At 48.5% G+C, this 141,832-nt stretch overlaps 3 protein-coding genes across 8 annotated transcripts in view; 2 read left to right on the top strand and 1 right to left on the bottom strand.

Annotated features, from left to right (window-relative positions):
• Positions 1 to 55,105, bottom strand: part of SLC2A4 (solute carrier family 2 member 4) — a 61,176-nt gene extending 6,071 nt beyond the window's left edge. The window contains exons 1-10 of one of the 3 annotated variants that reach the window (XM_035135432.3): positions 52,188 to 55,105; positions 21,376 to 21,495; positions 19,036 to 19,196; positions 14,004 to 14,128; positions 10,022 to 10,137; positions 6,770 to 6,932; positions 5,640 to 5,827; positions 3,601 to 3,705; positions 2,182 to 2,283; positions 900 to 1,103 (exon numbers count right to left, since the gene is read on the bottom strand). In XM_035135432.3, coding sequence (XP_034991323.2) covers positions 900 to 1,103; positions 2,182 to 2,283; positions 3,601 to 3,705; positions 5,640 to 5,827; positions 6,770 to 6,932; positions 10,022 to 10,137; positions 14,004 to 14,128; positions 19,036 to 19,196; positions 21,376 to 21,495; positions 52,188 to 52,232 — 1,329 coding nt within the window. In that variant the 5' untranslated portion in view covers positions 52,233 to 55,105. Of the gene's footprint in view, positions 1 to 899; positions 1,104 to 2,181; positions 2,284 to 3,600; positions 3,706 to 5,639; positions 5,828 to 6,769; positions 6,933 to 10,021; positions 10,138 to 14,003; positions 14,129 to 19,035; positions 19,197 to 21,375; positions 21,496 to 26,257; positions 26,395 to 29,162; positions 29,272 to 52,187 lie in introns of those variants that run through there. The other 2 variants (XM_088655595.1, XM_060281919.2) reach the window with 2 other exon arrangements.
• Positions 55,106 to 67,838: 12,733 nt separating this feature from the next.
• On the top strand, positions 67,839 to 94,379 carry CLDN7 (claudin 7). The gene is made up of 4 exons (XM_035136372.3): positions 67,839 to 68,126; positions 83,558 to 83,722; positions 89,703 to 89,787; positions 92,828 to 94,379. Exons 1-4 carry the CDS (start codon positions 67,904 to 67,906, stop codon positions 92,994 to 92,996), a joined length of 642 nt encoding a protein of 213 aa, XP_034992263.1. The 5' UTR covers positions 67,839 to 67,903; the 3' UTR covers positions 92,997 to 94,379.
• Positions 94,380 to 99,101: 4,722 nt separating this feature from the next.
• ACAP1 (ArfGAP with coiled-coil, ankyrin repeat and PH domains 1) lies at positions 99,102 to 141,595 on the top strand. 4 transcript variants are annotated; one of them, XM_088655591.1, is made up of 23 exons: positions 99,102 to 99,532; positions 107,409 to 107,466; positions 108,934 to 109,053; positions 110,828 to 110,881; positions 111,265 to 111,323; positions 112,086 to 112,269; positions 113,112 to 113,156; positions 114,148 to 114,243; positions 115,713 to 115,787; positions 116,511 to 116,620; positions 118,753 to 118,804; positions 120,723 to 120,823; positions 122,378 to 122,489; positions 127,615 to 127,823; positions 129,581 to 129,650; positions 129,850 to 129,944; positions 131,434 to 131,600; positions 134,143 to 134,175; positions 135,661 to 135,863; positions 135,962 to 136,071; positions 137,667 to 137,777; positions 138,401 to 138,450; positions 140,740 to 141,595. In XM_088655591.1, the coding sequence occupies exons 1-23, from the start codon at positions 99,255 to 99,257 to the stop codon at positions 140,844 to 140,846; spliced, it is 2,499 nt and encodes an 832-aa protein (XP_088511717.1). In that variant the 5' UTR covers positions 99,102 to 99,254; the 3' UTR covers positions 140,847 to 141,595. The 4 variants fall into 4 exon arrangements, with proteins under 4 accessions (XP_088511717.1, XP_088511718.1, XP_088511719.1 ...); XM_088655593.1 differs by lacking the exon at positions 99,102 to 99,532 and adding an exon at positions 104,058 to 104,290; XM_088655594.1 differs by lacking the exon at positions 99,102 to 99,532 and adding an exon at positions 107,203 to 107,298.
• The last annotated feature ends 237 nt before the right edge of the window (positions 141,596 to 141,832 follow it).

Raw genomic sequence — 141,832 nt, 5'->3', positions numbered from 1 at the left:
TCTCCCGTTTTCCCTGGGAAACCCCCGTTTTTCCAGCTGTCCCTAGGCAAAAAAACGGATTTTTTTGTTTTTTCCCGGTTTATTCTGGCGCGGCGGCCATTTTGGAACTGGGGCGGAGCATGCTCAGAAGCGACTTTTGATGCTGCTCTGCCCAGTTCCAAAATGGCTGCAGCGCGACTTCTGGTGCGGCAGCCATTTTGGAACTGGGCACAGCAGCATCAAAAGTCACTTCTGAGCATGCTCCACCCAGTTCCAAAATGGCCACCGCGCTACTTCCGGTATGCTACTTTCGGTCCGGTCCCTTATTTTTCAGAGAGGAACTTGGCAGGTATGATGTGATCTGAATCGAACTTTGTATTTTTATGCCGTGAATCTTCAAGCGAAGGGCAGTGTACAAATTTAAAGGTGTTTTGGACCCACGGAAGTCTCCTAGTCGCCTTCAAGGACGAGCCCCCACATGCAGCGCATTGCAACAGTCCAGTCAAGAATTCCCCCTAGACCGTCAACAAAGAAAGAAAGCGCTTTCCCATTGAGCTATATGTCATGTACCCCCAAACTCGGCCCTCCAGATGTTTTGGGACTACAACTCCCATCATCCCTAGCTAACAGGACCAGTGGTCAGGGATGATGGGAATTGTAGTCCCAAAACAGCTGGAGGGGCCGATGCCTGAGCTATGTGGTCCTCAATGGAGAATCCTTGGTGGGGGAAATGAAGACCCCCCCTGAATTCTGGGTGTCACATTCCTTTCCATTTGATGCCCAGCTCTGCTTTCAGGCACCGGGCAACGTGCAATCCCGCTCACAAACACGGGGGGTTGGACTAGATGACCCCTGGGGCACCCCCCACAAAAAACTCTACGGTTCTGTGATTCTGAGCCAGGCTAGCAGCTGAAACTCACCTCGATCGAGGGGAAGCTCATCCCAATGATGAAGTTGCAAGTCCAGTTGGCAAAGCCGGCCACGGCCATTGCAGCCGGGCGGGGACCCTGGCTGAAGAGCTCCGCCACGATGAACCAGGGAATGGGACCCGGGCCGATCTCAAAGAAAGCCACGAAGCCGAAAGTGGCCACCATGCTGAGGTAGCTCATTGCCGGCACGCGGTCCTGCGGTGCGTGAAGAGAAACGGGAGGCGCTGCGTCAACCCTCTCGCAACCAAATGTGTCGTATGCATATGTAACATATTCTACTTTAAAACTAGGAAACACACAAGGAAGATGAAATCAATGGCAAAAGCTAGGGATATCCTCTCCGCCCAAGTATCTTGCTTTTATGTCCAAGGCATAGGCGATCAGTGCCAGATTTATGAACACAATTGGTTCCGGAAGTGCGTTCAAAAACTGAAGCGTTCATAAACTGAAGCGAACTTTCCCATTGAAAGTAATGGAAAGTGGATTAATCCGTTCCAGATGGGTCCGTGGCGTTCGTAAACCGAAAATTCGTAAACTGAGGTGTTCATAAACCGAGGTTCCACTGTATAAGCTAAGCTAAACAAGCTCTAGCTTAGGGCCCCACTCTCTTGGGGCCCCCCAAAAAAAACCAAAAGAAAAAAAAACCTGGATGTACATTTCCAAAATATAAGATAAAAAACAAATAAAATAAAACCTACCTGCAGCAACAGGGTTTTGCGTTGTGTAGGCTCCCAGGATGTAAGTCATCGGCCCCACCTGCTAGCCTGCTCCCTAAAATTTCACGGGTTTGCTCATTTCTATATATATAGGGTGCCTACATTCTCCATGGACTGGTTGTAACAATTACTTTGATAAAATGCATATTTTGTTGTGCGCAAATGGGTTTCGATACCTATGAGGTCCATAAATGACCATATAGCGTCTATTCAACCCAAAAAAACAGTGACCATTTGTTGTTGACAAAGGACAGCTGGACATAGAAAGGGGCCCGTTACCTTCAGTAGCTTAGGGCCTCACCCAACCTGAATCCAGCCCTGTATGTGAGAGCTGAAATGATGACCCACAGATGAAATAGCCCCAACAGAAGATTAGTCAAATCAGCATTGGACAGGCCTAGGGCACCCTGGTGCTCTCCAGCTGTCTTGGACTACAAATCCCATCGTCCAGAGCCAGCACGATGCTGGCTATGGCTGATGGGAGTTGTAGTCCAAAGTAGCCAGGTGAAGGCTGTCCTAGGCCAAGGAAGGGCTACATCCTCCGCCCAGTTACTCACCGTCAAGCCCTGGGCCACTGTCATAAGGATGGCACACACAGCCATCCCCGCCAATCCCAGCATATGCAAGGTCCGCCTGCCGGCTCGCTCTACCAGGAACACCTGGGGCAGAGAAGAAAAGATGAAGAAGGTTGCCTGTGGCCTACTGGGCAATGGTGAGGCCTACTCATTTTTCCCTGCTGGGCAATGCTGCGGCCTACTCAGTTTTCCCTGTCCCAACCCACTCCCCACTGCTTTGGCTGACTCAGGGTTCTTCCTCCCCCCCCCTGGCTATGTGTGTCCCCCCTTTGTTGTGCCTCATCCCTGTGACCCCCCCCCCCCCGTTGTGAAAGCCCCATACAGTATTCTGTTTGTTTTTCCCTGCTTGGCAATGCTGCAGCCTATTGAAAAAGCTGGGCCTTGTTGCTGCAAAAGGACTGTTTTCAGTTGGTTGCTGCGGAATTTTGCGATGTCATCTGGCGGCGCAGCTTTGGAAGCTGCAGCGTGCGATCTGCCTTTCTATTGGATGCTGCTGGAGTCTTCAGAGCTTCTGGTGGTGGCGTCTAATTTTGGCGCCACTTTTTTGTGTTTAATCATTATTTTAGGTGTGAAAGGTGTGGTTTTTTGGGGGGGTAATTATGCCAGATCCCTCACTGGTGGGCATGGAATGTTGTGGCCAAATTTGTTACATTACTGTTCAGCAGTTACGGAGAAAGGCTGTGACCTCCGCGTGCGCAATGCCTACATTTTTATATATAGAGATGCATCTCTGGGTTATTTGTGGGGCCTGCCTGGTGTTTCTACACTAGTAGAATGTGTGCTTTGATTTAAAATGCATCTCTGGGGGGTATTTGTGGAGCATAGGAATTCGTTCATTATTATTATTTCCCCAAAATATAGTCCGGCCCCCCAGAAGGTCTGAGGGACAGTGGACCGGCCCCCTGCTGAAAAAGTTTGCTGACCCCTGATTTAACCTCCTGTAACTGTCCTCACTGGGGTGGGGGAAGGGAACAGAACTGAGGACCCTAACCCTTCTTAACAAGGAGGGCAGATATTATGCAGAACCTAGTTAAACTGTGGAACTCCCTCCCACAAGAGGCAGTCACAGCCACCAACTTGGATGGCTTTGAAAGAGGAACGGATGAATTCATCCAGGAGGGAGCTATCAAAGACTGTGAGCCACACTGGCTATGGCACAATGCTTCTGAATACCAGTTGCTGGGAACCACACGAGTGCTCTCGAGTTCAAATCCTGCTTGCGGGTTTCCCACAGGCATTTGGCTGGCCCCTGTGAGAACAGGATGCTGGGCTAAGGTGGGCGACTGGCCTGATGCAGGGGAATTCTTAAGTTCTCAATGCACTGTTACTGCTATTATTACTTTTTTATTAAATGCTTATAAAGATTTGCTGGGCATGGATACAGCGACGGGAGGTTCTTACCGAAACGACGGTGAACACTGTGTTCACGGCGCCAGCTCCGATGGTGGCGAAGATGGGTTTGTCCAAGCCGGCCTTTTTGAAGATGTCAGTTGAGTAATAGAATATCTAAGAGGACAGAAAGAGCGATCAAAGAACGGTGTCCCCTAGCAGGGCTGGCCCAAGACATCTTGCCTCATGAGTGGACCAGCTCTGCCCCCTTCAGAGCTTACCTTCCAAGTTCCGGACTGCAGAATCCGGGACCGGCAGCCATTTGACACCGGAAGTTGCATCAATGTAACTTCTGGTGTCGCTTTGCCCTTCTATGGGCACCCAAAATGGCCGCCGGCGGCTTCAAAAGTAGCTTCTACGCATGACCGGAAGTGCGTCGACACAACTTCCGGTGTCGCCCCGCCCATCTATGGGCACCAAAAATGGCTGCCGCCAACACCGGAAGTTACGTCTATGCACTTCCGGACATGCGTAGATGCGACTTTTGAAGCTGGCGGCGGCCATTTTTGGTGCCCATAGAAGGGCAAATCGGAAAGAAAAAAAATGGCCGCCGGCAGGAGAAAATAACGGAGAAAAACGGGAGACGAAGTGATACGGGGGACCACCGGGAAAAGGTAAGTAAAAAAGGGGTTTTCCCGGGGGAAACGGGAGACTTGGCAGCTATGCCTTCAGAGCCATCTAACACCCCCCACCAAAAAAATCCCACTTCCTCTCCTGCTCCTGTTCAACACCTTCTTAACTGCTCAACACCTACGTTGCCTCTTTTTTCACCCCAAAATGAAAGCAGTCTGGAATAGAGGGAGGGAGCAGGGAGGGAGCTACGGCCCAAGACAGGGAAAGAGATGCTAAAGGAATAGCGGCATTAAATCTCCAGGGCCTGATGCGCTGCACCCAAGGGTGGCAAAGGAGCTTGCGGGTGTCATCTCAGAGCCTCTGTCTATAATCCCTGAGAATTCTAGGAGAACAGGGGAGGTCCCTGCAGACCGGAGGCGAGCAAACATCTCCCTCCCCGAGAAAGGGGAGCAAAGCCAACTTGTTTTCTCCTGCTCCTGAAGGTAGGATCTGAACCGGCGGCTTCAAATCGCGAGAAAGGAGATCCTGACTAAACCTCAGGAAGAACTTTCTCACGGTAAAAAAGGTAAAGGACCCCTGGATGGTTAAGTCCAGTCAAAGGCGACTCTGGGGTTGCGGCGCTCGTCTCGCTTTCAGGCCGAGGGAGCCGGCGTTTGTCCACAGGCAGCTTTCTGGGTCATGTGGCCAGCAGGACTAAACCGCTTCTGGCGCAACAAAAATACAGTGATGGAAACCAGAGTGCATGGTAGGCTGTTTACCTTCCCGCCACAGTGGTACCTATATATCTACTTGCGCTGGTGTGCTTTCGAACTGCTAGGTTGGCAGGAGCTGGGACCGAGCAACGGGAGCTCACCCTGTCACGGGGATTAGAACTGCCGACCTTCTGATCGGCAAGCCCAAGAGGCTCCAGCGCCACCCACGTCCCTCTCACGGTAAGAGCCATTCAGTGGTGGAACGGACTCCCCTTGGAAGGTGGCGGGCTCTCCTTGGTTGGAGGATTTTGAGCAGGGATTCTTCGGCTGAGATTCCAGAATTGCAAGGGGTTGGATGAGATGACACCTCGGGGTCCTTCCGAACTCTACAGTTCTATTATTCTTCCTCCCTCCTTCCCACAGCTGCCAAGTCTCCTGTTTTCCCCGGGAAATCCCCGTTTTCCCAGCTGTTCCTAGCTGAAAAAAACGGATTTTTTTGTCCCCCCCCGGTTTATTCTGGCGCGACGGCCATTTTGGAACTGGGCGGAGCATGCTCAGAAGCGACTTTGATGCTGCTCTGCCCAGTTCCAAAATGGCTGCAGTGCGACTTCTGGGGCGGCGGCCATTTTGGAACTGGGCAAAGCAGCATCAAAAGTCACTTCTGAGCATGCTCCGCCCAGTTCCAAAACGGCGGCAGCGCTACTTCCGGTCTGCTATTTCCGGCCCGGTCCCTTATTTCTCTGACAGCAACTTGGCAGGTATGCCATCCCCCTGCAGCAAACTCACCGCGTTGACACCGGAGAGCTGCTGCGAGAGCTGCAAGACCACTGCAATCAACAGGGGCTGGCGGTAGATGCGGCAGCGGAAGAGCTGCGCGATGGAGACTTTGCGTTCCAAATCCATGCGCCGCTTCTCCTCCTTCATCTCCGTCAGAGCCGCGGTCACGTCCGCCTGGCCCGTCAGCCGCTTGAGACCTGGAGGGGGAAAGAAGCGGCAGCGTTACTGTGCGTCTCGGGGGGAGGTTGAGCAGGAAGTGGGAGAGTTAGAAGGCTCAGGGGGCGGCAGGACGCGAAGAAAGGCAGATTCCGTTCGAGGGATTGAACGTAAAACTGCCAATATTGAGTAATGGCGTGATGCGAATCAATGGCGCGACTGTATTTCGAGCACTGTGTGTTGCCTCTCCTTGTAAAGGATATTGCAGAGTTTGTCGGCAGAAACCGGAAAAGGGACTTACGGCTAGACAATTAGGAAAAACAACAACTATGTAACTTTATTTCGATATATGATTACAAGCCGCGAGGCTTTTATATACACAAAGATGGAAAGATTCATCGTTACCTACCACGGAGGAATGGCTGGTTTAAAATTATTGGACCTAGCCGAGATGGCGAAGTTGACGGGTTTAACCAGAGAAATACCATTGCCAACATTTACTAATGATTGGAAACTTCTTATAGGCTTTTTACGTGAAAAAGAAAATGGGCATGATATCTGCGATTGAAGATCAGGTTTATAGAAAGTGGGTTTGTTGGGTGCCGGAGTGGATGTGTGGGATAATTTTCTGCATATCGCCGATAAACGAAGAATCAGAAGTTTTCTTTTTTTTCTTTTTCTTGCTTTTCTTTTCCCTTCATCTTTCCTCCCCCCTTTTCTCTTTCTGGTCTGTGTTTTAATTTAGGTCAACTATTTGTTTTGATAAAAATGTATCTGACATCAACTGTGGTGTATTTCCCCCCAGTTTTTAAATCTATTTAAAAACAAAATAAAATGATGTTGTAGTCACGTGAATTCGCTGTAACTCCTGCATTGCCGGGGGTTGGGCTAGAGAGCTTTGCGGGGATTCAACTACACAATTCTACGATTCTATGAATGGGGGAAAGGCAGAGGGATAGGAGAGGGGGAGGGGGAGATCTCACTTTCTTTGGCCTTGGACTCCTTGTTGCGGATGATGTAGAGGTATCGAGGGCTCTCGGGACAGAAGGGGAACATCAGGAGCTGGAGGATGGAAGGGACCACCGAGATACCCAGCAAGAGGGGCCACAGCTCACTCGTGCCCAGAAGACTGTCCAGACCAAACACCTGTTGCACGAAAAAGCCAGGTAAGGCACTTGACACATTTCTCGTTTCATTCATTTTTTCAAAACAGATTTTGCAGATTCCACTGAACATGCCCTCCCGCACCCCGTTCTGGGCAGAGCAGAAAATACGGGAAGGACGTTTTCGGCCATAGTTGTAAACTATGCAGAAGATGCCAAACAATTTGAATTTTCAACAGAGAACATCAGAGAACCACATTTCCACAAAGCCATCAGCTAGAGCAGGGGTTCCCAACAAAATTTTCTCGAGGACCCCTCATCGAGCCGCTATTGTGACAAGGACCCCCATTAATTTCTAATCCTAAATCTAATTCCTAATCTAATTTTTCCAGTAAATTTAACACTGATCTTGGAAGGGTTAGGTTCAAGGGACGCCGACAATTTAGGTTCAATGGACACTGACAAGATCGGTTCGAGAGTCACTGACTTACTTGCTTGAACATCAAATGCATTATCTTCCTCTTCATCTGTAGGCCTTTGTCGTTTTAACGAGCCACTTTTTAACCAACGGTCCATTTTTAACTACGTGAACTGTAGCTTCTGCGAAAAACAACGCTTTGTTTACAAACACTACTGTTTTGCAAAGAGGCAGCGCGCGCCAGGGAGGAGGGAGGGGAATGGAGAAGACAGGGTACTTGCGCAGTAGCGCACAAATGAAGCTGACGCGCGCAAAGCATCTTGGGGAGGTGAGCGTTAGTAGAATGCGCGTGCTGCCTCTTTGCAAAACAGTAGTGTTTGTAAAGCGCCACCTAACGGCATACAGCAGAACTACTGCCTCTATCTAATTCTAGTTTTGCGCTACTCTGCTCATGCAGGAAGCGGCCAAAACAAAAAAAATCTGTTATCATACGAAATATATTTAATATATTTTTTATTCTAATAGCATCTTGCAGACCCCTCTGGCATAGCTCGCGGACACCTGGGGGTCCCCGGACCACCTGTTGGGAACCACTGAGCTAGAGCATGCAAACTAAGGCCCTGGGGCCGGATCCGGCCCAACCGCCTTCTCAATCTGGCCTGCGGACGGTCCGGGAATCAGCGTGTTTTTACATGAGTGGAATGTGTGCTTTTATTTAAAATGCATCTCTGGGTTATTTGTGGGGCATAGGAATTCGTTCGTTTTCCCCTCTCCCTAAAATATAGTCCGGCGTCCCACAAGATCTGAGGGACAGTGGACCGGCCCCCTGCTGAAAAAGTTTGCTGGCCCCCGAGCTAGAGCCTTCATTTCCTTAGCCAATTTCCCCCGATAATCCTATACCCCATACTTTTTGCGGCCACACAGAAATACAGCCGTACCTCGGAATTCAAATGGAATCCATTCCGGGAGTTCCTGCAAGCCAATCGGAAGCCGTGCCGGACATTCGGCTTCCGGAAATCGTTTGGAAATGGGAACACTCACTTCTGGGTTTCGATCGTTCAGGAGCCACTTTGTTCAGGAGCCAAAGCGTTTAAGATCCAAGGTACGACTGTATAGTTAAACTGCGGAACTCCCTGCCACAGGAAGCAGTGATGTCCAACACTTTGGACGGCTTTAAGAGAGGACTGGGCAACTTCACAGAGGAGGAGAAGGCTATTGGTGGCTACCAGCAAGGATAGCTATGCTTCTGCCTCTGTGGAATTATTATTATTATTATTATTATTATTATTATTATTATTATTATTATTATACTTTGCTATGAGATACACTTTGAATTGTGCTTGGAAACGTACTGGGAGCCAATGTAGGTCTTTCAAGAGCGGTGTTATGTGGTCTCAGCGGCCGCTCCCAGTCACCAGTCTAGCTGCCGCATTCTGGATTAATTGTAGTTTCTGGGTCACCTTCAAAGGTAGCCCCACATAGCATGGAGGAGAGCCCTGGTCTCTTCCTTTTGCCCAAACGAGACAGGCAGTGCCTTCTGCCAAGTTCCCCAAACACAGGGCAGAAATAGGTTCTGTCTGGTAGCCACTGCGGGGAAGTCCCAGTGAGGACCAGCGGGGAGGTGGCCACTTCCCCAAAATCCCTCTCTGGAGCTGTCCAGACATCTCCCCGCAACTTCCTTAAACTTCCTTCCTTGTGCTCCGATTGCCTGGGGGAACAGCCTGTCACATAACGTGGGTTGGAAAAAACGGACAGCGGTTATGCAGTCCCTTGACCCTCATATTGGGGTCTGCCCCATCACCGGACCTCAGAAAACCCTGTATGGTCTGTCGCTGCATCAGAAAACTCAACAAAGAAATTACAGTGGTCCCTTGGTTCTCAAATGCCTTACTACTCAAACAACTTGGAACCCAAACACTGCAAACCCGGAAGTAGGTCTTACGGTTTGCGAACTTTTTTTCGGAAGCCGAACATGCTCCATTTTGAGTGCCACGCTTCTGTTTTGAATGTTACGCTGAGGTCTGTCTGTTTTTGCTACCGGTATTTATTTTGCATTTTTGTTTTTGCGGCTCTTTTTGTTTTGTTTTTGTGACTGTGTGGTATCTGGTTCAGCTACTGATGGATTGATTGTGTGACTGCAGTACATTGTTTATTGCTTTCATTTTATGGATCCATGGTCTCGTTAGACAGTAAAATTCATGTTAAAGTTCTCTTTTAGGGGTTGTTTTGGAATGGATTAATCCGTTTTGCGTTACTTTCTACATAGCTGCCAAGTACCCCGTATTTCCCGGGAACCCCCGTTTTTCCTTACTGTTTCCCGGAAGTTGCATCTATGCATGCCCGGCCAGTGGCCCATCTAGTCCAGCATCCTGTTCTCACAGTGGCCAGTCAGATGCCCATTACAAGAAACCCACATTCAGGATTCGAACTCAAGACCCCCTCCCCCTTGCAGTTTCCAGCAACTGGTATTCAGAAGCTTGGAGGAAGAGCTCAGCTATTGTGGCTAGCCACCCTCGATAAACCTCTTCTCCCTCAATTTACTGAGGAAGTTGACATACCGCAATCAGGACTCATTTTCCGAGAAGCTGGCCAATGGTGGTTCCATTGTAGTGGGTTGGGCTAGATGACCCCCGGGGTTCCCCTTCCCGCTCGACAGTCCTGGGATTCTATGCTATGTGTGTGTATGAGGGAGAGGGGAGGGAATTGTTCATTACCTGGGCAATGAGGATTCCGGTGACAATGGCCAGCTGATTCAGTGTGCCCAGCGCCCCACGCAGGTTGGTAGGGGAGATTTCGCCCACGTACATGGGCACAATTCCCGAAGCAAATCCTGGCACGGAAGGAAACACAGGGTCAGTCTGGGAAACAGCCAGATTAATGTGACAAAATAGGAGCTGCCTTCGAAAGGATCGCAGAACTGGAATACTGTGTCCAGTTCTGGGTGCCACATTTAAAGGAGGATGTTGACAAGCCGCAACAAGGGACAGAAGCCGAGCCTGATGAGGAACGGTTGAAGGAACGGGGCATGTTTAGCCCGGCAAAGAGGAGACTGAGAGGAGATAAGAGAGCCATCTTCAAATATTTGAAGGGTTGTCCCATGGAAGAGAGAGCAAGCTTGTCCCCCCCCCCCGCTCTGGAGGGTAGGACTCGAACCCGTGGCTTCAAGTTACAAGGAAGAAGATTCCGACTAAACATCACTCAGAGATTCTGAATGTCTGGAGGCGGTTGGAGGATGGGTGGCGGCTAACAGATTGAGGTTGAATCCTGACAAGACAGAAGTACTGTTTTGGGGGGACAGGGGGTGGGCGGGTGTGAAGGACTCCCTGGTCCTGAATGGGGTAACTGTGCCCTTGAAGGACCAGGTGCGCAGCCTGGGAGTCATTTTGGACTCTCCTCTGTCCATGGAGGCGCAGGTAAGTTCTGTGTCCAGGGCAGCTGCCTACCAGCTCCATCTGGTACGCAGGATGATACCCTCCCTGCCCACAGACTGTCTGGCCAGAGTGGTGCATGCTCTGGTTATCTCCTGCTTGGACTACTGCAATGCGCTTTATGTGGGGCTACCTTTGAAGGTGACCCGGAAACTGCAACTAATCCAGAATGCGGCAGCTAGAATGGTGACTGGGAGCAGCTGCCGAGACCACATAACACCGGTCCTGAAAGACCTACATTGGCTCCCAGGACATTTCTGAGCAAAATTCCAAGTGTTGGTGCTGACCTTGAAAGCCCTAAACGGCCTCAAAGGCCCAGTATACTTGAAGGAGCGTCTCCTTCTCGGTGGTGGCACCTGCCCTGTGGAACACCCTCTCACCAGATGTCAAGGAAATAAACAACTATCTGACTTTTAGAAGACACCTGAAGGCATCCCTGTTTAGGGAAGCTTTTAACATTTGACGAATTATTGTATTTTAATATTTTGCTGGAAGCCGACTAGAGTGGCTGGGGAAACCCAGCCAGATAGGTGGGGTATAAATTTATTATTATTATTATTATTATTATTATTATTATTATTATTATTATTAGGAAGAACTTTCTGATGGTAAGAGCTGTTCGGCAGCGGAACAGACACCTTCGGGAGATGGAGGACTCTTCTTCCTTTAAGCAGAGACTGGGTCATCATTCATGGATGCTTTATCTGAGATTTCTGTGTTGCAGGGGGTTGGGCTAGATGACCCATGGGGTCCCTGTCCAGCTCTACTGGAGCCACAACAACTAATAATAATAATAATAATAATAATAATAATAATAATAATAATAAATAATAATAATAATAATAATAATAATAATATACTTTTTTATTTACTAGTGTAATTCAGCCCGTTGTGTAAACGGGCACTAGAACACCAGCGGGATAACCCAGAGCAGCGCTTCTCCGAACCCCGGGATGTCTCCTTCCTGTCGGCAGCAGGGGGACAGGAACGAAGGAGGAGAAAGCAGCCCTTTCTCCTCCTTCCTTCCTCGCCCCCAGCCGTCGACAGGAAGGAGACATCCCGGGGTTCGGAAAAGCGCTTGTGCAGCGCTTCTCCGAACCCTGGGACCTGTCCTTGCTGGACGCACACACGCGCTCTCTCCCCCCCCCCCGCCGCCAACGCTCAGTCCGGCTGGAAGCAGCAGTTGGCGACCACAGGGAAACGGTAGGTGGGGGGGTGGGGAGAGTGTGCGCGTGTGTGCAGTCTCTGCATCCAATCCTTGTGTCCGTGGAGCACATGAGCAGTAGCGCGGACACAGGGACACAGGGAATCTGGACGCAGAGACACTTGCACTTTATTATATAGGATACCCCGCCCATCTGGCTGGGTTTCCCCAGCCACTCTGGGCGGCTTCCAACAGAAAAATGAAATAAAATAATCTATTAAACATTAAAAGCCTCCCTAAACAGGGCTGCCTTCAGATGTCTTCTAAAAATCTGGTAGCTGTTTTTCTCTTTGACATCTGATGGGAGGGCGTTCCACAGGGCGGGCGCCACCACCGAGAAGGCCCTCTAACTAAAGCTCTTCGATGGTGGCATCGCATACAGAAAGGGCATGAAAAAGGCAAACAGAATGCCTTTTCCCCGCCTTGCTAAATGAGGCCGGCTTCCTTCTACAGATGACTCCAGGAAGCCCCAAAACAGGGTGGGACAGGAAGCGCCCCCTTTTATTCTTCACAAGACGTACTTCTGCCTTGGCACCGTGCCCCTGGCCACGCACCCAGTCTTGCTGACGGCTAGCGATGACTCTTCAGTCCAAAGGTTCATCCGAGATTCTTGTCTGCTGCAGCCGTTACTCAAATGTTCCCTCTCTGCGCCTGGCAGTTTGTCACGTTACAGTCCAGCCGCAGAGGATGATCTCCAGCTGAGTCACACATGGAACCAACTAGCAGTCGCTTTGGCGAAGCTTTATCTCACCCCAGGGAGCCACATGGCCATGGTGGGCGGAGCCACAGTCAAAAGGGGAGGAGCAACTAACTTAATTTTAGACTTTGTAGGCTAATCTCTCCCGGAGGTGGGTGTGCCATGAAACGAATAATGCTCTAGTCCAGGGTGGATAAAAATCAATGATTTTTTTTTAAAAAAATCGGATTTTTAAAATAAAATGCTTTTGGAGGAAAAATCTTTCTAATGATAGTTTTCTATTTAAGTTACCGTACATTATTGTCCAAAGGCTATTCATCAGGAAATAAGGATTTGTTTAAAGTTCTTCATGTGTGCTAAAACTCAGTCTAAGTTGTTGTTTTTAATTGTTTAACCACATCAGTTAACAAACATGGATACATATGCTATAATGCTATTGTTTTAGTTAAACAAATTGTTTAAATTGTTATTAAGGAAATTGTTCTTTTTTCTTTTCCTTCCTTCCTTTCTTTCTTTCTTTCTTTCTTTCTTTCTTTCTTTCTTTCTTAAGGGTTTTAGGAAATTGTTCTTTTTCTCCTTCCAATAAAGTACAGCAGAAAAGTTGTCCAAATATTAACAGTTCACTTATTCAACCTCGCAATAATTTCATAATTATCTGCCTATGTATTTCTAATAGTATAACCAAATAATAATAAGTAATTTTTGATATAACTGTAAAAACTACTCTGAAAATTTATTATTCAAAAAATGAAACCTTCCATCTGGTTGTAAATACTGAGATTATACCAGCAAGAATGAGTATTTCTGTTAAAAAATAATTTAAATCAAGACTTACTGACTAGTGATTTAAATCTATTTGATTTAAATCAAATCCACCCTGCTCCAGTCTCAGCCCCCCCCTAATCCCAGAGGAACCCCAGAAGCGACTTAATTCATGAACGCATATAGCATTTCCCTAATTTTCATTCCCACACCCCCTCACTTGAAAAGTATAAGGCATAGTAAATATTTATTTACGCCAGCGGGATAACCCAGAGCAGCAATTTGAATCGAGACTTGAAATGTAGAAGATCTGAAGGTCACAGGGTGGTTTGCCGCATAAAAACACAAGGTGGGAACGCAAAAAACGTAATGAAACAAAAAACAAACCAATAACAAACACATTTAAAAGAATAATCAGCCAAAGGACAGGTTACAGAGAAACATTTTCGCCTGGCACTTAACTGAGGCCCCACCGACAAAAATATATCCAGGTTTTCTTCTCTATTCCCACTGGCATCACTGGTTCAAAACCAGTGTGTCCTTTCGTAGAACTGTAGGGTTAGACGGGACCCCCAAGGGTCATCTAGCCCAACCCGCTTCCTTACCTGAGAAAGCCCCAATCAGGAACCGTCCGATAATCATCATCTCGTAGGACTTGCCGAGTTTGGCCAGGCCCATGAAACCGCCACCGAGGAAGGCCAAGCCATTGTTCACAATCATCGCCCTCTTCCTAAAACCACAGAGGAAATGAAAGAGTCTGTTGTTGTTTTTCGGCTAGTTTCAAAGAATTTAATACGACGTTTCATTTATTTATTGATTACAATCATATAGTCCATGCCTTCCCTCCGAGGAGTCTGAGGGTTGACGTAGAGCAGGGGTCAGCAACCTTTTTCAGCCATGGGCACCGCGGTCCACCGTCCCTCAGACCATGTGGTGTGCCGGACTATTTTTTTGGGGGGGGGGGGAATGAACGAATTCCTATGCCCCGCAAATAACCCAGAGATGCATTTTAAATAAAAGCACACATTCTACTCATGCAAAAATACCAGGCAGGCCCCACAAATAACCCAGAGATGCAATTTAAATAGAAGGACACATTCTACTCATGTAAAAACATGCTGATTCCTGGACTGTCTGCGGGCCGGATTGAGAAGGCGATTGGGCCGCATCCGGCCCTAGGTTGCGTAGCCTTGACGTAGAGGGTTCTACCCCACCCTCTCGATCCCATCTCACGACAACCTTGCAAGGTAGATTAGGCTCAGAGGCAGCGACTGAATCTCAAGGTCACCCAATGAGCTTTCGGGGCTGAGTGAGGATTCGAACCCTGGTCCTGCAGCCTGAGTGACACACTAACCACTAGACTGACTTACGACTCAAATCCCCTTAGAGATTGGTCAGGGGGTTGGAGCGACTCTGCTATGAATGAAGGTTGCAGCGTTGAAGTTTTTGTTTTAGTTTAGAGGAAAGGCGAGGAAGAGGCGACAAGATTAGACGTTTAGAAAATGACGCGTGGTGTAGAGAGAGCGGATAGAGAAACGTTTTCCTCCTCCTCTCAAAGCACCAGAACTTGTGGACATTCAACGAAGCTGCACGTTGGAAGATTCAGATAAAAGAAAGCCTTTCTTCACAGAGCGTGGCGTTAACCTGCGGAACTCCTTGCCACAGGAGGCAGCAATGGCTACCAACCTGGGTGGCTTTAAAAGAGAACTGGGCAAATTCACAGAGGCCACAACAGCTATGTCAGTGGCATCTTGTGGAGGCAGAGCTTCTTCTTCTTTGGCGATCCCTCGTAGCCGAGTAAGATTGTCTTCCATAAACACGGTTTTAACAATGAGTCTGTAAGTGGCTATGGAGGCCAATTCTGGATCCACACATCCTTCCACAGTGGGGACATTGGTTTCTGGGCAGGAGTTGATCATGGTGTGGATTGGCCAAGCGTGCTTTCCTCTTAGCATGTTTCTCCCTTGCGTCCTGAGTTCGAGTGTCTTCAAAGCCCATGACACCTTTGTTAAAGGCTGTTCTCCAACTGGAGCGCTCGCAGGCCAGTGTTTCCCAATTGTCAGTGTTTATACTACATTTTTTGGCTTGAGACAGTCTTTAAACCTCTTTTGTTGACCACCAGCATTACGCTTTCCATTTTTAAGTTCGGAATAGAGTAGTTGCTTTGGAAGACGATCATCAGGCATCCGCACAACATGACCAGGCCAACGAAGTTGATGTTGAAGAATCATTGCTTCAACACTGGTGATCTTTGCTTCTTCCAGTACACTGCTATTAGTTTGCCTGTATTTCCAAGTGATGCGTAAAAAATTTCGGAGACACCGTTGATGGAATTTTTCGAGGAGTTGGAGATGGCGTTTATAAGTGGTCCATATTTCACAAGCGTATTAGTAAGGTTGGTAGTACAATAGCTTTGTAAACAAGCATTTTGGTTTCCCTGCGAATGTCCGGGTCCTCAAACACTCTGCGCTTCATTCGGGAGAAAGCCGCACTCGCAGAGCTCAGGCGATGCTGCATTTCGGCATCAATGTTGGCCCTTGTGGAAAGATAACTGCCCAGGTAGGAGAAGTGATCGACATTTTCCACTGTTACACCATTGAATTGGAGCATAGCCATATTGCCTAGTAGACATCGAAAGCCCTCTCCTCCTCCATGAATTTGCCCAATCCTCTTTTAAAGCCTTCCAAGTCGGTGGCCGTTGCTGTGTACTGTGGCTGGGAGTTCCACTGGTTAATTCTGCGCTGTGGGAAGAAGGGCTTTCTTTTATCTGCCCCACCCCCTCCGATCCTCAGGCCGCTGTCTAGAGAGGATCGCTAAAGAGCCACCGGAGCAATATTTTATCTCCTGATATCAGTGCCGAGAGATAATCTCGCCCTTTAGACGCCCCTCCCTAACGTTCAGATCGTGAGATAAAGCGTGAAGGCTGGCAAGTCTTTTTGCCACAGGATGCCGGGCTGGATCCGGCCCACGCTCAGCAGGCAAGGCTCCTCTGCTGTAGAAGAAACGATTATGTGTTCGCTGCAAGAAACGAGGGATTAAAATCCCAGATCCAAGTTGCGGCTTGCAAATAGTCTCTGAGGGCAGAACGTGCAAAAGCGTAAAATCAAAGTTAAGTTTATACAAGCCTCAACCGCTTGCTGAAAGCATTTTTTATTCAGGCAAGCCAATCTGGACACGTCAACGTCGATCTGTTTTAATCTCTCGTCAGCCTGCTGTTGGTTTTAATTTATCGTTTAAACAGTTTTCACCGTTTTTATTTATATCTTTCATATTTATAGAGGCCAATCGGAATACAAATGCCATTTTCTGATAATAATTCCTCTTTATGTATTAACTGACAAGATTTACGTACTGCCTGGTTGTCGTGAAACCTCTACGCAGGTTACAAGAAGCATTAAGGCTATCGATAAAATAAATACGTAGAATTTTCGTATTTATTGTCAACCACTGAGAGGTTTTAGGACAATCCAGCAACATATAAACCCCATTTTCTGAGAAGACTTCTTAGCTATTGGCTGCTTATTTTCTGGCAAAATTTATATACCGCTGGGTTGTCCTGAAACATCAAAGCAGGTTTACAAGACATATTAAAATGATCAATTGGGGGGAGGAAACAGTTTAAAACACTTACAAGATTGAAACAGTAGACAAAAAAGTGATCAAAACACCTCAATGGACATGTTTCTGGAAAGGTTTTAAGCAGGTGACGGGAAGGGTACAGCAAAGGTGTTTGCCTGACATCAAGAGGCAGGGAGTTCCAAAGTCTAGGCCAGTGATGGGCAACCTTTTGAGCTTGGTGTGTCAAAATTCGCCAAAAAAATGAGCATAACTCGGGTGGTGTGTCACTTCCAGAAAAAACCATAATTTCACGATATTTATAGTTTAAATAACAAAAATGTATAGTTGTAATATATAACTGTATTTAATAAACCAAAAACTAATGATTTAACCAAACCAAACCAAAAACCCCTTATTTATCACAAAGTGCCCAGAGTTGTTGAGCTTTTTGGGGGGAGTTGCTGACCAAAGTTTTGGAGGATTTTTGGGGGGTGCAAAAGTTGCTTTGCTTTTTTGGAGGGGGATGCCCCAAAGCTGCTGCACTTTTTTTGGGGGGGGGGAAGAGAACAGAAATAAATGACGAATAATACCTTCGCTGGAACTAACATGCAGCACCGACATAGTCTGCCAAAGCGACAAAAAAACCAGCACAGAACGGGTTAAAAAATGAACGCTGTTACACCCAATCATAGTCTGCCAAAGCGCCAGAAAAAACAGCACAGAAAGGGTTAAAAACCAATCTCTGGCTACCAGCAACAACAACAAAGGATCCGGGTTTTAACAGCGGAGACAAGCTGTAGCAAGACAAGCTGTAGGAGGAGTGGGAGAACAAATGGGGGGGGGGGACCAACAGCAGCGTGAATGGGCCGATGGGGCGTGTGCCAGCAGTGAGGGCTCTGCGTGTCACGTCTGACACGCGTGTCATAGGTTCGCCATCACTGGTCTAGGGGCTACTACACTAAAATACAGTACCTGATTTCTTGCAAGAACAGAACAAATATGTGGCACCTGTAAGAGTGCCATTTCTGCAGATCAAAGCACACAAGCATACATTTATGGGTAAGGTGACCTTGCAAATAACTATTAGAACTACTTCGTTCTCATTTCTGGGCTGGCTCCTGGGCTGGCTCCTATAGCAGGCAGAAACTCAACAGGTGCCGCCTCTTCCAACATAGCCAAGTAGTGACAACCGGAGCTTCACCTGTTGAATTACTGCCAGTCGTACGGTTATTACATGCTCACAAACACTACGGGGGTGAAATATTGGCAATCTGCCCAATCATCGATAAATTTGGAGTGATTGGTTGTAGTCAGGGTGGGCAAAAATGAATGTTTTTTTAGAAAAAAATCAAAAAAATTGGATTTTTTAAAATTTAAATTGGATTTTTTAAATAAAAAGATTTTGGAGGAAAAAACTTTCTAAATATAGTTTTCTATTTAAGTTACATTATAGTCCAAAGGCTATTCATCAGGAAATGAGGGTTTGTTTTAAGTTTTTCATGTGTGCTAAAACTAAGTTGTTTTTTTTTTTAAAAAAATCATTTAACCACATCAGTTAACAAACATGGATACATATGCTATAATGTTATTGTTTTAGTTAAATGAATTGTTTAAATTGTTAATAAGAAAATTGTTATTTTTCTCCTTCCAATAAAGTACAGCAGAAAAGTTGTCCAAAAATAAACAGTTAAAGGATTAAACTTCACAATAATTTCATAATTATCTGTCTATGTACAGTATTTCTAATAGGATAACCACATCAGTAATTTTTGATATAACTGTAAAAACTACTCTGAAAATTTATTATTCCGAAAATGAAACCTTCATCTGGTTGGTAAATATTAAGATTATACCAGCAAGAATGAGTCTTTCTGTAAAAAAATAAAATAAAAAGATTTAAACCAGGTCTTACCGATTAGTGAATTAAGTCTTACTGACTAGTGATTTAAACTGTGATTTAAATCCATTTGATCGAAATCAAATCCACCCTGCGGTTGTAGTTGCCCAGGGATGGGCGCTCTCTGCACATGTTCAGAGGAACCCTCTGCTTCCTTACGGCTTCGCACGGAGAGGGCTTACCTGCCGAGCCATTCCGAGACAACGCCCACCATGAAGGAAGAGATCATTCCGCCGATGGAAAAGATGGCGACCGACAGGGACCAGAGCGTTTTGAGGGTGTTGGGATCGATATACTCCCCGTTGCGGTGTAGCCAAGTAGCATTGTAGTTCTGCTCGATGATCTGAGCGAAGCGGGAAGGAAGCAGGGTCAGTTGGGAAAAGCCTCTCTTCTATCGCAAACCGATCTGTGCCGTCTTCGGATGGAGGGCAGAAGAGAAGCTTGCTTCTTTTTAATTATCACGAATATTATCAACAACTTTTTTATTTGTCATTCATAGATATACTGTACAAAAATATCGACCCATTACAAAAGTATCTTTCTATACTATACTAAGATAGCTACTTAAGTCTAAAGGAAGAACAAAGTCAGGAAGATGGGGGGAAACCAAGAAAAGGAGATTCCGGGAGAGAGAAGGGAAAAGAAGGAAAAACTATAGAAAGATAGGTAAAGGGACCCCTGACCATTAGGACCAGTCGTGACCGACTCTGGGGTTGCGCGCTCATCTCGCATTATTGGCCGAGGGAGCCGGTGTACAGCTTCCAGGGCATGTGGCCAGCATGACAAAGCCGCTTCTGGCGAACCAGAGCAGCGCACGGAAACGCCGTTTACCTTCCCGCCAGAGCGGTCCCTATTTATCTACTTGCATTTTGATGTGCTTTCGAACTGCTAGGTTGGCAGGAGCTGGGACCGAGCAACGGGAGCTCACCCCATCGCGGGGATTCGAACCGCCAACCTTCTGATCGGCAAGCCCCGGGCTCTGTGGTTTAACCCACAGCGCCACCCGATAGAAAAGAGTAAAAGGACTTTCAGCTCTCTGTCCTGCAACTTCATTCCTTCAACCATTCTATCTTCTATAAACCATTATTTTTTGATCTTCAAACCCCAATATTACAAGTTCATTTTTCTCTTTCTTGCAAAAAGAGAGAAATTTCCAATCCTTAACAAATGTCGGTGATGATTTTGCTCTAATTAAACATGTTAACTTTGCCAGTATATAAATTTTAATAATAATAATAAGTTTCACAATTTCTTTTTCAAAAAGGAAAATGTGTTTAAAATACCCTGATTTGCATTGCAGGACCCACAAGCACACAAACACACATAGACTAACCAACATTGCTGATTCTCCTCTCTCAACTACCCCAACCTTTAACTCTTTTCTATTGTGTATCTTAAATTGCAAGTACGAAGGCAGGGCCTGGCTTCTTATTTATTAAGTTTATCAGAGCAAAGCAAACTATATCAATAATCTGCAGTGAATTCTTTAGATTACTATAATAGTTTGTGGACAGAGGAGCTGCTTGGCATGCAGAACATCTCGGGTTTAGATCCTTGGGATTTAGGGCTGGGAACGCCCCCTTTTCTGAAACCCTGGAGAGACGCTGCCAGTCAGTGTGGAGCTGCCTTTCTCAGCTGCGGGTCCCTAGGTGTTCCTGGACTACAACTCCCATCATCTTTAGCTAGCAGGGCCAGTGGATGATGGGAGTTGTAGTCCAACAATACCTGGGGACCCCAAGGTTGAGAGGGGCTGGTGTGGACAATACTGAGTTTGGTGGACGACTGGTCTGACTCTGCAGGAGGGCATCGCCTTCTGTTCCAAATTGTTTTTTCATTTCATTTAAGGAAATTCATTTCATTTTTCATTTAAGAAAATCCATATACCACTTGATTGTACAAAAAAGAAAACCAACCTGAGTTGCTTACAAAATTTACAAATTAAAATTGTCGATAAAAAGCAGTCCAAAACAGGTATTTGAAAAACATTCGGAAGAACGTTTAATGCATATTCTTATACAGTGGAACCTCGGTTTTTGAACGTAATCCGTTCCGGAAGACTGTTCAACTTCCGAAACGTCCGAAAAACGAAAGCGGAAGCCTCAATACGATAGGGAAACTAAAAACGGAAGCCTTGTAGCACGTTCGGCTTCCGAAAACCATTCGAAAACCGGAGCATTTACTTCCGGATTTTCAGCGATCGGCCTCCGAATCGTTCGAAAACCGAGGTTCCACTGCAAGACAAAATGTTGCTGCTTTGATTTTTTAAAAATATATTTGTACAGTCCCTATAAATTCATAATAACAATGTAGTATTAATTCACTCTGTAATTTTCCTGTCCTTTCATACCCAATAATATACTTAAAAAAACAGAATTATCTTCCATCCATTCTTTCATCCTCTCCAACCTGCTACCCCCCCCCCCCGATGTTTGGGACGACCCCTCTCTTTTCTGCCCAGCCAGCCTTGGGGTCTGACCCTCTTTCCTCCCAGGGGAACACACACACACAAACACCCCACAAACCTCTTGCGGTGCGTTGATGACTCCAATGTTGTATCCAAACTGCAGGGACCCCAACACGGCTGTGAAGACGGACAAGATTAAGGTGAAGGTTATCCCACTCCCCGCATCTTCCTCTCCTTCCTGGGAAAAAACACAGGGGGATAAAAGAGCATGGGCGATGGATCCCTTTTCTCGGCTCACAGCTGGATTCCGGTCGCCGCCCAGAGCCGCTTCGCCCCGCTCTCTGTGGCACCCCAAATCTGCACCCAAAACCACCCAGCAAACTCACGTTGGAAACTTCGTGTCCAGAAGACGGTTCACAGAGATGGCGTTAAGGAACTCCAGAGTCCCAGGTTATCCCTATACAGTGGTACCTTGGTTCTCAAACGCCTTGGTTCCCAAACGCCGAAAACCCGGACGTAAGTGTTCCGGTTTTCAAACATTTTTCGGAAGCCGAACGTCTGATGCGGCTGCCGGCTATTGTTTCCGGGGCGCCTGCGCCTTGGTTTTCGAATATTTCGGAAGTCAATCCAACTTCCGGAACGGATTAAGTTCAGTGCTTTTGCTTTTGCTAATTATTTTGCGTTTTTGGTTTTGAGGCTCCCCCCCCCCTGTTAATTCATTTTTTGTTACTGTGTGGAACCCAGTCCAGCTACTGATTGATCGATTGCATGACTGCGGAAATGGATAAAAGTCCCCCATCCACACAATGACTATCGTCAGTGCAGGTAAGGGAAAAAATGTACTTTTTATTTTTATCATCTACGATACTGTCTTATTTATTTTATAGTACAGCACATTGATTATTGCTTTTGTTTTACGGATCCATGGTCTCGTTACATAGTAAAATTCATGTTAGATGGCTGTTTTAGGGGTTGTTTTCCAAAGTCTGGAACGGATTATTGATCCGTTTTGCCTTACTTTCTACGGGAAAGCCCGCCTTGGTTTTGGAATGCTTTGGTTTTGGAACGGACTTCCGGAACCGATTAAGTCTGAGAACCAAGGTACTGTACATTTATGATGAATTCTCCCTCCCTCCATCGCTTTGTTGTTTAGAGACAGATTCTTCTCAGGTTGCAGGGTTTTTTACAACTTCCTTCTCACCTTTCTCTCTCTCTCTGTGTGTGTACCTGAAGGTGAGAGGTCACCTTCAAGCCGAGAGAGAAATGGAGCAAGCATAGCTGCCTTTTTCTTCTTCTCGGGACTAGTTAGACCAGAACGAGAAACCTCTGTGTGGTTGCCTCAGCCTTGGAAACGAACATGCCAAGTTGGAAAAGTTCGGGGAAAGGAGTACCTAAATAATTGAGGGGATGGAGCAGTACCCCTCGGGGGGAAAGGGTTTCAAGGGCCAGGGACTTTTTAGCTTAAGAGAAAAGTTGAGTGAGAGGTGACAGGATAAAAAAATTATTAAATTATTGAATTTCCCTAGAGAAAATTATAGAATTATGCAATGGGGTGGGGGTGGAAATGGATAGAGAAAGGTTTTCCTCTCCTAACACTAGAACTCCAGTGAAGCTGCATGTTGGGAGATTGAGGACAGAGAAAAGAAAGCACTTTTCTATGCAACACATCGTTAACCTATGGAACTCCACGCCTATGGAGGAAGCCCTTTCTTTTATGTTCTTAAATTCTCACTATATGTGAGGGACAAGCTTTCCCAGCTTAGCCTAATCCACACGCCTCGAAACTTATCTGATGTTATTTTCAGTGTTGCTTTCGAACTGTTCTCATTCCATTTTGCAGATTGCCTTGAGAAACAGGTGTATTGGAGGCAATAATAATAATAATAATAATAATAATAATAATAATAATAATAATATTGTACCCTGCCCATCTGGCTGGGTTACCCCCAGCCACTCTGGGCAGCTTCCAACAAAACGTAAAGGACATAACAAAGCCTCTTGAAATCAGTGGACGTAGGTATTATGATTGAGGCACGCGGGTGGCGCTGTGGTCCAAACCACTGAGCCTAGGGCTTGCCGATCAGAAGGTCGGCGGTTCGAATCCAGAGGAGGGCAACCAAAATGGTCAAAGGCCTGGAAACAATGCCTTATGAGGAACGGCTTAGGGAGCTGGGTATGTTTAGCCTGGAGAAGAGAAGGTTAAGGGGTGATATGATAGCCATGTTCAAATATATAAAAGGATGTCATATAGAGGAGGGAGAAAGGTTGTTTTCTGCTGCTCCAGAGAAGCGGACACGGAGCAATGGATTCAAACTACAAGAAAGAAGATTCCACCTCAACATTAGGAAGAACTTCCTGACAGTAAGAGCTGTTCGGCAGTGGAATTTGCTGCCAAGAAGTGTGGTGGAGTCTCCTTCTTTGGAGGTCTTTAAGCAGAGGCTTGACAGGCATATGTCAAGAATGCTTTGATGGTGTTTCCTGCTTGGCAGGGGGTTGGACTGGATGGCCCTTGTGGTCTCTTCCAACTCTATGATTCTATGATTCTAATCCCTGCGACAGGGTGAGCTCCCGTTGTTCGGTCCCTGCTCCTGCCCACATAGCAGTTCGAAAGCACGTCCAAGTGCAAGTAGATAAATAGATAGGTACTGCTCCAGCGGGAAGGTACACGGCATTTCTGTGAGCTGCTCTGGTTTCGCCAGAAGCGGCTTAGTCATGCTGGCCACATGACCCGGGAAAACTGTCTGCGGACAAACGCCGGCTCCCTCGGCCTGTAAAGCGAGATGAGTGTGCAACCCCAGAGTCGTCCGTGACTGGACCTAATGGTCAGGGGTCCCTTTACCTTACATATAATGATTATGTAAGGAATAATAGCAATCACGATGATATTCAAATGTGCGTTGGGGGTAGATGTGTCCCATTTGGACACCAAAACGGTTCATTTTTCCGTTCCCAAACAGAGGCATCCTTGAGTTTTATGGGAAGCCCCCAGAAGAGAGATGTTGTTGGGAACTTGGGAGAGAGGGGAGAATCAGTGCTACTCCATAAACTGCCCTGTTTGTCTGCCTCTGGTTTTAACCTTGGTGAAGAGAGAACAAATTATTCCCTATTTCCTGTAACGCCAACGTCGTCGTCCCCCTCCAGCGTGTGGCACCAGAAGGAGAGAGGAAATGAGCTTTGGAAACCAAAGATGTTGCAAATTGCCATCTCTTCCCAGTTCCCAGGAACTAGGGTGAGGCCAGCCTTGCCCAGAGAGGATTGTGCTAGGGTTGGCAGGAGAAATGTCAATATTTGACATCAGTGATTATATTATCCACTATCATCGTCTCTCCCCTCACCACCAACAGCGAGAAGTTCAGCCAAGTGGGAGAACAGCCCTAAAAGATCACATTTGTGGAGGGGGGGGGGTCACCGGAAAGAGGGAGAATGGACACAAACACACACACACACCCTCGACTGTTTTTGGCCTTGTGGAAAAACGTTTGCAGGAGCTACCCGGGAAAAGCCGTAGGACCTCACAGCAAAGGAAATCGCCCTTCAGCCACCGCTCAGTTCAACCACAGAATTTGCTCTCGTGAAAGACAGCGATGGCCACCAGTTTCAATGGCCTTGGAGAAGAAGAGGATCAGGGCAATCTATTCATTTACATTCTTTTCCGAAAGGAAAACGCAGCAAATTTATCAGGATTAACAGCCGTTGACGACGATCCGAAAGTTAAACCAACAACAAAAGGAAAAGCAGGTGGAACCTCTGTTATTTTTTTATTTTGGCAGGCACCAGAAAAAAAGTAAAGTTGTCATCAAGAGGCGGGGAGTTCCAAAGTTCAGGTGCAGCCACGCTAATACAGTATGGTCTTACAAATGTGGAAGCCACCCGATCTCATAGGTAAACTGGTCCCAAGGTGGAGGATCAATGGCAAACAGCCACAATGGCTCTGTTCCTCCCTTGCTGGGATTCAGAAGCGAGGAGAGGGTCGCCGTTGCGCTCAGTAGCCCCCAGGGCATCTGGTTGGCCACCGGGAAAACAGGACCCCGGACCTGGGGGGCATTTTGTCTCCCACATATTGCACCATCGAAAGCCCATCTGCCAACAGATAGGAAGGCGTGTTGTAACACAGAGCTCTTCAGTGACGCGCCGGCAGACGAAGCCTTCCTGTAACCCCACGTCCCGCACGTAACCCCAGGATGGCACGCCAGGGGGCACAGCCTCAAGGCCGAAAGTTATTTTGCCGCCGGGCAGAGGCGCAGAAACGTGCCCTGCTTCCACCTTTGCATAACACTCATGCCAAGGCTATTTAGGCATGCGAGGTGTGAGAAATGCCTGTCCAAAGCTATAGGGCTCCCCTCTGCTCCGGTGCCCCTTGTGGGTTTCTCATTTGTGCCAATTTCCTCGCGTTCAAGAGTTTTGCCGCCAGCTCCCTGGCAAAGGATATCTTGCGCTCTCCTTCTGCCACATTGAAAATGTGGTTTGCCTTCCTTTAACGGCCCAAATCCTCCTAAAACATCCGAGTTTTCGGCTTCCGGTGGAACGCCTTCCACATGCCCAGACTGGCCGCCACCATGCCCCGTACCTGCCCTGCCCCTCGTAAGCCAGGGATCCCTGCCAACACCACCACGGCCCCATACGACCTCTAGGCATCATCAATGCAGTCCTCCACCCCAGAGCTGGCTGCATTTTCGGTTAGAGATGACAAGGGAGCTCATTCTGCACGAAACAGCTGCCTTAAGACCATCAGAAAAGCCAGCAGGATCAGGCCGGTGGTTTCACTAGCCCAGCATCCTGTCCCTCTCAGGGGCCAACCAGATAGATGCTTTTTCTGGGGAACCCGCAAGCTGGTACCGAGTTCAAGAGCTACTCTCCCCTCTGGCGGCTTCTTCTGGCGACTGGTTTGGGCGGCACGAACCGTGGAGGGCATCGCGGGGCTAGTAGCAGCCTCCTCTCTGGGGGGCTGCAAGGAGTATTTGGGGCTAGGAGGGGGGCTGCCAAGGGGATGCCACACATACCTTCCTCCGAGGGACCATCCTGAGCCGGCTTTCTGAGGCTGTCCTCCAAGTGACTCATGCCTCCTCTTCGCTGCTGCTGTTGCTGGAGGCCTGTCCCCTCCCTCTTCCTCTGGGTCTGGTATTTGGGGCGAGGCCCGTTTCCATAGCACTGGGCGGCAGGGAGGAGCAGCCAGACGGCCAGGAAGGAGCCGGAGGTGAGAGGGGGGGGAACCCTGCAGCCTGCAGCAGGCTGTGCGGCCTAGCGGGCGAAGCAAAGCTCCCTTGCAAGGTTATAATTTCCTGGCATGGCTTTCCCCCTGAGCAGGCAGGCAGAAATCCAACACGTGGAGCTTTGTTGGTGCGCTTCACCTGTTGGATTTCTGCCTTCCGCTTGAGTTTTAAGGAGAAATGCTGCTGGCTTGTGGGTCAGAGTGGAGAGGAGCTGGGAGCTCCTTTTGAGGGGGGTATTCCAACACGTGGAGCATTGTTGGGGCGCTTCACCTGTTGGATTTCTGCCTGCCGCTTGAGTTTTAAGGAGAAATGCTGCTGGCTTGTGGGTCAGAGTGGAGAGGGGCTGGGAGCTCCTTTTGAGGGGGAATTGTGGGTTGCTGTTTTTTTCTGAAAGCCGGTAGCGAGCTGGAGGAGGAAAGGCAGGCTTTAAGGATGGCTGTCTGAGGGTTTGTGCTCTGCTGGGGAGGAGAGAGACAGCAGTGTGACTAAGGTTAGTGTTGTGTGTGTGTGTTTATTAGTGCATTTGTTTTCTGGCAATCTGGGAGATGATGGCCCTCCCACCGAAGGCACCCAGGGGAGGCTGTCCTGACAGACACCAGCGCAAGAGAGGACCATATTAGGGGATAGTGCTGGAGCTTCAGAAATGTAAACACGGAAAGGGCTTCTTGACCCCAAAAAAGGGAGGAGGAGAAGGAGGGACAGCAAAGGTTAACTGGCAACCACGCTCAAGTCATTTCCAGCAAACCTTTAAGGGTCTTTTTTTTTTTTTTTGGCATCCAAGCAGCATATTAAATTTTGCTGAATGACAATTCGCTCCTGCGAACAAAGGATGGCGGAGGGCCTCTGAGCACGTGCAGAGTTCCCTGTATTTGTTTGAGCAGCTGCGACAAAGGACGTTGCAGTGGCACAAGGGGGCGAGGAAGAACCGCAGGGCAGAGCAGGGGCTCGAGCCCCTGTACCTATTACTGAGAAATTAACCGCTGGGGAATAGAAGATGAAAACCCTGGTTTGGGGGGAAATATAGAGACCCCGTTAATTTTTTTGCCTCCTGATGCCGAACCTTTCTCCAAGTTTCCTCCTAGAAGTCTTGGCATGAGGGGAGGCAGTCTGCAAAGCGCCCTTCTCCAATGCGGCGCCCTCCAGGTTTCTTGGAAGTCGTAGCTCAAGGTGCCAGGAGGGCGCCCGGTTGGCAAAGGACGCTGCAGTGCGTACGTGCATGAAAATGCGACCGCATCTAAAGGACGGTGTGCCACTTCCCCTCCTCGGCGGATGGATCTAAGCCTGCCTGCCTCCTGAGAGTGCTATAAATAAGCCCCGCCAGGTCCATTGTGAGATCAAAACTTTTTTCGAGAGCTTCAAAGGAGGAGGAAGCTCTGCACAGGGTCAGTTTGCTTACAACGCCCCGTTGCGGCAGCCGGTTTAGGGCTGGCCGGTGCAAAGATAATAAACGAACATGAAAGAGAAGAGAGAAAACACAGAGCCCTGGTGGTTCTGGACAAAAGGCCCACCTGCTCCGTCATCCGATGCCTGACTGCGCCAGCCCAGGTGTGGCAAAAACACCCTCTGTCATTTACCCTCCTCAGCTGCCAGGGTTCAAAGGTAGACTGCGTCCGGACATGGGGGCTCCATTTACCCAGGGTCATTCAAGGTCACGATGGAATATTTGGGGTGGGTGGGTGGGTGGGGGAAACTGAGCACATGTTTATTTCTTAAAAGTACGTTTCCGAGCACAATTCAACGTGTTGGCGCTGACTTTTAAAGCCCTAAACGGCCTCGGTCCAGTATACCTGAAGGAGCGTCTGCTCCCCCATCGTTCTGCCCGGACACTGAGGTCCAGCGCCGAGGGCCTCCTGCCGGTTCCCTCCCTGCGAGAAGCCAAGTTCCAGGGAACCAGGCGGAGGGCCTTCTCGGTAGTGGCACCCGCCCTGTGGAACACCCTCCCACCAGAGGTCAAAGAGAACAACTACCAGACCTTTAGAAGGCATCTCAAGGCAGCCCTGTTTAGGGAAGCTTTTAATGTTTGATGGATTTCTGTATTTTAATATTTTGTTGGAAGCCACCCAGAGAATAATAATAATAATAATAATTATTATTATTATTATTATTATTATTATTATTATTATTAAAATTGTTGTTGTTGTTGTTTTATCGTTTAGTCGTGTCCGACTCTTCGTGACCCCATGGACCATAGCACGCCAGGCACTCCTGTCTTGCACTGCCTCCCGCAGTTTGGTCAAACTCATGTTCGTAGCTTTGAGAACACAATTAAAATTAGGCACCGCCCAATGGTTAAAAGGGAAAAAACCTCCAAGTGGCTTACGGTAAGATAAAATGGGAAATTCAAGGGGGGGGGTTTACAATGCTTTGAAACGTACGGATGAAGGGCGGAAGAAGAAGAAGAAGAAGAAGAAGAAGAAGGAGGAGGAGGAGGAGGAGGAGGAGGAGGAGGAGGAGGAGGTGGAGGAGGAGGAGGAGAAGATGGAGGATTAAAACCTAAAACCAACTTTCTATATGCCTGGGTAGGCTTGTCAAAACAAGGATGTTTACAGGGGGGCATCAAACAGTATCCAGCGAAGACACTGACGGATGTCAATCAGCAGGGAGTTCCAAAGTGCGGGAGGATTCAAATTATTATTATTATTATTATTATTATTATTATTATTATTAATATTATTATTAGAATTGGGCTACCTACCTGTGTGAGAGAAGGATCCATGCCATCACAGGACTGCCCTCCGGGAATAGAAATGCTCGGTAAGAATTTCCATATACCTCCTCTTTATTTGGCCTCGCTGTTCCCCCCCTCTCCCCACAACATTCAATCCCTTTCCCAAGTCTCTGGGGAAACCAAGGTTTCATGTGCCGTTTCCAGCTCTGAGATGGGAAAGCTGCCAAGCCAGCTAGGATTTCACCCTCTGTTTGGGGGGAGGGAGGGCACGCGATGCATTTGAGTGGCAGGTGACGGGCATGGGAGAGAGTCCAGTTACTCGCTCACGCAGGAGACCCCCGCAACATCCGTGTGTGTGTGTGTGTGTGTGTGTGTGTGTGTGTGTCCCGCCATCCTCTTCTCCCCCCCCCCCCAAAAAATGACAGCAGCATCTTTGACTGGCTCTGACATTCAGGTTGGGAAATTGGATCTGCTTTAGAAGCTACCCAAGCTTCTCGCTGCCCCCTCCATCCTTCCCGAAATGGGAAGGGGGGGGAGCCTCTGCGGGTGCCTTGACAACCCCTGCACCCTGTCAGTCAGCGGGTGGCCTGGCACTCAGCACCTGTTCGGCTGCAGGGGGAGGGAAGTCTTATAGCAGAAGTGTAATTTTATTTTATTTTTATTTTTTTTAACGGCCAGGGGGGAATACACAGAGACATGTGCCCTGCCTCCATTACTCAGCGTAATGGGAGACAGGCCTGTTCTGGATGGAAGCGGCCAAATATGGCTTTCCCCCCCCCCCTCTAGCAGCCGAGGTTCATTCCTGCCTCCAGGCCTGGAAGAACGGCTTTTACGTAAAGTGCTTTAAAAAAGCAAGTCCCAACGTTTCTCCGATGGGAATAGGGATGTCCGGAAGGGCAAGCGGGGCATTGCGGGATCAAATCAGAAATGGGGATGGCTTCATTTTGGAAGGCAACCAAAATGGTCAAAGGCCTGGAAACGATGCCTTATGAGGAACGGCTTAGGGAGCTGGGTATGTTTAGCCTGGAGAAGAGAAGGTTAAGGGGGGATATGATAGCCATGTTCAAATATATAAAAGGGTGTCATATAGAGGAGGGAGAAAGGTTGTTTTCTGCTGCTCCAGAGAAGCGGACACGGAGCAATAGATTCAAACTACAAGAAAGAAGATTCCACCTAAACATTAGGAAGAACTTCCTGACAGTAAGAGCTGTTCGGCAGTGGAATTTGCTACCAAGGAGTGTGGTGGAGTCTCCTTCTTTGGAGGTCTTTAAGCAGAGGCTTGACAGGCATGTGTCAAAAATGCTTTGATGGTGTTTCCTGCTTGGCAGGGGGTTGGACTGGATGGCCCTGGTGGTCTCTTCCAACTCTATGATTCTGTCCAGTGCCGAATTTACATGTAAGCTAAACAAGCTCTAGCTTAGGGCCCCACTCTCTTGGGGCCCCCAAAAAGATCTAAAGGAAATATTTAAAAAAACCTGGATGTACATTTCCAAAATATAAGATAAAAAAGAAATAAAATTAAACCTACCTACAGCAACAACAGTGTTTTGTTTTGTGTTGCATACGGACGTATTAGGTTTATAAATGACCATATAGCATATATTCAACACAAAAAAAACCCAGTGACAATTTGTTGTTGACAAAGGACAGCTGGACATATAAAGGGCCCCATTGCCTTCAGTAACTTAGGGCCTCATCCAACCTGAATCCAGCCCTTCTTCTGTTGATCTGGGACTGTCCCGGGAAAATCGGGGCACCTGGAGGGTCTGCAGTCTGTTGGCAATCGCTGCTGCGGCAGTACTGGCTTGCAGAGGAAGGCCCCCCCCCCCGTTACCCTGGGAGCAAGCTCCCTTGGGATCCAATGGGGCTTACTTCCGAGTAGGCAAAGCTAGGGATGGGTGGCACTGCCAGCTAAACTAAGGCAGGAAGAAAAAAGCCACAGTGATTTCGAAAAGAGCCAGTGAAACGTTAATTATATTATATTGCTGTCATCAATAATTGCATTTATTTCCCGACTTTTTCTCCAAGGAGGTCAACGTCTTGTATGGGGCTCTCTTATGGCTCTTCCTCATTTAACCTCCACAACAACCCTGCGAGGTGGGTCAGGCTGTCTGGGCCCAAGGTCACCCAGTGAGCTTCATGGCTGAATCAGGCTGATTTGAACCCTGGCCTCATCCAGGTCCTAGGCAGACACTCTAACCACTATGCCGCACTGCCCCAGCAACTTAATCTGGTTGATAATCAGATATTCTGCACTTCGGTTTTGTTATCTTAACCCACGCGCAACTGTACTCTGCCTATTTTAGAGCTTTGGTTTTCCAGCTTTCAATTTCCGTCTGCTGTTATAGCCATTCTATATATGTACATAGAGGGACCCAGGTGGCGCTGTGGTTAAACCACAGAGTCTAGGGCTTGCTGATCAGAAGGCCGGTGGTTCGAATCCCTGCGACAGCGTGAGCTCCCGTTGCTCGGTCCCAGCTCCTGCCAACCTAGCAGTTTGAAAGCACCTCAAAGTGCAAGTAGATAAATAGGAACCGCTACAGCAGGAAGGTAAACAGCGTTTCCATGTGCTGCTCTGGTTTGCCAGAAGTGGCTTTGTCATGCTGGCCACATGACCTGGAAGCTATACGCCGGCTCCCTCGGCCAACAATGCGAGATGAGCGCGCAACCCCAGAGTCGGTCACGACTGGACCTAATGGTCAGGGGTCCCTTTACCTTTACCATATATGTACATTATAAAACGATTTAAAAACAACAACAAACAAAAGCTTTACAAAAAATGAGAGCGAGGATAATCTGGAATTATTTGCTAAAAGCTTGATCTGTATTTATTTTACACCTTTTCATGGCAAATGTTTGATTGTATTTATGCCGATCTTATAAAAGGTTGTAAATATTTACAGTATATCCTTGTCTGTGTAAAGCGGTTCATTGAGGATTTAATATAAATCTGTGTGTCTAGAATTAAAGGAAAATAATGTAGTTTTGATTTCGAACCAAATGCTTTGTGTTGTATGTTCATGCATATTATTAGGTAAAATAAAATTAATGTGTTTTTTTAATAAAGAGAGAGAGAGAGAGAGAGAGAGAGAAAGGAAGGAAGGAAGGAAGGAAGGAAGGAAGGAAGGAAGGAAGGAAGGAAGGAAGGAAGGAAGGAAGGAAGGAAGGGAAGTGGTTGGGTCTACAATTTGCAAGCAGTCACAACCCAATATTTACTTGGCATGTTTAATTATGGTGAATTCTGTGCAGTATGGAGCACCGAGGGAACCATTAATTGAAATTAATGGACATGACTAACTCAGGTCTACTTTTTGGCCTGAGACCTGGGAGAGACCAAGGTTCAAGTCCCTTGAGCCACCAAATTCACTGGCCTTGGGCCAGTCCCTGCCTTTACTCAGGCTAACCTACCTCACAGGGTCGTTGTGGGGTTTAAATGAGGAGCGGGAAGAGAAGCATGCAAACCGCTTTGTGCTCCTCGGAGAAAAAAGTTGGGGTATAAATGCAAAAAAATTGAGCTTTTTATTTATTTAAGAGATGGTTCCTCTGAGCATGTGCAGAGTGGGAGAATGTATCTCGCCAGGAAGTAAAGCTCAGCATCGCCCTACGGGAGCAGGTTTAGGGACCAAAGCTTCTAGATCAGAGACTCTTTCTCCTGGTGGAGTCTCACCTGAGAAATTGATGCTCTCCCAGCCAAAAGGAAAATCCAAAATATGGGCATAATCCTGCATTGATGGAAGTTGGCCTGCTCTTGTGGGGGTTATACACCTTCTGAAGGAGCAAGTGTGCAATGTGGGGGCCTCCTGTCCACGACAGCTGGTGGCCCAGCTTCTTCTTCTTCTTCTTCTTCTTCTTCTTCTTCTTCTTCTTCATCATCATCATCATCTTCTTCGTCTTCTTCTTCTTTGGCGATCCCTCGTAAGTAAGATTGTCTTCCATAAACACGGTTTTAGCAGTGACTGTGGAGGCCAATTCTGGAACCACATGTCCTTCCACAGTGGGAACATTGGTTTCTGGGCGAGAGTTGATCACGGTGAGGGTTTGCCAAGCGTGCCTTCCTCTTAGCACATTTCTCCCTTTCGTCTTGAGTTCGAGCATCTTCAAAGCCCATGACACCTTTGGTAAAGGCTGTACTCCAATTGGAGCGCTCGCAGGCCAGTGTTTCCCAATTGTCGGTGTTTATACTACATTTTTTTTAAAATTTGCCTTGAGAGAGTCTTTAAACCTCTTTTGTTGACCACCAGCAATACACTTTCCATTTTTAAGTTTGGAATGGAGGAATTGCTTTGGAAGACAATCATCAGGCATCCGCACAACATGACCAGTCCAACGACGTTGACGTTGAAGAATCATCGCTTCAACACTGGTGATCTTTGCTTCTTCCAGTACACTGGCATTAGTTTGCCTGTCTTCCCAAGTGATGTGTAAAAATGTTCAGAGATCCCATTGATTGAATCCTTTGAGGAGTTGGAGATGGCGTTTATACGTGGTCCGTGTTTCACAAGCATACAGCTGCACCCCTATCTGGACTAGGCGAGTCTAACTTCTGTTGTCTACGCTCTGGTATCCTTTAAGTTAGATTACTGCGATGCGTTATGCCATAGGGTTGCCTCTGAAGACGGTTCGGAAACCTCAGCCAGTGCAGAATTCAGCGGCCAGGTTGCTCACAGGAGCAAGACGGTTGGAGCATAAACGGCCTTGGTCCAGTATACCTGAAGGAGCGTCTCCACCCCCATCGTTCTGCCTGGACACTGAGGTCCAGCGCCGAGGGCCTTCTGGCGGTTCCCTCGCTACGAGAAGCCAAGTTACAGGGAACCAGGCAGAGGGCCTTCTCGGTAGTGGCACCCGCCCTGTGGAATGCCCTCCCACCAGAGGTCAAAGAGAACAACAATTACCAGACCTTTAGAAGGCATCTCAAGGCAACCCTGTTTAGGGAAGCTTTTAATGTTTGATGGATTTCTGTATTTTAATGTTTTGTTGGAAGCCGCCCAGAGTGGCTGGGGGAACCCGGCCAGATGGGCGGGGTATAAATAATAAATTATTATTATTATTATTATTATTATTATTATTATTATTATTATTATTATTTCACCGATCCTGGCCCGACTGCACTGGCTGCCAATTAATTTCTGGGCCCGATTCAAAGGGCTGCTTTTGACCTATGAAGCCTTAAACGGCTTAGGACCACCTCCCCCATTTGAACCACCCGGGACCCTGCGATCGTCACCCAAGGACCTCCTTCGTGTGCCTCCTCCATGAGAGTCTGGAGGGTGGCGACACAAGAACAGGGCCTTGTTTGCAGTGGCTCCCCCGTCTGCGGAACACTCTCCCCAGGGAGGTTCGCCTGGTGCCTTCAATATACAGGCAAAAATGTTCCTCTTCTCCCAGGCCTTTGGCTATTTAAATCTATGGCCATTTAAATCAGTGTGGGTGTATATGTATTTTTTTAGTTTGTTACTTTGTTAAGCATTTTTTTGTTTTCATAATGCAAACCGTTCTGCGACTTAATAAATAAAAATAACGTTTATAAGCAGGACCCGAGCCACACACTAAAATATTCCAGGATGCCAAGGCTAAATATTGCAGGATTTCTAGGTGCTCTGAATAACGCAGGCGAGGCACACATGCGGTAAGAGATCGGTGCAAAGCGCGCTGGTTTGCGCATGAGCTAAATGACAGAGGCGACGCAGGTACGATCCTGTTCCCCTGCTAGGTAGCAGAGTGCCAATCGCAAGATGCAATGCAGCAGTCACTCGGCCACATAATGAATTTAGGGTATTGCGCTTGCTGCAGGTCACGCTCCCTACATGCGTGTGCTTTCCGTGATGTCACAGAATGTAGTTCTGCTTTGCACACGCAGCAGAACGACAGACAATTGCTCCGGTGGATCTGATTTAAATCAAATCGATATAAATCACGATTTAAATCGCGAGTCACTAAGACTCGATTTAAATCATTTATTTATTTATTTTACAGAAAGACTCATTCTTGCTGGTATAATCTTAATACAGTATTTACAAACCAGATGAAGGCTTCGTTTTTGGAATAATAAATTTTCAGAGTAGTTTTTGCAGTTATATATAAAAAATACCGATTTGGTTTTACTATTAGAAATACATTGACAGATAATTATGAAATTATTGTGAGGTTTAATAATTGAACTGTTTATATTTGGACAACTTTTCTGCTGCTGTACTTTATTGGAAGGAGAAAAATAATCATTTCCTTAATAACAATTCAATTTATTTAACTAAAAGAATAACATTGTAGCATATGTATCCATGTTAACTGATGTGGTTAAATGGTGTTTATAAAAATAAAAAACCAACCCCTTAGACTGAGTTTTAGCACACATGAAAAACTTAAAACAAATCCTTATTTCCTGATGAGTAGCATTTGGACTATAATGTAACTTAAATAGAAATCTAAAACGATTTCCCCCCCAAAAGCATTTTATTTTAAAAATCTGATTTAATTTTTTTTAATCCGATTTTTATTTTTTTAAAATCCGATTTTTATTTATTTATTCATTTGAAAACCATTGATTTTTAATCCACCCTGCACAGATGCAACCCGTTCTGGGCCCAATCCTGCCTATTGAAAAGGGACTATGTATGGGGAGCTGTTTACGAGAATTTTGGGATACCATATATTAATGAACTTAAAAAGATATTCAAATTCTCATCCACAAAAAATAAAAAAACCTGAGGCCTTCTTATTAGGAATTGCATCTATTGAAATTAAGAAAAATCTTAGACCTCTTTTTTTATGTACGCAACCACAGTGGCTAGGATTTTAATAGTAAAGAACTGGAAAAGTGATAACAACATCCCCACAAAAACCGACTGGCAAGCAAAATACTGTAGGTAGGATATTTACAACTTGCAAGGATGACAGGGAGATTCAGAGGAAATTCAGTTCAGAATACTGTTATAAGGGGCAGGGTAAGAGGAATTTGCCCCCATGCATTACGAGACTACCAATGTACAGAGAGGGGACAGTTTAGCCAGAGAGAAGCCATTTTCTTGACTTCATGGTTCAAAAGTCAAGAGAAGCCTATTCTGCAGTATCAAGGTAAATTAATCCCCTGCTGACCCAGACAGTTCCTCCAGACCTCTTGGAAAACACACGCACCCTTTTACATAAGCCATCGCTAAATCCTGTCTCACACCCACATGGAAACTTGCATAATCGCACCTCCAGCCAGATAACCAAAAACGATCACCCATTCTCGGAACTTCCACCCTCCCAAATCCCCGCCTGAGGTGCCCTCCCTTGTACTTTTCATGACCCAGATTCAGCTGAACCATGGACCTTTTTAAGATATATATATTTATCCCTAATAAACTATTCCGTTGTTCCTTTAGTAATGTTATGGTGTCCTCTATCATGTTACCCGATGCATCTCCCTATTCTCTACTCTGTATGAAACTGTATCTATTTACGAAACCGCAATAATATAACCTTGCACTGATACCTTGAACCTTTCTATCAAATTGTACCTGTTTAAAAAATCCTGCCATCCTGAAGAATTAATTGTTTGACTCTACTATTTGCAAAGGTTTCCACTTATGCACCCTTCTAAGCTTTTAGTTCGTTGTCCTTGATAAAATGTTATAAGCTGTCAAACATCGCTCTGAACTGTGAACGTTTTACCGCTGTTAGAATTGTATCCTCTCTGTGTATTATTAGTTACTGTATAATATCTTCTTCTTCTTTAACTTTAAGTGTAGTCTTTTCTCTCTATTGCAAACATTGAATATTTGTATAAACTTTGTTGCAAGTTAATAGGCACCTCTGTGGCACAACATATTTTACGGACTGTTTCCACTGTTTCTTGATACCACACTGCCACCTAGCCAGTCTAAAAGAGCACGACTCAAATACACACTTTCAGTGAGAACAACAATTTTATTTGATAAACAGGTGTTATCAACAATCTTCCCACATCCGCAGAGTCTTCCTGTCAAACAATAAGGAGACATGCATAATCATTACCTGGACTATCACCATGATATCTTACATCAAGAATTCCATCAACCCCTTTGTCCTCTCGCGATTACCCCCTCCCAGAACCCATTTCCCCACCTTTTATGCAATTCTGTACTATTGGAAATGAAACCTATAAATTTGTGAAGCTTCCTTTGTTCGGGGTCCCTTCACTTCAACTTGCTTGTGTGGACGGATCGCTATTGCAATAGCTTTATTATTTAATTAATAAAGTACCTTGCTTCGTACGTCCTGGTTTGGCCTCTGTTATTTGGTAGGCAGGAGACGCTCAAACTTCGTCTGCCTGCCAGGATACCTGGACTCTTCCTGGGTCAAGGATCCACTTAATTCTAGGACCGTGTATCTCTGCAAATTTTTACAACAGTTTGGCGACCACTTCGGGGACCCAGTTTTGCCTTGAGCTCCGGGTTCACTGAGGAAGGGGAGCCCAGCGCGCCCTTGCCTCTTTTGCAGGGGGGTAAACCAACCTCAGGACCCGAGGCGCTTGGTAGTAATTGAGAGTCCAAGCGGGACCCCCAGGACGAAGCAACGTTTAAAGGGACAAGGCTGTTTTTTCTTCAGGAACCAGTGGGAAGCTGGAGACAACGGGATTCGACTGAAAGGATCGGTCGTGAGTATTAAAAGGGGACACGCGGTGGGCTGATTACTGCAGCAACTAAAATTCTAAAACTTCACTCTTCACTGTTCTCTCCTTTTCTGTTTCTTATCTTGGGCTCTAGTTGCAGCTAAGCTGTAAAGGCATAAGGGATAAAGAAGAATTAGAGCCTTTGGGATCCGTCCTTTCGTTAAACGAAATACCCAGAAGGACGGACCCAGCTCGCTCCTGCCAATCTGCGCAGGAGTTCTGAGCAATCTACCCAACCTTTTTTCCGTATTCCTCTGCTCTTAATCTTCGGGTGAAGCCGCCCCTAGACACCCCCGATCCCCACCGGGAAGTGACGGGGTTGTTCTAGATCGCAAGGTCACCCGTTCTTTTCAAAAAAACCTTCCTTCCAAGGCTAACCACCCGGCATTGCGTGGGCAAGCGTCCAGGGCAAGTAGTCTTTCTATTAGATTGTAAGAGGCAGGAAAGTTGCTGCAGGACCCTAGGCAATTGATGACCAGAAGGGGGTCCTTAGGTATCTAGCTGCACCAGGCCGCCTAGTAGTTAGTGCACGCGAACGGCAGGCAGGAACACCACAAGGACGTGGGGGTGAGTCATAGACTCGGGAAGTTAAGAGTGTCCAGGAACAGGGTCGGGGACCCAGAACTGCAGTATAAAGAGCCAGAATAAACATGGGTGCGCATAATTCAAAGGAATTCCTGTCCCAGACTCCCAGCCGTGGCAAAGCTCAATGGAAGCTTCGCCAAAGTGGGGACTCTGAGGATGAAAGCCCATTACAATTCATATTCGAACATTGGCATGAATTACCTGGGGTGGAAAAACTTGACAAAAATCGGCTAAAAAGACTCTGTCAGAAAGACTGGATCCGCGTCACTGCGGACCATCCAGAGGGGGAAAAATGGATCCCGAGAGGTTCCCTTAATGCCCAGCGAATCTCTGCACTAAGAATAACACTGGAAGACCAATACCCCTTGCAAATTCGATACCTAAACTTATTTGAAAAGGCAAAAATCCTTCTTAAAAAGACTGAAGGTCCGACTGCCCCACAAATGCCAGTGATAATGGAAAGAAACCCGAGGCCCCCACCTTATCAGGAAACAATAATAGAGGAACCGGTAGACCAGCTCTGCAGCCCTGCCGAAGCCTCGGCACCGCCACCTCGAAATCCAAATGAACGTCGGGGGGCGGAGGTCCAAAACCCCTTAAATGCAGCGGAGGGCAGGTCTGCGACCCCCGCCATGCCTAACCTAAGTCCAGCACCCCACGAGGACCTTGAAGTTCAAAGCCCTGCTGAAATGCCACCCCAGCTCAGTCCCGTCGCTAATAGGACTCGCAGTCACGATCCTGAAATTAATCTAGTAAAACAACTAGTAACAGTATTGGCAGAGTTAAAAGGACCGTCCGCCGAAATAAAGGACCCCGCAGAGAAGGAACCAGAGACAGCCGAAAAGGCCCCGGGACAATATCCTCTAAGATCAGTCCCAGTTTCAGATGGGACAAGCTTTGTCTACTCCCATATTCCCTTCCTAACTTCGGACTTATTGAATTGGGCTCAGCAAATGTCAACCTTGAAAGATAATCCTGACATGTGCTATCGTAAAATCGCCATTATTTTCTCTACTCATAACCCCTCCTGGGCGGATGTGCATATGCTTTTAAATGGCCTCTTTAATGAACCTGAAAGGGAGGAAATATTGGAAAAAGCAACAGAAGCACTAAAATTGCCCGATGTCCAGCTCAACAAACCTGTAGGGATTGAGCCACTCACTGCAGCCCAACTTAGAACCGAACCAGAATGGGACTATAACACCTCCTCCGGGATTTGGTATCTGAAGGCGTTTCGCAAAGCCATTTTACATGGGATAAGGCTTGCAGGAAAAAAATCAACAAATTGGACTAAAATCAGGGAGGTCACCCAGGAACCTGATGAAACTCCCACCGCTTTCTATACCAGGCTAATAACCGCTTTCCGGACATGGGGGGGAATAGATCCCGATACCCCAGATAACCAAGTAGTGGTAAAAAGCTTCTTTAAAGATCAAGCTTGCCCGGACATCAGAAAATTCCTCTCCCTCCAAGTAGCCTATGAAGGGAAACCCATGAGTGAGATCCTCGGGCTTGCGAAAACCATTTATGATGGAAGGGATGAGAAAAAGAAAAAGGAGGCAAGGAAGGAAAAGGAGGATGATGCTAGAGTCCTCGCCTTGGCTTTGAGTGCAGCCAGTACCGCATATAACCCCCAACCTAGTTACCCCTTCAGAAATTCAAAGGCTCCCACACAACCTAGAGGGATGAACGCACATGCAAATCGACAAGCCTCTCCTTACCAAAGGGCTAACAATGTCCAGCATCGAGAGACCACCTCTCAATGCTTTATCTGCAATCAAATAGGGCATTTCAAGCGAAATTGTCCATTATTCTTAAATACCGTGGCACCAAAACCAGCTCTAGGGATGGGATCCAATGCAGCACAAAACCCTAACCCGATAGCGCCAAACCCTTTCCAGAATCAGCGCCCATTCCAACTACCGCTGGAATTTAACCAGGAGCAAATGCAACCCACTCTTAATTCAGAGACTAACCAATGACAATTAAACGGGGATCCTTTGAACCTTGCCCTGGTATGCCCGACAATTGCACTATCAGCCCATGACCCCATATGCACAATCACCATAGATGGCCATGAGTATCAGTGTTTACTAGATACTGGGGCAACTTTCTCAACTTTAAACGACAGTCATCTGAGGTCCAGTCAGCAAAAACAACGTATAATGGGCATTGATGGGATCCCCAGGACATGCGCTCTTTCAGAGCCAGCGAAAGTAACGATAGGGCCCCTGACTGCTGAGCACTCATTTCTACTGACCCCGAGCCCTGTCAACCTACTAGGGCGAGACCTACTATGTAAATTACAGGCAACTATAACTTGCAGCACTGAGGGTATCTACCTCCACATGCCAGAAGAGGCGGCAGTCTCCTTTCAAGGCATTTTAAAGGAAGAAAACCTGACTGATTTAGAAATACCAACCCCTCTGATTGACAAGGTACCAGTTCACCTATGGGGAAATACTAATACCTCTGTGGGACTCTTAAAATCGGCAGATCCCGTTGTTATTAAATACCGCACCGATGTCCCATACCCCTCCATCAAACAGTACCCCTTGCCGCAGGAGGCAATAGAAGGATTGAGGCCAATGATACAGGATTTTATGGATCAAGGCATCCTTGTTCCCTGCGTCAGCCCATGCAATAGTCCACTCCTGCCGGTACGCAAGCCATCACCCCCGGGTGCCCCAGTTAAATACAGGCTTGTCCAAGACCTCAGAATTATCAACAACTTTGTGATACCCCGCCACGCCATCACCGCCAACCCTAATACAATTTTGACCGGAATCCCACCAGATAGTACATATTTCAGTGTCATTGATTTATGCTCCGCCTTCTTTTCCATAAGAGTGCATGAGAAAAGCCAATTTCTGTTCGCCTTTACGTGGGAAAAAGGACAGCTGACTTGGACTAGACTCCCACAGGGGTATGTAGAGAGCCCAACAATTTTTGCTTGTGCATTGCATAGGGACCTACAAGACCTCTCCTTTCCTGCTGGCTCCTCCCTTTTAATATATGTAGATGACTTGATAATTTGCTCCACCTCCGCAACTAATTGCCACATGGACACCGTCCATCTACTAACCGCCCTTGCCGACAAGGGCCACAAGGTCTCACCAAAAAAACTACAATATTGCCAAACTGAAGTAAAATACTTGGGCCACATAATTGGCCACGGAACAAGAGCTTTGACAACTGAAAGAGTAGATGCTATAGCTAAGGTTCCCCTGCCAAAGACCAAGAAACAGCTCCGCGGGTTTCTAGGAATGAGCGGATTTTGCAGGTCATGGATCCCAGGGTATGGAGAATTAACCAAACCCCTTGTAAAGATGACTAATAAGGACGAACCAGAACCCCTTGAATGGTCCAAAGAAAGCCTACAAAATTTTGAAACTATCAAAAGGGAACTGAGGTCCGCTCCAGCCTTAGGATTGCCAGACTACCGTCTCCCCTTTTCGCTGTTCGTGCATGAACAGAAAGGGGTAGCCTCCGGAGTTCTGACACAAACCTTCAGAGGCCAGGAACGTCCTGTCGCCTACTACAGTATTCAATTAGACCCGGTAGCTAAGGGGACTGTAGGTTGCCTCAGGGCGATTGCTGCCGCTGCGGAATTAGTGGACAGAGCCCTAGAAATCGTTCAAAATCAAGAACTAATCCTAAATGTACCACATGCTGTAGCCACCTTGTTAAACTTACGAAACTGTCAACATTTTAGTAACGAACGACTAAATCAGTACGAAGCTGCCCTGCTCACACCATCCAACGTGCGCATTAAAAGAGTCAATACCCTAAATCCAGCCACCCTACTGCCTCTGCCCGACGACGGGACCCCCCATCACGATTGCACCTTAGCAGTCCGCTTGGCCGAAAGGCCACGGGAAGATTTAGACCACCTTCCCTTGGAAAACCCAGATATCTCAATCTTTACAGATGGAAGTTCCAAGGTCGTGGCTGGAACAAGACAAACTGGGTACGCTGTGGTAACACACGACACCATCCTAGAAGCTGCACCTATAAACCCGCGCTACAGTGCGCAGGCAGCTGAGCTTATTGCCCTTATCAGAGCTTGCGAATTGAGTGAAGGCAAGCGCGTAAATATCTATACTGATTCCAAATATTGTTTCGGACTGGTACACGCTACGGGTACCCTCTGGAAACAGAGGGGATTCCTAACAGCTGCAGGAACACAAATCTCTCACGCACCGCTAGTGAAAAGACTAATGGACTCCATACATTTCCCGAAGGCCATCTCAGTAATACACTGCAAAGCACACACAAATGGCACGGACTTTGTCTCCTTAGGGAATAGTATTGCGGACGCCGCTGCCCAGAAGGCAGCGGCCATGAGAGGGGAAATGTATGAAAATGAATTTCAAGCCATCTTAGTTCCAGCCGATGTAGACTTCAATCGAATGTATCGCACCGCTAGTGTAGAAGAAATAAGCTCATGGCAACAACTGGGGGCACACCAAAGGGACAATGCGTGGGTTTTGCCGGACGGACGTCTAGCAATGCCTAAAGCCTGGGTACCCCGCCACCTCCGGGTTTTACACAATTTCACACACTGGGGAGCAAACCGCCTAGCAGACAGCATCCTTAGGCATTGGTATGCCCCAGGTGCACACCAATTTGCGAAGGCAGTATCCAAAAATTGCACCATCTGCGCCGGATTCAACCCAAAACAAGAACCACGCAAACCACCAGGGTCTAGACCTTGGGCATATATACCCTTTGAAAGCCTACAACTAGATTTTGCAGAACTCCCGAACTGTATGGGGTTTAAACAATTACTTGTCATAACAGACCGACTTTCAGGTTGGCCAGAAGCTTTTCCATGCAAACGAGCAAATGCTCAAACCGTTGCCAAAATCCTCATGCAGGAAATAATTCCCAGATACGGAGTTCCACGTCGATTAGACTCTGACCGTGGGACACATTTCGCTGCAGAGGTAGTTCAGTCTGTCACCAAGGCATTTGGAATTAAATGGGAACTCCACACCCCGTACCATCCGGCCTCTTCAGGTCAGACGGAGCGGATGAATGGACTTATAAAAACCCAATTGGGAAAAATCTGTAAGGCTACCGGGCTAAAATGGATAAATGCTCTTCCGTTAGTCCTACATAATATTCGTAGCCAGCCGAGAGGACTCTTGAAACTATCTCCCTATGAACTCCTGTTCGCCAGACCCTCCCCGACTCATACCACCCAACTCCCCGTCTCTGAGCTAGAGACTGGGGAAAACGAACTGACTGTATATGTTACACAATTACAACGACAACTAAAGAAACTACACCATTATGCAGCGACCTGTCAGAATGTTCCCCTTGATGTCGATGCTCACTCCTTCACGCCTGGACAGTGGATTTGGGTTAAAACTTACAGGCGAGCCACCTTACAACCCCAGTGGGAAGGACCCTACCAGATTCTCCTGACGACCCCAACTGCAATCAAGGTCTCTGAACGTTCTGCCTGGATTCATCACACCTTCTGTAAGTCCGCACCAAACCCCAACGACCTGGGTGACGTTGCAAGGACCTCCCCATCTTCCATCAACTCCACCGAAGACACCGTCCCACTCGACAATCCCGCGCCAGCCATCGAATCCCCCCAAGACCCTCCCGAGGAACCCACCTCGATCCCAATAACGGCCAAGGAAGGTGACCAAGGAGACCTGGAGAAGTGGATGTCAAAGATCCTTGTAGTACCTGAACCAGACGACCCAGATCATCCACCCATACGAATGCAGTTCCGGAAACAGAAATGCCACGACACCGGGAGCGGGACCTGAAACCCCAGTTTTTGTTTTACCTTCCCTTTCTCATACCACCTTCCCAAAACCCAACCCAGTTTTCCCACCCTCCTCCCTTATCTTTCTCAAACCCAAAAACCACCACCCCCTCCCTTCCCTAACTGTATCGTGTCTGTCGAGTTTCTTTCTTTATTTTTATACAGATTTTCGCCTCTGCCAACCCGTGAGATGGACCGGACCCTGCTCCTGGGATACTGTCTCGCCTTCATCACCTACGTCGCAGCCCAGCAGCTCAATTGTGGAGAAAATCCTTCTGAGTTCTTCTTCCTGGATCATCGGACCGTCGACTCCTCTGACCCTACTTCCTTGAACAACCTTGGAGACTTCAAATTCTGCCTTCCCGGAACTAAGAGGTGGCTACCACATGCCTTTCGACCCCAACTGCGAGGCACCCAAACCTGGGAATTACTTATAAGGTCTGCCTCCTTCTCTATATTGGGACGTGCTTTCTTTACCCTTGACCATTCCTGGAACCGGTTAACTTGCCACAATGGAACTTCTCATCAGACCCAATGGGGCACCACTATTAAGACTTTTGACCCTGCAGAACAAGGACAAGGACTTTGGGGGGAATACACGGACTCTATGCATTATGACTTTTGGACTTATGGATTCATGTGTACCAATCCATCCACTGCTACGACCATTCAAGGTATCTGCGTTCGAAAATTTTGTTGTATATGGGACATAGGGACGGCATCAACCTGGGAAGGAAATAGGTATGTCGAGGGATGGTTACACTCAGTTGGAGGTGGGGCTAGTACGGAATGGGACCATGTAGGACCCCAGAGATGCGGGGGAGTCTCAACTGACCTACACTTACTCCACCGACAGGACCCTTTACAGCCCCTCGGCACTGCCCCTAGAAACGTCAACCTTACAGGACTTCCCTTGCCCCCGCGCATTTCCGATATCTCTGCATGGCAAAGTAATACGTACGTCCAGCTCCTTCAGCGGGCCGCCCATGCCACGAATTTAACTGACTGCTGGATCTGCACCCATATCCCATCCCACATAGAGCAGGGAGTGCCTTTCGTTGCAAACCCCCTCACCCTCCAACAGTATAAGAGTACCTACCTCCTGAACCGGAACCTTACTTTCTTAAAGCCCACTTCACAGTATATATACCTGAGTGGTGAGTCCCAAGGACCCATTTGTAGAGAATTTACAGGAACTGGAAGCCATGTGGGTTCTAGCAAATGCCCCGTTACGATCTTAATAAACCCCGGAGAGGACCTCACCTTAGTCAGGAATCACACGCATTCCCGTTCTTACCCTGATCTCAAGTCTGCCCTGACAGCCGTCTTGTTCCCGTTCATTCAAGAATCACCCATTGACGGTCTCATAGAAGCCTTTAGCACCGGACGAATTGGGAAACCCCTCAGCGGGCTATTCTGGCTCTGTTCCTCCCGAGGTTATACGTGGGTCAGTATTCACATGAGAGGATCCTGCTTCCTCGGCCACATACACCCAGGGTTCCGGGTAACCCAGGACTTACCTACCGGCCGCTTGAGAAACAGGAGGTCCCCGACTACCCCGTTAAAACCTAAGGCAAAGGCAGAGACCTGGCTCCGCGCAGTGTTCCCAGCCTATGGGGCTTTCTCGAACCATATGGACATCTTAAAACTAACGGATATTTTGTTGCGGTTCATCAATGAATCTGAGGCCGCCACGCTAGCAGTGTTAACAGAACTCACTCAGGTCCGATCCCTCTCTATTCAGAACCGCTTGGCTCTTGATCTCCTCCTGTCAGCGCAGGGCGGGACCTGTAAGCTCATCGGGGCGGAGTGCTGTATGTATGTATCCGATCAGACCCTGAATATAACAGCACACCTCCGAGCCATCGATTCCCTAACAAAAGATCTCCACGAGGTGCAGAATGAAGGGGTCTCAGACTGGGATATCTGGTCGTGGCTTCCCAATGCCTCCTGGCTCAGGGAAATCGTGAAAGGCACCCTTTTTCTAGCTCTATCTTTGATCCTCCTCCTTACCTCCCTTTGCTGTTGCCTCCAATGTTTCCCGGCTATGTTAACTCCCCGCAGACAAAAGCCCTCCCCAACCTCCTTTCAAGCTCCGTTATGTCCTTCCCCTGAGTTCCCCGAGATAGTACCGATGTTCCACCTTGGGAGTGGGGAGTACATTACCCCGGTGTGCGGAAATAATTTTTAATTACTTAAAAATTAATCCGCAGAGAGGGGAAATGTTATAAGGGGCAGGGTAAGAGGAATTTGCCCCCATGCATTACGAGACTACCAATGTACAGAGAGGGGACAGTTTAGCCAGAGAGAAGCCATTTTCTTGACTTCATGGTTCAAAAGTCAAGAGAAGCCTATTCTGCAGTATCAAGGTAAATTAATCCCCTGCTGACCCAGACAGTTCCTCCAGACCTCTTGGAAAACACACGCACCCTTTTACATAAGCCATCGCTAAATCCTGTCTCACACCCACATGGAAACTTGCATAATCGCACCTCCAGCCAGATAACCAAAAACGATCACCCATTCTCGGAACTTCCACCCTCCCAAATCCCCGCCTGAGGTGCCCTCCCTTGTACTTTTCATGACCCAGATTCAGCTGAACCATGGACCTTTTTAAGATATATATATTTATCCCTAATAAACTATTCCGTTGTTCCTTTAGTAATGTTATGGTGTCCTCTATCATGTTACCCGATGCATCTCCCTATTCTCTACTCTGTATGAAACTGTATCTATTTACGAAACCGCAATAATATAACCTTGCACTGATACCTTGAACCTTTCTATCAAATTGTACCTGTTTAAAAAATCCTGCCATCCTGAAGAATTAATTGTTTGACTCTACTATTTGCAAAGGTTTCCACTTATGCACCCTTCTAAGCTTTTAGTTCGTTGTCCTTGATAAAATGTTATAAGCTGTCAAACATCGCTCTGAACTGTGAACGTTTTACCGCTGTTAGAATTGTATCCTCTCTGTGTATTATTAGTTACTGTATAATATCTTCTTCTTCTTTAACTTTAAGTGTAGTCTTTTCTCTCTATTGCAAACATTGAATATTTGTATAAACTTTGTTGCAAGTTAATAGGCACCTCTGTGGCACAACATATTTTACGGACTGTTTCCACTGTTTCTTGATACCACACTGCCACCTAGCCAGTCTAAAAGAGCACGACTCAAATACACACTTTCAGTGAGAACAACAATTTTATTTGATAAACAGGTGTTATCAACAATCTTCCCACATCCGCAGAGTCTTCCTGTCAAACAATAAGGAGACATGCATAATCATTACCTGGACTATCACCATGATATCTTACATCAAGAATTCCATCAACCCCTTTGTCCTCTCGCGATTACCCCCTCCCAGAACCCATTTCCCCACCTTTTATGCAATTCTGTACTATTGGAAATGAAACCTATAAATTTGTGAAGCTTCCTTTGTTCGGGGTCCCTTCACTTCAACTTGCTTGTGTGGACGGATCGCTATTGCAATAGCTTTATTATTTAATTAATAAAGTACCTTGCTTCGTACGTCCTGGTTTGGCCTCTGTTATTTGGTAGGCAGGAGACGCTCAAACTTCGTCTGCCTGCCAGGATACCTGGACTCTTCCTGGGTCAAGGATCCACTTAATTCTAGGACCGTGTATCTCTGCAAATTTTTACAACAATACCTTAAAAATTATTGTGATAATGGTAAACTCCTGGCAGACTTAGAATGAATCTTGAAATATAAAGAGAGTACATAACAGAATTTACATAACAGAAAAGGGAAAGCTAAAAATAAATAAAAACGAACTGTGTACAGATTAACAAAACGTTAAATAGTAAAATGAGAAGAGTCAGAAGTAATGTTTAAGGTGTGTTTATGTTGCTGTGGGTTAAACCACAGAGTCTGGGGCTTGCTGATCAGAAGGTCGGCGGTTTGAATCCCTGCAACGGGGTGAGCTCCCGTTGCTCGGTCCCAGCTCCTGCCCACCTAGCAGTTCAAAAGCACATCAAAAAAGTGCAAGTAGATAAATAGGAACCGCTCCGGCGGGAAGGTAAACGGCATTTCCGTGCGCTGCTCTGGTTCGCCAGAAGCAGCTTTGTCATGGTGGCCACATGACCCGGAAGCTGGCTGCGGACAAACGCCGGCTCCCTCGGCCTATAGAGCGAGATGAGCGCCGCAACCCCAGAGTTGGACACGACTGGACCTGATGGTCAGGGGCCCCTTTACCTTTATGTTGTAATGTGTGTACTGTGTCTTGTTTGTATTATATGTAAAGGTAAAGGTAAAGGGACCCCTGACCGTTAGGTCCAGTTGCGGACGACTCTGGGGTTGCGGCGCTCATCTCGCTTTACTGGCCGAGGGAGCCGGCGTACAGCTTCCGGGTCATGTGGCCAACATGACTAAGCCGCTTCTGGCGAACCAGAGCAGCGCATGAAAATGCGGGTGGCGCTGTGGGTTAAACCACTGAGCCTAGGGCTTGCCGATCAGAAGCTCGGCAGTTCGAATCCCCGCGACGGGGTGAGAGTTCGAAAGCACATCAAAGTGCAAGTAGATAATTAGGTACCGCTCCAGCCGGAGGGTAAATGGTGTCTTATATGTACTCTCGCGCAAACATCTCTCCCAAGCCCCAACTTCCTTTAATGTTTTTCTCCAGGCTGGGGTCACAGAATCATAGAACTCTAGGCTTGCAAGGGACCCTCCAAGGTCATCCAACCCAAGGCAGAAAAGGCAGCTGAGGCATTTGCCAATTACTTCTATTGATTTTCCAAGTTATTACAAATCATAGCCAAATCAATTCAACTTACAACCATTTCCAAAACCACCTTCCCGCTCTCCTTATATATCCAAACTGAACCCCTGTCACTGCTTCGATTCTCCGGTTAACATCCCCCAGTATTTACCGATAATATTATTATTAGAATGTATTTTAATTAACTGACTGTGCGATTTTATGTACACTGTGCTATTTTTACCTGTCGTTCGCTGCTTTGGCTGGGGAGGGCGGGATACAAATAAAATATTATTATTATTATTATTACTATTATTATTATTAATCAGCTCGCAGCTGAGATGTACCCTTAAGGTCTGATCGTGCTACCTGGATGGAGGATAGAATACAGGAAACTGTATAAAGGTAATATTTATGCATTCATTCTTCTGCCTGTTTTGTTCTCTAGCCCTGCACACCAATGGCACCTGGCCTAGAAGGGGAAAAGAGCGTTGAGCCTTTGCAACTTAGGGCAAGTCTATCTATCTATCTGTCTATCTATCTATCTATCTATCTATCTATCTATCTATCTATCTATCTATCTATCATCTATCTATCTATCTATCATCATCTCTCTCTCTCTCTCTCTCTCTCTCTCCCTCTGAGTCTCAGTCTTTCTACCTGCAAAGTGGGCGTAAGAGCGGCCTGCTCCACAGGGTCGTTTGAAGGTCAGTTTTTTCAAGTTAGTAATGCAGGAGAGCTGTGGGGGGTGGTGGTGTTGCGGCTTGATCTAAGAATTGCAGCAGAAAATGCAATCTTAGGGATTGGTTCAGTCGCGTTTCCTCCCATAAGAACACACCACAGTAATTGAAATTCCTAAACAGCTACTCAGGTTGGTTTATAGGGGTTATAATTACCGTGGTTGTTTGATGGCGTCTCTCTCAACAGAGCGGCATAATTGGGCAAGCGGGGTGGGGGGGTGGGGAGAACGCTGCAGAAATCCAGCGGTTTGGGAACGGTTTTAATTATGCAAATGAATGCATCATTTGCCTACACGGACGCATGCATTTATTAAAATGTATACAAACCTTGATGGTTAAAAAATAAGAAGAAGGTCAGAAGGCTTTACGAGAAAAAGACCAAACAATAAAAAGCAAAAACTTTTGAAAAGTTAAAGGAACGATAGACGAAAACAGCTCAGTCGGTAGAGCCTGGTGAGACTCTGAATCTCGGGGTCGTGGGTTCAAATCCCACGCTGGGAAAAAAGATTCCTGCAGAGCTGGGGGAATAGATGAGATAATGTGGGGCAGAGAGGGAGCTGCGGGGGCTTTCAGGGACAACAGGGAAGTGGAATATCAACTTCCTGCATTCCTATCGACCTCCAGGCTTTTACTCAGAAATACGAGGACTAGAATCTTGCTTTCTTTTCAGCTGGTCTGACTACAGCTCAGGGACAGAGCACCTGGCATTATCCCCTGCCCCAAACCCTTGAGAATTGCTGCCAATCAGTGCAGGCAATATTGAGATAGATGGACCCGCGATCCAACTCAGTACACAACAGCTTTTTGTGTCCCTGCGTTACTCACGTAAGCAAGCCAAGCTACATGCAGCGCATAGCTCATTCGCTCCCATGAGATGTAGCGAGGGCATCGATATGGATGGCATTAAAAGAGGGTAAGGCTACGGATGCCTTGGAGCCATGATGGCTGTATTCTCATAGGCAGCATGCTTCTAATAGAATCAGAGAATGGTGGAGTTGGAAGGGGGTCCCCCAAAGGACATCCAGTCCAGCCCCCTGCAATGTGGGAATCACAGCTATCCCTCTCATCGCCTTTTGTTCTGGAGTAGGGTGGGGGGCTTAGCCCTGTGGCAGAGCCCACCATTTGCCTGCAGAAGATCCCGGGTTCAATCCTGAGCATCTCTGCTTCAATGCTGCTAGATGGCAGGCCTCTGACAGGCGGAAATCCTCCGGGGGAAGGCAGACCAATGGTCTGGAGCAGTATAAGGCAGCTTTCTGCGCTCCCTCCACGTGACCAAGGGATCCGGCCTGTGGTGACGAACGGGCACGATTCGCACTCAGACCCCGAGCATGCAAAATGAAATCCACTCAAGGAATCATCTCGAAAGGAGCTGGGCCGGGCACAGCTCCTTGCAACCTGGCACCCAAGTGCCGAGACTGTCCCCAAACAAAAGGAAGCATTCCAGGGATTCCTGCTTTGCAGGGGGTTGGACTAGATGACCCTTGGGTACCTCCCAACTCTATGGTTTTTATATATATATTCCTTCCAGGCCACAATGGGTCACAACAGGTGCGCCTCAAAGAAGACAATCCATTAAACGCCCCATAAAAAAATCTGGTTTCTTCACTGAGCATTAAAAACGTTGCTAGTAAACATGGCTTGGTGCCTTGATTCCCGAAATTCCATGAGGTCTAGAAACCCTCCGTTTTGACAACATGAAAAATGCATTGGATTCTTTGCAAGAGGCCCCTTTTCCGCCCTCCCTCCCATCCCGGGAACCCACAAGCTCTGTCATTCTTCTGCGTCTACTGGGCGTGGTTATTCTGCGGAGAACAAGGGTTGCCTTAAAAGGCACTTTGCAGATGCTCAGAGGCAATATTCTCAGGGGCAGGGAGAGGGGAATGATACAGAAGCTCAAAAATCCCTAGATGTGAAATCAGGGCCGAATTATCTGGACGCCTCTCTGGCTGAAAACTAAGACTGTCTCTCTTCCCACCTCGCAAGGTCGTTGTGCAGGCGAAAGCAGAACGGGGTGGAAGGGGAAGCTAAACAGATATCGCGATATATCAACCCCGGACACCGCAAAGAACTTGTTTGTGCGAGGACCACTGGCCACAGAATTACAGAATTACAGAGCTGTGGGGCCGGAAAGGGATCCCTGAGGATCATCCAGACCAACCCGCTGTAACGAATGCAGTCAGCACCTATTCTGGAGGCATCTGAGAGCCGCAATTGGGTGAAAAGCGACGTGGGGAGACGCCCTGCTGAAGGCAGCGTGGCTTAACCTCCGAGTAAACATGACCCTCATTTCACAGTTGCAGGAACACCCTGAACCAAGAGGTATAAATAGTTGCTCGCATGATACGACATGAAACCCAAGTCTTAATTTGAAGTCACAACTCGGAGGCATTTAAAGAGACGTTTGTAGGCAATGGAATATTCCAAGGAACCCCGGAAGAAGCAATGACCGCCCAAAATGTGCTCCCAGATCTATGGGTCTCCTTGAGCTTTGGGTCTCAGCACCCACACAGCATTAATCCCCTCCCCACCCTCTGTGCAGACCTGCCACCTCTCCTCCAGCCCCCCCCCCGCCCCACCCCAACATTTACCTCATCCTCGTCCTCTCTCCGTATCTGCTGGAAACCAGCTGGCATCTCTGTGGCGAGTTCAAATCCCGCTTGAGATGACACAGAGAGTCGTCTTTTCTTTCGCTAAAGGCTTGCCCTTCTTCTTTTGGGAAATAAGTTTAAATCCAAAGTCAAGGTCAAGGCGGGGATTGAAGGTGTGGCGTTAATAATAATTGGAAAACAAAACAAAAAAACACAAGGGGAGTCCGGAAATGTCCCGAGGGGAGGAAAGTAGGGAAGAGAGAGAGAGAGAGGGAGGGGGGGAACAGGTGGAGAGAGAGAGAGAGAGCAGCTGAAAAGAGAGAGAGGGAAAAGTTTAATGGAATGAAGGGAATGGAAGAAAGAATGAAGAAAGGGAGGAAAGAGAGGGAGAGTGAAGGAAGCAGAGGAAAGGTGAAATGGTGAGCTAGAGGAATAATTCCAAAGAGGGGACAGAGGGAAGGAAAGGAGGAGAGACGGGCAAAGAGGGAAACAAGGGGGAGAAGATGATAGAGAAAGAAAGAAAGAAAGAAAGAAAGAAAGAAAGAAAGAAAGAAAGAAAGAAAGAAAGAAAGAAAGAAAGAAAGAAAGAAAGAAAGTTGAGGGGTAAAGAGGGGAGAGATATAGAGAAGAGGGGAAGGCGAAAGCCGCGAGGAAGGAGGACTGAGGGAGACCCTCGTGCAAAGAGCTGGCAGGTCCGCAGTTTGGCCAGGGCTGCGCTGGGTTGGGGAGGGGGCAAAGCAAGCAGCACGTCCCCCCCTGCCACGCCCCGCCCCGCCCGCTCCCATTGGCTGGCGGGCTCGGCTGGCACCAGACCCGGCAGGGCGGGGGTGGAAGGAGGCTCCTGGCTGGGTCCCCCCCAGGGCGGGGTCGCGAAAGGGGGGAGGTCGAGGCACGCGCCTCCGTGGTCCCTCTCCGTAAAATGGGCGCAAAGGAAGCCCACCGTCTTTGCAGGGGGTTGGACTAGATATCCCCTTGGCTCCCCGGTCCTAAGGGACGTGGAAAGGGCAAAGCGCTTCTTCTCTTTTTTTTTGACAGCGGAGAAACGATTTGTTTTGTCTCCAAATCGGTGTCCGCACCCTGCTTTTTGTTATCGATCGCTTTTTTTAAAAAAGAGGCAGTGTGGCCTATTGGTCGGAGTGTCAGGCTAGAGACCAGGGTTCAAATCCCACCACTCGCCCAGGAAGCTCCCTGCGTGATCTCGGAGCAGCCCATTTCTCTCCTCGGAGAAAAACGGGGGAGATAAATGCAATATACAGCATGGCCTTCCCTCCACGGAGGTCAAGGCGAAGCGAAGCTCTGATCCCTCACGACAACCCTGCGAGGTAGGCTGGGCTGCGAGGGGGGGGGAACGACTGCTGCCCCCACCCACCCACTAGGCAACGCAGCCCAATCCCTTCAACTGACCTCACGCACCACCTAAAATTAACCTCCATCTCTGTTGATAACAAAGACTTGCAAAGCGTTCTCCTTGCAACTCCTTAAGTGCTACAAACTTCAGACTTTTTGTTGGGGGGGGCTCATTTTCCTTCCTCCTGCTTCCTACCCCTTCCTCTCCGCCTTCTGCCGCAGAACTGAGGAGGCGGGAGGGATATCCCCAACGGGCATCTAGTCCAACCCCCTGCAATTCACACTTACATGCATGCAAACCTTCTTCGCTGCCCCTTTGTGACATTTTGGCCGGAGCTCGTAAAGATATTACTGGCCTGTGGCTTTTTTTTTGACATCACAACAATCCACAGGCTTCTCTCTCTCCTGGGGGCGGGGAGTAAGAAACCTGATATTTGAGTTCATAGCCAGAGAGAGAAGGTTGGGGGGGGGGAGGGGAGAGGAAAAGGTCTTCCCTGCTTCTCTCCCCCCCCCCCAAGTCTCGTGTCAGCTGTCCCCTTGGGTGGCCTTTAGAGAAGTCTTGGTGCCCTTCAAACACCTCTCCCTCCCCAGGGATGCCCCCCCCCGCAGACTTGAGTCACACACACACTGCTGGCACCTGGCTCAGCTTCTCCCAAAATAGTCCGCAACCTACATCTCCCTCCAGCACCTAGGAGGAAAAAGTGGGTGCTGGGTTGTGTGTGGGTTTCAAGAAGGGGAGACTGGAAGCCAGGATGGGAGAACGGAGCAGTTTCTCAGTGGGGGGGGGGGATGGACTTACGCTACTGTTCAGCCACGTTGGCATTTTCTTGGACTCGAACCTCTGTTTTATATGGCAGTTATCCACCACCCCTGGGACTCCCAAAGGGATTTGAAATGGACACCCTTTTTAGCGAAGAATCTCCTTACGTTTCTTGAATCACGGAATCAAAGGGTTGTAGAACGGGGAGGAGGGATTAGCATTCTGCCCAACCCCTTGTGATGAGGGAACCTTTCGCTCAGCGTCCTGAAATTAAATGTCGCCGTGTGTGGGATTTTCCGAGGTCATTTCTAGGACTTCCGGGCAACTTCAGCCTGTGGCGCAGCGGTCCAAGTCCATGGGATCTGCTCTCAAGACTAGACTGCTGCAGTGTGGCCTTTGTGGGGCTTCTCTTGAACCCGATCCGGAAGCTGAAGTTAGCACAGAATGCTGCAGCGCGATTGCTGACCCTGTCGGCATAGAACACCTTTGTTTGGGGATCTGAACTGGGTTCCGATTTGTTACCTGTCCAGGTTTGAGGTGTTACTATACAAAGTCCTTATTAACCTTGGGACAAGTCTTACCTGGATATTGCCTTACCCCATACATGGAAAGAGGCAATGTGGCACAGTGGTTAGAGTGTCGAACTATGAGCTGGGAGAGAGCAGCGTTCGAATCCTCCCCGCTCAGCCATGAAGCTCGCTGGGTGGCCTCGGAGTCAAATCTCAGCCTAACCTACCTCACAGGGTTGTTGTGAAGACAAAATGGAAAATAAAGGTGGCAGAGAAATGTAATAAATAAATAAAATGCGTCCTTTCAGCTGCTTTGATTTGCGGAACTGGCACCGTCCCAGGTACCATGTAACACCCGTCTGTAAGAAATCAATCTTTTAATATGGAGGCAACTACTCTCTGGAACTCCCTGCTGATTGACACCAGCCAGGGCCCTTTGCAGCTCTACTTTTGATGCCTGCTAAAACCATTTTTTAGAGGGATGCAGGTGGCACTGTGGGTTAAACCACAGAGCCTAGGGCTTGCCGATCAGAAGGTCAGTGGTTCGAATCACCGTGATGTGGTTCGAGTCCCAGCTCCTGCCAACCTAGCAGTTCAAAAGCACGTCAAAGTGCAAGTAGATAAATAGGAACCGCTCCAGCGGGGAAGGTAAACGGCATTTCCGTGTGCTGCTCTGGTTCGCCAGAAGCGGCTTTGTCATGCTGGCCACATGGCCTGGAAGCTGTACACTGGCTCCCTCGGCCAATAATGCGAGATGAGCGCCACAACTCCAGAGTCGGTCATGACTGGACCTAATGGTCAGGGGTCCCTTTACCTTTTAAACCATTTTTGCTTAGACAAGCCTGCCTAGGTATGTGGAACACTGACTTTTTTTCAGTTTATTGCTGGCTTTAATTTCTTGAACGCTCAGGTTCTTGTCCCTCGGCATCTCCTGGTTGAGCTGGGAACGGACACCCTTCCCAGTTAAAAGCCTGCGCGCCAACCTTCCCCAATGGGGTGCCCTCTACCTGTCTTGGACTACAGTTCCCCTTGCACCCAGCTGATTCTCCAGTCAAGGGATGGGTTCAATCATGTGTGGGGTGCAAGGCCAAGCCAGGATTCCAGGGGACAATACCCAAGCTAACCTCCAGACAGGGACAGTTTTTCTCCCTGTGGCCCGTAAGATGGGGTTGGGCTTGATGACCTTTGAGGTCCCCTCCAATTTTGTGATTCTGAAAAGATCTGGCTCCCAAGGTCACCGGGTCCCTTGGGATGTGAGCTCCCTCTGTTGGCGAGAAGCAGGTAAAACCAGAACATAAAAAGTTCAGCTCCGGGTCAGGCTTAGCCAACAAGGTGCCCGCCAGGCGTCAAGAACTACAATTCCCATTATCCCTGACTCTTGGCTAGGCTGGCTGAAGGTGATAGCGGCTGCAGGAGGACACCGTGATGGCTGCCCTTGCTCCAGGCCTCAAATCCAAAGGCTGCTGGTGCTCTGCACGTGCTCAGAGGCACTGTCTCCTTGACACATTTTCCTCAGGCGCTGGTTTTAAATCTTCCTGGTTGATGGAAGATCCAGAGCAGGGCCCCCTCTTCTTACCTTCTTAAGATTTTATGCAAACAGGTTTATTTTTGCAGGGTGGGGAGGAAAACCAGCAGCAAAAAAATTAAGCAATTGTCCGGTTGTTAAGTCGCTTTGGGCGAGGGACAGATTTAACAAACGGATAATAAAACGATGAGATGAGTTTATCTCTAAGCTCAGTTGGTAGAACATGGAATCTCAGGGTGGTCGGTTTGAGCACCACGTTGGGCAAAAGATTCCCGCATTGCAGGGGGTTGAGCTAGATGACCTTCGGGGGTCCCTTCCAACCATTCCATGATTTGATTTGGGAGACGGAAAGAATGGCTGCAGGCCAAGCCCCTTGAGAGGAGGAGGAGTAGGCAGCAAAAGGACCTCTTGTGCCAGAGGGAGGGGAGCGATACTGGCCGCACGAGGTTGAGCCGGTGCCCGGGGCCTGTATTTTTAGACTGTGATCGTCCATCACAGCCGTCAAATGTCAAGAACTCGGCGGGAGGCATGTGGGATCTCGTGGCCTCTGTGTCTGAAGGGTCAGCCAGCCGTTTACCTTTCTCCGGGAACACAGCGGCCCTCGTGACTGGCACAACCCCTTTAGGAAGTCTTTCCTGCAGGGTGGCATGGGCGGCGGGGGGGGGGGAGGTGGGCGGTCTGAGCCACTAAGACGGCAGGCTTCATCCTGCAACCTTTGGGAAAAGAGTACAACCGACTGGAAAGATGCAATCAATTGCAGTAATTCAGTTGGTCTGCTCTTGTGGAATAGGATAAGGTTTGCAGAAGGTGAAGAGGAAGAGGTTTTATTATATGCTGTTTGCATTTTAACAGATTTGGCTTTTAATTTAATGAGTTTATTTACCTTTTAACGACGATCATAATTACGTAGGCAGCTGCCTTATGCAAAGTCAGAGCACCGGGGATCATCCAGCGCCAGTTCTGTCTACACTGACCGGCAGGGGCACCCCAGGATTTCAAAGCAGGAATCTCTCCCAGCCCTATGATATGATAGCCATGTTCAAATATATGAAAGGATGTCATATGGAGGAGGGAGAAATATTGTTTTCTGCTGCTCCAGAGAAGCAGACACGGAGCAATGGATTCAAACTTCAAGAAAGAAGATTCCACCTAAACATTAGGAAGAACATCCTGACAGTAAGAGCTGTTCAACAGTGGAATTTGCTGCCAAGGAGTGTGTTGGAGTCTCCTTCTTTGGAGGTCTTTAAGCAGAGGCTTGACAGGCATATGTCAAGAATGCTTTGATGGTGTTTCCTGCTCGGCAGGGGGTTGGACTGGAGGGCCCTTGTGGTCTCTTCCAACTCTACGATTCTATTCTATGATTCTATTTGGAGACGTCATGGGGGATTGAATTTGCCGCCTTCTGCACGCCAAGCAGATGCTCCGCAGCTGAGTTGCAGGCTCCAGACGTTGTCCAAAGAGAAGAAGAAAATTGCCTGGCCGTAACATTTTGAACGCATTCTTAATTTTGTTTCCAATTGCTCTGTTTTGCTACTTCGGGAAGAAGGCAGGCTAGACATTTAAATAATCACAGCAGCAGCAGCAGCAGCAACAACAACAATCATAATAATATATGCCCTGTATGTCCCTTAAGTCCTCGAATGACCCTGGAGTCGTAATCCGACAGCTCTCATCCTTGGCTATAGCTGGAACAGGTGCCTCTGCCATCCTCCAGCTTCAGAGGAACTGGGGTGGGGTGGTGGGGTGGCACTATCGCAAAAGGCTGGGCCACCACAACAGCCGTGCTTCCCATGTGCAAAAGAGAGTCTCCGTCTCATGTGCCTCAATTCCAGATCCCTTGTCTTACAGGAAAAGGTCTCAAAATATACACATTCCCCAGACGCCTGCCCCCAGGGTGGATAAAAATCAATGATGTGCCATAGGGTTCTGTCTTGGGCCCAGTCTTATTCAACATCTTTATCAATGACTTGGATGATGGGCTTGAGGGCATCCTGAGTAAGTTTGCAGATGACACCAAATTGGGAGGGGTGGCTAATACCCCAGAGGACAGGATCACACTTCAGAATAACCTTAACAGATTAGACAACTGAGCCAAAGCAAACAAGATGAATTTCAACAAGGAGAAATGTAAAGTACTACACTTGGGCAAAAAAAGAGGAAAGGCACAAATACAGGATGGGTGACACCTGGCTTGCGAGCAGTACATGTGAAAAGGATCTAGGAGTCTTGGTAGACCACAAACTTGACATGAGTCAACAGTGTGATGCAGCAGCTAAAAAAAGCCAATGCAATCCTGGGCTGCATCAATAGGAGTATAGCATCTAGATCAAGGCAAGTAATAGTACCACTGTATTCTGCTCTGGTCAGACCTCACCTGGAGTACTGTGTCCAGTTCTGGGCACCACAGTTCAAGAAGGATACTGACAAGCTGGAACATGTCCAGAAGAGGGCAACCAAAATGGTCAAAGGCCTGGTCAACGATGCCTTATGAGGAACGGCTTAGGGAGCTGGGTATGTTTAGCCTGGAGAAGAGAAGGTTAAGGGGTGATATGATAGCCATGTTCAAATATATAAAAGGATGTCGTATAGAAGAGGGAGAAAGGTTGTTTTCTGCTGCTCCAGAGAAGCGGGCACGGAGCAATGGATTCAAACTTCAAGAAAGAAGATTCCACCTAAACATTAAGAAGAACTTCCTGACAGTAAGAGCTGTTCGACAGTGGAATTTGCTGCCAAGAAGTGTGGTGGAGTCTCCTTCTTTGGAGGTCTTTAAGCAGAGGCTTGACAGGCATCTGTCAAGAATGCTTTGATGGTGTTTCCTGCTTGGCAGGGGGTTGGACTGGATGGCCCTTGTGGTCTTTTCCAACTCTATGATTCTATGTTGTTAAACACACACACAGAGAGATTTTTAAAAAATTAAATTGGATTTTTTTCATTTAAATTGGTTTTTTTGTTTAAATGCTTTTAAAGGAAAAATATTTATAAAGATAGTTTTCTATTTAAGTTACCACATTATCGTCCAAAGGCTATTCATCAGGAAATAAGGATTTGTTTTAAGTTTTTCATGTGTGCTAAAACTCAGTCTTAAGTTTGTTTAACCGCATCAGTTAACAAACATGGATACATATGCTATAACGTTACTGTTTTAGTTCAATACATTGTTTAAATTGTTATTAAGGAAATGATTATTTTTGCCATCCACAAATACAGCAGCGCCCCCTCTGGGAATGGCTGCAAATATTGCCAGAAATATTGTGAAACCTCCGACAGGGGGCGTCTCCTGCCCAGTGCTTGGCTGCGGCAAGGGGGCCATCTACTGACCTTGTTGGAGAATTGCACCTTTTTTGGCTGAATCTGGCGCCGCGATTCTGGCCGAGATCCAGGCCGGGTTTTCTTCGATGCTGCCCCGCCCTTGTGAAAGCGGCGCCTTGGGCGCAGGTGAGTGAGTCGCCTGGAAATCCCGGACTGGATTCCTTCCCCAAACTCATACTAGCGGGTGCATTTATCGCTGCCTGAGCGACCTGGCGGCGGAATAAATGCACCTATTCCAGCCTAAATGCCTTTGGCGGAATAGGTGCATTTAGGTAAATAAACTTAACATTTCCTCTCCTCGCCCCTACGTCACCATTCCATGCATTGCAACGTCGATACGTTCCTGTTCTGCTAGAGAGAGCAAGTCAAATAGGAAGCCGTTTGCCAACCCAGATTAAGAAAAAAACAATACATTGAGCATGTTGTTTTGCATTTTAAATTCCATTAAATCAACAGTAGAATCACAGGAATGGAGTTTGCTGCTAAGAACGTTAAGTTACAATAAAGGAGATTCCATCTAAATATCAGGAAGAACTTTCTATTTACTGTATTTATATATAATTTTAACAGCCATTTAATTATATACATTCACATCATAATTACCCACTTTACCTCCCTGGCTCTCTAGAACAGGCTTCCTCAACCTCGGCCCTCCAGATGTTTTGAGACTCCAATTCCCATCATCCCTGACCACTGGTCCTGCTAGCTAGGGATCATGGGAGTTGTAGTCCCAAAACATCTGGAGGGCCGAGGTTGAGGAAGCCTGATCTAGAGCCTAGCGACTTCCTTCCCTCCCGCCTCGTGGTTTTCAAAATTAACCTATATATCATTGCATTTTGTGCGTTTTCCAGTTCTAATTGCACTCATTACAAAATGACTCTAAAATTTAAATAAATATAGAAAGGTAGGAAATTTCTCTCTACAAGTCTTCAGCCAACCCTGCTACTGATGTTAATTGCTTACAATGATTTTTCAAATATCGTATAAATTTACACCAGTCTTTTGGGAATATAGCACGTAATCATGCTGGTTTGGGATTTTTTCTGCCAGCTTCGCCAGTTCTGCAAAGTCCACCATCTTCGTCTGCCATTCTTCTTTCGTTGGTACGTCTCCTTGTTTCCATTTTTGGGCTAAAAGAATTCTTGCCGCAGTTGTTGCACACATAAACAGTCTTTTATCTTCCCTTGATATCTCTTCATTAAACATCAGGAAGAACTTTCAGACAGTAATGGCTGGTAAATATTGTCGATCGCCCTCTCCTGAAGTCCTGAATTTCTCCAATCCCTTTTTTAAAAGCCATCCAAATTGGTAGCCACCCCTGCCTCCTGTGGCAGGGAGTGCCGCAGGTTAACTATCATCACTGCAAAAGCACAAGCACATCACATTTAACACGCGGCTCATCCCCTTTAAATGTTTCTGAATGGGGACCCAGGAAAACTTGCTGGAGGAAGGTGGGGTCAGAAGACCTGTTAAACCCCCCCTCCCCATTTAAACCTTGGAGTACAGACAGGTTTGTTATGGTTTTACAAAGCGATTTCACAGAGTTAAGAAAACAAAGCAGCAAAAATATTACGGGCAGATACGGCATGGCCTAGTGGTCAGAGTGTTGGGCTTAGCAGGGGTCAGCAAACTTTTTCAGCAGGGGGCCGGTCCACTGTCCCTCAGACCTTGTGGGGGCCTGGACTATATTTTGAAGGGGGGAAATGAACGAATTCCTATGCCCCACAAATAACCCAGAGATGCATCTGTTGTTTAGTCGTTTAGTCGCGTCCGACTCTTCGTGACCCCCATGGACCAGAGCACGCCAGGCACTCCTGTCTTGCACTGCCTCCCGCAGTTTGGTCAAACTCATGTTCGTAGCTTCGAGAACACTGTCCAACCATCTCGTCCTCTGTCGTCCCCTTCTCCTAGTGCCCTTCATCTTTCCCAACATCAGGGTCTTTTCCAGGGAGTCTTCTCTTCTCATGAGGTGGCCAAAGTCTTGGAGCCTCAGCTTCACGATCTGTCCTTCCAGGGAGCACTCAGGGCATGGATAGGTTTGATCTTCTTGCAGTCCATGGGACTCTCAAGAGTCTCCTCCAGCACCATAATTCAAAAGCATCAATTCTTTGGCGATCAGCCTTCTTTATGGTCCAGCTCTCATTTCCATACATCACTACTGGGAAAACCATAGCTTTAACTATACGGACCTTTGTCGGCAAGGTGATGTCTCTGCTTTTTAAGATGCTGTCTAGGTTTGTCATTGCTTTTCTCCCAAGAAGCAGGCGTCTTTTAATTTCGTGACTGCTGTCACCATCTGCAGTGATCAAGGAGCCCAAGAAAGTAAAATCTCTCACTGCCTCCATCTCTTCCCCTTCTATTTGCCAGGAGGTGATGGGACCAGTGGCCATGATCTTGGTTTTTTTGATGTTGAGCTTCAGACCATATTTTGCGCTCTCCTCTTTCACCCTCATTAAAAGGTTCTTTAATTCCTCCTCACTTTCTGCCATCAAAGTTGTGTCATCTGCATATCTGAGGTTGTTGATATTTCTTGCATCTATATATAAAGGTAAAGGGACCCCTGACCATTAGGTCCAGTCGTGACCGACTCTGGGGTTGCGCGCTCATCTCGCTTTATTGGCCGAGGGAGCCGGCGTATAGCTTCCAGGTCATGTGGCCAGCATGACAAAGCCGCTTCTGGCAAACCAGAGCAGCACATGGAAACGCCGTTTACCTTCCCGCTGTAGCGGTTCCTATTTATCTACTTGCATTTTGACATGCTTTCGAACTGCTAGGTTGGCAGGAGCTGGGACCAAGCAACGGGAGCTCACCCCGTCACAGGGATTCGAACCTCCGACCTTGTGGTCAGCAAACCCTAGGCTCAGTGGTTTAACCACAGCGCCACCTGGGTCCCAGGTGTATATATACACATATACATATACATATACATATACATATACATATATATATATATATATATATATATATATATATATATGTAAAAGGTCCATGTGGATGGGCAACCACTTTTCTCCCAAACCGCTTGACCAATTGGGTTGAAATTTTGACACAACGTTCCAGACCAATGTGCGTGTGTTTGCATACACTTATATTACATAGATGGGACACCTATCACAGGTAAAAACATGATTTTTGGGGGGAAACACAGCGCCCTCCAGTGGACATCAAAGGAACATACACCTCAACTGCGGCCATTGGCTCCATACTAGCAGTGACATCACAACAGAACATTCCAACCAACTGAATAAGGGCCTTTAACAGAAAACATCTTAAAAAGCAGAGACATCACCTTGCCTACAAAGGTCTGTATAGTTAAAGCTATGGTTTTCCCAGTAGTGATGTATGGAAGTGAGAGCTGAACCATCAAGAAGGCTGATCGCCAAAGAATTGATGCTTTTGAATTATGGTGCTGGAGGAGACTCTTGAGAGTCCCATGGGCTGCAAGAAGATCAAACCTATCCATTCTGAAGGAATTCAGCCCTGAGTGCTCCCTGGAAGGACAGATCCTGAAGCTGAGGCTCCAAGACTTTCGCCACCTCAAGAGAAGACTCCCTGGAAAAGACCCTGATGTTGGGAAAGATGGAGGGCACTAGGAGAAGGGGACGACAGAGGACGAGATGGCTGGTCAGTGTTCGCGAAGCTACCAACATGACCAAACTGCGGGAGGCAGTGGAAGACAGGAGTGCCTGGCGTGCTCTGGTCCATGGGGTCACGAACAGTCGGACACGACTAAACGACTAAACAACAACAACAACAGAAAACAACACCAATGCGGGGGGACCGGCCAGGCTGCAGGGGTTTGTGAGGGGGGCAGATAGAGCCGTTGGGGTGATGGGTGCTGTCATGTGGAAGGAAGATGACGTCACACACGGGAACTCTGAAGGTGAGGGGACTCTGAAGGTCCATTTAACAGACTGAGCCACAGCAACGCGTGGCCGGGACAGCTAGTTTTAAATAAAAGCACACATTCTACTCATGTAAAAACACCAGGCAGGCCCCACAAATAACCCAGAGATGCATTTTAAATAAAAGGACACATTCTACTCATGTAAAAGCATGCTGATATTTAGAAGGCGATTGGGCCAGATCCGGCCCATGGGCCTTAGCTTGCCTACCCATGGAGTAGGACCAGAGTTTAATGCCCCACTCAACCATGAAACTCACTGGGTGAGGCCAGTCACTTTCTCTCAGCCGCCCCTACCTCGCAGGGTTATTGTGTGGAGGGGCGGGGGAAACCATGAATGCTGCCGTGAACACCTTGGAGCAAAGGTGGGATATAAATAGGAACGAGTGGATTCTCCATGCACTGACCATGGTGAAAAGACCGACACTGATGAATTGGGAAAATAAAAATGCATCTCCCTTCTACAATTGGATTGAAGACTTGTACAAACTCGCATCATATGAACAACTTGCATATAAAATGCGGACAAATTTGATTATATTTGGAATCCATTCTTATAAATACTGTAATAGGTTAAGATTGGTGAAGTACAACGACAACCTTGTAAAATAAAAATATGATGATGATGATGATGAAGAAGAAGAAGAAGAAGAGGAAGAATCTAGTTATACCCACGGCCGGATTTAGGTTTCATGAGGCCCTAAGCTACTGAAGGTAATGGGGCCCTTTATATGTCCAGCTGTCCTTTGTCATAAAAAAATTGTTGCTGTTTTTTGGGTTGAATATATGCTATACAGTGGAACCTCGGTGTATGAACACCTCGGTTTACGAATTTTCAGTTTACGAACGCCGCGGACCCATCTGGAACGGATTAATTCACTTTCCATTACTTTCAATGGGAAAGTTTGCTTCAGTTTATGAACGCTTCAGTTTATGAACAGACTTCCGGAACCAATTACACCCATGCTTCGGGTTAAGTACGCTTCAGGTTGAGTACTCCGCGGACCCGTCTGGAACGGATTAATCCACTTTCTATTACTTTCAATGGGAAAGTTTGCTTCAGTTTATGAACGCTTCAGTTTATGAACAGACTTCCAGAACCAATTGTGTTCATAAACCGAGGTACCACTGTATGGTCATTTATGGACCTAAGAGGTATCTCAAGCCATTTGCCCATGTCGCCCTGCAACCCGTCCATGCAAAATGTAGGCAGCCTATATATAGAAATGAGCAAACCAGTGATATTTTAGGGAGCAGGCTAGCAGGCGGGGCCCATGACTTACACCCTAGGAGCCAACACAACACAAAACCCTGTTGCTGTAGGTAGGTCTTATTCTATTCCTTTTTTTATCTTATATTTTGGAAACGCACATCCAGTTTCCCCCCCCTTTAATTTTTTTGGTGGGGCCCCCAAGAGAGCGGGGCCCTAAGCTAGAGCCTGTTTAGCTTATACGTAAATCCGGCACTGGTTTTACCCCACCCACCCGACTGGGTTGCAGTTTGCTGGTTTACACCATTTCGCCGCCTGCTTCTCAGTTGAAACACCAGCTTGGCGTGACCTGCTGCCAGTTTCGCCTTGGGCATAAATTCAGCCATAAAGTGACTTTGGCTATCTAGAAGCAACGAGGGAGTCAGAGAGGGCGTGCCTCTTAGCAGAGATGATGGTGGAGCTTCGCAGCGCCTCTTCTGCTCCTGGCCTGCAATGCAGGGAGCGGCAGGAACATTTGCCCATATACGGGCAAGACTGGGCAAGGGACCAGCAGGTGCTCTCTGTATGCATCGCTGAGAGGCAAAGATTTATGGGCCACAACAACGGCACACAGGATGACCTGGCAGAAAGCGCCTGGAAACTTGGGTGCGATTCTGGCGGACCTGTGCGCCTGGAAACTCAATGGCTTTCTTTATGGGAGAGCGTTCCTGTGGCTAGCAACGAGGCACCGCTAAGCGAGAGTAACTCTGAGCATACAAAGAGGGCCTGTCGCCACCAGTGAACACACAGAACCTGCTTTTGGGTTTGTTTGTTTTATTGGATAAATATTTCCCATTTCATTTCATAATGTATATATAATGTCCGCCTGCTGTGATTCCGGCGTTGCAGGGGGGGGTTGAGCTGGATGACCCGCGGGGTCCCTCCCAATTATACTGTTCGGTGAAAAGAGAGAACTGTTATGGCCACAGGCGAAAATTAAAAGGTGAAAAGCAAAACTAAAATAACAACTGAAGTCCTAATAAAGAACGTCCGCGTTATCTGATTGTCAGGTCTCGTTCCAGATTTCCCCGGGCTTGTCTCAAAAACGACGGTTCCGTTGTATATGTAATAAAAGAATGACAAATCATGCAAAAAGTGTCTGGAGGCTGTAGCTGTAATCTCAAATTATGCCTAATATTCTCCCTTACAGCTTTTCCGGAGCCAGTGGTAGCAGCAAACGTCCAGCGTAATATTTTGGATTGCTTCCCGTTGAGTTGCAATTATTATTTGAGCTGCTGGGATCATATACAAGACCAGTTCTTTTGACAATAATTCAACTTCCTGGGTATCATCAAAAGATATCCAGTAACTTTAGAGAACCTGCTTTCGGCGACAGCTGACTCAGCCCCGCAATATGTGGTTTTTCTTTTAAAGTAAGTCGGTGTGACCAGTCGAAAGGCTGGTTTCAAATCCGGTCTCCGTCGTCATGAGCTGACAAGAGTCTCCTTATAAACGTGACTCACTGCCTCACTGCTAGTTGTCCAAAGTGCTTTCCCACACGGCTCTCGTGTTAGCACAAACACAACCGAATGTTTTTTTTTAATAAAAAAAATCAAAAACCACCAGTGTAAGCAAGCCAGCAGCACAAGCAGAGAAGCACACTCTGTGCATGCTCAGATGCACACTCTGTTCTCATTACGGTATACACCCAGTCAGATGGGCAGGGTACAAATAATAAATTATTATTATTACCGTACTCTCCAAGTTCTCCAAGTTCCCTTGTTAAGACCAGGTGTCAAAGGGTGATTGAGGACAAAGCTTATCTTATACATATATTAATGCTTTGTTTGGTTTCAAGATTCAAAATTACATTTTAACACTCCATAATGATCATCCTATTCTACGATACTAATGATTTCCTGCTCACCCGATGTTTGGCATAGCTGCCAAGTTTTCCCTTTTCTCACGAGGAAGCCTATTCAGCATAATGGAAAATCCCTGAAAAAAAGGGATAACTTGGCAGCTATGATGTTTGGGTCTGTTGACCCCTAAGTGGGTCTAAGGGATGGGCTTCTGGGGGTCCATGAACCCCCTGAAAATGATTATTTTCCATCAACTTTCCTGTTACCTTGAAAACTGGCATTGCGGAAAAACAGTTCTGAGGAGGGGTCTACATGGAGCTTCCACAGAATCTCCCAGGCCCAAGGCTGACCCACTAACCCAGGCATCCCCAAACTTCGGCCCTCCAGGTGTTTTGGACTACAATTCCCATCATCCCTGACCACTGGTCCTGTTAGCTAGGGATCATGGGAGTTGTAGGCCAAAACATCTGGAGGGCCGCAGTTTGGGGGTGCCTGCACTAACCACTACCCCACACTGCCTTTCTTCTACCACACAGTGAGAGGTCTTTTCTTCCGTTTTTCCGGGCCAAAGAAGTTCTCACTGCGGTCAGAATCCACATAAGACGGACCTTTCTGACTGAGGAACCTCTGTAAGAATTTAAGAATAAATAAAATCGCATGGATGGATGAGAACCGTATCTGCGAGTGATTCTGCTGCTGGCAAGGATGCTGCTTCACCTGCCGAATTTCTACCTGCTCTGCAACTCAGAAAGTCAAAATAGTGAGCACTTTGCATGTTGCTCTCAGAGCTGAATGTATATAATTTTTTTGGGGGGGGGGAGAAACTGCATTGGGGACGACGACGTGGTGACTTGACCTGACGGATTCCTGCCTGCGCCCCAACTCGGGCAGGTGAGAGAGAAAGAGACGGAATGCAAACGAACGAACCGTGAAAATGACTATGAATTGAAAGTGGTGACGCGATATGTACTTTTGTTTGATTGTCTTGTTTTGTTGCACAAGACAACAAAAACTATTTATTTATTTTTTTTACAGGAAGGAAAAAGTTCCCCCCTCTCTCTCTCGCTCTCTCTCCAGGAAAAGGGCGAGGGTGGCCTTGGGTGTCGGTTTCTGCGGACACCCCTCCCCTCCCCTGATGTCACGCGCGCCCCTCCCCCTCCCGGAGGAGGGAGGGGGAGGGGAAGGTAGCGGCTAGGGCATAAATACAGGTGCGCTCACCTGGCGCGCGCAGGTACGCTCCTGGCCGCTCGCTCTCGCCGGATTCCTCGGGCTTCCACTAGCTAGCGCTTCTCCGCCTCTCCCACCTGCGCCATGGCCAACTCGGGCTTGCAGCTGCTGGGCTTCATGTTGTCGCTCCTGGGCTGGATCGCCGCGCTGGCGGCCACCTGCATGCCCCAGTGGCAAATGTCCTCCTTCTCCGGGGCGAACATCATCACCGCGCAAGCCTTCTACAGGGGCCTGTGGATGGAGTGCGTCTTTCAGAGCACGGGCCAGATGCAGTGCAAGAGCTATGAGTCCATGCTCAGCCTCGACTGTGAGTAGCCAGGCGGACTACATTTTGTTTTTTTGGGGGGGGGGAGCGGGGTGTGGGGTTCTGGAAAGGGAGAAGCTGGAGGGTCCTCCCCTCCTCCACTTCAGAGCAGGACCTTGTTCTGGAGGGGAAAAATATTTATTAAATAGCAAAGGAGGAAGATAACGCTCTTCTCCCCTCTTTCCTGATGCGCTTTTCTTTCCAAGGCGCGCCAGGCGGTGCGCGCGGTTCTCCTCCCCATTTCATCCCCCCCCCAACAGCCATCCCGTGAAGGAGACGAGGCTGAGAGAGGGCGGTGCCCGCTCCCCGGTCATCGTTCTACCCCCCCCCCGGTCATCGCCCCCCACTTCATGCTAGTGATCGGAATTCGAACCCAGATCCCGCGCTCTAATCATTGCGCAACGCTGGTTGCGTTATTTCTTTATTACCCGAGGTCCTTGGGGAGGGTCTTGCGGCGTTAAAATGAAAAAAAAAACACGGTGAAAAACGACTTGCTTACAAATAGGCGGGTTAGCAAAAGGAAATTGGGGGGTGAGACTGGGGAGGAGAGAGACCCAGGTGGTGTTTTTTTTCTTGGGGGGGGTTGTCAGGAAGGGAGTGTTTTTTGGGGTGCGTGGGTCACACCATGGAAAGGAGTTTGTAAATTACAGCTATGGGGAGATGGGGGTTTTCTTTGGGAGGGGGATAGCTTGGGGGGGGGCAAGGAGCAGCTGGTGGGAAGGGATACGTTTTTGGGGGGATGTGGGGCTTTCTTAACAAAGAAAGCGCAAGGTTGTGAGATTAGCGGGAAGGGCGCCGTTGTGGGGCAGGCGTGGGGAGTGTTTGGCCTTTGGCAGAAAAGGGGAGTTTGTAGTGGGGTTTCAAGGGCAGGAAGGAGGGTGGGGCAGGGGGGTCAAGTTGGGAGGTTGAGGAAGAAAGTCTTTGGGGCAAGAGAATAGCAAATTACATTTTTGTGGCCACTCCCCAAACCTTGAAGGTGTTTTGTGTTTATATATTTTTATATCCTGCCCTTCTTTGCAAGCTCTCGGGTCAGTTTGAGAAGTTGAATTCGGTGCTTGGGTGGGAGAGATCGGGAGCAGGAGGCATCCATTTTCCTCCTGCAAAAAAAAAAGCGGCCTTTTACCTGCCTGATTCTTCGCTGCACTTTTGCCCCCTTGGCTACTGATTAACTCAAATTGTCTCTCCATCCCACACTTCAGGGAACAGGGAGCCCCAACCTGTACACCAGGCCAGGAACCGCTCCCCTTGAGAAACACACACAGAGAGAAATAATGTTGGCCTTGTCTGGAAACTTCCCTCGCTCCCCTTCTTTAGAGATTTGGAGTGTGGGTTGTGTCCCCCCCCAAGCCACAAAACCCCCAATCATCTCCTCTTTGTCCCTTTGGGGTCCATGGCCACATCTTCATTTGCAGAAGTCCTCTGTTCCTTCTTCGGACCCACTTTCCCCTTCCGCAGCCCGAATTTTCTTCCCACCCCAGCCAAAAATGCAGACCTTTCTGCATGTCTTTAGTTGCGAAAGGAAGATTTGGGGTGAGGGGGTGGGCGAGAGCAAAAGAAACAGCCCCCAATCCCCAAGGAGGGACGAAAAGCATCCTACAGTACTGTACTTTAAATTCTTTCCTTCAATTCGGATATTTGGGTGGTGAGATTGACTGGGTTTTGCAGGCATTTAGGAGACAAAAGAAAATGTATTTGCTCAGTGGGTGCCTCATCTTCTGAAAAGCCCTTTCTATAGTTGTGTTTGACAAGCAGGAACGGATTTCTCCTTTCACATTCAAAATGGTTCTGGGGCCCAAGCTCTGGATTCAAATCAAGCCTTTTATATGGCCGGTAAATAGTGGTGCTTTAAGAGAAGACCCCAAAACTTTATTCTTTCTTTCTTTCTTTTGCAATGTGTAGTAAAGATTAGAAAAGCAAGGAAGGCCAATTTTGGGTGCCCCCCCCCCCACGTTTGCATTTACGGGAGACACTTTTTCATTTTCCTGCTTCCAGCCAAATCCTCCGGTTTATATCTCGGAATCCCTTAATTAGTAATTGGTGTGTCTTTCCCAGCTGTTTCGTGGAAGGGATGGATTTTCAGCCTTACCTGATTTTACAACCCCGTTAAGCCCCGTGGGACTATGATTTGCCTTAAACTGGGATTAAATGCAGTAAATGCAGTGCAAACTGCATTATGGGCGGACAGGAAAAACGGAAGTTAGCGAGGGGGAAGAAGTTGTTAAATCTCTGTTTAGACAACTGGGACACAATGACCGCACCACCCCTCCTTCTCCAAACAGAAAGAGGGTGGGGATCTACACATCTTGGTTTTTTTTAAAATTGCGTGTTAGAAACAACACTAAATATTTTTTTCTTCCATCTTCTGTGTGCCCTCTTTTTGCAGGTGTGTTGCTTCCACTACTAATTTAATAATAAAAAACAGCAACCCACCCACCCGCCCACCTCAAAACTCTCCCCTTCACTTATTTCCTCCTTTTCTGCCGAAATTCTCTTCCTGAAACCACCTGGACTGGTTGGGTCACTTTTCTGGCTTTTTTCCTCTCAAGCCACACCTTCGGGGGAAGAATGACAAAGGCCAGCTCTCTTGTCACCACCTGCCGCTTCAGGGCCCTCCCAGATCTCTTTGACCTTGTTTTTAAAGAAATAAAAAAGAGAGGTGGAGCAGGAAAGGGTAAATTTATTTTATGGCCAGTATCCATGGCTGCCTTTTGGAATTTGATAGGCAAAACCAGAGAGGTCTCTGCCCTCGAGGCGCTTACAATTTAAAACAGGCTAGGTGGGAGAGGCGTTCCTTACAGAAGCCAGAGCAAGGCTTTTAAAGTCCAGGTTTCTGAGAACGTGGAATCTATAATATATATTACATTTGCGAGGATGAATGGCCACCTTTCCTGGGTGCTTTAGCTGAGATTCCAGCACTGCAGGGGGTTGGACTAGATGACCGTCGGGGGGGGGGTCCTATCCAACTCTACGGTTTTATTATATAATGAATATACGCAGAGATTCTGAATCCGGCATAGACTGTGACTATAGCCGAGAAGCAGAGCAGGGAGTTTAGAAGGAGGAAGTGCTGAAGGTGGCGAGGAAATATTCTATAAACGAGGGGCAAATTTGAACCACAATACCTTTAAAGCGCATTTGAATCTCCTTTCTGTCCCTCAGAGAATTCTGAGCCCTGTGGTTTCAGGGGCCGCTGAGAATTATAACCCTGCGAGGGGCAAACTACAGTTCCCAGAATTCTTTGAGGGAAAGAGTGTGCTTTAAAGCTACAGCGTATGGACACAGGGTGTTTTTTCTTTTCTTTTAAAGAGAGATTTGGGAAGGGGAATGGCTCCCGCCTGCTGGCTTTCATGGTCCTCCTCCTCCTCCTCTCCCAAGGGATCTTGGGAATAAGAGCTTGACAGTAAGAGCTGTTCGGCAGTGGAATTTGCTACCAAGGAGTGTGGTGGAGTCTCCTTCTTTGGAGGTCTTTAAGCGGAGGCTTGATGTTCATATGTGAGGAATGCTTTGATGGTGTTTCCTGCTTGGCAGGGGGTTGGACTGGATGGCCCTTGTGGTCTCTTCCAACTCTATGATTCTATGATCTGGTTGGGAAATGATTCTGGTGAGAGAGACGCCTTGTGCTTTGAATCATGTCGCTGGAAGTCAAGAGCTCGGTGTGATTCAAGGCTGAGCGTGATTTCCCGGCTCAAAATGGCTTCCGTATCGGAGTCGAGATTGCATTCTGGCCCGGGTTCGCTCCTGCTTGCCAGAGACTGCCCTCCCCAACATCACACCCCACCCCAAATGCGCATCTCGTTTCTGTCTGTTCTTGGGGGGAGCCTCTTCCATACTGGTTTACCCTGGGGACCACAACTCCCATCAACCCCTGTCAGCACGTTCGTCCTCCCATCAGCCCCCAGAACACGCTCGCTGAGGCTCATGGGAGTCGTGGTCCAGAACACCTGGAGGGTACCACTGCTTTAGGAGTGCTTGAGTTTGGAATTAATGGTTACTGGCACCCGGTCTTCTTCGGTGAAACCATTGTTTCTTTTACTGTTCAAAGATTGCCATGGAATTACAGACCTGTAGAGTCGGAAGGGACCCCCCAAGGGTCATCCAGTCCACCCCGTGCCGCGCAGGAATCTTTCGCCCAACGTGGGGCTCGAACCCACGGCCCCGAGGTTAAGAGTCTCATGCTCTATCAATTGACTGAGAGGAGCAGGGTGTGGCCTCCGTTGCTTTTGAAGAGGGAGCCAGGGGGTAGCTTGGTAGATATCTGAAGCTGGGCACCTGAAACATCTCTCTCTCTCTCTCCCCCCCCCTCTCTCTTTAATGTAGATCTTTATTTGCATACTTTAAAAATTACAAAAACAAATCCAGAAATAATACAAAGAAAGCAATACAAAGGAAAACTAAAAATACAAAATTACAAAGGAAATCAGATACAAAGAAAGGATAAGATAAAAATATACCGAAAACAGAAAAAGAAAAATTAAAAAAATTGACTTCCTATTGTTTAAACATCGCTTTCCATTTTTTAAATTTTATCTTATCCTGCTTTATCTTATCTTGATTACTTCAACATACCTGTAACTTTCTAACATGATTATCTAGTATAGGTATTTTTATCTGCCTTATTTATCCCCAGTCCATTCATTGAAAACTTGAGAAAACACAAAGAGAAATTTAGATATTTTCTGTATGAGTTTCAATCGAAGCAAATCACCAAATTTGTATTTATATTTTCTTAATTAAATAATCTTCTACATATTTCCATTCTGCCTTACATTTTTGCTTTGAGATATCCCTAACCGCTGCTGTCATTTTGGCCAAATTCCTAAAAATTCCACCTGAAACATCTCATTACATGCAGTGTTAGTTAGAAACTTTGGTACCATATATAAGCTGGGCCCCAAAATGGCTCCTTAAACCAGGGTGGCAGTCACCAAAACAGAGTGTCCAGTTGCCATTTTGGGGTCAGAAAGCTCAAAAATCATATTTATCAATACTGTACGGCTTTTGGTTCCTGAAACCCGTTCGGATTGGGCAGATAAAATATGACGGAGGATGTGTTGCTAGTGTGTAGAAACAGTCCAGATGGAAGCATCCCTGGATGGTAGAGACCTCAGGATCGCACCTTCACTTGGTCGCAAGTGGCTCGTAGCCAGGTGAAAACGCGCCTGGCTAACTTCGAACGCCCATTACACGCCCCGCAATAGGAAAGACAATGGTTTTGGGTCTTCGCAGGTAGGACCAGCAATGCCAGGCCTAACATGAGTCAGCAGTGTGATGCAGCAGCTAAAAAAGCCAATGCAATTCTGGGCTGCATCAATAGGAGTATAGCATCTAGATCTAGGGAAGTAATAGTACCACTGTATTCTGCTCTGGTCAGACCTCACCTGGAGTACTGTGTCCAGTTCTGGGCACCACGGTTCAAGAAGGATACTGACAAGCTGGAACGTGTCCAGAGGAGGGCAACCAAAATGGTCAAAGGCCTGGAAACAATGCCTTATGAGGAACGGCTTAGGGAGCTGGGCATGTTTAGCCTGGAGAAGAGAAGGTTAAGGGGTGATATGATAGCCATGTTCAAATATATAAAAGGATGTCATATAGAGGAGGGAGAAAGGTTGTTTTCTGCTGCTCCAGAGAAGCGGACACGGAGCAATGGATTCAAACTACAAGAAAGAAGATTCCACCTAAACATTAGGAAGAACTTCCTGACAGTAAGAGCTGTTCGGCAGTGGAATTTGCTACCAAGGAGTGTGGTGGAGTCTCCTTCTTTGGAGGTCTTTAAGCAGAGGCTTGACAGCCATCTGTCAGGAATGCTTTGATGGTGTTTTCTGCTTGGCAGGGGGTTGGACTGGATGGCCCTTGGGGTCTCTTCCAACTCTATGATTCTATTATTCTATGCCTTCTATTATGTTGAGGAAGCAGGTGTTGGAGGCAACCGGGATCTTTAGGGCAAGGCTGATGGACCTGTGACCCTCCAGATATTTCAGGATTCCAGCTCCCAGTAGCCAATGAGGAGAGGGCTCTTGTGCTCAGATTCTGCCAGAGGCTTTCCCATCATGGGCCAAAAATCCAGCATGGCTCCTCTGATTTTTTAAAATTATTATTTATTAAATTTGCATGCCGCCTTATGCTCGTAGATCTCAAGGCGGTTCACAACATAACATTACAATATAAAGAAAACACAAAATGCATAATAGAAACCAGAAAGAAGGCAACCCAATAACACCCCCCCCCAAACAAATTTAAAAGGACATCGGATGCCGATCAGCCCAAGGCCTGGTTGAAGGGGAACGTTTTTGCCCGGCGGCTAAAGGTGTATAATGAAGGCGCCAGGTGAGCATCCCTGGGGAGAGAATCCCATAAATTGGGAGCCACCACAGAAAAGGCCCCGTTCTCGTGTTGCCACCTTCCAGACCGGACTTCTTCTTATGTATAAGAAGGAAGCTGGCCTGGTTAGTTTAGAGCAGGCATGTCCAACAGGTAGATCGTGATCTACAGTTAGATCACTGGACGTCTGCGGTAGATCACTGGTAGATAATTGGCTCCCCCCCAAAGAAGCTGAACAACTGTGGCTCCCCTAAAAAAAGCTCAGCATTTTACCTCCTCCCTGAAAAAGCTCATAGAATCATAGAGTTGGAAGAGACCACAAGGGCCATCCAGTCCAACCCCCTGCCAAGCAGGAAACACCACCAAAGCATTCTTGACATATGCCTGTCAAGCCTCTGCTTAAAGACCTCCAAAGAAGGAGACTCCACCACACTCCTTGGCAGCAAATTCCACTGCCAAACAGCTCTTACTGTCAGGAAGTTCTTCCTAATGTTTAGGTGGAATCTTCTTTCTTGTAGTTTGAATCCATTGCTCCGTGTCTGCTTCTCTGGAGCAGCAGAAAACAACCTTTCTCCCTCCTCTATATGACATCCTTTTATATATTTGAACATGGCTATCATATCACCCCTCAAAAACTTTGACCCCCACCCCCCCAAGGCCTTCCTCCTTCCTAAAAAAAAGCTCAACAACTTTGACCTGAACCCCCAAAAAGGGGGTAGATCCCTGCCAGTTTTTAACTCTGAGTAGATCACAGTCTCTTGGGAGTTGGCCACCCCTGGTTTAGAGGAAGGCTCTATAAACCAGGATTCTAGATTTGAAGCCCCTTTGACCTGGGAAGTTTTGGGCTACAGTTCACATCTCCCCCCCCCCAAAAAAGGCAATGCTTGGGAATTGTAGCCCCAAGCTCCTGGAGGGCGCCAGGTTTTGGGTGTGGCTTATGACATCATCCCTGGGAATTGGGATCCAGTGGGTTCCACAACCAGGGCGATCTGCTTTGGCTTCTCTCTCTCTATACCTGAGTTGCGCCGGCCTCTGTTTATAAAACCAGATCTCAGCGCCAAGGGTGCCTGATAATCTTATCGCCCTTCATTGTTTGAGAAAACAAACTTGCGTTGCTCACACAACCGCAGGGGTCACAGGAAGAAGTGGTGGCAGCAGAAATCTGTTTTGTAACTGGCTACATCTCCATCCCGGGGGAGGCTGCTGATTTTTGTGCCCATTTCACAGACCCCTTTGCGTAAGGTAGAGGACTTGGAAACCCCAGATTTTCCAGAAAGGAAGCCTTGAGAACTAGATCCGTGAGGAAAAGTTTTCCCAGTTGATCGGCGGGGAACGTTGAAGAGGATTGTGGGGTCTAACACAACTTGGGTGTGCAGTTAGGCAGAAAAAGTTGAGGAGACAGGATTAGAGGTTCCTGTCTGCAGGGAGGTATTTACTTTAGGGGTGCCCTATAGCTGGACCAGGCCAAACAGGGCCCCATCCTGTTCTCCCAGTGGCCAAGCATGGCCCCCGCCCACCATTGGGCAACCCACAAGCAGGATCTGAGCTCAATAGCGTTCTCCCCTCCTGTGGTTCCCAGCAACTGGGATTCAGAAGAAGGGGGCCAAGAGCAATAAACTTGGCTTGGCTTTTGGGGGAGGCAGAAGGGACTCCCCCAGTGAAGTAACAACAGCCAGAGTTCCTGGTTCCAGGCCTAGCCTTCCCCCCTCCCCGGAGAAGGCCTGCTTTAGCCGCTAGCTCCTGCCCACTCCACCCCACCCCTTTCCCTGAACTCTGTCCACCTGCGCCGGTTTCAATGAAACCCTTTGTTTCGCCTGCTGGTTGGCTGGTGTGTGTGTGTGTGTCGTCGTTGTCCGAGGCACCTGGGCAGGTCTGCGTGCGCACCTGTCCTGAGGGAGGGGTGATGTCACCTCCTCTCGTCCGGCGGGTGGGGGGGAGGCAGGAGAGAAGAAAGGGAAAGGGTGCGGCAAAGCCGAGCTGGATTCCGATCAATCCCTATATCAGCTTTGCCATGAAAGTGCAAGTCCGTTTCCAAAACACTCAAATTCTCCAAGTCTTCCTGTTCTCTCTCTCTCTCCTCTCTCTCTCTGTCTTCCACCGCCTCCATTTGCCCTAGAGAAGGACCGAAATGGCAGTGCAGTTGAAAACCAGCACTGTTATGGGTGCAACATAACACTCATCTCAGTCAGAAGGAATCGGCTCTGCAGCACCTAAACTTTGCAAACCCCTGTTATTTTCGTACATTAAATCAATTGGCCGTTTCCCCCCCCCTTGTTTTGACATGGCATAGAATCATAGAATCATAGAGTTGGAAGAGACCACAAGGGCCATCCAGTCCAACCCCCTGCCAAGCAGGAAACACCATCAAAGCATTCTTGACATATGGCTGTCAAGCCTCTACTTAAAGACCTCCAAAGAAGGAGACTCCACCACACTCCTTGGTAGCAAATTCCACTGCCGAACAGCTCTTACTGTCAGGAAGTTCTTCCTAATGTTTAGGTGGAATCTTCTTTCTTGAAGTTTGAATCCATTGCTCTGTGTCCGCTTCTCTGGAGCAGCAGAAAACAATCTTTCTCCCTCCTCCATATGACATCCTTTCATATATTTGAACATGGCTATCATATCACCCCTTAACCTTCTCTTCTCCAGGCTAAATATACCCAGCTCCCTAAGCCGTTCCTCATAAGGCATCGTTTCCAGGCCTTTGACCATTTTGGTTGCCCTCTTCTGGCAACTCAGAGCAACTTAGAATATTTTAAGCAAAAAAGCTTAAAAGGGGAGGGAGATCCTTAAGCAGGGAGCCACCAGCGAAAAGGCCCATTCTTGTGGCGCCACCCTCCAGATCTCCCATGAAGGAGCGTCTCCACCTCCATCGTCCAGCCCAGACACTGAGGTCCCCCTCTGAGGGCCTTCTGGCGGTTCCCTCCCTGCGAGAAATGAGGTTACAGGGAACTAGGCAGAGGGCCTTCTCGGTGGTGGCGCCGGCCCTGTGGAACGCCCTCGCATCAGATGTCAAGGAAATAAGCAACTACTGTATCTGACTTTTAGAAGACATCTGAAGGCAGCCCTGTTTAGGGAAGTTTTGAATGTCTGATGTTTTATCATGTTTTTCATATACTGTTGGGAGCTGCCCAGAGCGGCTGGGGAAACCCAGCCAGATGGGTCGGGTATAAATAATATTTTTAAAAAAACATTATTATTATGGAGGGGGTGGGTACACGAGGGAGGACTTCAGAAGGAAATCTGGGTTGATTAATATGGGGGAGAGGTGGTTAAGGCTTTATACATCAAAACCAGCATTTTGCTTTGGGCCCAGAACCGGCAGCCAGTGCATTCGGGCCAGAATTGGCATTATAGCCTCAAACCATCTTGCTCTGAATCCTTCATCCATCACAACAATACAAACACAACACGCAGGCTGATAGTTAGTAGAGAATATATAATAGACTAATGATACCATTCAAGAAAGAAGATTCCACCTCAACATTAGGAAGAACTTCCTGACAGTAAGAGCTGTTCAGCAGTGGGATTTGCTGCCAAGGAGTGTGGTGGAGTCTCCTTCTTTGGAGGTCTTTAAGCGGAGGCTTGACAGGCATATGTCAGGAATGCTTTGATGGTGTTTCCTGCTCGGCAGGGGGTTGGACTGGATGGCCCTTGGGGTCTCTTCCAACTCTATGATTCTATGATTCTAAATGGGTCTGGCTACAATTTCTACGTTGCAAAGACAAGGACCACTGGAAAGGGTCGGGAATAAACTCTTCCAGGCGACGGCTTAAAATTGCAAATATTGGCAAGTTGGGGTCTCTTCCAACTCTATGATTCTATGATTCAAATTGTAGGAATAAGCCAATCAAAGTTCATACATACAGTATAACAGAGTGGGAGCGAGGACTGTTTAGCTGTGTGTTCGGAACAGATATCTAAGGCCAGTCTCACAATAGTCTTTCGAAACTTACAACGGAAGGCGCCTCAAAGGGACAGCGTCTCTGGAACGAAACTACTGTTTCGTAATAGTCTTCACCAGCTGGAAATAAGATACAGTACTGAAGCGTTCATATACTGAAGCAAACTTTCCCATTGAAAGTAATGGAAAGTGGATTAATCCGTTCCAGACGGGTCCGCGGAGTACTCAACCTGAAGCGTACTTAACCCGAAGCATGGGTGAATTAATCCGTTCCAGATTGGTCTGCGGCGTTCGTAAACCGAAAATTCGTAAACCGAGGTGTTTATAAACCGAGGTTCCACTATACAAGGCGTACAACCGATGAATGAGAGCCGAACTGAGCTACCTCCGTTTTTTGTTGCTTAGTCGTTTAGTCGTGTCCGACTCCTCGTGACCCCATGGACCAGAGAACGCCAGGAACTCCTGCCTTGCACTGCCTCCCGCAGTTTGGTCAAACTCATGTTGGTAGCTTCGAGAACACTGTCCCACCATCTCGTCCTCTGCCGTCCCCTTCTCCTTGTGCCCTCCATCTTTCCCAACATCAGGGTCTTTTCCAAGGATTCTTCTCTTCTCATGAGGTGGCCAAAGTATTGGAGCCTCCATACACTTTGTATAATAAAGCAGAATACACAAAACAAAATATATACAAAAAGGCACATACCCAATATTTTTCAACAGAATATGTAAGTAGGATTCATGCTAAGGATCACTGCTCACTAGATTGTGTAGCTGCTGATGCTTGCAACACAATTGCATAGGACATAGGAAGTAAGCCCCAGTTCTTTCCAGTACAGTAATGATATACTTAAAGGATCAGTATGGTCTACAAAGTAGACCCATGAAAAACAAATATATGGAGGAATAGTGTTAAATGATTTAAACATACAACAAATGATGCGTGCAGCAATTTTTAAGTGAAACAATTAAAGCCAACTTCAGAATTTAGCCACCCCACCCCCCCGGATGAATTGATTTGAACAGAAAAATGAAACGTGTTTCTTGTTAACGTAGCCGCCGTTCAAAATCTTGCCTAATCCCGAATTTCTTTTGATTTACCCATAATACTGTAAATAATAAATTTGTGTCCAAATGTTTATGGGAAATAAAATGTCCGACCAAAGGTGCCTCCATAATGGCATTTCGTATGTGGGAACGATGTTCCCCCGTGCGAACCCTGACTGCTCGTGTGGTGGAACCTTTGTATAATAAATTACATGGACATCGATTGAATAAGGTAAACCGCAATAATACAACCACCAGACTTAACATGGACACTGGTACCAGAGCCTGCAATAAACCCACATGCCAACTTTGCTGCCACATACACCCGGACAACACCATCACTGGCCCCAACAACATCCAACATACCATCTCAGGACTATTCAATTGCTCATCTTCTAACATTGTGTATGCCATCAAATGTCAACAGTGCCCTTCGGCTCTCTATATTGGACAAACAGGCCAAACCCTACGCCAAAGGATAAATGAACATAAATCTGACATCAGGAATCACAAGACAGAGAAACCAGTAGGGGAACACTTCAATCTCCCAGGACATTCTATACAAGATCTCAAAGTAGCTATCTTATTACAAAAGAAGTTCCTGAATAATAATAATAATAATAATAATAATAATAATAATAATAATAAATTTATTTATAGCTGCGTTTCCCCAGCCACTCTGGGCAGCTTCCAACAGAATATTAAAATACAATGATCTTTGTTGTTTAGTCGTTTAGTCGTGTCCGACTCTTCGTGACCCCATGGACCATAGCACGCCAGGCACTCCTGTCTTGCACTGCCTCCCGCAGTTTGGTCAAACTCATGTTCGTAGCTTCGAGAACACTGTCCAACCATCTCGTCCTCTGTCGTCCCCTTCTCCTTGTGCCCTCCATCTTTCCCAACATCAGGGTCTTTTCCAAGGATTCTTCTCTTCTCATGAGGCGGCCAAAGTATTGGAGCCTCAGCTTCACGATCTGTCCTTCCAGTGAGCACTCAGGGCTGATTTCCTTCAGAATGGAGAGGTTTGATCTTCTTGCAGTCCATGGGACTATAATCTATTAAGCATTAAAAGCTTCCCTAAACAGGGCTGCCTTCAGATGTCTTCTAAAAGTCTGGTAGTTGTTTTTCTCTTTGACATCTGGTGGGACGGCGCCGTGATGGCTGCTTGCGCTGCAGTGGCGGGGCGCTGCCTCATCACCCCCAGAGATGTGCCACCGGGAGCCCACCGCCCCCCCACTGTGTCGCCACTGGTGACAGGCAGGCAGGCGGGCGGAGGCCCTCGATTGCTCCTTGGGGCTCTCTCCATGAACCCAGGAGTCCTGCTGCGACTCCCACCTTTACGAAAGCTTGAAGCATTAAACAAGGTGTGGCTTTATAGGTCCTGCTAGTAAACGGCTCTCTTAGACTTTGAATCCCTTTCTCTTTTTTTGAACCTGGCCAGGCTGTTCCTTGGCAGGAAGCCAAAGGCGGGAACTGAAATCGGGGCCTGACTGCCCCCCAGCGGCTGCTGGGAGTTGCAGTCTGAAGCAGCTGGGGGGGGCATCAGGTTTGTGGAAGGGTGGTCCGGGTCAGTCTGCCCCCCCTCCCTCCAGTACTTTAACCCCGGTAGAGGGTTCGTGACCCCTAGGAACCTTGCACTGTCGTCAACCTCCGAATCCTCCATGCCCTCAGCCAGGAACCAGTCATTGGGTTTAGCAAACAGTAAAGTCTTTCATTGGGATTCAGGGCAAAATTAAAGACTGGAAGCAGGTTGTGTCTGTATAGCTTACAACATTCCTCCGATGAAAAATAGGGACATTTTTCACTCCCCCAACTGACCCTCCTTGACCCCCATTTTTTGTCTCACGCCCACTGAGCAGTGGCGTAGCATGGGGGGCACGGGGGTGGCAAATTCTTAGCGGCACAAAATTTTGATGCCCGGTGCGGCCTCGATACATTGGCTCGCTTCCGTCGCTGGGCTCTGTCGAAAATGGCTTCTCCACGGCGCCAACCAGGAAGTGACCTCTTCTTTTCTCATCTCTGCGGCTGCGATCTCCTGGGTCAAATGTGCATACGTGCTCCGTCTGTTTCCCGCACTCCTCCTTGCCCCGGGCACCCACAGCCCATGCTACACCACTGCCCCCCGAGCATCTCCTTAATTTTATTCTTTGGTAGATTTGCAAAAAGAATAGCACGCGCCAATGAATAAATTTCAGGAAGGGGCAAGATTAGACGTTGCTGACCCTGGGAGGTATGCGGACAGCTTCCTGGCTCTGGGACAGGAAGCGGGAAAGTGCCCCGCGGTGACTCACAGACCGGAGTCATGCCTTTAAATTGCTGCAAAGGCGTTTCGTTGCTTTGTTTAACTTCTTGAAACTTGCACGCCTGGTATTTACCTGGGGAAGGGCTCTCCGGTTTCAAATATTCAAACGGTAGCAGGAAAAGGGCTGGGCTGCCATTTATCCTCTCCGACAGAGGATCAGTGGGGCTTAAGAACATCTGAAGCATAGCTGCCAAGTCTCCCGTTTTTCGCAGGAAACCCCCGGATTTTAATCCATTTCCCGCTGTTATCCCGAATAGGAAAAAAAAAAAATCCCGGATTTCCTACCTGCCAGGGAGGCTCCATTTCAGGTGCCGCTCAAGGGTGGCGGCTGCGGTGAGAGACTCTTCTGGTCTCCCCCTTTCTAACAGGGCAGTTTTGCGGCCCTGGGGTGTGTGTGTGGGGGTTTTGGCTGTGGCGGCAAGTCCTGCGGCCGCTGCCTGCTCCCATTGAGATATGGCAGGCTCAGAGGCCATTCCTGCTTTCACTGGCGCTCCGCCGTGGGGGGCAGCGATGGCAGGAGGCCCACCGGCCATTTCCCGCTAACTGCAGGGGTGGCGGCGTGGCACCGCCTCCTCGCACGGCCGTTTCTCTCCCCCCCCGCCCACCTTTGAGGCGCCGCTTCCTGCGGCCTTCCCCTTCCCCTGCTGGCTCCGCGGCCACTGGGGGGCTGGCGATGGGGGGGGATCTGCCCATGTCTGGGCACCGGAAATCGGGCAGAGCAGCACCGGAAGTCGCTTCTACGCATGCCCCATGCGTAGAAGCGACTTCCGGTGCCGCGCCGCTGCTGATCCTGCATTTTTCAGCTATGATCTGAAGAACTCTGCCAAGGGCCCACCTAGCCCGGAATCCGGTTCCCACAGCGGCCATCCGGATGGCTATGGAAAACCCACAAGCGGGACCCGAGTTCGAGGGCAGGTGCTGCCACACTTAAAGATGGATTTCTTGCAAGTGTGGATTATGTTGCCCCTGTGGAAGTTTCAGTTCTGCAGATTAAAGCAGCCGAGTGGGAATATTTTTTTGGGGGGGGGGGAGGAGATCCCCATGTTTCAAGGCTTTGCTTCTGTCCTCATAAAAAGACACTTGATGTGTGCACCCTCACTACTGGTGCCATTTCAGCCCTGAAACAAAAGAGCCACACCTTTTTAATTTGTAGGTTTTTAAAAATAAAATAAATAAATAGTTTTTATTAGTTTTCAGCAACAATAAGCCAATATATGCCTCATTGTATCAATACCAAATTATAATATCAATTCCAATATCAATCAGTGAAATACCCAATTGCATAATTTAAGTGCCCCCCCGCGTGCTAGAATTGAAGGTTCGAACTTTTAATTTAATTCTGCTCCCAAGCCCTTATTTAATCCCACTACGTCCCAATTGTAATAACGATTCCTTATACAACAGCTGCATTGTCCTTAACTTCTATTCGTGTTAACACATTTAGTAATTTATAAGTCAGCCAGTGAAGACTGCCAGTATTATTAATCAGAATAAATTTGTGGTTTCTAACCTATTTGCTCTACTGTCTCCAGCTAAGTTTTCGCTCCGGAAATCGACGGAGCCCCAGTGCGTCACACATCCCCAAAAGTCTCTATTTTGAAAACGGCAAATGTTTGCGATGCGACCCAGTTGTTTTTCTTTTTTTTAAATAGTGAAATATTTGTGCACCGGTACTTAAAGGAGAGAGAAATTAAAGCGTTTGCTGTAAATTAAATTGGTACCTTTAAAAAGCAAGCAAATAGACCCTGGACAGATTAAAAAATGAACTTGAAATCCGTTGCCAGGCTTTTAGGAAACCGTAAACTGTAGCCTTATTGCAGAGAAGCCTTGCCCTTTCGTTTTCTGAATCTCCCCCCTTTATCTTTGCAGCCTCTCGCCAAGCCACCCGGGCGCTGATGGTGGTCTCCCTTGTGCTGGGGGTGATCGCCGTGGGGGTCTCCACCATGGGCATGAAATGCACCAATTGCGGGAGCGAAGACAAGGTGACGAAGGCTCGGATTGCCATGACGGGAGGCATCATCTTCATGGTTGCAGGTGAGTCGGCCAAGGAAAGGCCCGTTTTCTGCTAGGTGAGCCTCGGAAGAACAATGGCCGCTGGGTCAGTATGGAGGGGGCCCTTTTCAGCCAGCCCCAAAAGCATCTTCACCCCATTTCCACGAGTTCTGGTGCTATACGAGACACTTTCTCTAGGGCAGGCACCCCCAAACTTGGCCCTCCAGGTGTTTCGAGACTACAATTCCCATCATCCTTGACCACTGGTCCTGTTAGCTAGGGGTGATGGGAGTTGTAGTCCCAAAACACCTGGAGGGCTGAGTTTGGGCGGGGTGCTTTTTCGCTAAGCTCAAAAGACCCAAACACAGCATCCTTTCCTCATAAACGAGTCCCTATCCTTAGATCATTTTGGTTTCCTTTCCGGAACCTTCTCGAACTCTACAGTATCCTTTCTGAGGTGAGGCGACCAGAACTGGACTCCATTCTGGGTCCTGCTGGGTGGTTTTCAGGCCTTGCAATGTTCTCAAGTTAATTTCCCTGGAAAGACATACGGTCATACCTTGGAAGTCAAACGCCTTACGAGTCGGAACCATAGCTGCCAAGTCTCCCGTATTCCCCGGGTAACCCCCATTTTTCCAGCTGCCCCCAGCCGAAAAAACGGATTTTTTTGTTTTTCCCCCGGTTTATTCTGGCGCTGCGGCCTTTTTGGAACTGGGCGGAGCATGCTCAGAAGCGACTTTTGATGCTGCTTTGCCCAGTTCCAAAATGGCCGCAGCGCGACTTCTGGTGCGGCGGCCATTTTGGAACAGGGCAGAGCAGCATCAAAAGTCGCTTCTGAGCATGCTCCGCGAAGTTCCAACATGGCGACAGAGCTACTTCCGGTCTGCTACTTCCGGTCCAGTCCCTTATTTCTCGGGCCGGAACTTGGCAGCTATGGTCGAAACGTTTTGGCTCCCAAACGCCGCAAACCCGGAAGTGAGTGTTCGGGTTTGCGAATGTTCTTTGGAACTCAAGCGTCCGACGCGGCTTCCAATTGCTGCAGATGCTTCCTGCGGCCCATCGGAAGCCGCACCTTGGTTTCCAAACGTTTTGGAAGTCGAACGGACTTCCGGAACGGATTCCGTTTGACTTCCGAGGTACGACTGTCATTCTGTTACTCATGAGTCTCCATCCCAAGCAGACTCCTAACTGATTTTTTTTTGGTAGTGAGAGTTTTGCACAGACTGGAACCCATGCCTGCTCGAAGATCCCTCGCCTCATTGCATCCTTTTCCTGTGCATTAGCTAACTGCTTCAATCGGCTGCCGTCCCAGTCATAAAACCCGCCTTGCAAATTGCCGTTTGCGCTATGAATGCTGCCCGCAATGAGCTTGTTAATTCAAACGGCCCAGGAAGCTGGACTCTGTGACTCTTGGGAGTTCCCTTACAGCTCTCTTTATGTTCCATAGTTTGAGGCAGGAGAGGTTCTGTTTGGGGTTCCAGAGCGCCAGAGCGACAGGCTGCTGTCCCATCCAGCTCAGTCTTATCCACGCCAAGTGGCGGCTGCTCTAGAGGGTTTCGTACTCGGGGCCTGCTCAGAGGTACCATCAGGGAATTGACCCCGAAGCCTTCTCTGTGCAAGGCATCTGCTCTGCTAATAATAATAACAATAATTTTATTATTTATACCCCGCCCATCTGGCTGGGTTTCCCCAGCCACTCTGGGCGGCTTCCAATGGAATATTAAAAATACGATAAAATGTCAAACATTAAAAACTTACCTAAACAGGGCTGCCTTCAGATGTCTTCTTAAGGTCAAATAGTTGTTTATTTCCTTGACATGTGATAGGAGGGTGCCACCACCGAGAAGGCCCTCTGCCTGGTTCCCTGCAACCTCACTTCTTGCAGGGAGGGAACTGCCAGAAGGCCCTCGGAGCTGGACCTCCGTGTCCAGGCTGGACAATGGGGGTGGAGACGCTCCTTCAGGTATACTGGACTGAGGCAGAGGGCAGGCATCCCCAAACTGCGGCCCTCCAGATGTTTTGGTCTACAACTCCCATGATCCCTAGCTAACAGGACCAGTGGTCGGGGAAGATGGGAATTGTAGTCCAAAACATCTGGAGGTCCAAAGTTTGGGGGTGCCTGGCTTAAGGCTTTAAAGGTCAACGCCAACACTTTGAATTGTGCTCGGAAACGTCCTGGGAGCCAATGCCGGTCTTTTAGGACCAGTGTTATGTGGTCTCGGCGGCCGCTCCCAGTCACCAGTCTAGCTGCCGCATTCTGGATTAGTTGTAGTTTCCGGGTCACCTTCCAAGGTAGCTTCAGGTAAAGCATCAGTTAGCCTGGTGAAAAGGCGGGTTCAGCTCTGGAGCCGCTCTTGCCGTTCCCACAGGGAAAGCATCTATTGAAGGGAGGCCGCAAATTGGATCTGTGGAATGGGGAGAGGCTGTTTGTTTTGGCGGTGCAGAAGCAGCAGTGTTGTCATACAGGAGGGAATACCGTGCCCATCTCGAGGGAGGGCGGCAGCAAGCGGCGCTAGGAATCAGCGTTAGAAACTCAGATATATACGCTTATCACCCAATGGCACCTCGAACCTGGGTTAGGGGGCCCCACAATGGAATGTCTAGCCCCCTTAAAATGAAATGTCTCATTATTACTATTAATTTCATTCTTACACACTTCATATTTTAAAGAAAGCATCTCCAGGTGGTTTACAACACATTAAAACATCAAATAAAACCACCTGGAATAAAACAAATGCGAGCTTCAGAGGAAATGTTTCAAATTTTTCTCTTAAGTGGTATTTTTGCTTTCCGCATATTTCTTTGTCTAGTTCAGGGGTCAGCAAACCTTTTCAGCAAGGGGCTGGTCCACTGTCCCTCAGACCTTGTGGGGGACCGGACTATATTTTGGAAAAAAATATATGAGCGAATTCCTATGGCCCACAAATAACCCAGAGATGCATTTTAAATAAAAGGACACATTTGACTCATGTAAAAAGACCAGGCAGGCCCCACAAATAACCCAGAGATGCATTTTAAATAAAAGGACACATTCTACTCATGTAAAAACATGCTGATTCCCGGACTGTCCGCGGGCCGGATTTAGACGGTGATTGGGCCGCATCTGGCCCCCGGGCCTTAGTTTGGGGACCCCTGGTCTAGTTAATTTATACAGCTTTCCCATAGCAGAAGGACTCTGGGAAGGCAGTGGGGTGTAGTGGTGAGGGCGTCGGACTTGGACCCGGGAGATCAGGGTTCAAATCTCCACTGGGTGACCTTGGAGTCAGTTGCAGCCTCTTCACCTACCTCGCAGGGTTGTTGTGGGGATTAACTGAGTGGGAGGGGGGATGGACGGACCATGTGCTCATTGGAGGAAAAAGGTGGGATATAAACAAAATGAACAAGCTGCTCACCTGCTTAAGAAAGCTGGAGGGGCCAGCCAGGCAGAGATGTCTGTCGCCAACCTGGCGCCCAGAGATCTCCAGGCAGTTGCAATTGGAACCCACGCCAGTTGCAAAACACACCTGGAGCCTGGCCGATTTGTAATTTCTGACAGCGATGAACCTGTGGCATCGCTCCTCTTTTGTTCAGAAGAGGCTACGCGATCCTTTCTAGAGCTGTTCAGGATTTGGCAGCTGGCGGAATATGGCAAAGGGGTGTTGGGTTTAGCTGGCTTAGTCGCTGGTGATGTTTTTCGTAGAATTGCGCAGCGGGAAGGAAGGCCCGAGGGTCATTTAGTCCAAGCCCATGCAATGCAGGAATTGCAGCTAAGGAATCTCAGAGAGGTGGCCCCCTGAACCCTGTTTAAAAACCTCCGACAGAGAGCCTTCCGAGGGAATAATAATAATAATAATAATAATAATAATAATAATAATAATTTATTTATACCCCGCCCATCTGGCCGGGTTCCCCCAGCCACTCTCTGGGCGGCTTCCAACAAAACATTAAAATACAGAAATCCGTCAAACATTAAAAGCTTCCCTAAACAGGGCTGCCTTCAGATGCCTTCTAAAGGTCTGGTTGTTTTCCTCTTTGACATCTGTTGGGAGGGCGTTCCACAGGGCGGGTGCCACTACCGAGAAGGCCCTCTGCCTGGTTCCCTGTAACTTGGCTTCTCGTAGCGAGGGAACCGCCAGAAGGCCCTTGGCACTGGACCTCAGTGTCTGGGCAGAACGATGGGGGAGGAGACGCTCCTTCAGGTATACTGGACCGAGGCCGTTTAGGGCTTTAAAGGTCAGCACCAACACTTTGAATTGTGCTTGGAAACGTACTGGGAGCCAATGTAGATATTTCAAGACCGGTGTTATGTGGTCTCGGCGGCCGCTCCCAGTCACCAGTCTAGCTGCCGCATTCTGGGTTAGCTGTAGTTTCCGGGTCACCTTCAAAGGTAGCCCTACATAGTCTGTTCCAAAGCTGTGAACAGCTCAGAAAGCTCTTCCTAATGTTTAGACAGAATCTCCTTTCTTGCACTGGTTCAGATCCTAAAGGTAAAAGGTAAAGGACCCCTGGACGGTTAAGTCCAGTCAAAGGCAACTCTGGGGTTGTGGCGCTCATCTCGCTTTCAGGCCGAGGCAGCCAGCGTTTGTCCGCAGACAGACTTCTGAGTCATGCGGCCAGCATGACTAAACCGCTTCTGGCGCAATGGGTCACTGTGATGGAAACCAGAGCGCACGGAAACGCCGTTTACCTTCCTATTTATCTACTTGCACTGGCGCACTTTCGAACTGCTAGGTTGGAAGGAACTGGGACAGAGCAGCGGGAGCTCGCCCTGTCGCGGGGATTCGAACTGCCGACCTTCCGATCAGCAAGCCCAAGAGGCTCCGTGGTTTAGACCACAGCGCCACCCGTTCCTAAACCCCTGGAGCAACAGGAAACAAGCTTGCTCCATCTCCCGGGTGACGGCCCTTCAGATATTTGAAGATGGCTATCGTATCTCTTGCCCAACTCCCTCCACCGTTCCTTATAAGGCTTGGTTTCCAGACCCTTGATCATGTTGGTCGCCTTCCTCGGCACATGTTCCAGCTTGTCAACCGCCTCCTTAAACTGGGGAGCCCAGAACTGGACACAGGACTCCACGTGGGGTCAGGCCAAGGCAGAATAGAACAGTTCCCAAAGTGGCCTGACTCTGGGAACTGTAGCTCTACGAGGCAAATCTCAGCACCCTTAACAAACTACATGTCGCTGGGTTCTTTTGGGGGAAGCCATGACTGTTTAAAGTGGCTTCTACTTTGTGATAATGAATGGGGCATAAGAAGACATGCACACACTTGAGGTCCGTCCGTCCCCCCCGCAAATAATTAGGATCTTTGAGCATAAAGGGTTCAAAGAGTCTATAAAGTCGTAAATATCTCTCTTTTTTTGTAACTTCAGGACAGCAACATGTAACATCCTGAATGCTGGGGGGGAGGGGATAAAACTTCCGAGGGTCATTTGGACGAACTTGCATGTGCAGCATGTAGTTAAACTGCGGAACTCCCTGCCACAGGAGGCAGGGGTGGCCACCAACTTAAATGGGTTTAAAAGAGGACTGGGCAAATTCATGGAGGAGGAGAGGGTGATCGATGGCTACTAGCCAGGATGGCTGTGCCCTACCTGCACAGTCAGAGGAAATGATGCTGCTTTCTGGAAACAGCAGGAGGGGAGAGGGCTCTTGCGTTCGAATCCTGCTTGTGGGTTTTCCATAATAGACCTCTGGAAAACCCACAAGCTGGACCGGATGGGCAATTGGCCTGATCTAGCAGGCCTCTCTCATGTTCTTATGAACTTGAACTAGCAAAGGAATCGTAGAATTGTAGGGTTGGAAGGGACCCGAGGGTCATCTAGTCCAACCCCGCCTGTGATGCGGGAATCCCGACTTAAAAGCATCCATAACAGATGATGGGTTTCGAACTGAAAGGGCTTCCTTTTTAAGCATGTCAAAGTTGAACATGGGACCGAGAGTTTTCCAGGCTGTTCCTTGAACACCATAGAGGAGAAAGAAGCTGTTATATAAACTATTTTCTCCCACCCCTCCCCTCTCTCTCTCCCTCTTTTTCCCCCCCAGGGCTGTGTGCACTTGTTGCTTGCTCGTGGATCGGCCACCAGACCGTGAGGGATTTCTACAGCATTTCGGTGCCGACAAATGCAAAGTGAGTTTTCCGGCTGAAGTAGGATAGGGGGAAAGGAATGAATTGGCAGAGGCCGCCTCCTTCGGGGCTTGTAGGCCTCCAAACCCCACAAGGTCTGGGCTTCTCTGATTGCTTCACCTCATCAAAACCTTGCCCCACCGCCTTGTGCTAAATAGTCCAGCACAGGGTGGATTTGATTTAAATCAAATCGATATTAATCCCGATTTAAATCACTAGTCAGTAAGACTTGATTTAAATCATTTTTTTCTTTACAGAAAGGTTCAACCTTGCAGGCGTCCTCTTAATATTTACAACCAAATGGAGGTTTCATTTTTGGAAGAATAAATTCTCAAAGTAGTTTTTACAGTTATATCTGTAATTACAGTACCGATTTCGTTATACTATCAGAAATACATAGACAGAAAATTGTTATTGTTTATATTTGGACAATAGAATAGAATAGAATAATTTATTGGCCAAGTTATCAACCATACTTGGAATTTTGCTTCAACCGCATTGCAATGTATTTCTTTATTGGAAGGAGAAAAAGAATCATTTCCTTAATAACAATTTAAACAATTTATTTAACTAAAACAATAGCATTATAGCATATGTATCCGTGTTTGTTAACCAATGTGGTTAAATGATTTTCCCCCCCCAAAAGGAACTTAGTCTGAGTTTTAGCACACATGAAAAACTTTAAACAAATCCTTATTTCCTTATGCATAGCCCTTGGGCTATTGTTGTTGTTTAGTCGTTTAGTCGTGTCCGACTCTTTGTGACCCCATGGACCAGAGCACGCCAGGCACTCCTGTCTTGCACTGCCTCCTCTTGGGCTATAATGTAACTTAAATAGAAAACTCTCTTTAGAAAGATTTTTCCTCTGAAAGCATTTTATTTTAAAAATCCGAGTTAAATAAGTAAAAAATCCGTTGTTTTTTTTTGTAAAAAAAATCGTTGGTTTTTTTGTCCACCCTAGTTCAGCATCCTGTTCTCACTGTGCCCAACTAGATGCCCCAGTGGAAAACATGCAAGCAGGATTCAAGCACAAAAAGCAACTCTCCCCCCCCTTTCCAGTAGAATCGTAGAATTGGACGGGATTCCCAGAGTCATCTAGCCCAACCCCCTGCAATGCATTATTATTATTATTATTATTATTATTATTATTCAGCTGTCCCATACGGGGGTCGAACCTGCAACCTTGGCGTTATCAGCGCCGTGCTCTTTTTTTTATAAAAGTATTTTTTATTAAAGATTTCTTGAATTAGCGCCGTGCTCTTAACCAGCTGAGCTATCCAGGTTGATGGCCAGATCCAGCCAACTCTTCTTCTTATGCTCATACATTCTTAACAGCACAGGCTCCCGTTGCTGGAAGAAAGCGTTGCAGGGAGAAGCTCCCCTCCCCCCCCGTAACGCTGGAACTTGTAGGGGTAACGAATGAAGCTGGATGTGGGAAGGTTTGGGGCCGATGAAAGAAAGCCCTCCTTCGCTCAGAGTTAAGCTGCGGAACTCCCTGCCACTGGAGGCAGCGACGGCCACCAACTTGGATGACTTTAAAAGAGGGTTGGGCAAATTCATGGCGGAGGAGAGGGCTATCAGTGGCTATTAGTAATAATAATAATAATTTATTCTACCCCGCCCATTTGGCTGGGTTTCCAAGATAGCTGTGCTCTGGGGGCAGTAAATGCTGTTGGGAGCCACAGGACGGGGAGAGAGGGCTCTTGTGTTCGAATCCTGCTTGCAGGTTTTTCCCATGACGGGCATCTGCTAGGCCACCGTGAGAACAGGATGCTAGCCTAGATGGACTGAGCCTAGGGCTTGCTGATCAGAAGGTCGGCGGTTCGAATCCCTGTGACGGGGTGAGCTCCCGTTGCTTGATCCCAGCTCCTGCCAACCTAGCAGTTCGAAAGCACGTCAAAATGCAAGTAGATAAATAGGTACCGCTCCGGTGGGAAGGTAAACGGCGTTTCCGTGTGCTGCTCTGGTTTGCCAGAAGTGGCTTTGTCATGCTGGCCACATGACCTGGAAGCTATACGCCGGCTCCCTCGGCCAATAATGCGAGATGAGCGCGCAACCCCAGAGTCGGTCATGACTGGACCTAATGGTCAGGGGTCCCTTTACCTTTACCTTTTACAGTGGTACCTTGTTTCTCAAACTTAATCCGTTCCGGACGTCCGTTCCGGACGTCCGTTCCAAAAGCAAAGCGCGTTCCAAAACCAAGGCACGCTTTCCCAAAGAAAGTAATGCAAAATGGATTAATCCGCTCCAGACTTTTAAAAACGATCCCTTAAAACCGCAATTTCACCTGAATTTTACTATCTAACGAGACCATGGATCCCTAAAATGAAAGCAATAAGCAATGTGATGCAGTCACACAATCAATCCATCAGTAGCCGAACTGGTTGCCGAAAACAAAAGAAAAAGGCCGCGAAAACAAAAACGCAAAATCCATAGCAAAAACAGACAGAGCTCAGTGTCATAGCTGCCAAGTTGCTGTCAGAGAAATAAGGGACCGGGCCGGAAATAGCAGACCGGAAGTAGCGCGGCGGCCATTTTGGAACTGGGCGGAGCATGCTCAGAAGTGACTTTTGATGCTGCTTTTCCCAGTCCCAAAATGGCCGCCGCGCCAGAAGTCGCACAGCAGCCATTTTGGAACTGGGCAGAGCAGCATCAAAAGTCGCTTCTGAGCATGCTCCGCCCAGTTCCAAAATGGCCGCCGCGCCAGAATAAACCGGGGAAAAACAAAAAAATCAGTTTTTTCAGCTAGGAACAGCTGGGAAAACGGGGATTTCCCGGGGAAAACGGGAGACTTGGCAGCTATGCTCAGTGTAACACTCAAATCGGGAGCGTCACACTCAAAACGGAGCACGTTCGGCTTCCGAAAAACGTTCGCAAACTGGAACACTTCCTTCCGGGTTTGCAGCGTTTGGGTTCCAAGTTGTTCGAGTCCCAAGGTGTTTGAGAACCGAGGGACCAACTGGACTGCGCAACTGCTTTAGAAATGTGTGCCTAAACTGGCCCAGTGGAGCATCTTTACGATTCACCTTTCTCCTCCTTGCAGGTACGAATTCGGATACGCCATTTTCATCGGCTGGGCCGGCGCTGCCTTGCTCCTCTTAGGGGGCGGGCTCCTCTCCTGCTCCTGCCCGGGGAAGACCGCCTACAGGGGGCGCCAGTACCCTCAGGGGAAACCCATCTCCAAACCTCCCAGCTCCAAAGAATATGTCTAAAGTGCTCCTGATTGACAGTTGCCTCACCCTATCCCCACGCCTAGAATACCGCTGGACTGCCCCCCCCCTGCCCCTACCCCAGAGGCGTGGGAGGGAAGGACCACCCTGAACTCTTTGGGACGACCTCAAGAAATTCCTTCCCCCCACCCGAGAGAGGCGTTTTTAAATGTTTCACTCATTTCACACCAGCTTTTTACTAAATAATACTATTTTTTAGCTTGCAATTTCCCCGTGTAATTCTTTTGCTAACGGATAGGAATGATCATAAGTGATTAATGTAAGATGGTGTAAACACACCCAACACAACACTTCCACGCCGACTTATTGGATTGAGGGGGGACGGACACAGATAATTTGTTAATTGAGCTCTCTTCTCCACCTACCACCCCTGCAGACTCCCAAATTAATATAATTTTTTAAAATATCACTCAGGGACACGTATAGTTGCGACAGACCTAAAACACACAAGACCCGGTTCCCTTAAGTTTGTTTGAAAGCAGCTCCTGAACTGGGAAGACTGGAGAATTCTGCACTTAACTGTGTTGTCCTTTAACACCAGCAAATTGAGCTTCAAAACAATGGCTCGCTTCTCCTTGGGGTGTTTACACCCATCTGTTGTACAAGCATTTATATTTTTGGGGGGCGGGGAGGAATGAATGGAGCCCTCCTGGAGAACCCCCAGTGGTATCTGTAACTGTGTGTAAGTATATAGAACATTCACTTTGGGGCGAGTAGAAATGGTTTATATTAGGAAGGCTGTTCAGCATGGTGGGAAGTGTTCAGGGTGGCAGGATTAGACCCTAATTGCTTCGTGTGGCATTAGAGGCAAGTGTGAAGGTTTGCTTTGCTGCGAAAATCATTGGTGCGAATACTTCCAATCACACACACAGAGATACACCCCCCCCCTTGTACATTTGCTACAGTTCTGGTGAAAACATTTGACCCCCAACCTACAAAGATACGATACTCTCGTTCAAGCCAGAGAGCCCTTTGGAAAACAACCTGTTTGCCTCTTTCCTATTACCGATATTAATGGGCATTCTAATTTGGGGCCTGTTAATTTCAACCCTTCACTTTATCCCACCACTAAAAACTTCCCAGTAAACGCCCCCTAAATCGTGTGTCGGAAACTTTTCTATACTTGGAGATATTTGCTTGCTTTTAATAGATTTTAAATACTTGCTTTTAATTGCATGGGAAAAGGGGAGGGAAAATATTGCCGGTCTTCCGGAAAGGAGGTATTCCTAGATTTTTAAAATGTGGCCTTATTTAAAGCACTATGACTCATCAAGGTTGTGTGCATATTTTTTATTATTAATTGTCTTTGTGTTGCTGGGAATTGATATTTTTTGTACATAATAAACATGGATGTTTTGGACAAAAGCGGGCCTCCGTTTGACTCGTGTTTTGGGTGCCAGGCCTCATGAAAATTCATCGGCCTTTTAGCATGAAGTTCTCCTAATTTTTGTATTCAGTATTGCCAAAGAGACCTGATATTGCACAACCATTCTCGTATTCAAACAGTCTTAAACAAGTTACAAAATAAATGTTGCAAAATACAAAGCAACTTATTACTCTTAAACAAGCTGGAAATGTGGTCTAGTCTTCTTGTAAGTCCCTTAATAATGTCCAAGAACTATCCACCCTTTTCTTTGCTGCAGTTAAACCACCTGGCTGCCTAATGAAAACTTCTCTTTGCAAAATGTTTCCAAACGAATACAAACATTGCATTTTATGCATATTCAACTTCTATCTTTAATGGAGTTGGTCAGGTGTTGTGAAAGGGCAAAGGGGTATTTAACCTGGGCTTCTTCGTGGCTGGAACTTATCCTGGCGGACACAGGCAAAAATCTGCTCACTTTTTGCCTCTGGCCCCGCTTTCCTCTGCCACGTGGCCCTCGAAAGGTTGCCCAAAAGCAAATGTGGCCCTCGGCCTGGAAAAGGTTCCCAATCTCTGAGATGGTCAAAGCACAAATCCCAGCAGTCTTGTGTCCTAACATGGGGATGAGGTGAAGACTTGGAGGGGGTGGACAGGCCTACTGGTTGCCCCAAATAACCTAAAGAGAGCCTCAGTTGCAGTGGCAGTATACCTGAAAGTGCCAGACACCGGAAACGAAGGGGAAAGCTATGAACTTGTGAAGTTTGTGAGGGCATCTGCTTGGTGGCTGCTGTGATGTTCTAGATGGGCTCCCTGTGGCCTGATCCAGCAGCCAGGCACTTCCTATACTAGCTGAAGAGCTCAATCAACAGAGCATGAGATTCATAATCTCAGGGTTGTGGGTTTGAGCCCCACGTTGGGCAAAAATATTCCTGCATTGCTGCAGGTTGGACTAGATTACCCTAGGGGTCCCTTCCAACTCAACGATTCTATGCTTTGTTATGTTCTGTAGATGAAGGGATACTAATTTGCCACAGCCCCATTGCATGGATTTTGATATTTTCCTTGCCTTGTTTTAAATCAGTGGTTCTCAAACTTTTTCTCTGAGCCGCACTATCAGAATAAAAAAATGGGTCGTGCCACACCAGATCTTCTAACTGAGTGTGAGCTGGGTGTTCATCAATATGTGGATGATACCCAGCTCTACCTCACTTTCAAATCAGAACCAGTGAAGGTCCTGTGTGAGTGTCTGGAGGCGGTTGGACAAGACAGAAGTACTGTTCGTGGGGGACAGGAGGCGGGCAGGTGTGGAGGACTCCCTGGTCCTGAATGGAGTAACTGTGCCCCTGAAGGACCAGGTGCGCAGCCTGGGAGTCATTTTGGACTCACAGCTGTCCATGGAGGCGCAGGTCAATTCTGTGTCCAGGGCAGCTGTCTACCAGCTCCATTTGGTATGCAGGATGAGACTTGGTCCCAGGATGAGAGTTGCTTGGTCCCAGCTCCTGCCAACCTAGCAGTTTGAAAGCACGTCAAAATGCAAGTAGATAAATAGGAACCGCTACAGCGGGAAGGTAAACGGCGTTTCCATGTGCTGCTCTGGTTTGCCAGAAGCGGCTTTGTCATGCTGGCCACATGACCTGGAAGCTATACGCCGGCTCCCTCGGCCAATAATGCGAGATGAGCGCGCAACCCCAGAGTCGGTCGCGACTGGACCTAATGGTCAGGGGTCCCTTTACCTTTTTTTATGAGACCCTCCCTGTCCGCGGACTGTCTGGCCAGAGTGGTGCATCCTCTGGTTATCTCCCGCTTGGACTACTGCCATGCGCTCTACGTAGGGCTACCTTTGAAGGTGACCCAGAAACTACAACTAATCCAGAATGCGGCAGCTAGACTGGTGACTGAGAGCGGCCGCCAAGACCACATAACACTGGTCTTGAAAGACCTACATTGGCTCCCGATACGTTTCCGAGCACAATTCAAAGTGTTGGTGCTGACGTTTAAAGCCCTAAACAGCCTTCGCCCAAGATACCTGAAGGAGCGTCTCCATCCCCATCGTTCAACCCAGACACTGAAGTCCAGCACCGAGTGCCTTCTGGCGATTCCCTCCCTGTGAGAAGTGAGGTTACAGAAAACCAGACAGATGGCCTTCTTGGTGGTGGCACACACCCTGTGGAACGCCCTCCCGTCAGATGTCAAGTATACGTGAAGGATATACTGTACCGCATTTTGATACTATTGTTGTTGTTGTTGTTTAATCGTGTCCGACTCTTTGTGACCCCATGGACTGAAATGTTCAAATAATTCTTCAATTGTCCTTGAGTCTATTCGCCACATTTGCGGTCCCCTCCTCTCCTGCCCCACCTTGTGAGAACCGCTGTTTTTTAAAAATGTTATTTAAACTGAGCTATGCAGAATTGGCTGGCCATGTGACCTGGAAGCTGTACGCCGGCTCCCTCGGCCAATAGTGCGAGATGAGCGCACAACCCCAGATTCGGTCACGACTGGACCTAATGGTCGTTGTTGTTGTTTAGTCGTTTAGTCGTGTCCGACTCTTCGTGACCCCATGGACCAGAGCACGCCAGGCACTCCTGTCTTGCACTGCCTCCCGCAGTTTGGTCAAACTCATGTTCGTAGCTTCGAGAACACTGTCCAACCATCTCGTCCTCTGTTGTCCCCTTCTCCTAGTGCCCTCCATCTTTCCCAACATCAGGGTCTTTTCCAGGGAGTCTTCTCTTCTCATGAGGTGGCCAAAGTATTGGAGCAGGGGTCCCTTTACCTTTTATGCCAGAGTTGGCAAAGTTGACATATAGACTATGAGAGAAGGACAACCGTGACTTCAAAGAATAATGGGAACTTTTTACAAACTTTGAAAAGGCAACAAAAGGATTTGGACTCCTTGGCAGGTTTTGAATTAACACCCACAATTTATTAGTACCGTAGAACATATGATGGATAAGGCAATGATATGTACAATCTTATAACATGCAGAGAATGACAGGTGCAAACAAACCAGAGGGGGGAATTGAGGGAAGTCCTTAGAGGGAGGGAGGGGAGGGTATAAAAAGGGGGAAAAATATATTTGGCTGTATTGATTGACAATGTAAGTTGTTAATTTTTTTTAAAAAAAAGTTATTTAAACTGAACTGACCGCATTGCATGCTGTGGTTAAAACTCCCCCAGCAAGTGTAGAACAATGCTTGAAAGTAAGCAAATTAAATTCATTATGACCCAGGACAACAGAGTTATCCAGAAGCTGGCTGCTTTCCTAGGGAAGGCTAGACACCTGCAGAAGGGGAGACTCTTAACTTGAATTCTTCCAGGGCACTACTGTATCTAGCAGGAAACAAAAGTGCTGCACCGCCTCCCAGTGGACATTGGGGGTACCACAGCTGTTCATATACAATGTCCCCACTGTGGAAGGACTTGTGTGGTGGATCCAGAACTGGCCTCCACAGTCACTTACGGACTCATTGTTAAAACTGTGTTTATATGGAAGACAATCTTACTAGGCTACAAGGGATGACCAAAGAAGAAGATATCATGGATTCACGAGGCAGTCCCTTGGCTGTAACCATAAAGATGGGAAATAATAATAATAATAATATATTTATTATCTATACCCCACCCATCTGGCTGGGGTTCCCCAGCCACTCTGGGCGGCTTCCAACAGAATGTGCTGCTGGGGTGTTTGTGTGGGTGGGTGGGTGGGTGTTAAGAGGCAGGGGGGCAGCAGAGCGATGTGAGCTGTGTCAATGTCTTTCAGGCACTAAAAAGCTGGCACAGTCAAACCTCGGTTCCCAAATGCCTCCGTTTTGGAATGTTTCGGCTCCCGAATGCCAAATACCTGGAAGTCACTGCTCCAGTTTTCAAACAATTTTCGGAAGCTGAACGCGGTGCTACACGGCTTCCGTTTTGAGTTTCCCTATTGCACCGAGGCTTGCACTTTCAGTTTTCGGTCGTCAAACATTTCAGAAGTCAAACAGTCTTCCAGAACGGATTACGTTCGACAACCGAGGTTTGACTGCATCACCAGATATCATGGTGCAACTGCACAACCGGCCACCTTCCTTTGCCCCAGCTGCAACAAAACATGTCTCTCCCCTATCGGTCTCGCTCACTACAGCCACAGCTGGTGCTGCAACCGTCCAACAGCTTGACCTCACCCCCAAAGACGCCCTCCTCCGTTGTCTCCGAGGACAGACACCACCACCACTGTTCAATTCATTAAAATAAATAGGTTAAGTGGATTTTGAATAAATGTGCAATTACTGTTCCTGTTTGGAATTTTTCTGCGCTATTATTTTCCTTAGCGTGTCCTGCAAACCACCATCCTGAATAAAGCTTTTCATAGAGTAGGGGGCACTGGGGATGAGTTTATGAACCAAGGTCCAAGGGGGCGGTGACCCCCTTTTCAGAAAGTTAGGCGACGACTTTTCTATATGGTTGTTTTTATCTTCTTTTTGTTTTTTTCCGAGATTTTTTTAAAGCGGTATATACAGTTTATGTAACATATAAATCCAGACGGGCTCCAGATCCGATTGCTCGCCTTGCATCGGACCAAACGGATATGCCGCTTACTCCGCAGAGACGCTAAAAGCGGTTTACAAGTACAGTATCCAGCCGGCTCCTCCCTCCACTCCTCCTGCTCCTCCCGATTAAGGCCGGCTCGTCCCGGGAATCTTCCCACTTCCCAGCCAACCCGCCTCCTCCTCCTCCACCTCCCTGCGCGGCGGCGGCGTCCCACCGGGCGGAGCTGCAGGGGACTTGCTCCAGGCGGCGCTGCGCGCTCGGCTTCGTGGACCGGCCGCCCGTGCGTGGTTCCGGGTCGTCCCGCAGACCGAGGGGGGGCGCCCTGCTGCCCTTTCCCGGCCGCCGCGAGGATGGCTCCTCCGCCGGGCGTCGCCGGCAGCCGCGCACCCCGCCCCGGGGCGGAGCAGGAGTCGCTGCCGGCGGCGCCTCCTTGCTCCTCCGCGCGCCCCTGGCTCGTCTTGCCTCTGCGCGGCTGCTCGCAGGTCTGGTCCAGGTATCAGCGCCGCCGCCGCCTCCACCTCCGGCCAGGGCGCCCTTTGCTGCTCCCCGGAGCGTCCCGGAGAAACGGCGCCGCGATGACGGTCAAGCTGGACTTCGAGGAGTGCCTGAAAGACTCGCCGCGCTTCAGGTGGGTCCGCTTGGCGCGCCGCGCCGTGCGCTCTTGGCCATGCAGCTGGTGCGCCTTTACGCATCGCGCTCCGGCCGGTGCCAGGCGGAGGCAGGAGGGCTGTCCCGCCGCCACGCAGCTGCCCCGACGGCGAGCCTTGCAGAGACGGCGCTCCCGCTCGCTCTGCGCACGGCTCCGCTATCTGACTGCCGCCCGCCTCCCTCCTCCGGCCCGCCGCCCGCCTCCCTCCTCCACTGGTTGGAAACGAGCCGGCAGTATCTTCGGCCTTGGAGAGAGGACATCCCGGGCCTGCCTTTCTTTCAAACAAACAAACTCAGAAAGAGAGTTTTCGTTTGGGGAGGGAGGGCTGGGCTGCCTTGTTGGAGAAGGGGAGGAAGTGTCCTCTAGTGGTGAGAGCAGAGGGGGCGGCTACAGCCCTAACTGGCGGGGTCCGGAAGAGGGAGAGGTGTTGGGGCTACGGTGGCGAACCCTAAATGATTGGAGAAATATTAAGGAATGGAAGGGAATCAATCGCTCTTTCTCGTTTTCCGAAGGCAGGGTGGGGTGGGGGGAATTTCTCCAATCCTAGAATCATATAGTTGGAAGGGACCCCGAGGGTCATCTAGTCCAACCCCCTGCCATGCAGGAATCTCATGATAAGAGGAGAGCTGCGTTGTTTTTTTGGAGGGGGACTGTTTTTGCCTCCCTTTCTGGGGCCCTTGGCTCCCCACTTCTTTCCTTTGCACCAGGCTACAAAAGAAGTCTGGCAGTGCGGGAAGTGGCAGGAGAGGTGTGTGTGTAAAATACTACTAAATTTTTTTTTGGGGGGGGGGACAGTGTGGAGATGATACTGTGAAGCGGAGTGAGTTGCCAGTGGGGCTGCCAACTTTTCAGCCTGCTCTCTGCTCCTGTGTCTTTATCAGCAATGAGTGCTGCAGGAATCGGCCTGTTCCTCGCTGCTTGTCCACCTGCCCTTAATGGCGCAGGAGCAGGTGGACAGGCAGCAAGGAACAGGCCTTGTGGAAGGGGGGTAAATTTTGGGTGAGGTAAGTTGCCAACTCCAGTTGTAAGGGCTGCAAACGACGCTGCTGTGCTGAGGCTCAGGGCGCGTAAACTAAAATGGAGGAGGTAGTGTGGCACCCTCAACGCTTGAAATTCCAGCAGAGCAGGTGTAAGATTGCGGGCTAGTTCTTCTCCAATAGTGAGGTTTTGGCAGTGCCCCCTTCTCCCCCCCCCAACCCCACTAGCAAGAGTTTCCGGCCTGGGCCTACACACATGGGAGCACAAACCTCACGCTGGGGCGAGAGGCCAGGAAGTGATAACCAAGGCAAGGCTAGAAAGTGTTTCAGTGTGAAGCAGTCATCGTTGCCCCCTATTCTGTGCCTGGGGTGTATGCGTGTGAAATTTGGGGCAGCTTTCTCACAGAAGCACCCCCGGCCCTGAAGCATTGCGGTTCAGGCTTGGCCCCAAACGCCCGTGTGGGGCAGTGACATTTTAAGGGGTGAATCCACTGGGCTGTGCAGCCGCTGGGGGAGGAACCTCAACTCCCCAGGGTCTTCTCCGGTGGTATAAAGGAGGCTGACGTTGGCTGCATAGTTTTCAGAGCTGTTTGGGGGACTCAAAAGCCTTTTGGCCAGGCCCCACCAGCGGTATCATGTTGCTTTAAACAGTCATGGTTTCCCCACCCACCCGAGGAATCCTGGGAACTGTAGATAAGGGTGCTCAGAGTTGTTAGGCACACCTTTAAAGAACTGCAACTCCCAGAGTTCCCTGGGAAAGAGTGACTGGCTGTTAAACCGCTCTGGGAATTGTAGCTCTGTGAGTGGTCAGCTCACCTGACAACGCTCAGCACCCTTAACCAAACTGCAGCTCCCAGAATTCCTTGGGGGAAGCCATGATAGTTTAACCGGGGAAACTCTGGGAACTGTGGCTCTTTGAGAGGAAAAGAGGAGCCAGCTCCCAACTCTCAGCTCCCATAATTCTTTGGGGGGGGGGAGCCATGACTGCGTAAAGTGGTCTGATCCTGCTTTATATGATAACACTTCAAACCGCCATGGCTTCCCCCAGAGACTTCTGGGAGTTGAAGGCTGCTGAGAATTGTTAGGAGAACCCTTTATTTCTCCTCACGGAGCTACGATTCCCAGAACGGGAATCTTCTCAGGGAGCTCTAAGAATTGTAGCTCTCAGAGGGGAAATATGGGGTCTCCTCCTGGCAACACTCTCGGCGCCCTTAACCAAACTACAGCTCCCAGGATTCCTTGGGGGAAGCCATGCCAGTTTGACACATAAGTCCCACTTCCCAGGGAACTCTGGGAATGGGGAGGGGGGGATAGGGGTCTCCCAGTGGCTCTTGGCACCCTTAACCAAACAACAGTTCCCAGGATTCTTTGGGGGAAGCGACACCTTCTCAGAGTGGTATCGCGTTGAACTTGAACGTGGCCCTGAGAGTCGCTACGTGGGTGACGGACATGAGAGATTGTTTCCAGGCGTCACCGATTTCCACTTGTATGATGTTCTGCCACAACTTTCCTCTGGTGGGAAGCCCAGTGGGTGGTTTTAAAAATCCTTCTCTTTCCACAGCTGAGAAAGGCTGGGACGCCTTTTTGGGTGTGTCGCGGCATCGTCAAACTCGTGTTTTGTGTTTGATGCCGCTTTTCTCCTCGCTTCCTGTGGTTTTGCCACACTTCCCTCCTGGTCTGAGCCCCCTTCTGAGTTTCCTCCGCTCCGGTTTGAGCCATAGTCCCGGTGCATTGTGGGGGACGTCCGTGTGGCGGCCATCTTGAAATGGCCTGAGTTCGGTGGCTGTGTTGAGGGGGGCGGCTTTGCCTCGTTGGGAAGAGCCAGGGCACAGGTGCCCCCCAGAGGAAAGGGGCACTGTCTTACACCCCCCCAGTAGTTAACACAGTTAGGAGGTACTTAAAGAGCACCTCCAATCGAGGTATCTCAAGTAAACGCCAGAAAGCAGGCAAAAAATTGGGAATCAGGCCTCCTGTTGGCCTCCCCGCCTTCCGTCCTACCAGACCCCACGCATGGGTGTGCTGCTTAGGGTGTTATTATGGGATGGGTGCTCCTCACCCATGCAGGCTTTTTGCAGCCTCCGTACGATGCCTCTGCCACCCAAATGCCAGGCTGTATACTTCCTCTGCTTAATCCACAGTTGCCCGTTCCAAGGAAGACTTGGCAATTTTTAAAAACAACTTGCCAATATTTGCAATTTTAAGCCCTCGCCTGGAAGAGTTTATTCCCGACCCTTTCCAGTGGTCCTTGTCTTTGCAACGTAGAAATTGTAGCCAGACCCATTTAGAATCATAGAATCCTAGAGTTGGAAGAGACCACAAGGGCCATCCAGTCCAACCCCCTGCCGAGCAGGAAACACCATCAAAGCATTCCTGACATATGCCTGTCAAGCCTCTGCTTAAAGACCTCCAAAGAAGGAGACTCCACCACACTCCTTGGTAGCAAATTCCACTGCCGAACAGCACTAAACATTTTAAGCAGTTGGGTTCCCCCCCCCCCGAAGAATCTTGGGAACTCTAGTTTGTTATGGGCGGTGATCCCTATTCCCCTTCACAGATCTACAGTTCCCTGGGAGGAGGGGATTGATTGTTGAACCACCCTGGGAGATGAATAGTAGAATTATAGAGTTCGAAGGGACCCGGAGGGTCATCTAGCCCAACCCCCTGCTATGCATGGGGGTCGTCCCTCCTTTACTTGTTTATTTATTACCTTCCCTTCACCCCAAGGTGCCAGGGCAGGTCATAGCATTTGTTATACGTAAAAGTTAGGGGGTGCCCTCCACTCATTCTTCTCTGGCCGATCGTGGACTTGGGAGACACCGAACCCCTGGATGGAGAGTTGGGCTGTAAAAGCCAACCCCAAATTTTCATGTTGTTTAGTCGTTTAGTCGTGTCCGACTCTTCGTGACCCCATGGACCAGAGCACACCAGGCACTCCTGTCTTCCACTGCCTCCCGCAGTTTGGTCAGACTCATGTTCGTAGCTTCGAGAACACTGTCCAACCATCTTGTCCTCTGTCGCCCCCTTCTCCTAGTGCCCTCAATCTTTCCCAACATCAGGGTCTTTTCCAAGGATTCTTCTCTTCTCATGAGGTGGCCAAAGTATTGGAGCCTCAGCTTCACGATCTGTCCTTCCAGTGAGCACTCAGGGCTGATTTCCTTAAGAATGGATCAATGCCTTGTCGTGGCGAAGGGGCTGGAATAACTCAGAGAAGCTATGCAGGGCCACCCAAGATGGACAGGTCATAGTGGAGAGTTTTGACTAAACGTGATCCACCTGGAGAAGGAACTGGCAAGCCACTCCAGTATCCCTGCCAAGAAAACTCCATGGACAAAGACAACAGGCATATAATTTTTTCATATATCATGTTAAAACGCAGCATTAAAATCAGGACAACAATCACAAGATTGTGTCCTGAAAACCATGATAACTCTTAGCACCCTTAGCAAACTACAGTTCCCAGGATTCCTTGGGCGGGGGGGGAGCCATGGTGCAGGCGGGGCCTTTTATATTGTGATTTTGTGTTTCGAACCGCCCTGAGATCTATGGGTTTAGGGCGGCACGCAAATTTAATAAATGATAATAGTCGTTTGTCGCTCGGAGAACGTCTCTTTGGAGGTTCGCGTGCGCGGCAAAACCAGTTCGCTCTGGGTAGGAAAGGTTTCCAGGCAACCGGCAGGAAGTGGTTGCAACCCCGGCTGAGGCAGGAAGCTTGCGAAGCGACCGCAAGGCAGCTTTCAGGGGGTGGCGGAGAAGAACGAAGGTGCTTCTAAAATGCTACTTGGCCCCTAAGCTTAGCTCCTGGGCTCCCCTTCCTAGCTCCTGTACAGAGGATCTTTTCTTGCAAGTTCCTGTCCTGCTACCCCCCCCCATGTGACGGCCAGCTTGGCTAGCTGACTCGGCAAGGAAGGGCCGTAGCTCGGAGCAGCTGCTTTGCATGCAGAAAGGCCCCCAATGGCACCTCCAGCTAGGGCCGGGGGAAGATTCCCGGCCGGAAATCCTGGAGAGCCGTTGCTGCCAGTCTGTGTAGGCAATACTGAGCTGGATGGAGGCAGCGCCTGTAGCTGTGGTTCCTGCATTGCAGGGGTTGGTCTAGATGACCGTTGGGGGTCCCTTCCAACTCTGTGAAGACCTGTCGGTAACAAACTGGCTCCCGCCACCCACTTGCTTATCTAGCCCTCGAGAGAAAGTATGGAGACCTGTTAACCGTCTTGCGTTCTCCATTCTGCTATTATTAATTTGCCTCCTGAACACTTTAGTTTAATTAAATTTAGTTTAATTTGCCTCTAGGGGTCGGCAAACTTTTTCAGCAGGGGGCCAGTCCACTGTCCCTCAGACCTTGTGGGGGGCAGGACTATATTTTGAAGGCAAAAAGAAGAAGAACGAATTCCTATGCCCCACAAATCACCCAGAGATGCATTTTAAATGAAAGGGCACATTCTACTCATGGAAAAAAAACGCTGATTCCTGGACTGTCCGTGGGCCGGATTTAGAAGGCTATTGGGCCGGATCCGGCCCCCAGGCCTTAGTTTGCCTACCCATGCTTTAGTCCAACCCCCCTGTGATAGAGGAATCTCAACTGGGTCATACATGACAGATAGCCACCCAACTCTGCTTAAAAACGTCCGATGGAGGAGAGTCCAGGAGCTTCCAAGGGGGTCCCCTCCCGCTGTCGAATGAATGGTGCTTACCGTCAAAAAGTTCTTCCTCATTTTTAGTCAGAATCTCCTTGAAGCCATTGGTTTGCGTCTTGCCCTCCAGAGTAGGAGAAAACCAGCTTGCTCCAGCTTCCATGGGACAGCCATCTTCAAATATCTAAAGGGTTATTATTATCTTGTGTCGCCTCTCAGCCTCCTCTTCTCCAGGCTAAACATACCCAGCTCTTTCGACCGTTCCTCACATGGCTTGGTTTCCAGAACTTTGGCCATCTTGGTTGTCTCCCTCGGCACACCTTCCAGCTTGTCGACATCCATCTTAAATTGTGTTGCCCAGAACCGGACTTCCTAAAGGAAGAGTGCTTGGCTTCGACCTCTTGCTGAGGTCGACCTCACTCAAGAACTGCCCAGAGACTTCCAGGTATAGGGTGGTGTATAGATTCAATTAATAATAATACATAATACATAATTTTAAAAAGCAGAGCCTGCTGGAATGTGTGCAAAGGAGGGCAACCAAGATGATCAAGGGTCTGGAAACCAAGCCATATGAGGAGTGGTTGAAATAACTGGGTATGTTTAGACTGGAAAAGAGGAGAGTGAGAGGAGATAGGATAGCCACCTTCAAATATCTGGAGGGCAAGCTTGTTTTCTCCTGCTTCGGAGGGTAGGACCCAATCCGATGGATTCAAGTTTCAAGAAGGGCGACTCTGACGAAACATTAGGAAGAGCTTTTTGATGGCAGGACCCGTTTGCCGGTGGAACGGATGAAGGGGGAGGTGATGTTCTGGGGATTAAACACAGAGAAGCTGGCAAGCAGGACCTGAGTGCGAGAGCATTCCCGCCTCCTGCAGTTTCCAGCAACTGGTAATAGTAATAGTAATAATAATAATAATAATAATAATATATTTATACCCTGCCCATCTGGCTGGGTTTCCCCAGCCACTCTGGGCGGCTTCCAACAGAAAAATAAAACACAGTAATCCAACATACCATCTCAGGACTATTTAATTGCTCATCCTCTAACATTGTGTATGCCATCAAATGTCAACAGTGCCCTTCGGCTCTCTATATTGGACAAACAGGCCAAACCCTGCGCCAAAGGATAAATGGACATAAATCTGACATCAGGAATCACAAGACAGAGAAACCAGCAGGGGAACACTTCAATCTCCCAGGACATTCTATACAAGATCTCAAAGTAGCTATCTTATTACAAAAGAAGTTCCTGAATAATAATAATAATAATAATAATAATAATAATAATAATAATAATATATTTATACCCCGCCCATCTGGCTGGGTTTCCCCAGCCACTCTGGGCGGCTTCCAACAGAAAAATAAAACACAGAAATCTATTAAACATTAAAAGCCTCCCTGACCAGGGCTGCCTTCAGATGTCTTCTAAAAGTCTGGTAGTTGTTTTCCTCTTTGACATCTGGTGGGAGGGCGTTCCACAGGGCAGGCGCCACCACCGAGAAGGCCCTCTGCCTAGTTCCCTGCAACTTGGCTTCTCGCAACGAGGGAACCGCCAGAAGGCCCTCGGTGCTGGACCTCAGTGTCCGGGCAGAATGATGGAGGTGGAGACGCTCCTACAGGTATATTGGACCGAGGCCATTTAGGGCTTTAAAGGTCAGCACCAACACTTTGAATTGTGCTCGGAAACGTACTGGGAGCCAATGTAGATATTTCAAGACTGGTGTTATGTGGTCTTGGAGGCCGCTCCCAGTCACCAGTCTAGCTGCCGCATTCTGGATTAGTTGTAGTTTCCGAGTCACCTTCAAAGGTAGCCCCACGGAGAGCGCATTGCAGTAGTCCAAGCGGGAGATAACCAGAGCATGCACCACTCTGGCAAGACAGTCTGCAGGCAGGTAGGGTCTCAGCCTGCGTACCAGACGGAGCTGATAGACAGCTGTCCTGGACACAGAATTGACCTGCGCCTCCATGGACAGCTGTGAGTCCAGAATGACTTCCAGGCTGCGCACCTGGTCCTTCAGGGGCACAGTTGCCCCATTCAGAACCAGGGAATCCTCCACACCTGCCCGCCTCCTGTCCTGGTATAATCTTCATGCGTACAAGCGGGAAATAGAGGCAGATTGATGGGCTTCCCCCAGGCCAGGTAAGTGAGTCCGTGGCTGATGCAGACCTTGAACCCGTGTTAAATCCTGGTTATGCACCTGTGCTGATATTTCCCTCCTCCCTCTTATTTCCCCCCCCCCTCAACCTCAGGGCTGCCATTGAGACGGTGGAAACGGAGGTCTCTGCCTTGGAGTCTCAGCTGGAAAAGGTGAGGGAGCGGCGATCCGCTTGCAAGGGAGCCGAGCTGTGCAAAGGTCTCCTTCGCTTGTCGAGAGAAGGCCTTGCTCCTGGGGAAGCGGCAAATTCTTCCCCACAAGCTGGAGCAGAAAACCTTGTTCACATGACTGTAAAAATCCAGAAGGAGGGGGGGGGCTTTGGGGTCACATGGGATGAAGCATTCTTAGAGCTGTCCGGGGCCCACACCGTGCAGGCCCTGGAAGGCAAAAACAACTATCGTTTGAAATAGTAACAAAATGCAACGGAGGGGAGACCGCGAGGGGAAGAGAGATGAAAGTGGGAGTGGTGAACAGGAATACTCTACATTCTTTCTCATCCCTGATTTAAAAATACAGTCATACCTCGGATCCCGAACGCCGTGTGAGTCGAATATTTTGGCTCCCGAACGCCGCAAACCCGGAAGTGAGTGTTCCGGTTTGCAAATGTTCTTTGGAACCTGAACGTCCAACGCGGGTTCCACGGGTTCCGATTGGCTGCAGGAGGTGCTTCCTGCAGCCAATCGGAAGCTGCGCCTTGGTTTCCGAATGTTTTGGAAGTCGAACTTCCGGAACGGATTCCGTTAGGCTTTCGAGGTACCACTGTGTATACAGGTGAAACTCGGAAGATTAGGATATCGTCGAAAAGTGCATTTATTTCAGTAATGCAACTAATTATTTTTTATTTTTCTTTACATTTTTTACAAGTGCTTTCTTTTGGAAATTCCACAGTAATAAAACAAATAGTTACAATAATACAAAAATAAACATCGCTATTAAATTTCATTAATTACATTCCATTTATAGTTGACCCGCCTAACGACAAATAATTACAATTACAACAAATAAAGGCTTGACATACCTTGCTTTGCATGTCATGCATCTATCTCATATATTGGTTTCACCTTTTAAGTTGCATTTCTGAAATAAATGCACTTTTCGACATATAAGCGTCGGGGGACTTCTATTTCAGTGTATCTGAAGAAGTGTGCATGCACACGAAAGCTCATACCAAAATAAAAAACTCAGTTGGTCTTTAAGGTGCTGCTGGAAGGTATTTTTTTATTTTGTTTCAGCTATGTCAGACCAACACGGCTACCTACCTGTAACTATTATTATTGCTCTTATTTATTGAATTTCTACACTGCCTTTCGTCCCAGGGCCAGAGGGCGGTTTCTAAAATAGCGGTTAGAGTGTCGACCGGGAACCTTGGGAGACCAGGGTTCAAATCTCCATGCAGCCATGACCCTTAACTGCCTCTCCCGGCCTACCTTGCAAGGTTGTTGTGCGGAATAAATAAATCAGGTGGGGGGGGGGGGAAAGCTGAGATTTCCACATTAAAAGGGGTGTTTGTCTGCCTTCCCATGCCGCGGGCTGGAGTTGGCAGGTGCTCCTGCCCGTCTCTTGTGTTGCCTGACCTCCCTGTTCGTTGCCCCCCCTCTCCTGCCCGCCCCCACCCCCAGCTTCTCAAGCTGTGCACCACGATGCTGGATTCGGGGCGGCAATACTGCACCCACAGCAAGAATTTCGTCTCCGGGGTCCAGGAGCTGTCTCAGAATTCCCCGGGGGACACCATGATGAACGTAAGTTTGCTCTGGGCTGGGGAGGTGGGAAGGACGGTCGTGCCTGGAGGAGGGGTGGAGGAGGAGGGAAGAGGAAAGGTGCGTGGGCCCAGATGCCAGGGTTCGTTTGAATGTGGGGTGGGGAAGGGGAAAGGTCGGCCCCCCCCCATGCTCCAGATGCTTTTTGCTTTTGTTGCCTTAGCTAGCCTGCCTGGCGTGTGCCGAGCCACTGGGCTTGAAAGACGGGTTTTGCCGAGGCCTGGGGGGGGTCACAAGAGGAGGGTGGGGAGCTGTGATGTTTGGGCGCACCTTTTTTTGGGGGGGGGAGCGGTGGCTTAGTGGTGAGGTGACCTGGTGCAGGTAAACATCATTAATCACCTAATTGCGCCATTTTATTTGAGGGCAAGGTCTGGGAGTGGGGCAGGGCGACTACTTGCTGACCTGAAGCCGGTTCTCCACCCCTTAGAACCTGTTTTCGCAGCCGGGGCTTAGCTGTGCCAAGGCACTGCCTCTGAGCACGTGCAGAGTGCCCTTCGCTGGCGAGTATCTGGGGACTAGGGAAGACCCTTTTCTCTGGTTCCACCTAACACGGCATTTCTTATGTACTTATTTTACTCTGTAAAATTTACACACCACTTGAGTGGTTTGTGTTTTTTTTGTGTAAAAAAGCGATTTACATGAGAATGAAACAATAGAACTATCAAAATAAAAAGAGAAAATTGTCTAGTAGCACCTCAGAGACCAACTAAGTTTGCTCTGGTATAAGCTTTTAATGCGTTGCACACTTCTTCAGATATGAAAGCTTATACCAGAACAAACTTAGTTGGTCTCTAAGGTGCTACTGGACAATTTTTTAATTTTTTATAATTTTTATTTCGACTGCGTCAGACCGGCACAGCTACCTACCGGTACCTGAAATTAGAACTGGTCAGACCTCACCTGGAGTACTGTGTCCAGTTCTGGGCACCACAGTTCAAGAAGGATACTGACAAGCTGGGACGTGTCCAGAAGAGGGCAACCCAAATGGTCAAAGGCCTGGAAACGATGCCTTATGAGGAACGGCTTAGGGAGCTGGGTATGTTTAGCCTGGAGAAGAGAAGGTGAAGGGGTGATATGATAGCCATGTTCAAATATATAAAAGGATGTCATATAGAGGAGGGAGAAAGGTTGTTTTCTGCTGCTCCAGAGAAGCGGACAAGGAGCAATGGATTCAAACTACAAGAAAGAAGATTCCACCTAAACATTAGGAATAGCTTCCTGACAGTAAGAGCTGTTTGGCAGTGGAATTTGCTGCCAAGGAGTGTGGTGGAGTCTCCTTAAAATTGTTTTAAATGGCTTTTACTGATAGTTAGAATCATAGAATCATAGAGTTGGAAGAGACCACAAGGGCCATCCAGTCCAACCTCCTGCCAAGCAGGAAACACCATCAAAGCATTCTTGACATATGCCTGTCAAGCCTCTGCTTAAAGACCTCCAAAGAAGGAGACTCCACCACACTTCTTGGCAGCAAATTCCACTGTTGAACAGCTCTTACTGTCAGGAAGTTCTTCCTAATGTTTAGGTGGAATCTTCTTTCTTGTAGCTTGAATCCATTGCTCCGTGTCCGCTCTGTGGGATAGATCTTCCCCAGATCGCAAGCAGGGGTACCCGGAGATCCCAGACTCTGTGCCCTCTCCCAAACGCCTCTCTTCCTTGCTTGATTTGCTCCCGTGTTGCAGGGGGGGTTGGACTGGATGACCCTTGGGGGGCCCTTCCTTCCAACCCTGCAACCCTTCTGATTCCCCTTGTTTTCCAGGAGTGCCTTGAAAAGTTTTCCGAGAGCTTGAAGAAGATGATTGACGGCCACGAGGTGAGTGACGTCAGCCGTTTTTCCGTCCCCCTTGCCCCCATCGCCCTCCTCCTGCACCTTCCTCTTTCCCAAAGGGTGCTCGGCCGCTCCGTCACCCTCCAAGCGTGGGTGGGGAGAGGGTGAGAACCCATCGGTCCATCAGCTCTGTCTTGCCTGCACTGGCCGGCAGCAGCTCTCGGGTAAGGGAGGTTCCCAACCTGGCTGGCGATAGCAGGGGTTGGACCCGGGACTTTTCCGTTTGCAAAGGAGGCAGAGGTCAGTAAGCTCTGGTCCCACCCCAGCAGAGGAAGCTGCCTTATGCTGATCTGTCAGCTCAATATTCCCTACACGGACTGGCAGCAGCCCTACTTGGAGGTGAACTGTGGCCCTTTTATTTTCCGTAGGAGCTTCTGGATACGACGCAACAGTCCCTCAAACAACAGCTGCAGAGTCTGGTGAAAGAGTATGTATTGTCATTAAAGCACCCGCTCCGAAGGGTCAGGATTTTTTGTTGGGGGGGGGGGTTGCCAGAGGGAAGGCAGCTTCAGGTCGACCAGGTGGGGGGCAGTTTGGTGTTTCAAAGGGGGAGGATGTCGAAGCTTTCTTGTCTGTCCCGTGCTGTCTTTGGTCTTTGAGGGTGGAGTTCCTGTGGCTGTGAGTTCCGCAGATCCCTTGTAAGTTGCCCTTTTCGCAGCTGCTTCAAAGGCCCAGCTGAATCTTTCTGGAGCCCTTCCTTCACCATGAAAGAGAAAATTGCAAGCCATGTAAAGCTTTAGATTTTGTGGGCAGTTGCGGTTTTGGCAGCCGCCAGCGTCGATGCCACGAGTTCCCGAGAGCTGAAACCTTTCAGCTAATCGTCCCATAGATTTTAGTAAACATTTTTGGCAGATTGGCATACGTACGGAGAGAAAGAGGAGAGCGTGGGGCCTCCGCTACGTTGCTAATAATAATAATAATAATAATAATAATAATAATAATAATAATTTTATTACTTGTACCCCACCCATCTGACTGGGTTGCCACAGCCACTCTGGGTAGCTACAAAAGTTGAGGGGGAATAACCGCTGATGTAATCCGACCTCGCGGAATTGTAGAGCCGGGAGGGGTTCCCCAAAGGTCATCCAGCCCAACCCCCTCACGTCTCCAGAAAGGGCGGTTTTTTCGATCCAATGTGGCTCCTTGCCATTTTGCAATATGACGAAAACGAGGAATACGTTTGTTTCAGGGACATGAAGCAGTTCAAGGAGACCCGGAAGGAATTTGAACGTGGCAGCGAAAGTCTCGCCAGCGCCCTGCACCACAACGCCGAGGTGCCGCGGCGGCGCCACCACGAGGCCGAGGAGGCCGTGGTCGCCCTGAAAGCCGCCCGCACAACCTTCCGTGCCCGAGCCCTCGACTACGTGCTGCAGGTGGGCCAGCGGGCAGCTCGGACTCCTGGGTTCTCTCCTCGGCTCTGGGGAAGGGCGGCAGGACGGAACAGATTCCCCCTTCTGTCTGATTTGGCCCGGGGCTTGGGGAGCCTTTCTCAATCCAAGGAGGGCGTTCCCTTCGGGTCAACCTCGTTGGGGTGGCGTTTTTGGGGGCGGGGCCAGGGGCAAAGGGGGCGGGGCGATGGGCGTGCTTTCCCCCTTTTGCACAACAGGCTAGCTCTGGGTGTCCCAACTTTTCATACCAAGCGGGCAGTAAGGGGACCGTGGGTCACGCACTGCCTTGCTGCGGGTCAAAATTTGAGGGCCCCCCCCCAGCGCTCGGAGGCACAAGGCTCTGGTAGGGTCCTAAAGGCCTCCAGCCTCCCAACTCAAGGGTTAGGAGGCGTCAAATGTTGCTGAGGGCCGCCAAAAAGGGTCTCGAGAGTCCTGAGGGCCAAGCAGAGAGGTATGAAGAACCACGTTTGCACCCCCAGACCGTATATTCTCTGGCCCTATGACCCAGGATTTGAAGATTCCCTGGCCCTGGGACCCGGGTTCAAAATCGTCACTCAGCTCTGAAGCTCGCTAGGTGACCCTAAGGCCTCAGTCGCCACTTCTTGGCCTGCCTCGCAGGGTGGTTGTGCGGAGAAAAGGCAGCCCCCCCAAAATCATGCGTGTCGCCTGGAGATCCTTAGAGGAAAGGCAGGGTACACATGTAATAAATTTCTGAAAAAGGGCAAAATGAATGTCGGGAGAAGTCTCTGGGCGAACCCCCCCACGCCTGGCGTTGGAAGCAAAGTACGAAGGACCGAAGCGACGGAACGGGCTTCTCTGTCTTTCAGATCAACGTGATCCAGTCGAAGAAGAAGTTTGAGATCCTGAAGTTCGTGAGTAGCCGGCGGTTTGCGGTTCGGTGTAGGCCAGTCGGAAGTTTTGGAATTGCAATTCCCATCAGCCCCAGCCAGGGGGGGGTTTAAATCCTGGTTCTTTGCCTGTGTGGGGAGCTGGCAGGTGCAATGGAAAGACTGCGTCGCCCACCCTCATTCCAGCCTCAGCCTGTTTTAGGTCTGAAGCACATGTAGAAATGAGGGTGTCTCTGAGCACATCCAGAGTTCCCCCCGCCCTGCGGTAACCAACTATAGCCCTCTCTCACTTGTCTAGGCTTTCCTAGTAAAAAAAAGGCGGCTTCTAGGCAACCCCAGACCCCCGAACCCTTTTCTTTTAAAATCATAGTTGTTACTTTGCCAACAGACCAGCTCCTACCCCCAACCGTTTTCTATGCCTGCTGATTATGACAAAAGCTATTTAGGAATCTGTGCCTGGGTTTGCTTTTCCCCTCTTCCCTCCCTATCGCCCTTTCCTTGTGTGACGTGCTTTTCTTTGTTTAAGATTATAAGCCTAAGATTATAAATTGGGACTGTCTCATTTTAACTGATCATATAGTACTTTCAATAGGGACCCAGGTAGCGCTGTAGGTTAAACCACTGAGCCTAGGGCTTGCTGATCAGAAGGTCGGCGGTTCGAATCCCTGTGACGGGGTGAGCTCCCGTTGCTTGGTCCCAGCTCCTGCCAACCTAGCAGTTTGAAAGCACATCAAAATGCAAGTAGATAAATAGGAATCGCTACAGTGGGAAGGTAAACGGCGTTTCCATGTGCTGCTCTGGTTTGCCAGAAGCAGCTTTGTCATGCTGGCCACATGACCTGGAAGCTATACGCCGGCTCCCTGGGCCAATAACGCGAGATGAGCGCGCAACCCCAGAGTCGGTCACGACTGGACCTAATGGTCAGGGGTCCCTTTACCTTTACCTTATAGTACTTTCAGCCCAAGAGCTGGGTACGAACGCTCGTAACTTAAGCAGCTGCTTCCTGTTTTTCCAGATGTTGGCGTTCATGGAGGCTCAGTCGTTCTACCTGGAGCAGGGGTTCCAGACGGCGAAGCGGCTGGAGCAGTATCGGAAGGACCTGGCGGCTCAGGTGAGCACCCAGGGGAGTCCAGGGAGGGAGCAGGGTTCGAGGGGAGTGGAGAAAGCAGCGGGGAGATGGGTGGGCAGGAAAGAGATACGTTCTCCTTCCTCTCTCACAACACGGGAACTCAAGGACAAACCGGCAAAGCTGAGTGTTGGAAGATTTAGGACAGATACCTTGTTAAACTGCGGAACTCCCTGCCACAGGAGGCAGTGGTGGCCAATCTGGATGGCTTTAAAAAGAGGGATTGGATAAATTCACGGAGGAGGAGGAGCGAGAGCAATGTCTGTGCTCTGTCGCCACCGTCAGAAGCATTGGAAGCTTCTGGGTGCAATTTGCTGGAAACCGCAGGGCAGGAGAATTGCTCTTGAGTTCGAATCCTGCTTGCAGGTTTCCTTCTGGGGCCATCTGTCTGGCTGTGAGAAGAGGATGCTGGGCTAGTGGGCTGCTGCCCTTATCCAGCAAACTTCTCGCTATGATCTTTTCCTGCCTGGCCCCTGGCAACTGCTAGAGGGAGAGGGAGGAAGCTGGCTTGGGCGGTGGGGGGGGGGGGAGGAGGCTGGGGAACCAGCCCTGTCAGCAAAGAAGAGAAGAATTGGAGATAAAAACAGGATGCAGGAATTCAGCCTCCATGCCGGCTGCCGAGACGCAGCAACCTTCTGGCTTTTCGAGGTAGGCAGCTTGGCCGAGAGGAGATTCTTTGCAGAGTGCAAGATCAGCGAGAGGGAAAACTTGGAGGCGGGTGGAAACGATTAGGAGGTTGGTGGAGAAGAAAATGTTGCATTCGGGGGGTGGGGTGGGTGTTTCTGATTCTGGGTTCTCCAAGCCATAATGAGGACTAGGGCCTTGACATGGCCGGCGGTGCTGCTTTAAGGGTTAATGGCAAGTGACTCCCGCAGGCACCCTGTGGATTATTTCAGGTGTTGCTCCTTCCCTCCGGAAGGCTGTTGCAGCCTTGGCTCGATGTTGGACTACAAGTCCCATGCTCCAGTGCAGCCCTGACACCTGGAGGGCGCCAGGCTGGCGAAGGCTGCTATGAGCCAGCGTCCTTTGACCTTGGGTTGCCTGGCGCCGTTGTACTGCAACTCCCATCATCCAGGGCAATCGGCTGAGCCGACTCAGGATGATGGGAGTTGTAGTACATGTGGAGATTGGCAAACCGGTGATCTTGGGCCGTCTTGACGACTCCCATCATCCTTTCGCCTTTCCATCCTCCTCCCTTAAACTCATTTCAAATCTGTTTCCCCCCCAGTTGTGCTTTTTCCGAGTTCAAATCTCTCTCCACCTCTCTCCACATGCTCTATTGCAGGGTAACCCCCCCAGATCTGTGGTTTCGGCTAGAATGGGCCTCCCTCCCCAGTCCAGTGTGCTGGAGGGGTGTGTGTGTGTGTGCAGAAATGCCAGGCAAACTTTCGTGTGCCTTTCAGAGAAAGGGACCCAGGCGTCCGGCCTCATTTCCCCTCCCTCTCTTCCTCCAGCTCGATCAGTTGGTCCTGGAGTCTGCCCGAGAAAAGAGGGACATGGAGCAGAGGCACACCGTCATCAAGCAGAAGGTTTGAGCACTGGGGGGGGGGGCTGCCCCAGTTTTGCCTTACGGGAGCTGATTTGGGAGCATAGCTGCCAAGTCTCCTGTATTCCCCGGGAAATCCCCGTTTTTCCAGCTGTTCCTAGCTGAAAAAACGGATTTTTTTGTTTTTCCCCGGTTTATTCTGGCGCGGTGGCCATTTTGGAACTGGGCGGAGCATGCTCAGAAGCAACTTTTGATGCTGCTCTGCCCAGTTCCAAAAATGGCTGCAGTGCGACTTCTGGCACGGCGGCCATTTTGGAACTGGGCAAAGCAGCATCAAAAGTCACTTCTGAGCATGCTCCGCCCAGTTCCAAAATGGCGGCAGCACTACTTCCGGTCTGCTACTTTCGGCCTGGTCCCTTATTTCTCCGACAGCAACTTGGCAGGTATGCCTGGGAGGGAAGGAGCCTTGGGGAGGCGGAGCTTCCGTGTGGGGAAGTTCTAAGGGGCGTGGCTTGGGACAGCTGGGAGGAGTATTGGAAGGCGGCGAGGGGTTTTGAAATGCAGTTGGCTGGGCTTGGCAGGGGAGTGCCTGAGGCCTGGAGTGTGGGCGGAGCTTGCGGGCGAAGGGGTGGAGCTTGTGACGGTGGGCGGAACAGCACAGGGTGGGGCTTGGGTGGGAGGAGTCTGAACATGTGGGTGGGCTTTGCCTTTGGGCATCTTTTCTTTCTGTAATAAGGTGGGTCTGCCCCCCCCCACTCTTTCCTAGGACCTGTCCCAGGACGACGTTGTTCCCGAGGTCCGTACGGAGCCCGGAGGGGTGGTGATGGAAGGCTACCTGTACAAGCGAGCCAGCAATGCCTTCAAGACCTGGAGCAGGTGAGCAGGGCTCCCCGTCTTCTGCACCCAGCTCTGGGTGCTCCTGTTTGCCACCCTTACCTTCCAAGTCCCGGACTGCAGAATCCGGGACCGGCAGCCGTGTGACACCGGAAGTTGCGTCGGGCAGCAAAAATGGCCGCCGGCGGCTTCGAAAGTCGCTTCTACGCATGTCAGGAAGTGCGTCAACGCAACTTCCGGTGTCGCTCTGTCCATCTATGGGCACCAAAAATGGCCGCCGCCGGCACCGGAAGTCGCGTTACGCACTTCCGGACATGCGTAGATGCGACATTTGAAGCCGGTGGTGGCCATTTTTGGTGCCCATAGAAGGGCAAATCAGGAAAAAAATGGCCGCCGGCAGGAGAAAATAACGGAGAAAAACGGGAGACGAAGTGATACGGGGGACCACCGGGAAAAGGTAAGTAAAAACGGGGGTTTCCCGGGGAAAACGGGGTACTTGGCAGCTATGTTGCCACCCCCTCTAGCAGGACGGGTGAGGTTTGAGGGCACAGTTTTTTGAGCTTATCTCCAACTCCTCCTGCTGCACAAAGAGCTCGGGGCGGCACAGAGGTAACACAGTTTACAATCGAAAGCATTCTAAAACAGGTTTAAAAACGACCGCAGTTTAAAACGCCTAAAGCCAGTTAAGAAAATCCTAGATGCCATTTCAGCTAAAAGCACCTGGCGGTCTTAGCGTTGCCGGGAGCAGCATCGTCCAGCCACCACTTCAGCAATCCACAGGCGGGGAGCCATCACTAAAAAGGCCCCGTTCTCGTTTTGCCATCTTCTGGACAAGAAGAAGGGGGCAATTGCAGGGTCTGGGACGGTTCATAAGCAGAGAGCTGGCCCTTGAGGTATTGGGGTCCTGAGCCATTTCAGGCTTTATAGGTCAAAAGCCAGCACTTTGAGCCTGGAAACTAATTGGTAGCCGTTGCAGTCGTTCTAATACTCGAACCACCTTGCTCTGATGAGCAACCTGGCCTTTGAATTCTGCGCCAGCTGCCATTTCCAAACCACCTTCTGGGGCAGCCCTACATATACGGTGGTACCTCGGTTTATGAACACAATTGGTTCCGGAAGTCTGTTCATATACTGAAGCGTTCATAAACTGAAGCGAACTTTCCCATTGAAAGTAATGGAAAGTTAATTAATCCGTTCCAGACGGGTCCGCAGCATTCGTAAACCGAAAATTCATGAACCAAGGTGTTCATAAACCGAGGTTCCACTGTAATGCGTTGCTGTATTCTAACCGAGTTAGATTGCTGGAAATTGCAAGCAGAGTTGGACTCTGTCCACCTGCGAGGCTCTCCTTACATTCCTCATGAGCTGGATGCGGCCTGAGTTGCCAACTGCTCCTGTCACACACGTTCCGCCGCCATCCCTTCCCTCCCCCGCTAACCCAGTGGCCTGTGGCCAAACTGGATTTGCAAATCTTCACAGCCCTCCAAGCAATAACCGCCCCCCCCCAGCAACGTGACTGTCTGTGGTGCTATCGATGCACGTTATCTGAGTGCAGGATCAGCACCTATTGGTTAGTGCCCAAGGCGTATAATCTCCCTCCTCCTTCCGTGCCAATACCTGGAGCAGTTTCTGCAGCGTCTCATTTTTCTGAAAGTATTTGCAAGGGTCAGGACACACCTGTGCTTTCAGGCTTTGGAAATAAAAGCACAGGTTACCGCCCGCCCGCCCCCGCCGAGCAAGACCCACCCCTGATTCAAGAACGCCTTGTTTTCCTTGAAAATATTGCTGCCGAATCTTTATTGCTCGAAGCCACTGTTGTTTTCCTTAGAAGTGAAACTGACTAGACCTCGGAGAATTGTTATATATAGAATTGTTAATTTTATGAAATATAGAATTGTTAATTTTATGAAATGGTAAAACAGCATACAAAAAAAATTAAAAACGGTTTGTGCGTAACCTTTTTTTAAATATTTCAATGGAATATACCTCATTTTAGTCATTAATAGGCAAAAGTTCATCCATTTGTGCTACAGGAAATAATTTTTGAGAGAAAAAATGAAAAACTCAACACCCTAATGGAACACCCTTTCTCGGACCCATAGTCCAGAACATCTATAGGGCTGCCTTGTGCTCCTTCATTATGTATATATATTATTTATATTTTCTAATTGCAGGCGCTGGTTTTCCATTCAGAGCAACCAGCTGGTGTATCAGAAGAAGGCCAAGGTGAGGAATAGGAAATGGATTTATTTGTGAGCCTTTGAGATGCGTGTGAATTTTTTTTTTGGGGGGGGGAGTGTCGGTGTGACAGGAAGGGGCAAAAACTTTAGAGCAAGCAAAGGGCATAAGGCTTGCAAGATTCCACCTGCCTCTTTTTTCCTAATTTGTTGAAATTCAGGCTGGTGAGCTGTTGGAGCTTTTTGGTATGCAAAGTGGTTGCCTTGCCTCCAAAAAATATATTGTTGGGGGGGGGGAGAGGAGAGAGATTCAATAAAGGGTCACTGAAAAGATCAAGGGCGAGGGGAGAGCAACTCTCCTAGGAAGAAATGGTTTTGGGAATTTTTAGTTTAGAGAAAAGGCAGGTAAGAGGCGGTACGACTGAAGTTGGCAAAAGGGGGATAGAGAAAAGCTTTTTTTCCCCTCTGTCAAACACAAGAACTCAGGGACACTCCATGAAGCTGGATGTTGGAAGATTTAGGACAGATAAAATAAAACATTCACATGGTGCGTAGTTAAGCTATGGAACTCTCTGCCACAGGAGGCAGTTATTGCCTACAACTTGGATGGCTTTAAAAGTGTATTAGACATTAGAGTATCAGTCTAAACATAAGGGACATTGGTGGCGCTGTGGGTTAAACCACTGAGCTGATCAGAAGGTCGGCGGTTCGAATCCCCATGACGGGGTGAGCTCCCGTTGCTCAGTCCCAGCTCCTGCCAACCTAGCAGTTCTAAAGCACATCAAAGTGCAAGTAGATAAATAGGTACCACTCTGGCGGGAAGGTAAATGGTGTTTCCGTGTGCTGCTCTGTTTCGCCAGAAGCGGCTTTGTCATGCTGGCCACATGACCTGGAAGCTGTACGTCGGCTCCCTCGGCCAGTAAAGCGAGATGAGCGCCGCAACCCCAGAGTCGTCTGCAACTGGACCTAATGGTCAAGGGTCCCTTTACCTTTACCTTTTTTACTAAACATGAAAGAGATAAGAGAAGTCAGCTAGTAAGTCAACGGCCCAGGGATAGTCTGGGAATATGGATGTCCCTCCCTCTGTCCCCATGCAAACCGCTCTTCTTCTTCTTTTAATTTTATTGATTTGTTAGCAACAAAAAGTAAGAAAACAAAGAATTTCAAATATAAAGCGTCACAGCTCCGAAGGACAAAATTACAAAGACAACAGCACAGTTCCAAAGGGATCACACATTATTAACCCATGCGAAGATTCCCTTTACAAATATTTCTGGGATGAAAAGCATTATCCATCTGCGAGTTCGGTTATTGTTGAGAATAAGGGTTCTATGTAGTCCTAAATGGGCCGTGCGTTTCCATTTACTGGCGCCGCCGAGTGACCCCATGCCTCGACATTTGTATAAGAAATAAAATTATGCCACACGTAAGGAAAAAATGCTCATTCGAGCTGTGCCCTCTGAATACTTTCAGTTTATGAGATTCCTTTTCAAGAAGGGTCGTTTGCCAACCCCTTGAAAGCTGGCGATCCAAAATCATGAAGATTAAAGGCTTCCCAGGAATTGGCAGTGCAGCCCTGGGCTGATGTGAAGAGACGAGAAATCAGTTCTTTGCTTTTCAACCCTGCCTTCTGCAAAGCTCACTTGCACCCAAACTACCGACAAAACATGTTCCCCTCCGCCTTCAACTTGCTTTGTTGAATGAAGAATTAGGAGCCTGATGAGAGAGAGGGGAAAAAAGAAGAAGAATTAGGAGCCTTAACAGGTTTGGCAGATTTATCTGCTAATCCATGAGGGTGTGTGTGTAAGATTAATTCTATCTGTGGGGTGGAGGAGAGTTCAGATGGGTTAATGTCGGGGATGAGAGCAAGGCATGGATGGAAAGAATGAGGGTGGCATCTGAAGAGGGAGAGGCAGGGGGCTGTTTGTGCCAGGCCTAAATCCTGCCCTTTTCCTTCCCGAGCCCAGGATGTCCTGACGGTGGTTGTGGAGGACCTTCGCTTGTGCACGGTCAAGCCTTGCCCGGACCACGAACGTCGTTTCTGCTTCGAGGTGGTGTCTCCCACCAAGTGAGTTTTCTCTTCCCTGTTAGACCCTCAAGTGTGTGTGTGTGTGTGTGTGTGTGTGTGTGCTAGACCGGTGACTGGGAGCGGCTGCTGAGACCATATAACACCGGTCTTGAAAGACCCACATTGTCTCCCAGTACATTTCCAAGCAAAATTCAAAGTGTTGGTGTTGACCTTGAAAGCCCTAAACGGCCTCAGCCCAGTATACCTGAAGGGGCGTCTCCACCCCCATCGTTCTGCCCGGACCCTGAGGTCCAGCACCGAGGGCCTTCTGCAAGAAGCCAAGTTACAGGGAACCAGGCAGAGGGCCTTCTCGGTGGTGGCGCCCTCCCGTCAGATGTCAAGGAAATAAACAACTGTCTGACTTTTAGAAGACATCTGCTGAAGGCAGGCCTGTTTAGGGATTACGTCCGCAACCCAAGGTTCCACTGTAGTTGATTATTTCCTTGACATCTGATGGGAGGGTGCCATCACCGAGAAGGCCCTCTGCCTGGTTCCCTGCAACCTCACTTCTCGCAATGAAGGAACCGCCTGAAGGCCCTCGGAGCTGGACCTCCGTGTCTGGGCTGAACGATGGGGGTGGAGACGCTCCTTCAGGTCTACTGGGCCTTTGAGGCTGTTTAGGGCTTTCAAGGTGAGCACCTACACTTTGAATTGTGCTCGGAAAGAAGGATATTCGCAAGCTGGAAGGTGTGCCGAGGAGGACAACCAAGACTATAAAGTGGGCCTGGAAACCCAGCATTGGAAGAGCTTAGCCAGGAGAAGAGGGAACTGAGAGGCAGCCATTTTCAAATCAGAAAACAAAAATGGAGCAAGCCTGTTTTCAGCTGCTCTGGAGGGCAGGACCAGTGGATTCAGAGGAAAATGAAGGAGATGGTGACTAAAGATTAGGATGAAGTCAGATGAGTGGAACGGCAACCAAAATGGTCAAAGGCCTGGAAACGATGCCTTATGAGGAACGGCTTAGGGAGCTGGGTATGTTTAGCCTGGAGAAGAGAAGGTTAAGGGGTGATATGATAGCCATGTTCAAATATATAAAAGGACATGTCATATAGAGGAGGGAGAAAGGTTGTTTTCTGCTGCTCCAGAGAAGCGGACACGGAGCAATGGATTCAAACTACAAGAAAGAAGATTCCACCTAAACATTAGGAAGAACTTCCTGACAGTAAGAGCTGTTCAGCAGTGGAATTTTCTACCAAGGAGTGTGGTGGAGTCTCCTTCTTTGGAGGTCTTTAAGCAGAGGCTTGACAGGCATATGTCAAGAATGCTTTGATGGTGTTTCCTGCTTGGCAGGGGGTTGGACTGGATGGCCCTTGTGGTCTCTTCCAACTCTATGATTCTATGATTCTATGACTCCCTCAGAATTCACTTTCCGTCCTTGGAGGTTTTTCAACAGAGGTTGGATGACCACCTGTCGGGGATTATTTAGCAGCGATCCCTGCCTCTTTGGGGAGGGTTGGGCTAGATGACCCTTAGAGGTCCCTTCCAACTCTTCAGTTCTGTGTTTCTGCGTTTTCCCTCTTTGACCCTTTGCTACCCTTCCGCTTTCCCTGACAGGAGCTGCTTCCTCCAAGCAGATTCGGAGAGGCACCAGCAAGCTTGGGTGTGTGCCGTTCAAAACAGCATCGCGTCTGCTTACAATGAAGAGCACCTGGAACCCCGGGGGCAGGTAGGGGTTTGCCGAACACCAGAAGAGGGAGCAAATCTACAGTATTCCTGTCCCCACCGTCACCCTAGGCAGAAGACACCCGCAACTGTTTGCTTATTGCTTTTAGCTTGACTTCCCTGTAATTGAGGTAAAGGTAAAGGGACCCCTGAGTCTTCTCTTCTCATGAGGTGGCCAAAGTATTGGAGCCTCAGCTTCACGATCTGTCCTTCCAGTGAGCACTCAGGGCTGATTTCCTTAAGAAAGGATAGGTTTGATCTTCTTGCAGTCCATGGGACTCTCAAGAGTCTCCTCCAGCACCATAATTCAAAAGCATCCATTCTTCGGCGATCAGCCTTCTTTATGGTCCAGCTCTCACTTCCATACATCACTACTGGGAAAACTATACAGTAGCTTTAACTATACGGACCTTTGTCGGCAAGGTGATGTCTCTGCTTTTTAAGATGCTGTCTAGGTTTGTCATTGCTTTTCTCCCAAGAAGCAGGCGTCTTTTAATTTCGTGACTGCTGTCACCATCCGCAGTGATCATGGAGCCCAAGAAAGTAAAATCTCTCACTGCCTCCATTTCCTCCCCTTCTATTTGCCAGGAGGTGATGGGACCAGTGGCCATGATCTTGTTTTTTTTTTTATGTTGAGCTTCAAACCATATTTTGCGCTCTCCTCTTTAACCCTCATTAAGAGGTTCTTTAAATACCAAGCTCTCCACCATCTCAGGCCAAGAGAGGTGTTGGCCTCTCCTTGTCCCCTGATGGCTGAGATCCTCTGAGCAGGAGTTGTGAATCAAACCTGGGAATCCTGCATGCAAAGCTTGTGGGTCCACCCAGGTCGGAATCTCCCAGCTGCGCTGTGTCGGCCACACAGGAGCTTTGGGCCGGAGGCGAGGCTTCCCACCTGCAGCCGAGCCCCATTTTCTGCAACGCCTAGAAAATAAAGCTCACCGGGGGGCAATTTGCATAGGAATTAATGGGTGCATAATTTGTGTGTGTGTGTTACATAAGCAACTAGTGCTGCATAAATTATTTGTGCTTATAATAATAGTTTTGGCAACTGAATATTGGTGTGTTGAATATAAATGCGATGAAGGCAGCCTATGGAAGTGTGCTAAAATATGCCACAATACAGAACTTTTGTGCAGAGTCTGCCATACATGGGAAAGGAAATTTTTGATGCCTCTATATGTCTTCCAACAACCAACTTTCAGTTTTATATGTTTGCTGCTCCAGTGGAAGATAAACAAGTTCCATTTTCCCATTTGCCAGCCTGACCTTCTCTTATTAGATTTGTGGCTTTATTGATAGATGCCACTTCCCAGGCTCTGGTGAGCTGGGAATATAATAATAATAATAATAATAATAATAATAATAATAATAATAATAATAATAATTTTATTTATACCCCGCCCTTCCCAGTCAAGACCAGGCTCAGGGCGGCTAACAACAAGAATATCAAAGCAAGCATAAAAGAAATAATTCAATTAAAATGCAGATTAATTAAATACAATTTTAAAATTAGGAATCTACAAATGGAACCTCATTTAAATACCTGTAGGATAAGACTTCCGGCCACCGCAAGCGCTGGAACCGGCGGGGTTTGCCTTGAGCTCCGAGGCAGCCCGGCTTCGCGAGGGGGGGGGAAGGTGGGATAGCGCCCCACCGCCCCAAAAGAGTCCCCGGTTGAGTTTCCGGGGGACGAATAGGCTCAGCGGCGCCCCAAAAACGCGATTCCTCAGCTCCCCGGCAAGCTTTAAAGCCCCGGAGAGAGCCTGAGTGGAAGTCGCGGGGGCCATCCTGAGCGAAACTGTTACCCTCGCGAAGTGAAGCTACGTGCCGGAAGCGGAAAGCGGTGGATTTCTTCCTTCTTCTCAAGTAAGGACTTCATATTTTAAACCTGTCAGCAAAAAGCTGGAAAAATACTGGAAAAAAATTTAAGAATTGGCTGCAGGGGGTGATTTAAAAAGGGAGTCGATTACCCCCCTTTGACAGACGGTGATGCAGTAACCGATCCCTTACTGGGAAGGTGAAACGAAGTATCTAAGTTATTAGCAACTGGCTAAAAAGAAGTCCCCCCAGGGAACCAGATCTAGCGGACTTTGAGGGGTGGAACTGTTAAAAGAAAAGAAGAAGTGGAATATGGTGAAAAGAAATTAAAAGAAAGGATACTTAGACTGGGAAATAACTTGAACTGAAAAAAATTAAAAGTGAGGCTATTGAAAGGAAATTAAAGAACAAAGTAACCAGATTGGGCAACAAAATGGTTTATAATGTTTCGGAATAAGCCCTCCGCCATTTCCTGCAGTGCAACTGGTGGGTTTCCCACGGGACTAGAATAGATAAGATGGCCTCGGATTCAGCAGCTGCAAAAGATCAGCCCTGGCATAAGATATTTGCAGAGATCCGCGAAATTAAAAAGGGACTGAACTCGTATACCACTTTGTTGCGGGAATGTGTCTCATCATGGGGATATAATAAACAATTAAGAGAGGTGAATGGAGAAAGCTGCACGGAAAGAAGAACTGGCGTTGAGGTTGAAAAATCGGACGTTGAGGTGAAAAAGGAAGCATCAACACTGGACATTTGTACAACGTATGGAGAATTGGCACAACAGGAAGAGGAAGAAGAAGGATGGAAGAATGTTCCACAAGTGGGAGATGTGGAACAGAAAAAAGACTGGTCTCAAGAACTCCTCCAAAATGAACCAGGGTGGGCTCTGGCCCTCCCAGTGAGAGGGGGAGGACAGGGCATGCTCTGGGAAGACAGGAATAAAGGTGCATGTGGGAAACTGAAGAAGTGGGGGGAAAGTGTTCTGTGGAAGCTATGGGAAAGGGTGGGAGTGGGTTAATAGATTATAAATGTCGAAAGAGATGGACGGAATGGAGTGGCCCTATATTGGTATGTTATATGGATCTCGCTGTAAACTTCTGGAAAACCTAGATCTGGGGGAAGGGGGGGGGAGTTATGCTATTATGTTTTGAAATATATTTGATACAAGAGTTAATATTAGAATGATGATTCGTTGTTAATAAAAAATTTATAGGCAGAGGGGAAAAGATTTATAGAATGAATAATGGGAATTAGAAATATTTGGTATGAAATATTAGATTAAAGGTGATTGTATTATTTGTAAGAAGAGATGAAAATAAGAATAAAGGATTGAGAGAATAATATTCAAGGTAAGCAAAATTATAATGAATACTGCCTAAATAATATTGTAATAGGGACCCTAGGTGGGGGTAGTCGGGGGAGTCTAAAGGGTAAAGATTTAAGTTAGAATTTTAGTCTTTGATATTTCTGTATTTTGTATTTTTTTTCTTCTTGTTTTTTGTATTTTTTTGTTTTTTCTGTTTTTTGGGGGGTTCTGTATTTTTGTATGTGTGTGTGTGTCTAAAAATTTTCAATAAATATATTTAAAAAAATTAAAAAATTAAAAATTAAATACCTGTAGGATAAAACCTTAGGGGAGGGTAACACCGGGGTCAGACTGAGTCAGTCCAAAGGCCAAGCGGAACAGCTCTGTCTTGCAGGCCCTACGAATAGATGACAACTCCCGCTGGGCCCTAGTCTCCTGAGAGAGAGCGTTCCACCAGGTCGGGGCTAGTACTGAGAAGGCCCTGGTCCTGGTCGAGGCCAGTCTAACCACCTTGTGACTCGGGATCTCCAGTATGTTATTATTTGTGGACCTTAATGTCCTCTGTGGGGCATACCGAGAGAGGCTTTTTCCATGCGCTCTGGCACTTGTCATGGCGCTCCGTGTGCCAGTAGAAGTTCAGTCATGCCGGCAACATGACCCGGAAAGCTGTGGACAAACGCTGGCTCCCTCGGCCTGAAAGCGAGATGAGCGTCACAACCCCATAGTCGTCTTTGACTGGACTTAACCACCCAGGGGTCCTTTACCTTTTTAAAACTTCTCTCATTTTTGCAGATTTTTATTTTTGTCACTTTTTTTTTTACTAAGGTTATAAATTCTTGACCAAATATTGTCTATATCCAAATATTGTTGCAGGTGGCTCTCTGGGGAGGTCCTGACCAAGGAGATAGATAGATAGATAGATAGATAGATAGATAGATAGATAGATAGATAGATAGATAGACAGACAGACAGACAGACAGACAGACACACACACACACAGTGGATCCTCGACTTACGAATGACTCGACAACTGAATTTTTCGACTTACGAATGGGGGTAATGGCCGCACGCTTACGAATGTCTCGACATCCGGGAAAAACCCGCGGCGGTTTTAGATAGGGCTTTTTCAACTTACAAATTTTTAGATGGGGTTGCTTCGACTTACGATTTTTTCCGTTTCCAATGCATTCCTATGGGAAATCGCGTTTCCAATGGCGCTTTTCGACTTACGAAGGTGCCTTCGGAGCGGATTAAATTCATAAGTCGAGGCACCACTGTGTGTGTGTGTGTGTATATATATATATATATATATCTCCTGTTTACATTGCAGAACTCTGCTTACCGTATTGCCACTCCATCTCTTGGAAACTTTCTTGCACTCTGCACTTCCTTTTTATATATATATATATAAATTGTTATTCATTTTATAAGAAACAACAACAAACAAAAAACATTTCTAACAAACAAAATGAACAAAATACAACAAACAAACTAATAAAAAACAAAAATACATGAAAATATTTCTTATATAAATCTTATTTTCTTTCACATCTCAAATGACTTCCCTCGTTCCCTTCTTTCTGAATTTCATTATAATACATTTTTAGCAGTTTATTCTCCATCATTTAAAAACCAAATCTTAATTTAAATATTCCATAATCTATTAACCAAATCTTTAGATTCTACATTTGCTAACACTACTTCAAAACCTTATTTTAACACTTATAGCCTATATAATCTTCACAAAAGAAATACTTTTCTAAATATTGCAATATCTTTTCAAATATCTTTTAAATCTTCTTCCACCCTGCACTTCCTAAGGCTTACACAGTCATTGCCTTCCCAGCCTGTATTGAGGACTAGCGACTTGGTTTTCTTGTGGCTGCCGTTTCAAAATGAGGATTGAGATTCTCGCGCCCTGATGCCCATTTCTGAACTTGGGAAAGGGGTGGGGTGGGGGGTGGAAATACATGCAAACCTTTTTGGTTCCACTCCTCTGCAGCTCCTGGAGCGGACGGCCTCACTTTCTGCCGCAAACCTGCAGTCCCCCTCCAGCCGGAAGCTGCGGGTCGGGGTAGACAAGCATGTCATAGACCAGGTACAGAGACTGGAGGGCAATGCCCAGTGTTGCGACTGCCGGGAGCCAGCGCCCGAATGGGCGAGCATCAACCTGGGCATCACGCTTTGCATAGAGTGTTCCGGCATCCACAGGTGAGCTAGCAAACTAGGGCGTGGCGGAGGGAGCGGATTCCAGTTCCTGGTTTTCTCTGCTGCTCCCTTTCCTGCCCTAAGAGGCGGGGCTTGAGGGAGGTGGGAGGAGCCTTGGATAAAGGGGAGGGGCTTTGAAATACCGTATTGGCCCGAATATAAGCTGCAGCAGAATATAAGCCGCGCCTTTAAAATTGGAGGGGATGGGGAGGGGGAAAAAAAGAAAATATACCGGAATGTAAGTCGATCCATTCCTTGCTTCTCCTCGCTGCATACTGGGCGGAAGGGGGGAGCTGCGCTGCGCTGCCAGCGGCCTTGCCCCTTCCTCACTTTCTCCCTTCTTCGCCTTGGGGGAGAAGATGGGGGACTACACACGGGGCAGGGCCACTTTGCCGCGCTCCTGGCTGCATACCGTAAGGTCGCGAATATAAATTGGAATTTTTGGGGGGGAGCGCGGCTTATATTCAGGCCAATACGGTATATCTTAGTAAGAAGTTAGTGGCTGAAGTGGCGGGGCTGAGATTGTGGGAGGAGCTTGTGTAGGAAAGGGGTGGGGCTTGCACACCAGGGACTGGGAAAGTGGGTGGGGCTTGTGATGGTGTGGGGAGGTGCTTGCCATAGATGGGAGGAGCCAGTGAAGAGAGGGTAGGGCTTGGGTATAATCCAAAGAGAGGGACTGCCATTTCACCCACCCCACCTTGAAGGTTTCCCCCTCTGTTAGGAACATAAGCAGGGTCTGCTGGGTAATAATAATGATAATAATAATAATAATAATAATAATAATAATAATTTATTATTTGTACCCCGCCATAGCTGTCAACCCTCCCTTTTTTGCGGGAAACTCCCTTATTCCAAGCGACAGCTGTCAACCTTCTCTTTTTTTGCTGGAAATTCCCTTATTCCAGTGCCATTTCCCGCTTCTATCCTGGATTGTTAGATATACAGTGGTACCTCGGTTTATGAACACAATTGGTTCCGGAAGTCTGTTCATAAACTGAAGCGTTCATAAACTGAAGCAAACTTTCCCATTGAAAGTAATGGAAAGTGGATTAATCCATTCCAGATGGGTCCACAGAGTACTCAACCTGAAGCGTACTTAACCCGAAGCATGGGTGTAATTGGTTCTGTAATTAATCTGTTCCAGACGGTCCCCGGGTACTTAAACTGAAGCGTTCATAAACTGAAGCAAACTTTCCCATTGAAAGTAATGGAAAGTGAATTAATCCGTTCCAGATGGGTCCGCGGCGTTCATAAACCGAAAATTCATAAACCGAGGTGTTCATAAACCGAGGTTCCACTGTAGTTGTTTATCTCTTTGACCTCTGGTGGGAGGGCGTTCCACAGGGCGGGCGCCACCACCGAGAAGGCCCTCTGCCTGGTTCCCTGTAGCTTTGCTTCCCGCAGTGAGGGAACCGCCAGAAGGCCCTCGGCGCTGGACCTCCGTGTCCAGGCAGAACTGCTCTCACAGTGGCCGACCAGATGACTATTATGGGGAACGCACAAGCAAGATCTGAGCCCAAGGACCCTTTCCCACCTCTGTGGCTTCCAGCAACCGGGATTCAGAAAATATTTCTGATCCCAGCCGCCGTGGCTAACGGCATTCGATAGCCCTTCATGGATTTGCCTCGTCCTCTTTTAAAGCCCTCCAGATTGTTGGCCACCGCCGCCTCCTGTGGCAGGGAGTTCCGCAGTTTTAACTACGCCCTGCATGGGGCAGCAGCACCCCTTGCCTGATCTCTCCCTCCCTGTCCCCAAATTAGGAGCCTTGGCGTCCATTTCTCCAAGGTCCGGTCGCTGACGCTCGACTCCTGGGAACCTGAGCTAGTCAAGGTAAAGGCGGGTAGGCTCTGAACTCCCCATCGGTCGCCAGTGGTTGGGGATGATGGGAGCTGTAGTCCAGCAGAAGCTGGAAGGCTAAAGGTTCCCTCTCGGTGCCTAACGGAGATGGGTCAGGGGGGTTGGCGTGTCCGGGGGGGGGAGGCTACGTTGCAGCTTCTGAGGGCCTCTCCTCTCCCTCCTCCTCTTGCAGTTGATGTGCGAACTGGGGAACCGTGTCATCAACCAGATTTACGAGGCGCGGGTGGAAGAGATGAACATGAAGCGTCCCCAGCCGGGCTGCTCGCGGTGAGGCTGTCCCCTTCCTTGAAGCACCCCACATCTCCTCCTCCTCCTCCTCCTCCCCCCCAGCCCCCGCCTGCTACAAACGCCCCTAAAAAGAAGAAGAATTATCTACATTTCTCTCCCACCTTGCCTCCGAGGAGCTCAAATTGGTGTGCGTCGTTTTCTATTCTCACCTTTATCCTCACAACAACCCTGTGGGGTAGGTTAGGCTGAGGTTTGGCAGCGCCTGCCTCTAGGCCACACCCGCCCATGGCCAAGTGGGGATTTGAACCCGGGTCTTGCTGTGACCCAGTGGCTCTCTAAGGGTGTGCGACGCACCACGCTGGTGGGCCAGGAGAGGTTCGGGAGTGTTGGCTGTTCTTCTGCAGTTCTCCACTACCGTGTTTCTCCGAAAATAAGACACCGTCTTATATTTATTTTTCCTCAAAAAACCACACTTATTTTCAGGGGATGTCTTCTTTTTTTCCTCCTCCTCCTGGCATTGCTGCTGCGCCTATCACTATGTCTTATTTTCAGGGTATGGCTTATATTCCTTTAATTCTTAAAAATCCTGCTACGGCTTATTTTATGGCTACGTCTTATTTTTGGAGAAACAGGGTACGTATTGTTGTGTACAGGGCAAATACATTCTGGCAAATAAGAAAGATCACAGAAGAAGAGAAAGGCTTCTTGTGTTGATGAGATCCGATATAAATGAGATTACCTGGCAAAAAACAAGCTCACGCCTCTCGTCGACTTTGTACCCTGTACCTATGTAAGAGGCTTGTTCCTAATTATATTTTGGGAATGATTCATGTTTTTAGGCAACTGCCTTGTTTTATGCTTTCTGGTCATCCCGTGACTATATTATAAAGTAGTTGTGTTCTATATTATGAATCGAGTACTGCTTGGAGCATTCAATTTGTGGTATTTCTTATCAATAAAGCAATTCAATGTGGCCCGAGCAAAAATTTTATTCTGAAAGTGTGGCCCAGAGAAGGAAGTTCGAGAGCCACTGCTCTAACCACTACACCACACAGGCACAGAAGGAGAGAGATTTGTGTTTGTGTGTGTGTGTGTGTCTACACATTTGATTCCCTACCTTTTTATTCAATACTTTATAATGCACCTAAAAAGTTCTAAGCGGTCCCTGTGTATTAAAAGATAAGGCGGTCCGTGTTCCAGGGGCGGACTCAATCCGGAAGACACGGCACAAAAGGAAAGAGGGATGGGGAGGGAAGAGGAGTGTGCAGCTTCATTGGTTGATAGCATGGTGGCCAGGAAGCACCTCCAGGTGCTGCTGCTGTTGCATAGGACTGTGCCAGAGGTTCAATTGATCTGCACCACTCCCATCATGCACCAGGAAACTTTGGCTCCTCCCCCTTCACTTGTCAATTCTGTGCAGGAACATTGTCAAGTCTCTGAACATGTGCAAAATTCACCTCTGGTACCTGCCATTAGTTATAAAAGTAAAAAAATAAAATTAAAGCTTCTTCTGTTTCTTTGCCCCAAGGTTGGAGAAGGAGGCCTGGATCAGGGCCAAATACGTGGAAAAGAAGTTCATCACCCAGTTCCCAAAGGCCGGGGCACGGCTGCATCGAGGCGGAGACGTCCGGGGGCTCGAGAAGCCCAAACCGTTCCCCAAACCCAAACCTCCGGGGCAGATCCGTGGGGGCGCAGGTATGGAGAGATAGGCTCTCTTCCTCCCCCCCCCCCGCCCTTAGCACAGGGGATATAAGATAGCTGTCAGTTTTCGGGAGATTTGCGGGGTTAGAGACAGAAGTCAGGAGCCAGGTCCTGCTGGTTTTCCAGAAGCGGTTTTCATGTCAATGCGAAAGCTCCTCTAAAACATGAAACTGAACAAAAGTGTTGTCCGAATGTAGCCTTAAGCCAGGTCTGCTGTTTCTAATAGATCTGCTCTGAAAAAAACTTATTATTGTGTTTTTAATATTTGGTTGGGAGCCACCCAGAGTGGCTGGGGAAACCAAGCCAGATGGGCAGGGTATAAATAATAAATTATTATTATTATATTAAAGGTAAAGGGACCCCTGACCATTAGGTCCAGTCGTGGGCGAATCTGGGGTTGCGGCGCTCATCTTGCATTATTGGCCGAGGGAGCCGGCGTATAGCTTCCGGGTCATGTGGCCAGCATGACAAAGCCGCTTCTGGCGAACCAGAGCAGTGCACAGAAACGCCGTTTACCTTCCCGCTGTAGCGGTTCCTATTTATCTACTTGCATTTTGACGTGCTTTCGAACTGCTAGGTTGGCAGGAGCTGGGACCGAGCAACGGGAGCTCACCCCGCCACAGGGATTCGAACCGCTGACCTTCTGATCAGCAAGCCCTAGGCTCAGTGGTTTAACCACAGCGCCACCTGGGTCCCTATTATTATATTATATATATATTATTTTTATTGCATTGAATTACCCACTTTTTTCTCCAAAGGGGGGTGATTGTGTACACCAGGGGTCAGCATACTTTTTCAGCAGGGGGCCGGTCCACTGTCCCTAAGACTTTGTGGGGGGGCCGGACTATATTTCGAGGAAGAAAAAAAATGGACAAATTCCTATGCCCCACAAATAACCCAGAGATGCATCTTAAATAAAAGGACACATTCTACTCATGTAAAAACATGCTGATTCCCGGACTGCCCGTGGGCCGGATTTAGAAGGCGATTGGGCTGGATCCGGCCCCCGAGCCTTAGTTTGCCTACCCATGGTGTACATCAGGCACCCCCAAACGTCGGCCCTCCAGATGTTTTGGACTACAATTCCCATCTTCCCTGACCACTGGTCCTGTTAGCTAGGGATCATGAGAGTTGTAGGCCAAAACATCTGGAGGGCCACAGTTTGGGGATGCCTGGTGTACATGGTTCTCTCCTCTTCCCTATTTCATTCCCACAACAACCCAGTGAGGTAGGTTAGGCTGAGAGCAGCAGTGGCTGCCCCCCCCAAGCCCCCCCAGTGAGTTTCGTGTGGCTAAATAAGGATTTGAACCCTGGTCCCTCCCAGGTCCTGGTCCAACCCCCTTAAGTAGGGATGTGGGTGGTGCTGTGGTCCAAACCATGGAGTCTCTTGGGATTACCGATCAGAAGGTCGGCGGTTCAAATCCCCGCGACGGGGTGAGCTCCCACTGCTCTGTCCCAGCTCCTGCCAACCTAGCAGTTCGAAAGCACGTCAAAGTGCAAGTAGATAAATAGGTACCGCTCCGGCGGGAAGGTAAACGGCGTTTCCATGTGCTGCTCTGGTTTCCATCACAGTGTCCCGTTGCACCAGAAGCGGTTTAGTCCTGCTGGCTTACCCAAATGCTGAAAGGAAATAATAATAATAATAATAATAATAATAATAATAATAATAATAATAATTATACCCCGCCCATCTGGTCGGGTTCCCCCAGCCACTCTGGGCGGCTTCCAACAAAATGTTAAAATACAGAAATCCATCAAACATTAAAAGCTTCCCTAAACAGGGCTGCCTTGAGATGCCTTCTAAAGGTCTGGTAATTGTTGTTCTCTTTGACCTCTGGTGGGAGGGCGTTCCACAGGGCGGGTGCCACTACCGAGAAGGCCCTCTGCCTGGTTCCCTGTAACTTGGCTTCTCATAGCGAGGGAACCGCCAGAAGGCCCTTGGAGCTGGACCTCAGTGTCCGGGCAGAACGATGGGGGTGGAGACGCTCCTTCAGGTATACTGGGCCTTTGAGGCTGTTTAGGGCTTTAAAGGTCAGCACCAACACTTTGAATTGTGCTCGGAAACGTACTGGGAGCCAATGTAGATCTTTCAAGACTGGTGTTATGTGGTCTCGGCGGCCGCTCCCAGTCACCAGTCTAGCTGCCGCATTCTGGATTAGTTGTAGTTTCCGGGTCACCTTCAAAGGTAGCCCCACGTGGAGCGCATTGCAGTAGTCCAAGCGAGAGATAACTAGAGCATGCACCACCCTGGCGAGACAGTCGGCGGGCAGGTAGGGTCTCATCCTGTGTACCAGATGGAGTTGATAGACAGCTGCCCTGGACACAGAATTGACCTGCGCCTCCATGGACAGCTGTGAGTCCAAAATGACTCCCAGGCTGCGCACCTGGTCCTTCAGGGGCACGGTTACCCCGTTCAGGACCAGGGAGTCCTCCACACCCGCCCGCCCCCTGTCCCCCACAAATAGTACTTCTGTCTTGGCAGGATTCAACCTCAATATACCATTTCTTACCGGTCCCCTTTTTTGTACTCCTACAGGAAGGATTCCGAGCCGAGCCAACTCAAACCAGGGTATGTGTCCCTCAAAGCCATGTATACTTCGAAGGTGGTGGAGGTTTGTTTGTGAGTTCAGTTTAGGAGGGGGACACACACATGGAACAGGGCTGGGCTGGATGAGAGCCCCCGTCTTCCCAGGTGCTGTTCAGTCCTAGCCCCAGAATGCAAGCGCACATTTATTTATCCTGAAATTCACACACCGCTTATAGGATCACAGAATTGTAGAGTCGAAAGGGGACCCCAAGAGCCATGTAGTCCAACCCCTGGCATTGGAGGGATTGCAGCTTCGTTGTAAAAAAAGAAACACCTCAAAGCAGATTACCAAAAAGGACAAAGCAATAAAATGATCAATAAGAGCGACGGCCAATAACAGTAAGATTTTGAAAAGTTACAACGACAACGGAATAAGAACAGATTAAAACTCGCAGCGGCTTTCTAAATGACTGGGTAAGGGAAAGGGACCCCTGACCATTAGGTCCAGTCGTGACCGACTCTGGGGTTGCGGTGCTCACCTCGCTTTACTGGCCGAGGGAGCCAGCGTACAGCTTCCAGGTCATGTGGCCAGCATGACTAAGCCGCTTCTGGCGAACCAGAGCAGCGCACGGAAATGCCGTTTACCTTCCCGCCAGAGTGGTACCTATTTATCTACTTGCATTTTGACATGGTTTCGAACTGCTAGGTGGGCAGGAGCAGGGACCGAGCAACGGGAGCTCATCCCGCCGTGGGGATTTGAACCGCCGACCTTCCAATTGGCAAGCCCTAGGCTCTGTGGATCTCTGAGCAGAGGGGCTCATATCCTGGCAAGTCCTCGCTCCTGTCAGCAGTCGGGTGTCTGCACTGTTTGCCAATCTGGGCTGAGTCCAAGGCGTTATGATCAGTATACAAAGCCCTTTACCTATGAGATCTCCAGGCCCGGCTCTAGGTACAGTCCTGGTGGCGCAGGGTGCCGGGCTGGCAGGGGGGGGGCACTTGCGGCAAAGCCGCGCGGAAGCCGTGCTGCGCGCTGCGAGGGCGGGGGCGCCGGAGCGATCTCCGTGCCTCCGCGCCAGGGGGCCCAACCTGCTGGAGACGGCCCTGCAGATCTCCTTACCCCACTGCTTTGGTCCACTTGGCTGCTTTGAACGGTGGACCTGGCGCTACCGACACTTTGGGACTGCCTGCCTCTTGGGAGCAAGCGGATGCCTAAGCGCCTGCTAAAAACATCCTTGTTTCGACAGGCCTACCCAGTTGCATAGGAAAGTGGAGGTAATTATAATTTGTGTGTTTCCAAGTGCTATTGTAAATTTCTCTTGGTTTCATTGCTGTAGCTCTTTTTGTAAACTGCATTCGGGTTCCTGGCCGTGTATACGTTTTGTGAAATGAATCAAATCCTGGAGAGCCGTTGACATTCCTGAGTTAGACAGGCCAGTGGTCTGACTCGGTACAAGGCAGCTTCCTAAGCAATCCATGCTGGTGGCTGTTGCTGGACTGATTCTCTCTGCCGCCCCCCACTTTTTTTAGGGGCAAGGGAGGGGGCCTCTCCAAGCCCCACGCCTGCTACAGACAACCTGCACGACTTGCACCCAGGAGCCTTGCTCTATCAAGCTGCCGCTGCCCCCCCAAGCCTGCCCACCATGGCGGACGCCCTGGCTCACGGCGCTGACGTCAACTGGGTGAATGTGCTCCACGAAAGCCGGACCCCTTTGCTGCAGGCCGTCGCCGCGGTGAGACTGTGTGGGGCTCAGAACTCTTGACGCTCTCAAACGCCGACCCGCTTCCTTCATTTCCCCACTTAACCACCTTTCTTTCTCTCTCTACCCAGAATTCTCTGTTGGCCTGCGAATTCCTGCTTCAAAACGGAGCCAGCGTCAACCAGCCAGACAGTAGAGGCAGAGGTCCCCTTCATCATGGTACCATCTTGGGACACACCGGGTATATATAGATCTATATATCTATACGTATATCTTCCTATAGACATAGAAATGGAAGGCTGTCGTCATGTTGCAGTTCGCTGCAGCCAGTGTCAACCCCACCCTTACCTTCCAAGTCCCGGACTGCAGAATCCGGGACCGGCAGCCGTGTGACACCGGAAGTTGCGTCGACGTAACTTCCGGTGTCGCTTTGCCCTTCTATGGGCACAAAAAATGGCCGCCGCCGGCTTCGAAAGTCGCTTCTACGCATGTCAGGAAGTGCGTCGACGCAACTTCCGGTGTCGCTCTGCCCATCTAAAATGGCCGCTGCCGACACCGGAAGTAGCGTCTATGCACTTCCGGACATGCGTAGATGCGACTTTTGAAGCCTGCGGCGGCCATTTTTGGTGCCCATAGAAGGGCAAATTAGAAAGAAAAAAAATGGCCGCCGGCAGGGGAAAATAACAGAGAAAAACGGGAGACGAAGTGATACGGGGGACCACCGGGATAAGGTAAGTAAAAACGGGGGTTTCCTGGGGAAAACGGGGTACTTGGCAGCTATGACTCCACCATGGCAACAGAATGGCAGGCAGGCAGGTGTGGAAGAACCCAATCGTTGAGAACCACAGGAGGGGAGAGAGCACTTTAGTGCTTGGATCCTGCGTGCCGGTTTCCCACAGGGATGTGGTGGACTAGCGTGATGAGAAGTTGCTGGACTAGGTGGGCCACTGGCCTGATCCAGGAAGGCCGTTCTTGCATTCTTACAATGGCATTGGGTTTTAAAGTCGCCCAATTGTTCCACTGCGCAAAGAACTTAATCCATGTTCCGTTCACCAGGGAAATTATAGGAATTACTTTCAGGTGTAATTCAGAGACTTTTTATTTTGGAATTCATAGAATCCTAGAATTGGGAGGGACCCCAACGATTATGTAGTCCAGGCATGTACAAAGTCTGCCTCGGGGGCTCTGTCCCGCCGGTCAATTTAATCCAGGCCCCGGGGCAGTATATGTCCTGGGGTAAAATCCATTAAAAAGCTTACTTCAATCCTAAAAAATGCTCAACAACTTTGGTCAGCCCGCACGCATGTTCAGTTCATCAACTCTGGCCCTCTTTGAAAAACGTTTGGGCACCCCTGATGTAGTCCAGCCTCCAGTCTTTCACCCAAAGTGGGACTCGAATCCACAACCCTTGTGCTCTATCGACTGAGCTACAGTGGTGCCTCGCTTAACGAATGCCCTGCTTAACGAAATTTCCACTTAATGAAAGGTTTTTTCTAGTAGAGGTTGCCTCGCTAGACCAATTCGTCTAGCGAATCACGGTTTCCTATAGGAATGCATTGAAATTCAATTAATGCGTTCCTATGGGATTCGCTAGACGGATTTTTCATTATAAGAAAAGACCCGTGGAACGACTTAAATTCGTCTAGCGAGGCACCACTGTATTGTTGGTTCAGTGAACTGCTTGGTGTGAATTAATTCATTCCAGGCACTGGGAACGAATAAACTTTACATTGTAAGAGGATTTTGCTGATAGCACATAATTATCTATTTATGTATGAGGCTGTTAGAGATCCTTGTCATGTGCAAACATGGAATATGTGTTTTCCCTGTTCCTAGGCTGGCCTGCCTCTTCCTCAAGCGCGGGGCCAACATGAACGCCGTCGATGGGGAAGGGAAGGATCCCCTCAGCATCGCCATAGATTCAGCCAACGCAGATATCGTCACCTTGTAAGGGAGATCCCCCCCCCGCCTGCCACCGTCTCCCTTGGGTGCCAAATAATCCCCCCCCCCATGAGCTCTTGGGTGTGAATTCTGAAGCTCTTCAGAGGTTGAGGGGGAAGAGAGGGATTCTGGGAGGAAGTTGGCAGGACGTCGGCCATCTTGAATCTTGACCTCTCCTCAGGCCTTTTGGTCTATAAATGTGTTATAACACTGTGGCAGCAGATGGCGCTGTCGAGCTGAAATTGGAAGTCGATTATCATTTCCATTGTGAATTTTTACAACGTTTTTTCCACAGTGTTTTTTTAAAGCTGTGTAGATCCAGCCAATATCTGGTTTCAGCTTCTTTTCGATTGTTCTGTCAACGTTTTTAATAGCTGTTCTTAAATTGCTTTTACTGGTAATTTTATTCTTTTTGTAAACTACTTTGAGGTTGTTGTTTTTTTACAATCAAGCGGTATGTATAAATTTTACGAAATATATCATCAATGAAATAAATGGAGCAATTGGGTTTGCGGCTGGTAGATGATTGGAGTAAAATGGGGGGGGGAGGGGAGAAAGGGCTGAAATCCATTTTTTTCTGTTGTGTCACGTGACTCTTTTTCTCTCCCTGCCCCTTCGCTCTTTCAAAGATTGCGATTGGCCAAGATGCGTGAATCTGAGCTTGCCCTCGGCCAATCAGGTAAGTCTCGCCACATTTGGGGGCTGGATGTAAGAGGCTATGGAGGCCTGTAATGTGAAGATGGAAAGATGGAGGGGGGTTGTCTTCAGCCCCACACTTCCCCTTACCTGTGTGTGTGGGGAGCACAATTCCACATCAGAACATCAGAATTTGCTCTTATCTCCTCGAAAATCTTCCAGAATAAGTTTCCCATACTCTCTTAGTCCTCATTTGTTCCATCTGTAAAATGGGAACGTCCTGGCAATGATGGCTAATAGGTGGACAAACAAGCGATGGGTGTTTGCTGTTTACACACCTGGACATAACAACTGCTAAAAATTAATTAATGTTACAGATAAGTAGCAAAACACCCCACCCTAACCCAGAAACCGGTGTTTAGGTAATAGGTGCAAAATAAACAACCAAATAACTGAGATAGCTCGCTCAGCTGAGCACGAGGCTCTGAATCTCAGGGTCGTGGGTTCGAGGCCCACGTAGGGCAAAAATATTCCTGCATTCCAGGGGGTCAGACTAGATGACCCTCGGGGTCCCTTCCAACTTGACGATTCTATATGATAATAAGTTTTTATCCCAGGCTGCTATTTTTTTTATAGAAGGCAATAAACAGCTCAAGTTAACCAAAAAGTTTTATAATGTGAGGGGAGTCCCCTGTTTTTATTTTTTTTTTAGCCAACCTGTGCCAAGGAGCCTTTGTCCTTCAAGACCTGAGCCAATTTTCTTTTGTTATTCTATTTTTCGACAAGTACAGTTTGGCCAGATTTTGCTGTACTGATTGGTCAGAGAACTCTGGCTGCTAAGTAGGAGGGAACTTACAGTAATTGAAGGTTTAAGCTGTAAGTTAATACTGTCTCTTGTGAAAAGATTGAGGAGACCCAGCTCTGGACATTTTGTCCAGCAAATTCGCCGCATCCTGTGGGAGGGAGTTCCACAGTTTAACTAAGCGCTGCGTGAAGAAGCGCTTTCTTTTACCTGTCCTGAATCTGCTACCATTCACCTTCATTTGGTATCCATTAGTTCCTTGGCAGACCTTCCACCATCATGATCAGTAGATGCTGGGGGTGTGGGTGCAAATCCTGCTTCAATGCCAGAGAGTGGCTGGTGTGGTTCAGGGCAGGCTGAGGTGGCGATCTGGGGGTCTTCCTTCCAGGATGCAAACAGATTTCCAATGCTCCCTGCCTGGGGCCCTTGCAGATTCCTAGCTGCAGTTCCTGCATTGGAGGGGGTTGGACTAGATGAGCCTTGGGGTATCCCTCCCTGAATGGGGTAACTGTGCCCCTGAAGGACCAGGGGTGCAGCCTGGGAGTCATTTTGGACTCACCGCTGTCCATGGAGGTGCAGGTCAATTCTGTGTCCAGGGCAGCTATCTACCAGCTCCATCTGGTACGCAGGATGAGACCCTCCCTGCCCGCAAACTGTCTGGCCAGAGTGGTGCGTGCTCTGGTTATCTCTCGCTTGGACTACTGCAATGCGCTCTATGTGGGGCTACCTTTAAAGGTGACTCGGAAACTAGAACTAATCCAGAATGCGGCAGCTAGACTGGTGACTGGGAGCGGGTGCCGAGACCATATAACACCGGTCCCGAAAGACCTACATTGGCTCCCAGGACGTTACTGAGCACAAATCAAAATGTTGGTGCTGACCTTTAAAGCCCTAAACAACCTCGGCCCAGTATACCTGAAGGAGCGTCTCCACCTCCATCGTTCAGCCCGGACACTGAGGTCCAGCTCTGAGGGCCTTCTGGCTGATCCCTCCCTGTGAGAAGTGAGGTTAATCATAGAATCGTAGAGTTGGAAGAGACCACAAGGGCCATCCAGTCCAACCCCCTGCTGAGCAGGAAACACCATCAAAGCATTCTTGACATATGCCTGTCAAGCCTCTGCTTAAAGACCTCCAAAGAAGGAGACTCCACCACACTCCTAGGCAGCAAATTCCACTGTCGAACAGCTCTTACTGTCAGGAAGTTCTTCCTAATGTTTAGGTTGCAGGGAATGTTTAGGTTGCAGGGAACCAGCAGAGGGCCTTCTTGGTGGTGGCGCCCACCCTGTGGAATGCCCTCCTGTCAGATGTCAAGGAAATAAACAACTATCTGACTTTTAGAAGACATCTGAAGGCAGGCCTGTTTAGGGAAGGTTTGAATGTTTGACCTTTTGTTGTGTTTTTAATATTCTGTTGGGAGCCGCCCAGAGTGGCTGGAGAAACCCAGCCAGATTGGCTGGGTATAAGTAATAAATTATTATTATTATTATTATTATTATTATTATTATTCCCTGATTCTTCCCGCTCTTCCAGGAGACGAAACGTACCTCGACATCTTCCAGGACTTCTCGCTCATGGCGTCCAACGACCCAGAGAAGCTGACCCGGCGGAGCTACGATCTGAAGCTGACGACGATGTGAAGCTGGCGGGGGGGGGGGGGCGCCGTTGGCCCCCAACCGCCGAGAGGAGGAGGGAGGAGGCAGGAGCATGGGGGCTTAAGCCACCTGCAAATTCCTGGTGTGACCCCTGAGTCAGAAACGAAGGACCGTCCAGTAGAAGCCTGTCTCTCCTTTCAGCCCCAAGGTTTTTGGTGACTTTGTGGAGTCGGGCAGAAGGAAAGGGTTTCCGTGGAAGATTGCGGGAAACGGAGAACCGAGCTCCCCAGATGACTCTGCCCTCCACATCTCCTGTTTTTATTTATTGCTGGTGGACGAGGACGTAAAAAGCTGTGGCATGTTGCTTGGCCCTTGATGTGGACACAGAGATAAGATTACGGATTATTTCTCCTCCCACCTCTTCAAAACCAGATTACAGTAGTTTTATTTTCTTCCCTGGGCCTTGAAGAGGGAGATGCTCCTTGAAGGAGGGAAGGGATTTGGGGTCGAGGAAAGGCTGTGTAGAGGAAGGAGGCACAGATTAAACAACAGCTCCCTGGAATTTGGGAACGGGTGTGTTTTGCCTATGTGTGTGTTGAAATTCTTTTTCTTTCTGAGGTTGAAATCTAATTCTGCAGATAGAACAAATCTGCCTCAATGTTTGCCCGTGTTAATTTCATTCATAATTGGCTAAGCATGCATGGGACTTTCTTTTTCTTTTAATTTAATTTAAATTGCATTATGGACATTTTAAATAAACTCGCATCTCTGGCCAAACCACCCCAAATGACCAAGCCAAAGGCAACCAGTGTGGTCTTTTCCGTGTTTTAATTTTCTGCCTCTTACATACGTGTGTGTGTGTGTTCTTGTTTGTTTTTCAAAGGACTGGGGTTTATCTATATATATAAAAATGTAGAGGGTGCATGTTTGTTCCAACGAACCTTTCTCCACAACCGCTTACTTGATCGTCCTCAAATTTGCCCTAGCTGGCCCTGCCACGCGTTGCTGTGGCTCAGTCTGTGAAATGGGCC

Source organism: Zootoca vivipara, chromosome 12 (assembly GCF_965207765.1).
Source record: "Zootoca vivipara chromosome 12, rZooViv2.hap1.1, whole genome shotgun sequence".
Taxonomy (NCBI): domain Eukaryota; kingdom Metazoa; phylum Chordata; class Lepidosauria; order Squamata; family Lacertidae; genus Zootoca; species Zootoca vivipara.
Note: the sequence above shows the minus strand (reverse complement) of the source record. Positions and strands in the feature narration are given on the sequence as shown.

What these genes read in the sequence shown, in the direction of transcription:
- CLDN7 (XM_035136372.3), top strand. Translation starts at nt 67,904, where the DNA reads ATGGCCAACTCGGGCTTGCAGCTGCTGGGCTTCATGTTGTCGCTCCTG. An exon ending in GTCCATGCTCAGCCTCGACT is followed by an intron (nt 68,127 to 83,557) that starts GTGAGTAGCCAG and finishes TTATCTTTGCAG; the next exon opens with CCTCTCGCCAAGCCACCCGG. An exon ending in CATCATCTTCATGGTTGCAG is followed by an intron (nt 83,723 to 89,702) that starts GTGAGTCGGCCA and finishes TTTCCCCCCCAG; the next exon opens with GGCTGTGTGCACTTGTTGCT.
- ACAP1 (XM_088655591.1), top strand. Translation starts at nt 99,255, where the DNA reads ATGGCTCCTCCGCCGGGCGTCGCCGGCAGCCGCGCACCCCGCCCCGGG. An exon ending in CGGGGGACACCATGATGAAC is followed by an intron (nt 109,054 to 110,827) that starts GTAAGTTTGCTC and finishes CTTGTTTTCCAG; the next exon opens with GAGTGCCTTGAAAAGTTTTC. An exon ending in GAGTGTTCCGGCATCCACAG is followed by an intron (nt 127,824 to 129,580) that starts GTGAGCTAGCAA and finishes TCCCCAAATTAG; the next exon opens with GAGCCTTGGCGTCCATTTCT.